The sequence below is a fragment of the Peromyscus eremicus genome, chromosome 3, assembly GCF_949786415.1.
Source record: "Peromyscus eremicus chromosome 3, PerEre_H2_v1, whole genome shotgun sequence".
Taxonomy (NCBI): Eukaryota; Metazoa; Chordata; class Mammalia; order Rodentia; family Cricetidae; genus Peromyscus; species Peromyscus eremicus.
The window spans coordinates 138523775-138649783 of NC_081418.1; the positions used below are offsets into that span (position 1 = coordinate 138523775).

The 126009-nt window shown below is 46.7% G+C and overlaps 6 protein-coding genes and 2 long non-coding RNA genes across 16 annotated transcripts in view; 5 read left to right on the top strand and 3 right to left on the bottom strand.

Moving 5' to 3' along the window:
• The window catches only part of Rhno1 (RAD9-HUS1-RAD1 interacting nuclear orphan 1), a 6207-nt gene extending 100 nt beyond the window's left edge, over positions 1 to 6107 (bottom strand). The window contains exons 1-3 of one of the 4 annotated variants that reach the window (XM_059258673.1): positions 5981 to 6107; positions 1703 to 1954; positions 1 to 736 (exon numbers count right to left, since the gene is read on the bottom strand). The exon at positions 1 to 736 is cut by the window's left edge and continues 100 nt beyond it. In XM_059258673.1, the coding sequence (XP_059114656.1) occupies positions 188 to 736; positions 1703 to 1870 (717 nt within the window). In that variant the 5' untranslated portion in view covers positions 1871 to 1954; positions 5981 to 6107 and the 3' untranslated portion in view covers positions 1 to 187. The other 3 variants (XM_059258672.1, XM_059258674.1, XM_059258671.1) reach the window with 3 other exon arrangements.
• A 37-nt stretch (positions 6108 to 6144) lies between these two features.
• Foxm1 (forkhead box M1) lies at positions 6145 to 18109 on the top strand. 5 transcript variants are annotated; one of them, XM_059258666.1, is made up of 8 exons: positions 6145 to 6259; positions 8600 to 9148; positions 9937 to 10088; positions 12404 to 12595; positions 14165 to 14293; positions 15205 to 15249; positions 15786 to 15858; positions 16027 to 18109. In XM_059258666.1, exons 2-8 carry the CDS (start codon positions 8644 to 8646, stop codon positions 17226 to 17228), a joined length of 2298 nt encoding a protein of 765 aa, XP_059114649.1. In that variant the 5' UTR covers positions 6145 to 6259; positions 8600 to 8643; the 3' UTR covers positions 17229 to 18109. The 5 variants fall into 5 exon arrangements, with proteins under 5 accessions (XP_059114649.1, XP_059114650.1, XP_059114651.1 ...); XM_059258667.1 differs by having other exon boundaries at positions 15789 to 15858; XM_059258668.1 differs by having other exon boundaries at positions 9937 to 10082.
• Positions 18110 to 18311: 202 nt separating this feature from the next.
• On the top strand, positions 18312 to 29377 carry Tex52 (testis expressed 52). Its single transcript, XM_059258675.1, has 3 exons — positions 18312 to 18865; positions 22510 to 23054; positions 27992 to 29377. Exons 1-3 carry the CDS (start codon positions 18788 to 18790, stop codon positions 28266 to 28268), a joined length of 900 nt encoding a protein of 299 aa, XP_059114658.1. The 5' UTR covers positions 18312 to 18787; the 3' UTR covers positions 28269 to 29377.
• Positions 29378 to 44931: 15554 nt separating this feature from the next.
• Positions 44932 to 54121, top strand: Nrip2 (nuclear receptor interacting protein 2). Of its 2 annotated transcripts, XM_059256919.1 has the most exons (6): positions 44932 to 45420; positions 50030 to 50179; positions 51548 to 51630; positions 52390 to 52511; positions 52712 to 52764; positions 53021 to 54121. In XM_059256919.1, the coding sequence occupies exons 1-6, from the start codon at positions 45232 to 45234 to the stop codon at positions 53111 to 53113; spliced, it is 690 nt and encodes a 229-aa protein (XP_059112902.1). In that variant the 5' UTR covers positions 44932 to 45231; the 3' UTR covers positions 53114 to 54121. The 2 variants fall into 2 exon arrangements, with proteins under 2 accessions (XP_059112902.1, XP_059112903.1); XM_059256920.1 differs by lacking the exon at positions 53021 to 54121 and having other exon boundaries at positions 52712 to 52985.
• Positions 54122 to 56489: 2368 nt separating this feature from the next.
• Positions 56490 to 70920, bottom strand: Itfg2 (integrin alpha FG-GAP repeat containing 2). The gene is made up of 12 exons (XM_059256921.1): positions 70772 to 70920; positions 64211 to 64306; positions 62853 to 62894; positions 62535 to 62703; positions 60748 to 60887; positions 60171 to 60319; positions 59680 to 59777; positions 59537 to 59590; positions 59279 to 59370; positions 57978 to 58095; positions 56737 to 56910; positions 56490 to 56645 (listed from the first exon to the last, which is right to left on the bottom strand). Exons 1-12 carry the CDS (start codon positions 70865 to 70867, stop codon positions 56542 to 56544), a joined length of 1332 nt encoding a protein of 443 aa, XP_059112904.1. The 5' UTR covers positions 70868 to 70920; the 3' UTR covers positions 56490 to 56541.
• A 6597-nt stretch (positions 70921 to 77517) lies between these two features.
• Positions 77518 to 85570, bottom strand: Fkbp4 (FKBP prolyl isomerase 4). Its single transcript, XM_059258676.1, has 10 exons — positions 85333 to 85570; positions 83491 to 83635; positions 82633 to 82775; positions 81755 to 81875; positions 81142 to 81298; positions 80572 to 80662; positions 80392 to 80475; positions 79989 to 80174; positions 79251 to 79490; positions 77518 to 77753 (listed from the first exon to the last, which is right to left on the bottom strand). Exons 1-10 carry the CDS (start codon positions 85435 to 85437, stop codon positions 77649 to 77651), a joined length of 1377 nt encoding a protein of 458 aa, XP_059114659.1. The 5' UTR covers positions 85438 to 85570; the 3' UTR covers positions 77518 to 77648.
• A 252-nt stretch (positions 85571 to 85822) lies between these two features.
• On the top strand, positions 85823 to 86907 carry LOC131906129 (uncharacterized). The gene is made up of 2 exons (XR_009378122.1): positions 85823 to 86294; positions 86432 to 86907. It is a non-coding gene; the product is annotated as an uncharacterized LOC131906129 (long non-coding RNA).
• A 5295-nt stretch (positions 86908 to 92202) lies between these two features.
• LOC131907444 (uncharacterized) lies at positions 92203 to 98822 on the top strand. The gene is made up of 2 exons (XR_009378403.1): positions 92203 to 94571; positions 95007 to 98822. It is a non-coding gene; the product is annotated as an uncharacterized LOC131907444 (long non-coding RNA).
• The last annotated feature ends 27187 nt before the right edge of the window (positions 98823 to 126009 follow it).

Genomic DNA, 126009 nt, shown 5'->3' on the forward strand with positions numbered 1-126009 from the left:
ATTCAACTCTTCCCGATATGAGGTGGCTTAAAAAGCCAATCTAGAAACCGACTTCCAACTCCAGGCCTCCGGCTAAGTCTCCCTCCTGTTGGTGTCCACTCCATTTCATCCTTTCAAGCCAGAGAAGAGACTTTAGAGACGACGACCATCAGCAGCTTTGAGAAGAACTGAAGTCTGTGACATCCAGTCAGATCTTCACAAGGAACTGGCTCTTGTCCAGCTTCCCTTTCTCCTTAAGGTAAGCAAACAGGTGCCTTCTGCGTCTCCATGTGACCTTTATCCCATACTTCTCCTCAGGGGTGTCCTTGACCAGAACAGGCCCAGGCTCTGGGCTGTTGGGAGTTGTAGGGCCAAGGATGCATCCTGCAAGGCTGTTTTCCTTCTGATCTGGGGAAACGGGATCTTCTCTCACAGAGGATCCCGGGGTCTGGATATCAGGGGGCATGAACACGTGACATAAGCTTTGAAGTGCATGCCCTGACAGTTCCCCACAGCTCTGGGGACTGAGCAGTGGCACCAAAGGCCTTCTGGGAGGGTCCTTTTCTGCCTGACAGGGCTCTTCTCTGTTCAAGGATATCAACAGTGTCTCCGAACTGGAAGATGGTGGACTCTCAAAGGTTAGACGTGGGAACTTACAGGCAGATCTCCGAGTTAGGTGCCTTGCCTGGTCTCGGGGACGGTGTTTCCGGTGTGCTGGAAACTGGCCTTCGGCCTTTGTATCAAACTGAGGTAACACCTGTGCATAAAAGAAAAAAACGGGGGCGGGGTGGTATGTCAACTATCAGAGAAACTACAGCCAATGGACAGAATCCTTCTTTATTGTTGTCCAGAATCGTGAGGACTCACTATAATAAAACCAATTATGTGATGAAATACTAAGAAAACAGTTTTGGGCCAGCTATCCAATCCCTCTGCCTTTCACATTGCTCCTGGAGAACAGAGGAGACGAGGTATTTCTCATCACCACACGACACTGCTATGGCTTGTTTAACTGTCTGTCTTTAAACTTCATGAGAGCAGGGCTGGAAGGATCTTTGGGGGTAGAACCCACGCTTAGGACACTCAGCAGTTCAGTCCTCAGCGATGACACAAAGCCCTCAAGAGGACAGACTCATCCCCAACCCCAGCAGAGTGCCTGGCAAGAAGGTCTTCAGCAAATAACGAATGGCAGCTACAAGAACAGGAAGTGAGACTGTGTTCAGAAACAGGATCTGGTACACCATGTTTATTCAATCAATGCTTATGGATTTCTTTTCTTTTCATTTTAGAATGTAGTCCAGGCTGGCCTTTAACTTGAGATCCTTCTGCCACAGCCTCTCAAATGCTAGGATTACAAGTGTGCCCCATAATGGCATTTTTAAAGGATTTTCTCCCTAAGGTTCAGTCCATTTGGCCATAGAGTACCTAGTACTTTTCACATGAGTTACAGGAAATAATCTCATTTATAAGCTTGTCGTTTTTCTAGCTTCTTTACCCAGCTACTGGGTAGTGAAATGTTCACTCAGAACTTTTTCAGAAGAACTTGGCAGGGAAGACTCCAATTCTATATAACATGTATTCTGGACTGAATGAAGAAAAGTAGATATACCACATGGGTCAGGTTACCACAGCCAGAAAGAGTAACTGCTTCCCTGTCCCTGCTCCAAGACGATTAACAGTCAGTATTCTGAAAAGCTAACACGGTAAAGGTCAAAGGACTTACCCAGGATGTGATGGTGCCCTGATCAATGGGCTTGCTGGGCACCTGTACAGTGTGGGTAATGGGCTGCTGGAGAGAGTCATAATGGTGTTTGGGGCCCTCCAGTGGCTGTTGGTGGAATAGCAGCTGGGCTTTGCGGGACTGTCTTTGGAGTTTCTTTTTGGGAGGCATCAATAGGTAAATGAAGAGCAATTAGTAACCACATGATGCAGGTGGCCTTCCTGGTCTGCGTCGGGGTCCAGCTGCAAATCATTCCTGTAGAGAAGAAACAAAAGCTGGGAGAAAATCACATGGGTGATTCCCCTGTCCTTCATGACACATTAGTCAGTCTACCAAAAACTACCATTCAGACCTCCTGTTGTGCCGGGCGGTGGTGGCGCACGCCTTTAATCCCAGCACTCGGGAGGCAGAGCCAGGCGGATCTCTGTGAGTTCGAGGCCAGCCTGGGCTACCAAGTGAGTTCCAGGAAAGGTGCAAAGCTACACAGAGAAACCCTGTCTCGAAAAACCAAAAAAAAAAAAAAACAAAAAAAAAACAGACCTCCTGTTGTGAGGAAAAGTTTCCTATACCACCTCACGAAACACATTATCTCAACAACACTCATTCAATAAACAGCTGCTGAACTTACATTCCTGTGTCGTGCTGAGCACTCGGAATTAAAGATGGACAAGGACTTATTCAACAGTCGCTTACTGAGTGCTAGGTATCTGTAGTGATATAGAGGTCCCTGTTCTGGGGTTGTAGCGCAGTGGTACAGCACTAGTCTAAAATGCAAAAAGCCTTAGGTTCAATCCCCAGTACTGCCTAAAAGAAAACGTGAAAAGGAGAGAAGGAAGGGAAGGAGCTGCTGGAGTTTAAGAGAAGGAAACAATGCCGGGCAGTGGTGGCGCACGCCTTTAATCCCAGCACTCGGGAGGCAGAGCCAGGCGGATCTCTGTGAGTTTGAGGCCAGCCTGGGCTACAGAGCGAGATCCAGGACAGGCACCAAAATTACACAGAGAAACCCTGTCTCGAAACATACACACACACACACACACACACACACACACACACACACACAGAGAGAGAGAGAGAGAGAGAGAGAGAGAGAGAGAGAGAGAGAGAGAGAGAGAGAGAAAGGAAACAATTACACTTTGGGATAACACGGTTTGCTTCAACTCACTTCAGGTTTTCTAGGTGAGAAAACACCTAGCCTGGGAATAAAAAGCTGGGAGAAGCAAAAAGCAAGAAGGTCACTCCAGGCTGAGGAACGCCACATGCAAGGATGGTTACAGCTGGGCATGGGGGAACACGCTCAATTATCCTAACTGGGGCAAGAGGATCAGGAGTTCAAGTCCAGCTTGGGCTATGCACAAAAATCTTGTCTCAAAAGCCACACCACACCGGGTGTGGTGGTGCATGCCTATAATCTCAGTACTTAGGAAGGGAGGATGGAGGATCAGGAGCTCAAGGTCATCTTTGGTTAGTTCGCACCAGCCTGAGTTACATGAAACCTGAAACAACCAAAAAGCTGTCCTGTGAATTCAGAGAATTACAAGCTCATGGCAGACAGAGCATGAAAGACAGCTCAGTGGCTAAAGAACTTGCCTCAAAAACCAAGGACTTGAGTGTGATCCCCAGAACCCCCAAAAAAGTAGAAGGCCAAAACCAATTCCCAAAAGATGTCCTGTGACACCCACCTGTGGTGTGTGTCCCCCTCGCCCCACATCACTCACACACGATGTCAGTACCTGTGAGGCTGTGAATGTCTAGCTAACAAATAAAAAGGGAAAAGGGCTAGGTGTGGTAACACAGACCTTCAATCCCAGCACTCAGGAGGCAGATTTCTGTGAGTTCGAGGCCAGCCTGGTCTACAGAGTGAGATCCAGGACAGTGGGGGATACACAGGGAGCCCCTGTTTTAAAAAAACATTTTTAAAGGAAGGAATGACAACAATAATAATAAAAAGATTAGACACGGTGTCAACGTTGGGTCAGGAAAAGCAGGTGAGGCCAAATGAGTGTGGAGTTGGGCTGAGTAGTCACTAGAGATTTTCAAGCAGGAGTTTGTGACCAATCACATGTAGGTTTTGTTAAAAAAAAAAAAAAAATCACCTGGGGGCTGGAGAGATGGCTCAGTGGTTAAGAGCACTAGCTATTCTTTCTGAGGATCAGGGTTCAATTCCCAGCACCCACATGGCAGCTCACAACTGTCTGTAACTCCAGTTCTAGGGTACCCCACACCCTCATACAGACGTACATGTTGGTTAAAACACCAATGCACATAAATAAAACAAGTAAAAAAATCACCCCCAGATTCTCTAGACTTTTAAAGAGAAGTCAACTAGTCAAACAACAAGCCCCATATACTTACCAACCAGCTGGTTCACTACTGACCATCTGTACCCATCAATTTCCCTACCCTTGCATGGCTTTGAAGAAAATACATTCTTTTTGGTTTTCAGGTTTAACCTTACCACGTTAAGCAATAACTGTACCATTTGGCTATATACTGGCCCTCTTATAATTATTTTGACTTTTTTGAGACAGGGTCTCACATAGCCTAGGCTGGCTTCAAATTCACACTAGCCTCTGCCTCCCCAGGTGCTGGGATTACAGGCACATCTCACTGCACTGGGTGCTTTTTCTGTTGCTGTCATAAAATACCCCGAGGAAAGCAAGTTAAGAAAGAAAGGGCGCCGGGGCGGTGGTGGCGCACACCTTTAATCCCAGCACTGGGGAGGCAGAGGCAGGCGGATCTCTGTGAGTTCAAGGCCAGCCTGGGCTACAGAGTGAGATCCAGGACAGGCTCCAAAGCTACACAGAGAAACCCTGTATCGAAAAACCAAAAAAAAAAAAAAAAAAAGAAAAAAAAAAAAAAGAAAGAAAGAAAGAAAGGGCTATTTTGGCTCACAGTTCCAGGGTACAGTCCTGTGTGTTGGGGAAGTCATGGCAGCCGGGACTTGAAGGCAGCTGGGCACACACTTTAGTAGGCAGGAAGCCGATGAATGTGCTCAGCTGGTTTTCTCCCTTTTAGTCAGTCCAGGTCCCCAGCCCACAAAATGGGAGTACCCCCATGCAGGGTGGGGTCATCCCACCTCAACCTAATCTAGATAATCTCTTACAGACATGCCCAAACAAAAACGTTAAATCAGGTTTTGACTCACTTCTGCTCAACCTTTGCTTATTTTTATTTATTTTGAGATAGAGTCTCATGATGTAGCTTTGGCTGGCCTGGAGCTGGCTATGTACACCTGGCTGGCCTCAAATTCACAGATAGCCAGCTGCCTCTGCCTCCTGGGTGTTGGGATTAAAGGTGTGCACCATCACTCCGATCTTATTTTTCAGACAGGGTCTCACTATATAGCCCAGACTAGCCTCTAAGTCGAGATCCTTTCGTCTCACCCCGGGATTATTGGTATGTGCCACATGCCTAGCTACTTACGACTCTTGATTCATTTCCTTTAATTATTAGGTAAGGACAAAACTCAGTAGGGCTGCAGGCCCTGCTTCCTGACTCATCGCATTCCTGCGCCTCAGTTCAAATCCCTTCGTACTCACCAGGCCTCCCCGAGGCAAAGCCGCCTTCGGTGATTATTCTATCTGCTTCGAAGGTTTCCCTCCCTTCTGTGTCATGGGTAACAGATCTTAGACCAAGCCTCAGTCAGTTCATTAAAAAAAAAAAGAGACTTCCCTGTCCTAAGTCAAGATTTTCTCATTAAAATAAATATTCAAAATATCACAGAAGGCTGCGGGAGGGCCAGCCAGTGACCCCAGCTACTCCGAAGGCGGAGACACGAGGATCGAGAATTCTACACATGGGGAGACCTTGTGTCACACAAAACCCAGCGGCCTCTAACTTGTTCCTCTGGAGCTAGAATTCTATGGATCTGTTGATCTCATTCTGTGCTCCCTCTCCATCAGACGGTGGGCCCGGGGAAGGGACGCCCCGGGCTGCCCGGGTCCGCCACGGTGCCCTCCCACTCCACCAAGTGTGTAAAGAAATGAACATCTGTCTCCCTCGCGGCCGGGCGGACGGGGCGGCAGGCCACGGCCAGGGGCGGGGCGCAGGGCCCGTCACCGCGGTCGGGCGACACGCAGCACCGAGGCTGGGGCCGGGTCGGGGGCCCGGGAGGGGCAGCGCGGGTCGCTAACCGGGTGAGTGACGTGCGCCGCTCCGGAAGGAAGTCGCCCACCGCGGCTGGGAGGGCCGGGGCGGAGCAGACCGCTCGCTGGCCGCTGCCGCCCGCCCGCGCGTCCCCGCGTCCCTCCCGCCGCCCCACGAGCCCCGGGGCCGCCTTACCCGCCCTCCCGGCCGCGGCCGCCGCTCCTCCGGACGCCGAGCGTTCGGGGCCGGAACCCGGAGACAAGCCGGTGCCGATTGGCGACGCTCCGTCACGTGACCGCAACGCTCCGCCGGCGCCAATTTCAAACAGCGGAACAACTGAAAGCGGCGCTGCGGGACCCACCCCCGGCCCGGGCTCCCCCCCACCCCGCCCCGGGCTCCCCACCCCGGCCGTCCCTCCGGGACCCGCCGCCCGGGCCTGCCTCGGCCCCGCGTGGAGCAGCCGCGGCGTGTGAGGTGAGTGGGGTGCAGAAGGAAGTCCCGGGCCCGGCCGGGTCAGGGGAGGGCTGGGAGCCAGGACTGCCGGGGCTGCGGGGCGCGAGGGGGTGTTGGGGACCGCCGGGAAGAAAGTCTGAGCCGCCGGCTCGGCCTTCCCGCCGCGTTCTCCGAGCACCCCGGGCACCCAGGGCACAAACGTGCCCTCGGAGTCTGCACACGCAGTCAGCCCTGTTGCAGGGCGGGATCCGAGCTGAGTGTTGCAAGGGTCCCGGTTCAGGGTAGAGAATGGGGTCCACGGGGGTGACTGCGAGTCCCGTCCGGTTAGAAGGTACTGGGAATATTAGGAAGAGACTGGTCCAAGAGAAATACCCGGTGGGGGTGGAGGGGGGGGGTTGCTACTTGGTTGGGATGGGGCGCAATGTGAAGCAAAATGAAAACTGAGATTTGAAGGTAGAGAAAACGAAATATAAAGGAAAGGAAGCCACAGGGTGGAAGGGACCTGAGAACTCTAAGCAGCTGGCAAATGTCAAAAATGTGTAATCCTTTTTTGGCAGGTGTCCTTAAAAAAAAAAGACAGCTGGTTTCTCTGTTTCTCAAAGGACCTCAATAACGTAATGTTATTTTATATATCTGTAAAAATCTATGAAATGCTTCTTTTAAAGAAAAAAACTACTTCCTTAGCATTTCAAAGCCACTTTAGCATAGCCAGGCATGGTGGCAAACGCCTGTAATCTCAGCATTTACAAAGGCAGAGGCCAAATTATCAGCAGTTCAAAGCCAGCCTGGGCTACATGAGACTCTGTCTCAAAAATAAAAAGCCACCTGAAGCTTATTAATGATCGCTCATTTTACAATCTTACTTTTGGAGATGGGTGTTACAATCTTACTTTTGAAGCAGAAAATTAAGGTATATAAAGTAACATACTTACAAAGCTAAAATGCCATAAATACTTGCAAGTACTGAGGTGTCACTGTGCAAATGTTTTGCAGATTTTGAAAGGAAATACACTTTAAAAAATTAACGTAATGGGCTGGAGAGATTGTTCAGTAGTTAAGAGCTCTAGGTGCCGTTCTACAAGTTTTTGGGTTTTTTTTTTTAATTAATGCAAGAGAATTGGGGATTTTATTGTAGAGCATTTACCAAGCATCCACAAAGCCCCAGGTTCAATCCCCAGCACCACAAAAACCTGGCATTGTGGCCACACCTGTGATTCTAGCAGGTGGAGGCAGGAGAATCAGAAATGTAAGGTCAGCTGCATTCTTTGAGACCAACCCAGGCTAGAAGAGACTCTGTCTCCTCCCAAAAAAGGGCACTGGGGTATATAGCTCAGTGGTAGAGTCCCTGCGTTCAATCACCAGTACTGGAAATGTGAAATAAAGGACCGTACAGCCTTGCTGTGGGCCTTAAATAGGGAAGTTTCCCCCCTTTGAGATCTTGCAGACGAGGGGGGATTTCACAGGTGCCTCTGACTGAACCTGTGACCTGCAGATATAAATGTGCCGAGGCTTTATCAAAGAATGGGTGGCAGGATCAGGGTTTTGTCAGGATGCCTAATTGCCCCTTGTCCGTCCACTCTCTGGGTTTTCATCCCTCTCTGTAGTCGTTAATTCTGGGGGACTGTGGCAGCATTTCCACATTGTTACAGACGTCTTCTCACTTATTCTATTGACCACACATTTAAAAAAAATGTTTTTACATGTTTCTTGGGAGGGTGCCCACATGCCACAGCACAGATGTGGGGGTTGGAGAGCATCCAGCAGTTGCTTCTCCCCTTTCACCATTGTGGTCCCAGGGATTGAATTCAGGTGTCAGGCTTACAGCAGGCCACTTAACTCACTGAGCTGTCTTGCCAACCCCAAACAATCTGGTTTTTTGTTTGTTTGCTTTTTTGAAGTACTGGGAACTGAACCTAAGGCCTTGCTCGAGCTAAGCAAACACTCTGTCACTAAGCTATCCCTGACCTGGCCAAACTTTCTTAAGCTTCCAGGATCATTGACTCTAATTCAGTCCCATGTTCCTCTCTTGAATTGCTTGTTTGCTGTAATTTTTAGCTTTCCTTGCTCAGTAGTAGGGCTTTATTTATTTGGGTTTTTGTTGTTTTGTTTTGTTTTGTTGAGACATGGTGACCTTGAACTCACTATATGGCAGAGGGTGGCCTTGAACCTTGTAGGTTCTGGGATTACAAGTATACAACAAATCCAGCTACTGTCTTATTGTCTGAGGGCTTGACAGAGGTCCAGGCAGCATTCCTCTTGGGCCTCTGAGCTTCTGCTTTTGGCCATACATGCAAAGGACCACTTCCAGTTTGTCTCAGCTCAGCAGGTTTGTGATACCAAGCTTCTCCTTGCCCTCTGCAGGGTCAATGCTTGTGATTCTCAATGGAGAGTGAGAGCACAGCTTCATGATGAGAACCAGCCCCCGTCGGCCACTGATTCTCAAAAGACGGAGGCTGCCCCTTCCTGTTCAAAATGCCCCAGGTGAAACATCAGAGGAAGAAGCAAAGAGACTCCCTGCCCAGCAGGAGCCTACTCAAGCACAGGCCTCCCAGGAGGTGGCAGAGTCCAGTTCTTGCAAGTTTCCAGCTGGAATCAAGATTATCAATCACCCCACCATGCCCAACACACAAGTGGTGGCCATCCCCAACAATGCCGATATCCAGAGCATCATCACAGCACTAACTGCCAAAGGGAAAGAGAGTGGTAGCAGTGGACCCAACAAGTTCATCCTCATCAGCTCTGGGGGAACCTCATCTCACCCTCCTGGTCCCCAGCCTCAAGCCCAAACCAGCAGTGATTCCAGGAAGACAGAAGTGATCACCGAGACGTTGGGACCAAAGCCAACAGCTAAGGGTGCGCCTGTTCCCAAGCCGCCTGGAGCCCTTCCAAGGCAAAGACAGGAAAGCTGTGGTATGTGGTCTGCAAGGCAAAGGGTTGTGGAGGCTGGCCCTTCTCACTGGCAAGGCTGCCTGCAGTCTGATCCTGATGTCTGTGATAGACAGGAATCTAGGAGGGACCAAGGCAAAGGCTTGCTTTTCTTTATTCCGAAACTTTGAGCTGACCATCTGGGCACTGTTGAAAGGGTTACAATAATGTAGCATTCCCATCACTCTCTTTATATTGGAAAAAGATTTGTGGATTGGTTGGTTGGTTGGTTGGTTGGTTTGATTTATTCTTTGTATTGACTTGTGTCTTAGTCGCTGTTCTACTGCTGTGAAGAGACACCATGCCCAAGGCATCTCTTAGGAAAGAAAGCATTTAACTGGGAGCTTGCTTATGGTTTTAGAGGTTTAGTTCACTGTGATCATGGTGGGGAGCATGGCAGCATTTAGGCTGGCACTGGAGCAGTAGCTGAGAGCTACATCCTGATCTGGACTGAGAGAGAGAGAACCTGGGCCTGGCATGAGCTTTTGAAACTTAAAAGTCTACTCCCAATGACACACTTCCTCCAACAAGGCCATGCACGTCTCCTAATCCTTCTGTGTAGTTATCCAAAAGTTGCCTTGACAGATGCCTAAGGTTCCATCTGGTTCATTGAAATGTAGTTCATTGCTCCTGAATTTCTCAAGTCCATCATGGAGCTGAATAACTTACATATCTGGGTCTTGGAGGGTTATCGCCAGCCATCGATTTTGATGGCGGGCGCTTTAGGGCATCTGAGAGGCTGCTAATGAAGTCTTGGGTTGTTTTCCTTGTAGCTGGCAGCGAAGCAGCAGGCTGCACGCTGGACAACAGCTTAACCAATATCCAGTGGCTTGGGAAGATGAGTTCTGATGGACTGGGCCCCTGCAGCATCAAGCAGGAGGTGGAAGAGAAGGAGAATTGTCACCTGGAGCAGAATCAGGTTAAGGTGAACTGTTCTGTCACTCATTATGGAAGTCAAAACTAGTGCAAGGGATTGTTCTCTTTTTTTTTTTAAGATTTATTTACTTATCATGTATATAGTGTTCTGCCTTCATGTATGCTTGTAGACCAGAAGAGGGCACCAGATCTCACTACAGATGGTTGTGAGCCACCATGTGGTTGCTGGGAATTGAACTCAGGACCTCTGAAAGAGCAGCCAGTGCTTTTAACTGCTGAGCCATCTCTCCAGCCCCGTGCAGGGGATTTCTAAGAAGGGAAACGGGTCAAGGAGCTGCTGGAGCAGAACATCCAAGTTCTCTTATTGACACTACTTAGTGCTTTTCTCTGTAATTTTTCTTTAAAAAAATTTTTGGAGGTATTGGAGAGTGAACCCAAGGCCTTGAATATAGTATGTAAGATAGACCACTAGTAAGACTATACCACTAGCTGGGAGGTGGTGGCACACACCTTTAATGGGAGGCAGAGTCAGGCCTGGTCTACAGAGTGAGTTTCAGGATAGCCAGGGCTACACAGAGAAACCCTGTCTCCAAAAACAAAAAGCAAACAGAAGACTGTCACTAAGCTACATTTCCAACCCTTTTTTATTTTTGCTTTGAGGCAGGGTCTGGCTAAAACTGACCTTGCTTGGGTCTTCCTGTCTCAGTCTTTTGAGTAGATAGGATTACAACTGTGTGCCACCACACCCAGGTCTGTGACATTTGAATTACTTTACTGTCTAGGATCTCTTAACTGTCTCCATCTGTGGCTCTTGGTTGGCAGGTTCCTGTCTTATGTTATATTTCTCTAGCTCTGGGTTTTATATCCTGGGCTTAATAGCCCTTAGTAGATATTTAGGAAATGATAATCCATTTGGATTTTTCTTTATAATTAATTTTATTTCATATGCATTGGTGCTTTGCCTGCATGTATGTCTGTGTGAGGGTGTCAGGTCCCTGGAACTGGGGTTACAGTAGTGAGCTGCCATGTGGCTGCTGGGAATTGAACCTGGGTCCTCTGAAAGAGAAGCCAGTGCTCTTAACCGCTGAACTATCTCTCCAGCACCCCATTTGGATTTTTAACAGTATGAATTGAGTGTAGCATCATTGATAGACAGTTTTATTAGGAGATACACTATACTATTAATAGCAAAGTGAATTCGATAGGAATTGTATTGTGTTAATTGAACTGTATACTTATACATCTGTGCTTGTAAAGTTACATCTCAGATTTTTAAACTGAATGATCAGATCTTTGTCTAAAATATCCGAATGTGTCCTTTGAAAGCATTTGTCCCACACTTTTGACTGTTTCTTCTATATGACCACTGACACAGGATGAGCTTACAGCTCATCAGGACTACAAATGAAACTGGGACTTAAGTCCTTGGACCTGCAAGTCTGAAAACGGGCATGGGTTCATACAAATCATTGTGTGGACCCCAGCTAGAGAATCAACTGGAAGAGATTCCTCTTGGTTTTTGTTTTTGAGACGGGGCTCTTATTATATAGCCTCGGCTAGCTTAGAAAAGGTTATGTAGCTGAGGATGACCTTGAGCTCTCGATCATCCTGCCTTCACCTCCCTAGCGCTGACATTACGGACATGTGCCACCACAACCCATTTTTTAGGTGGTGCTGGAGATCAAACCCAGGCCTTCATGCATGTTAGGCAAGTATTGTACCAAATGAGCTATGACTCCAGCATCTAGGCTTCTTCTTATCAGGCACCTTATCTTCTGGAAAAGGATGGAAGTGAGTCAGTTAGTTCCTAATTGGTTGGGGCCTAGACTAACATCTGCCTGAACACTGACGGTAAACTTTAATTCCATTATGAAATAGTGGTCTCAAATAAGTTTGTTTTCCTGGGCAGAGGTGACAAGTACCTTTAATCTCAGCACTTGGGAGGCAGAGGTAGGCAGATCTCTCTGAGTTCAAGGCCAGCCTGGTCTATAGAGTGAGTTCCAGAACTTTGTGTAGCCCTGCAGAGAAATCCTGTCTCGGGAGGAGAGGGAAAACTTGTTTTTAGTATAGTCTAGAGCAGTGGTTCTTAACCTGTGAGTCATGACCCCTTTGGGTCGCATATTGGATATCCTGCATATCAGATATTTACATCATGATTCATAACAGTAGCAAAATTACTGTTACGAAGTAGCAACAAAATAATTTTATGGTTGGGGGTCACCACAATATGAGAAACTGTATTAGAGGGTCACAGCATTGGAAGGTTGAGAAGCACTTCTCCACGGACTAGGGGTAGGGAATGGTTCTTGTGAACTCCACTGTGTCATTCTCTGTTCTCTCCCTTTGGCTTCTTGAACCGCACAGGCTGAGGATCCCTCAGGAGCATCCACATCTTGGCAGGACTCTGTGTCGGAGAGGCCGCCCTACTCTTACATGGCCATGATACAATTTGCCATCAACAGCACTGAGAGAAAGCGTATGACCTTGAAGGATATCTACACTTGGATCGAGGACCACTTCCCCTACTTTAAGCACATTGCCAAGCCAGGCTGGAAGGTATTATGTCCCATAGGCAATGCCAAGGTCATTCTGGTATGTTTCTCACTCTTTGCTTCAGATTGTGTCTTAGTGAAAAATAAGAAAAAACTATGAGCCTCCTGGCCCCCAAGATAAATTTCCTGGAACATCTAGTGGGCAGGGTCTTTTGTTTTTCTCTCTTGTTTGAGACAGTCTCACTACATGCTCTAGGCCGGCCTCAAACTTACAGTCTTCCTTGGGAGTAGGTAGGATTGCAAGTGTGTGCTACCATGCCCACCTGGGCAGGTTTGTCTTGCTTTTCATCTCATGCATCGGGGCTCATATGCTCAGGAACAGTGTCAGAACCGGAACTTGTTTGTGTGTGTGTGTGTGTGCGCGCGCGCATTCACTTATTGCTTGGGAATGGCAGGCATGTGAAGGTCAGAGGACAGTTTGTTAGAGCTGTCTCTCAATGGGAGTTCTGGGATTGAGCTCAGGCTTGGCAACAGGTACCTTTACCCACTTTTCAGTCCCTTGCATTACACTGAAAAGCTTGAGTAGAATGGGATTTGCCAGGCTGGAGATGTAGCTCAGTGGCAGAGTACTTACCTGACGTGCACAAGAGCCCAGATTTGAAGTGGGATGTGCCAGGAACAATGACGTCTGACTCCTGCTTGGACCAGAGTATGACCTCACGTCCTCTCTGCAGCCTGTCCTGTGGTGTCTGCAGTGTAGACAGCTGGGCTGCCTGACACATACCTGGGCTGCCTGACACATACCTGGGCTGCCTGACACATACCTGGGCTGCCTGACACATACCTGGGCTGCCTGACACATACCTGGGCTGCCTGACACATACCTGGGCTGCCTGACACCTGGCCACGAGTAGCAGTGCTTCAGTTGTACTTGATTCTCACGTTGGCATGTTCCTAGATCTCTAAAATCAAATTTCCAATCTCTGAGGTAGGATCTTACTGGGTAACCCAGACTAGCTTTGAACTCTGTATCTTCCTGCCTCGTCTTCTTAAGTACTGGGAAATGGGTGTATACCACCACGTCCAGGCATGGAGCTAGTTTTTTCCTGCTGCTGCTCCTGACCGTCAGTGTTTCTCTGTGGACTATGCAGTGGACGACAGTCTTCTTACTTGTGATGCCGAAGGGAAAACACGGGGGTCTTGGCGGCCCGGCTTTGTCTGTCTCCATTTTCCCACTCAGGTGATGAGGCAGAAGTTGCAGGTGTAAAGCTCCTTTTTAGGGTTCTTTTCATCTTAGTCCTGCACTGGGATCGAGAGCAGGAATAGAGAGGGAAACTTCCGGGCCAAGACCTTAAGAGCCCGGAAATAGGCTGGATCTGTTTGTTGTTATGGTTTGTTGTTTTTGTAACCAGCTGAAGGGGTGTCGACAGTCTTTATCTCCTGGGGTGGAGGTCTGAGGTTAGCTCTGCAGTGTGGCGTATCAGGAAGGGAGTGCCAACAGGTGAGATTGCAAGGACCCTGAGCAGAGTCTCTGTTGAACACAGTGGGAGACTCTCCGGCCTTTCCCAGTTCACTCCAAGGGTGATGTTTCCCAAGCTAACTGAACTGCTAACTGCTTACCTTTCTCTTTCAGAACTCTATCCGTCACAACCTTTCCCTCCATGACATGTTTGTTCGGGAGACATCTGCCAATGGCAAGGTCTCTTTCTGGACCATTCACCCAAGTGCCAATCGCTACTTGACGTTGGACCAAGTGTTTAAGGTGATTGTTCCTGTTTCATCTAGACAGCCAGAGTTGTTGGCTGTAGAGCCTTCTGGAAAGGAGCAGTGTCCCTCCTGACGTTCTCTGATTGAGAGAGAGCTAGAAGCCAGTCAGCCAATTAATGACTTGCATAATTAATGACTGTTAATGCCCTGAACTCAGGTGACAGATACCGAATGACACTCCTTTGCACTAGACCCGAGCACAGAGAACTGTTCTGGTCCAAAATAGAGGAGTCTCTGTCTAACTCCCCTGTAAGTAGACAGTTGTAAGCTTCCAGGTCTCTAACTTGGGGTTCTGATCAGCGAGTCCGGGATGGGCCTAGTGACTGGGCAGAGGGCGTCTGTCAGCACACATGCCCGTGCGTGTGTAGAGGCCAGAGGAGGACACTGGGGGTCCTGTTCTGCCTTTCTTCGTTTCCTTGGGGTGAGGTCTCATTGAAACTGGAGCCATGCTGATTGTCATGAGCCGCATCCATCCGCCTGTCTGCACCCGGCCCTCATAGTGCTGGGGTGACAAGCACATGCATGGCCACCCCGGCTCTGTTTTATTGTTTAATGTAGGTGTTGGGGTCTGAACTCAGATCCTTATGTGCTACAGCAAGCTGTCCCACCCGCTGAGCCGCCTCTCCAGCCCTGTCATTTGTATTTTCAATCTTGCTCCAAAGAACCCTTCTCTAAGTCTAGAGACCAGAAATGGAGCCACAGGAACATGTTTTCAGGAAAAAAGTTGTTTTGGGAACTTGTGAGTACCCACAAGGATGCTGTTGCTGTCCTGTTCTTCTGGAAGGGACCATTATCCATGGTGTCCCTTGGCACCCATCAAATAGGTTTCTTCCTAGTCTGGGTAGATTGACCACGTTGGTGGTAACTTCATCTCATTTCTCTCCCTCGATGCCTGGCCGCCACCAGCCACTGGAACCAGGGTCTCCACAATCGCCCGAAAACTTGGAATCAGTAAGATTCTTTTCCTCTGGCTCGGGGCTTGGCCTTACTTCCCTTCACTGCTCAGCATGGCTTTAGTGGGCAGAGAAGTTGTGATGTGGGGAGGGGACTGTGTTTGGCCCCGTGGCTGCTAGCCCTAAACCCAGCACCACAAAGGTGTGCTGAGCAGGGCAAAGTGGGTGCTGCAGGACCGGCCACTGCAAGGACAAGTGCATGGCACGGGCCTTGCAGGCAGCAGCAGCCTGTTCTCTCAGCCTGCCTTTTCTTTGTCTCTCTGATAGCTGTTGCATTCCCAGGGGGTGGTGAGGATCATGGGTAGGTGTCGCACTGTCCTGTCCTCATATGTCTGTTGCTGTCCACTTTTCCCCGAGCATGGCTTGACAGATTGCACTTACCCCCATCCGTCATTCAAACTAGCTTTTTCTTTCTGGGTTGTTGGATTCTTTCTGATTGTTTGTTGGATTGATGCCAATTGCATCAGCTCAAGTTGGTGGGGTTCCCACGGCCTCCCCTTACCTTACTAGCCCAGGTCTCTTTCTCCCCATAAGCAGCAGCAGAAACGACCCAATCCTGAGCTCCGTAGAAATGTGACCATCAAAACTGAACTCCCGCTGGGCGCACGTGAGTATGAGAGTGGGCCTCAGACCTGCCCAATCCTGGTTCTGGGGCCCGTCTTCAGGTTATGTCACCAACTTAAAGGATCTGAGCCCATAGTTAAACAGAGCTTCTGGAGTGGGGAGTGGTGGACTCCTAGCTTTGCTACCTCTGATCTCTCCTGCTTCTTCCTAGGGCGAAAGATGAAGCCACTGCTCCCACGGGTCAGCTCGTACCTGGTGCCCATCCAGTTCCCAATGAACCAGTCTCTGGTGTTACAGCCCTCAGTCAAGGTGCCGTTGCCTCTGGCAGCTTCCCTTATGAGCTCAGAGCTCGCCCGTCATAGCAAGCGAGTCCGAATTGCACCCAAGGTACTGCTAGCCAACGAAGGGATAGCCCCACTTCCTGCGGCAGGACCAGTGAAGGAGGAGAAACCCCTGCTTGAAGAAGGGCTACTGCCTTTGCTTCCTATTCAGTCCATTAAGGAGGAAGAAATCCTGCCTGGGGAGGACCTGCCACACTTAGAGAGGCCTATCAAAGTGGAGAGCCCTCCCTTGGAAGAGTGGCCCTCTCCATGTGCATCACTGAAAGAGGAACTGTCCAATTCCTGGGAAGATTCTTCCTGCTCTCCTACCCCAAAGCCCAAGAAGTCCTATTGTGGGCTCAGATCCCCAGCCCGGTGTGTCTCAGAAATGCTGGTGACGAAGCGAAGAGAGAAGAGGGAGGTGAGCCGGTCTCGGAGGAAACAGCACCTTCGCCCACCCTGTCTGGATGAGCCTGAGCTGCTCTTCTCAGAGGACCCCAGCACATTACAACCAGCCATGGAGCCCCTCCTCCTAACAGAGTCTTCAGAGCCTGCACCCCAGCTCAGCTGCCCTCAGGAGGAGGGAGGGCCCTTCAAGACCCCTGTCAAGGAGACGTTGCCCATCTCTTCCACTCCTAGCAAGTCTGTACTCTCCAGAACCCCTGAGTCCTGGAGGCTCACACCCCCAGCCAAAGTTGGAGGGTTAGATTTCAGCCCAGTACGAACCCCCCAGGGCGCCTTTGGCCCCTTGCCTGACTCCCTGGGGCTGATGGAGCTGAACACCACACCTCTGAAAAGTGTTCCCCTTTTTGACTCACCCCGAGAGCTCCTCAACTCAGAACCCTTTGACCTTGCCTCTGACCCCTTTAGCAGCTCTCCACCTCCACATCTGGAGGTCCCCAAGCCAGGCTCCCCTGAGCCACAGGTTCCCAGCCTTTCAGCCAACCGTTCTGTCACAGAAGGCCTGGTCTTGGACACAATGAATGACAGTCTCAGCAAGATCCTTCTAGACATCAGCTTCCCTGGCCTGGAGGAGGATCCTCTAGGCCCTGACAACATCAACTGGTCTCAGTTCATCCCTGAGCTGCGGTAGAAGCAAGGCCTTGCCCTTGCCACTCAAGCTGCCCACTTGTGTGGCTGGAGAGTGCAAGGCTCAGTGTACCCCGAGCCCTCTGAGGGAAGCTAGCAGGCAAGGGCTGAGCTGTGCCCCTTACCTAATTATGCCAAGACAGTAGTCACATCTAAGCCACTGCTGGGACCTGTGCATGCAGTAGGGTCTCCCAGAGAGTCTGAGTCTTCCACTCTCTCTGCTGGTCACCAAAGGGTGGGTGTGACAAAAGCAGTGATGGTCAGGAAGTGCCCAGTAGTCACCTGCTGCTCCTGGCAGGAGAGCCCTGGCAAATGGTGTAAGTTCCCCAGATGGTCCTCTAATTATAAATGTAAGCTTATTTCCTTAGCTCCTCTCTAGAGACTGCCGGGGTGGGGAGGGTAACACGGGGTTACACTTTGCTTCTGCTTGTGGCCTTTGGGGAAGGGACCTGCGGTGCAGTTTCTTCCACACTTGTGGGTTCTGCTGGAGGCATCTAGACATACAGGTTGGCTTGCCAGGATCCCGCTTACTGCCCTTTCCTGACACCCCCATGTTTCCAAGCCAGTGGTCCTGCAAGAAGAAATCCTGGTGTAAAAGCCTGTTGGATTTGGGTGTAGGGGGATGGATGTGCCTGAAGCAAAGCGTGGGTACTCACGTGAGTCCTGTTGGTGTTTGTTTCTCTGATAGTGTTTCTAATCATGCCAGAGAGTCTAGCATTGAGAGCTCAGGCTGAGGCCTGAGACGGAAGAAGTGACCCCTGACCTGCCTGGCTGCCTTAGCTTGTACCTGAGCTTTGCAAAGAGCCACCCTAGGCTCCAATACACAAGCTAGCACAAAAACACTACTGTAACTACCTACTGAATAAAACCCAGGGTGGCACTGCTGGTCTCGAGGAATTGCATGAGGGTGATGGTGCAGACTGCAGATGGTGGGCAAGGCCTTGCACAGATGTTCCTCCCTTTTCTGACTCAGAAATTGCTAGTTTTGTCTGGTGTGGTGGTTCATGCCTATAATCTCAGCCCTTGGGATAGAGGCAGGAGGATCAGCCAGTCTAGGTACGTGAGATCCTGTCTCCCACAAAGTCCAGTTTCCCTGCTGTTCCCCTGCACTGTCCACCTCTTCCTGCCACCTCCAGACCTCCCACCGGACCAGAGTCGGACTTAGGCCCCCGTTGACTCCTCAGGTTACAGCAGCACTTCCCTCCCAGTCCCTTCAACATTCAGGCCGGAAAGCTGGGCCCATTGCAGGTGTCTCATTACCACTTCTATGGCAGCCCCATGCCTGGGAACCTGCCTGCTTCCTCCTCCTCAAGCCTCCCAGGCAAGGTCCTCCTGGAAGCAGCTCCTGTTATCACATTTTGTAACTAGAACTGACAGCACTGCCCCCTCCCTACCTCACCAGGAAAGCATCAGGGACTGAAGAGCCTCCCAGGACAGGCAGGAGCCTCCTCCCAGCAGCACCAGTCAGGAAGCATCACCATAGCAACCCTAGCAGCAAACAATGGTACCAGAAAGGGCTTTTCCCCAAAGCCTCCCCTCCTGGCTCTGTGGCTCAGAGGAAGAATGGCCAGCAGCTGGAAAAGATCACCCCAAAGGCCATCCGTGAAAGATGTATCTCATGTCAGGGAGCCTTTCCTGCAGGTAGAGTGGGGCCCAACTCTGCAGCTCAACTTTCAGGTTGTCCTGAGCAGCAGGCTTCCTGGAACACAAGCTCCTGCCTTCATCCTATGATTCGCTAAATTAGCTTAGGAGCTTAGGAGGAGGAGCCTGGCTAGCACAGGTTGAAGAGGCCTTATCTAAAGCAATTGGGGCCAGAAATATTCTTAGCTTTGGGATTTATTTTTGGCTTTTGAAGTGTTTGGATGTATGTCATAAACTATCTTGGGGAGGGATCCAAAACTTACCGTGAGATTCCTCTGTTTCATAGATGTCTTATACACAGCCTAAAGGTGACTGTGCATGCAATATTTTCAGGAGGTCTGATATTTGAGACTGATCGAAAAGGTTGAATGTGGAATTTTCTGCTTGTGACACCATGCTCTTACCCAGGGGAAAAAAATAAGATGTTCCGTATTTGGGATCTTGCATTTTCAGATTCCAGGGTGTTTGTTGTTTTGTTTTGTTTTGTTTTGTTTTGTTTTGTTTTGTTTTGTTTTGTTGAGGTAGTCTTGCTATGTAGTCTTGGCTAGCCTGATACTATCAGCCTGCAATAGCCCTATTCAACCTTCCAAGGGCTGGTAGTATAGATAATGTGCCATTATGCCCAGTTTTGGATTTGTTTGTTTGGCTTTGTTTATTTTTGAGGCAGAACCTCCCTATATAGCCCCTGGTGAAATTCACACGTAGGCTAGGCTATTGTCAAACCTGTGGAGGACTGCCTCTACCTCCTAACGAGTTACTAGCCGGATTGTCATGCCTGGGATAGACCTGGCATGTTTGTGTTAGCTCTCAGCCCTTTCTTCTGGGGTGTTCTTATAGAAAAGACTTGAGGAGTTAAGTACAGTGAGTCATGCCTGTAATTTTAGCATTCATCAGCCTGGTCCACCAAGGCTACACACGAGATCTTCTCTCACAAAATCAAAAGGAAGAAGGAAGGAGAAAATAAACATGCCAGTGAGCCAACAAGATGGTTCGGGTGGTTAGGACACTTGCTGTGCCTGACAGCGTGAGTTCCATCTCTAGAACTGACGTGGCAGAGAAACCAGACTCCTTCAAGCTGTCCTCAGACCTTCACGTGCATGCTATGGCATGTGCATGTATGTCCACATGCACTGGATTTTAATTTTAAAGAAATAGGATTTAAGGGATGATGCTGAAGGAGCTGGTGGAGTTTTGGAGTGAGGAAAGCCCTAGAGTGGGTGAGAGGGAAGAACATTTTAAAAGACATTTCTGGTCCTGGTCAGACTGAACAAGCTTTTAGCCATGTTTCACACAGCTAAGTATGCTGAGGTTGAACACGGCGTAAACCTGAACTCTCCCACTTGGTTGAGACTTCACGTGAATCCCTTACTGTAACGGGGTTTTTCTAACTCTGAAATAGGGACTTGGTTGCCATTTTTGTCAGTTTTCTACTGCTGTGACAAAATTCTTGTGATAACTCAAAAGAGGAAAAGTCCACTGGGGCTCATGGTAGAGGCTTCCTTCGGTGTGCGGTCATTTGGCCTTGCTGCTCTATACCTGTGAGGCACCCACGGAGGAAGAGCGTGCCAAAGCAGGCTGCTCACCTCATGGGCACCCAGAAGCAAAGAGGCAGGAAGGGTCCTGGCTCCCACTGTCCCCCTTAAAAGAATGCTGCCAGAGGCCTAACTTCCACGAGGCCCCTCCACCTGAGGTTCTACTGACTCCCAGGCCATACTCAGGCTGGAACCAGGCCTTTTACGCCAGCCTTTGAGGGACATTTACACAAACCAGAGCAGAACTGGATATTTTCTCATGGAGTTGGAGGAAAGGGGGCACCATGTTTTGTGGAGGGAAGAAAAGAAAAGGTACGGAAAGAACATTCTAGATGCTTCCTAGCCTGACTGGCCTTTTAATGAGAAATGAGGGAAAAGTGCCAAAGACAGAACAGGTAATAAGAGGACTCTGGGATAGAAAGCCACTTGGCCCTCCTTTAGGGACCAGGAACAAGGGAAAGCCATTGCTAGAATGGCTGCCATGGGTCATCGCCCTGGCCCTGATGTGTCTACAGGGATACATATGAGGGCATGAGAATGGAGGAGAGTGTGGTGAAGAAAGTGGGGGCCAGTGAGATAACTCACAGGGTTAAGGCATTTGCCACCAACTAATACCCAAGTTCAGTTCCTCAGAATTCAAGTGGAAGGAGAAAATTGACTTCTCTAAGTGGTCCTCTGACTTCCACACTCACACCATAACTCACATATACACTAAATAAATAAAATTTTAAGTACAAGTAGGGCCTAGAGAGAAGTTCAGTGCTTAAAAGCACTGGTTGCTCTTCCAGAGGACCCAGGCTCCCAGCACCTACATGATGGCTCACACCATCTCTAACTCCAGTTCCAGAGCATCCAATGTCCCCTCCTGGCCGCCTTGGGCACCAGCCATGTATGTTGTGCACAGACGTACACATAGTCAAGACACCCATACACATAACTTTAAAAATAAAAATCTTAAACCCAAGATACAACTTTATATATATATGTGTGTGTGTGTGTGTGTGTGTATGTACATGTATGTATATATATATATGTATATATATATATATATATATATATATATACACACACACATATAATTTTTAGAAGTTGAGAATGGGAAATCAAAGTCAGAATGTAATAACTGGAAAAAGATTGAGATTTGATAAATCTATGGAAATGATAGGACAGTACAGTAACTTCTGGGTTGGGCAATTACTAGTCTCTTTGAAACAAAATGCCTGATAGCAAAGTTAAGAAGGATTTATTGTGGCTCACAGTTCAGGCCTGTAGTCCATCAAGGTAGGAGTCGGTGGCAGTCAGGGAGGTAAAGGCTAGTGCTCAGCTTGCTTTCTGCTTGATGGTGGCATCAGAGTTAATGTGGCTCCTTCCACCTCAGTTAATCTAGATAGCCCCTTGGGAATGTGCCAGGGGCTTGCATCCCACGTGACTCTAGATCCTGTCACGCTGATGATGCTAAGAGAACTAGCTCAGTTTTCAAAGTGCTTGCTACACAAGCGTGACGGCCAGAGTTCAATCCCGAGAACTCACAAACAATTCTGCAGGAGACTACAGAGGTGGCTCGGTGGTTAAGAGTATCTGCAGAGGACCTACATGGCAGCTCACAGCCATTTTAACTCCACTGGGTCCCCTGGATTCTGCCCTCCGAGATTAATAAGCACACATGTACATACTTGTTGGTGAAACACTCATAAAATAATATTTTTCAGGTAATAAGTTTCAAATGGAAACACATTTATAATACCAGGGCTGGGGGTTGGGGTGGGGAGAGGTGGATTCCTGAGGCTTGAGGGCTGATGGCCAGGCAGTGTAGCCAGCCCAATAATTCCTAGACCAGTGAGAGATACCATCTCAAAAAAACAAGCCGCATCCAAGGTTGTCTCCTGAGTTCACACACACACACACACACACACACACACACACACGCACGCACACACACACCTGATGACAGTGGGAACGGACAGATGCCTCCTGGTGGAGGTCATCTACCTCTTGGTGAGTCCTGGGTTGGAGGCTGGCAGCCTGTGCCTGAGGAGGAGAGCAGAGCACCTCTGCAGTGTCCTGCTCCTCTGCTGGCACAGCCAGGCTAGGCTCCCTTTTGTGTCTCCCTAGATGGTCCATGCCAGAGAATCCTTCCCCACCTACCAGACTTGGACTCAGCGTGAGTTCCTCCTGCCTAAAAAGGCAAAGGAGTTGCCAGGCTTCACCCAGCAAGCCTACCACAAGCTGGCCCTGAAGCAGCCACCACACACAGAGATGAGGTCTAAAGTCCATCACCAGGCGCTCTACCCTTGGAAGGATGCAGCCCAGCATACCTGGGGCTTTCACACATGGCTTGATGTGGGACGTCTGCCTGCCACCTTCCCCACCAGGCCAGACAAACCCTATGACAGCAATGTCTGGCGCAGCTTGACTAACTCCGATGCCCACCGTCTCCCAGCTGCTGCCATCCCTCCGCCCTCCTGGATGGGCCCACACAGCTTCCTGACCTTCATCAGTGCTACCCCCATCTTCGTGGACACGAACAGAAAGAACCAAGTGATTCTGAGGACAGTGAGAGAGCTGAAGGAGGTGGAGAAACTCAAGCTGAGGAGTGAACAAAGGGCCCCTCCACTCGATGCCCATGGCAATATTCTGCCCCCACCACACTTCAAGAAGTAAGCTCCCCGCTTCCCAGGCAGTGATCCTGCCGGTGTTCACATGCCCCCTCCCACCTCTCCATTCCTGTTACTGGTATCTAATTTTCTTCTCCAAATTTCCCAGTCACAGTCACCGGAAACTTTGTTTCATGCAGCTGGAACCCATGGCCTTGCAAGCAATAACAAGTGTTCTGCCATGGGGCCACACTCCCAACTGCTACCTGAAAGTTGCCGGCCAGGTGGTGCAGGCAGGGTGGGGGGACAGCCCATGGAAAGGCACTTCATTACTTAACTAAAAATGTGAATTTAACATCTGCTTGGCCTAGGGATACTGAGAAACGTAATTTAGTCCCTGGCTTCAAAAGATAGAAGAGACAACAACAAAACCACACTATACCTGCAAAGCACCCAAAGTGTGTGTGAGAGATGGTAGGTGTCATTATTGTATTTCTTTTGTTCTGTTGAGGCAGGATATCACTATATAGTCCAGGCTGGCCCTGACCGGCAATTCTCCGGCCTGTCTTTTGAGTGCTAGGATTACATATGTATGCCATCATGCCTGGCTGTCATTTTTTTCTTTTTCAAGTTTTTTAAAAAATTATGTATATGAGTGTTTTGCCTGAATGTATGTCTGTACACCACAAGCGTGCCTGATGCCTGAGGAAGCCAGAAAAGGCTGTTGGATTCCCTGGAACTAGAGTTAGAGACAATTGAGAGCGGCCATGTGGTTGCTGGGAATTGAACCTGGGTCCTCTGAGAAAGCAGCTAGTGCTCTTAACCACTGAGACATCTCCAGGCCCTCCCTCCCTCCCTCCCTCCCTCCCTCCCTCCCTCCCTCCCTCCCTCCCTTCCTTCCTTCTTTTCTCTTCCCCCTTCTTTTCCTCTTTTTAAACAAGGAGAATACAGAATGTATTACGTGCTTGAGGCACAAGAGTATTAAACCTCCAGTAAAATCCACCCCCCCCTTTAAAGCTGGAGTCTATGTAGCCAAGACTGGCCTTGAACTCATGATTCTCCTGCCTTCACCTCCAAAGATCCAGATTAGAGGCATATACCACCACATCTAGCCAGTAAAGTTCATTATTAACAGAGGAAGCAGAAGTGAAACCTGGCATCAGAATTAAGTCCAGAGAGTATCATTTTGACAAGTGGTTTGGTTTCTCCAGGGTCAATTGATAAAGGAGGATCATGGACACTTACCTCACTGGATAAGTATGAAATAGGTTGTCAGTATGTAAGAGAACCAAACCAGGAGCTTAGAGTGCAGCTTGGTGGTGGAGTACTTGCTTCCATGCTCAGGGCCTTGGATTCTATCCTCCACACAGAAAAGAAAAGAAAGATGGGAGAAAGAAATTGAACCAGAGTTAGATGTTACCTTGTCCAGGAGGAGGGGAGGGAGGGATGAGTGAGGAGCCACCTCTCCCTCCCAAGGGCTAATAGGCAAGTTGACAGTCCTTGGAGGGGAGACATTTCCTTTAAGGGTGGAACCACTGCTGAGGTACCCATGCTCCTGTAAGTAATCGTAGTGAAACGCATTGGGTCACAATTACTAGTTGGGAAGAGGAAGAGGGTCCCTGGGAAAGGAGAGCTAGAAGGCGGTAATGAGAGTGACTATGATTAAAATATGTTGAATAAAATACAATGAAATGAGTTATGTATAATATATGATAATAAAAACACCTCAAAGCTTAACAGAGAAACCAGGGCTAAGTCTGGAAGGTTAGGTCTTCAGAAGGTTACAGAGGGCTAGAACTGGCTAGGCCCTGCTGGAGTGGTCCCAGCAGAGGCAGATATTAGAGGGAACTGAGAGAGAGAGAGAGAGAGAGAGAGAGAGAGAGAGAGAGAGAGAGAGAGAGAGAGAGAGAGAGAAGAGAATGTGTGTGTGTGTGTAGATGCTCGTGGAGGCCGGAAGGGGGCATCAGATCCCTTGGAGCTGGGGTGACAGGCTTTTGTGAGCCACCTGACACAGATGCTCGGATCTGAACTCTGCTCTTCTCAGAGCACTAAGCTCTCTTGACCACTGAGCCATCTCTCCAGCCCGGCGAGAATTTTTTTTTTTTGAGACAGGGTCTCTCTATGTAGCCTTGGCTGACCTGGAACTCACAGCACTAGCATTAAAGGTATGTGCCACCATACCTAGCTTGAGGGTTTGTTTTGCTTTTCAAGACAAGATTTCTTTGTGTAGCCCTGGCTGTCCTAGAACTCAATTTGTAGACCAGGCTGGCCTCAAACTCACAGAGATCCACCTGCCTCTGCCTTCTAAATGCTGAGATTAAGGGTGTGTACCACCACCTCCTGATAAGAGATAAATTAGATATGAAACTTTAGATTCACAAATATAGGATAGGTGATAGAATGTTTTCTGTAATTTTGCCAAACACAAATAGACTAGATATTGTAACTGTAATTCTTGCTTGATAACTTTGTTACATATAATTTTACTATGTTACAGTTAAAACCTTCCTTTTTGATTAGACAGAAAAAGGGAAGTGCTGTGGGATGTCTTTCTGTACTCTGTGAATATGTGTTGCTCTGATTGGTTGATAAATAAAGCTGCATTGGCCTATGGCAGGGCAGGATGGAGCCAGGCGGGAAAATCCAGGAGATAGTGTGAGAAAAAAGGAGAGTGGGGCAGAAGCTGCCAGCCGCCGCCAGAAGAAGCAAGATGTAAAAGTACCGGTAAGCCACAGCCACGTGGTAACTTACAGATTAATAGAAATGGGTTATAAGAGCTAGGTAGCCAGAAGCCTGCCATTGGCCATGCAATTGTAAATAATATAAGCTTCCGTGTGATTATTTTATAAGTGGCTGAGGGTCCGTGGGGCCAGGCGGGACCAGAGGAACTCAGAACCGGAGAAACCTGACTACAACCTCCAGGCGGGGATTTTTAATTAAAAATAAAACAAAAAACCCGTGAAGCCTGTGAGTGCAGCTCAGGGGTGGGACACTTGTTTAGTATGCATGAGGCCAGGTTCCACCCCCAGCCCTGCACACAGGCACTCACATGGAGAGGAATCAGTGGGTGAGTACTTGATGCACAAGCATAAGAACCCGAGTTTGACTCCCCGACACCCATGCAGAAAAAGCTGGGCGCAACCATGCATACTTGTAACCCCAGCGATGTTGGGGGACGGAGACCGGCAGACTCTAGGAGCTCATTGGCCAGCTAGCCTCGCTGAAATGTTAAGCTTCAGATCCAGTGAGAGAGCCCGTTTCAAGGGAGTAAGGCAGAAAAAGAGTAGGGCACTGATAAGCATTCTCTGGTCTCTGCACCAGCACCTGCACATACCACATGCACATATCTTACACATATGTGTTTATACACATACAATTTTTAAAATATAGCACTCAAAGTTGGTGACTTTTTGGGATGAGTCACCGTGAGGACACTAGCTTTCTCTGCTGTCCATACATGAAGACTATTGGTAACTAATGTGTATCATACAGGCATCTTCAGAAAGATTCACAATTGTGTAGGGCATGGTGGTGCATGCCTATAATCCTGGCAGTTGGGAGAGACTGAGGCAGGTGGATCAGGAATTCAAGGCCATCTTTGGCTACATGCTAAGTTTGTTGCCAGCCTGGGCTACATGAGACCTTCTTTCAAAAAAGAGGGTGGGTGGGTGCATAGCTCAGTTAGTTGATAAAGTGGTCACCTAGCATGCATGAAGTCCTGGGTTCAATGCCCAGCACCACATAAACTAGACAGGATCTGGGCTACATGAGATTCTATCTTAATCCCCAGGGCCCTCTGGATAGAAACTCAAGGTCTTGTACATATTTGGCTAGATTCCCGGGGAACTTTTCAAAATATCACAGGGTCGGGGCATAGCTCAGGAACATAGCTTCTTATTTACCATGCAAGAGGTTCAAAGTTCCATCTCTGCACTAATAATAGTAATAGTAGTAGTAGTAATATTAATATTAGTAATCAATAAACAGCAAAACCAAGAACGTTTCTGGGATGGTTCCCATGTGCAGCTAGCTGCAGCAGAGACCCTCAAATTAACCCAAAGCAGCAAACAGGAGTATCGGCTGAACCAGGCACAAAGCCTGTTGAAGCACAGAAAATCTGCTGCTATTCAACCATGTTGTTGTTTTGTTTTTAAGTCAATTTGCTACTGTTCAATTTAATACTACAGGCCAAAACAAGAGGAAGTCGCCGGCTACACTGTGCTGACATCAGCGGCCTTTCCATCTGCACCTCATTCTCAGAAAAGAGGAGATGAGAAGAATGGCTGGAATTTAGATAAAACCCTGCACTAGAGTCAGACACGGTGGTAGAAACCTGTGACCTTAGCACTCTGGAGGAGGAGGAGGAGGCAAGAGGATCTCAAGATGGAGACCAGCATGGGCTACAGACTGAGATGGAAGGAAGAAAGGAGGAAGCAGAGAGTGGGCCATCGGACTGGGGTGTAGCTCAGTGCCGGAGTGCTTGCCAAGCATGTGTAAGGCCCTGGGTTCAATCCCTAGCACCAGACACATCTATAAGAAGAATCTAGGTGAGGGGCTGGAGAGAGCACTGGCTGCTCTTCCAGAGGACCGGAGTTCAATTCCCAGCACCTGTATGACAGCTCACAGCTGTCTGTAACTCTAGACTAAGGGGATCTGACACCTCCTTCTAACTTCCACCGGCACCAGGCTGACAAGTGGTGTACATGCCAGCATGCAGGCACGACGCTCACACACATAAAATAATAACATTAGTAAGTGCAATAAAAATAAGTAACAGAAATTCTAGGAGGTATTCTATACAGCTGTCCCAAGGATGAAAGGTGTACAGCTAGACAGTATGGCTCTCCTAATGCCACAACACACAGTTCAAATGCAGGACATCTGGTACATAGCCTGATCCCCAAACAGCTGATGGGAATCGCCACCAGCCCTTCCTACCTCTCCTGTCATGCCTGGAACCCTCCCCTGACTCTGCTGTCTCTGAACTGCTTTCCCAACAGGTCCCGGTGCGTATCTACTGGTGGAAGGCTTGAGCCTTGGGGCCACCAGATCCTACCCAACCCACTTCCCAATAATTTCAGCAGGAGCTGGCCCTGTCCCAATCCTCAGCCTCATTACCAGGAAAAGGTCCTGAAACTGGCTCGGCTGCCCACTGTGCCCCTGAGCAAAGACCTTGTGAAAGACTACCAAGGCCTGATAGAGGACCGGGTTGCCAAGCCCCTCCACTACCTGTCCAAGGCAAGACCTCCCAAAACATCAGAGGAAAATTGGAAATGAAGACCTGGATATGTCTAAAAGAGCCTCAGGGTACACAGCAGCCTACATTCCTCAGCAAGAAGCCCCAGGAGGCTGAGGACTCTAGCTTCTACAGAATAACCTTTGGACCATCCCCCAGCCTCATACCACCTCTGTTTCAGGCTCCTAGAGACATTACTGAAGCTCTGAATTGTTCTGTGTTTTCCTTGGCGGACTCATAGTAGTGTGGGAGGATTGGGGCAGAGAGAGGGGGTAGGGCCGCTGTATTTCCAGCTCTCAAGATTAGAATAAGGAGTGTTGAGGGGTGTGTGTGTGTGTGTGTGTGTGTGTGTGCTGGGGTGAGGAAGAGGTATGGTAAGAAATGTGGGTAAGGAAGTGCAGGCTGGGAATATAGCTCAGCGGTAGAGTGCTTGCCTAGCAAGAGTGAGGTTCTATGTTCAATTCCCATCACGCTACCAAAAAAAAAAAAAAAGTTGTCTCTACTCCCAGAACCAATTCACAATAACACTGGACTTGGTTAGAGGACAGAAAACCTCTTAGGCAAAAAAACATAACCTCAACGCCATCTCCTCCATGGACTACTTGATATCTGGACAAAGACCAAACAACTGTTTGTAGAGCAACTATACAGTAGATGTAGGACTGCTCGCAGGTCTCCCTGCAGGATTTGGCCACAGATAGTGCTGGAGCGTTAGGCCTGAGGAACGCAGCCATTCCTCAGCAGGGCAAGCGTGGAACAAGTAGAGATTCAAGATGAAAGGTGTAGGAGGCACAGAGGTCCTTGTGCTCACAGATAAGCACTAGGGGAACCAGGAATGTTGAACACACAGGCTTGTCTCTTCAAAGGGAGAAACATAACCTGTTTTCTGCCCAGAAGACTGGTTAATAGCCTTGTGACCTTTGTGCTATCTGTGTTGCCGAGACATACCAGATCCTCCCCAAGACCCTTATCATGAACTTGTTTTTCTCAATCCGTGGAGCCCATCTTTATGGAAGATGTCACTTGTAGTTTACAAAGAGTTTTGATGTAGTCATGTCTTAAGCTTTGTTGTACACATGAGGATTGAGTTAATTAGCACCAGAAAAATTTTCACCAAATTGTGCTGTGTTTAAATATACCTAAAATAAACCACTCAGGGTCAGACTCCTGAAGTTTGAATCAACATCAGCTACTGAGTTATGTTGAACCGAACTACCTTCTTGCCTTCCAAGAATCATTACTGTGCTGGCCATGGTGGTCAAAGGGACCCTGCAGAAAGGCAGCAGTCAGCTGACAGTGGCCTAAGGGCTTTGGACCTGAGCTACTGTTGACTCCAAAGGCCTCAGCATATTGACTCTGGGGTCAGAGACAAGGTTTGAAGTGGAGGCAGGCAGAAGGCAGTCGTTAGGTGTTTTCTCTGACTGAAGTGCAGGCAGCACAGGTCCAAAGCCTGGTGGAGAGGGCCAGGGTGCGTGGCTGGAGGAAAGGAAATCCGATGGTGGGGGCCCCTCTTACCTCCTCCTGTAACATATCCTCAAGTGGGTGGCCTGCCTCTGGCTGGCCTTCTGTCTTTTAACCCGCTAATCTGTCTCCACTTCTCTTTTTTTTCCCCAAAACACTTTATTTTTACTTATGTGTTTGTGTGAAGATTTGTGTACATGCATTTAGATGTCCAAAGAGCCCAGAAGAGGAGCTGGAGTTACAGGCAGTTGTGAACTGCCTGATATGGGTGCTGAGAACTGAACTGGAATCCTCTGGAAGAGCAGCCAGCACCCTTAACTGCTGAGCCATCTCTCTAAGCCCCTCTTCTCCACTTATTTTTAAAGCCCCAAAGGCCCTTGGAACTTGAGACACGACAGAGTTTAGCTAGTGCTGACTCAACCACTCACCAGCTGTGAGACCTGTGGGAAAGAAACTGCTCCCCTCCTGTAGCAGGCTTTCTTGGGCTGCCAGGCCCCAAATCATGACAGATACTTATTATGAATGCTTGGACTTAGCTTAGGCTTGTTTCTAGCTAGCTTTTTTTAAATTTAAATCATCCCATTTCTATTAATCTATGTGCTGCCCCAAGGTTCATTTACCTCATCTATGTACTGTCCATCTGCTTTCCTGTTTCCTCCATGTCTGGCTAGCTGGCCCCCGGCTGGCTGGCTCTCCTCTCTCTGCCTGCTAGCTCCTCTTATCCCTCCCCTGCCTAGCTATTGGTCATTCAGCTTTTTATTAGACCAATCAGATGCCTTAGGCAGACAAGGTGAAACAGCAACACATCTTTACACAGTTAAACAAATGCAGCATAAACAAAAGCAATACACCTTTATATAGTTAAACAATTATTCTGCAACACAAACAAATGCAACACATCTTTACAAAGTTACACAAATATTCTATTCCACAACATCCTCTGGATTTTGTTTTGTTTTGTTTTTTTCTGCACAATGGAAAACACTAGGCTGTAAATAATTGGGATAAAGAAAATAATGTAAGTGAAGTTCTTGCCAAGCACTGGCATAAATCTGTCCACCATCGTCCACAGAATAAAGTAACTATTATTTACTCATAACAAGGAGTGGTGTACTGATGGACGCTGTAATGAAGATGCAACCAGAAAACACCATGCCAAGTGAAAGAAGCCTGGCACAAAAGACTATGTAATATATGAGGCCCTGGGATAGGCAAATTCACAGAAAAAGTAGAAGAGGCACCAGGGGCTTGTGGGAGGGGGCAGGAGTTATTGTTTAATGTGCACAGAATTCCTGTTGGGACCATGAAGAAATTCTGGAATAGGATAGTGGTGATGGCAGTATAACATGGTGAGTGTCGTTAATGCCCTAACTCACACACTTAGTAACTGGTGAAAATGGTAAATTTTGTGTGTATTTTACCACAATAAAAATGTTTTTTGAGCTGGACGTGGTGGCACACACCCTTAATCCCAGCACTCGAGAGGCAGAGGCAGGTGGATCTCTGTGAGTTCGAGGCCAGCCTGGTCTACAGAGTGAGTTCCAGGACAGGCTCCAAAGCTACACAGAGAAACACTGTCTTGAAAAACAAAAAAACAAAAAAAAAATGTTTTTTAAGCTCAAGGACAATTTACTAGTGTTTAAAAGGAAAGCTTAAAGCAGGCAAGCTGTAAATCACAAAGCTGCTGGGAGGAAGGAGAAGACATGCATGGAAGTCATCCACATGGCAATGGGCAGCCTTAGAAAAAGAGCAAGGGATCCAGCAGCTTCAGTTGGGAAGTTTAAAAGCCAGGTGTGTGGTGCACGCCTTCAATTCCAGCACCCAGGAGGCAGGAGCAAACTGTGAGTTTGACTCAGCCTGATTTAGTCTCAGAAAGGCCTGCAGACCCGGTGAACCCCATAGCCATTCAGCTCCTCGCAATCACATGTTTGGTAAATAAATAAAAACATTATGCTAAGTGAAGGCAACCAGATACAAAGGGTCATACATGGCTTGCTAGGTTTTAGATTTGGTCTGAGTGAGTCTCTCAAGAGTTTTGTTTTGGGGGACTGGAGAGATGGCTCAGAGGTTAAGAACACTGGCTGTTCTTCCAGAGGTCTTGAGTTCAATTCCCAGCAACCACATGGTGGCTCACAACCATCTATAATGAGATCTGGTGCCCTCTTCTGGCCTGCAGGCATACATGCAGACAGAATACTGTATACATAATAAATAAATCTTAAAAAAATAAAAAAAAATAATTAAAAAAAAGTTTTGTTTTGGAAGTTTTGTCGCCAGTGTAGCATTGTGAGGGGTGGGAGAGCCTTTAAGAGGTAGGGCATAATGGGGGGCTGCTGTGGGATGTCTTTCTGTATATGTGAATATGTGTTGCTCTGGTTGGTTAATAAGTGAAGCTGCATTGGCCTATAACAAGGCAGCTTAGAGGCAGGTGGGAAGTCCAAGCAGATATACGGAGAGAAGAAAGGAGAGGAGGGGGAGATGCCAGGTGCCACAGAAGGAGCAGCAAGATGCCAGCAAACTGGTAATGCCGCGGCCACATGGCAACTTATGATTAATAGAAATGGGTTAAGTTATAAGAGCTAGCTATCAAAAAGCCTGCCATAGGCCATACAATTGGTAATTAATATTAAGCCTCTGAATGATTATTTTATAAGCGGCTGAGGGACCGTGGGGCTGGGCAGGACCTGAGAAAACTTACAGCTGCAGGGGGCTGTTAGGTTGTGGGCACAGCTCCTGCCCACAGAATGAATGAATGCTGGTCTCACAAAGTGAATCAGTTAGTCTCTAGAAAGCAAGCTGTTATAAAGGAGCAGGACCAGCCCACACCACTCTCTGGCCTCCATATTGTCTGTTCTCAGGCATGTGACCCCGACAGAGTGTATCAGCCATGTGACAGACCAAGTTCTCACCAGAGTGAACAGCTGTCAGCTCTGTGTTTTGATTTGAAACCCTATTTGTGTGTGTGCGGTCAGAAGACAACTTTGGAGTCAGTTCTCTCCTTCCACCATGAGGCCCCTGGAGATTGAACTCAGGTCATTAGAGTTGGCAGCAAGAGATTTTTGTCACTGAGCCATCTTGCTGGCCCAGTACCATGTTTTTGAGTAACCAAAACTATGGCATAATATACCATCTCCCCCGACCCTGCTTCTTTCTTCCACTCTCCTCTACTCTCCTCTTTCAACAGCAGCTCACTGTGTAGTTCAGGCTGGCCTCAAACAGGTGATCCTCCATCTTCAGGCTCCCATGTCTGTCCTGGGATTATACGTATACTACTGGGGCTTTGAGAGCAATTTTCCTACTCTCTGTCCTTAGAGTATGGGAGAGCAGAAAGTGCTTTAGATCCCTACCTTGGCAGACCCAGACCCCTCACATCCCCCAAAGCCAAAGACTCCTAGCCTCAGTGAGGCCGTCTGCCTCACCTCCCCACCCCCGAATTGTCCTCTCTGGGCCAGTGTGTCTCCTGCTGGACAAGTGCCTACTGCATGATCAGGATCCTCTTGTCCACTGGGCAGCCAAGGATGTGGAAGCAGGCCTCCTGAAACTCCTGCACCCCGTGGGCTTTGGAGAGACCTGGGGGACAATGGAACCCATTCCTCTCCTGGGTCTGAGGTCTTGAAGAAGACAATGCCCAGCTCAGCCTGCCATATAGCCAGCTGTTAACCATAGACACCCCAACTTTTGTCTCCATGTACTGATAAATACAGAGTTCTTGAAAGCCTTTGGTGAGGTAGTGGAGAGGGGATTTTAGGGGTGAGGGTCTGCCTGGAGATCTGAGAGGAGGAAGGGCTGGGAGGATGGAGCCTGTCTCTCTGCACACACCTAGCATGCCACACCCTGAAACCGATGGTGCCCTGCTGAATGCCAGCAGCTGCACAGGGAGCCTTCAGAACCAGCAATCCCTTCTAAGCCTCTAACCTTGGTCCCATGAACCAGGCAGCATGCAAGCTCAGACTTCTGAGCTGCTGCAGGCCTGCCTGAGGGAAGATCAGATCTGGTGGGTACTGCAATCTATGGGAATGGAGAGCTCCTGGGGGCTGGTTGGGAGGGTAGAAGGACCAGACTGTAATCCTAGCACTCAGGAGGCAGAAGTAGAATTGTGAATTCCAGGCTAGACTGGGCAACACAGTGAACTCCAGGCCATCCATTGAAACAGCAAGACTCTTAAAAAAAAATCATGACATAAAAACAATAAAAAGCTCTATAGGCTTCTCCTGGAGGCAGAGTCCTGAAGGACATGGTTCTTAAGCTATATGGGGTGTCTAAATTCCCTAGAGAACTCATTAATACACAAACTGCTGGATTCTACCCAGACATTCTGGCTGGTTAGGTCTGGTGGGGCTAAGAGTCCTGTTTCTGGCAAGTTCCCCCGGGTGAAGCTGCTGTTCTGGGCTTGGACAACTTTACAGGAACTGCCCAGTTATTACTGATCTACTAACTACTTACTAACTACTCGGACTATTCAGGAAAGAGGTTGCCCCTCACATGTCAGTCCTGCACCAACAGCCCCTCTGCAGGCCCAGGGACGGAGCCTCACAGAGACCTACGTGTTTGTTGATCATGCTACTACATACTGTCAGTCTGAACTTGTCTGTGTAGCTTCCCTTAGGACATCAGCATGTTTTTGGGTGTTCACTGAACACTGATGGAGGCATCATGATGTGGTTGCTACATAACAGCCAGTGACTTCTTCAGCTTGCATGCAACAAAAAAGAAAGGTTGTGTCCATGAATGCTGAAGCAGGCCCAAAACTTATGTAAGGAGGAATGGAAGAAGTTGATAAACAGAAGGGGTTGGAAGGAGTGTGGGAGACCACTGAAGTTGGAAGAAAGCAAGGCAGGAAGGAGTCTTCGCTGAAGCCTGGAGGCCCACAATATTTGGAAGGAACCACGTAATTTTGACACACTTCCAGAGTATTCACAAGATTATGATTGGGAAATTATTCTAGTACACTACAGTGCCTATAGTCCCAGCTGCTCAGGAGGCTGAGGCAGGAGAATTGCCACGAATTTGAAGTCAACTTGGGCAACCTCGTGAGTTTAAAGCCACCTTGTGATACAGAGTTTGATCTTTTCTTGAAGAAATAAGCAAGCAAACAAAAAACAAGCAAGCAAACACTAGACAAACAGAATAAAGTTGGGAAAGTGTATTAGTCAGGTTTTCATTACTACAGTGAAGCACCTGAGGCAGACAACCTCATAAAGAGAAGTTTATTCACCCTGCAGTGTTTAAGGCTGGAAATCCAAACAGCCTGGAGCAGGCTCTCAAGAGCCCTCCTCTTCCCTTGGCTACAGCTTATCATGGGAATTCATCTCATCTCATCTCTCTCTCTCTCTCTCTCTCTCTCTCTCTCTCTCTCTCTCTCTCTCTCTCCCTCTCTCTCTCTCTCTCTCTCTCTCTCTGTGTGTGTGTGTGTATGTGTGTGTGTGTGTGTGCATGTATGTGTGCAGACACACACAGAGTGAGGGAGAGAGAGAGAGAGAGAGCAGGATACAGTCACAGAGGCTCTATCCTAAGGACTTACTTAATTCATCCTAATCATTGCAACCTCTAGGGAACATAGTCAGAGTAAGTCCCAGGGGAGTAGGGGAAAGAGGAAGGCAGAAGAAGCCTTGAGTGATTTTCTGTAGTATCAGTTGATCTCTGAGATTCAAAGTATGAAGTGGGTGCTCCATGGGTTAGTGTTTTGTCACCAGAGAGGTGGGGTAATGACAATGTCTTCTTTGTGGAGTCTTGTGAACAATTCACTCAAGACAAAACAAAACAAAAACACGTACAAGGGGCTAAGGTGGCTCAGTAGTTAAGAATGCTGACGGTTCTTACGGAAGAGGCGGGTTCAGTTCCTAGGCACTCGAATGGCAGCTAACAACTGTTTATAACTCTAGTTCCAGGGGGATCTGACACCCTCTTCTGGCCTCCACACGCACCAGGCAGAATATGGTGCACAGACATACAAGCAGGCAAAACACTCATACACATAAAATAAAAACTAAATAATAAAAAAAAACCTTGTGCAAAAAGAGAGCAGAAAAATAAAGGTTCTTGCTCTCAGAAGCCTTGGATCAAGTGGGAGAAATAGACAAGCAATTATAAAGCGTAAGACTTAGCCTGTAATCCCAGTATTAGGAAGGCTGAGGCAGGAGAATTATCATGAATTCCAAGCCAGTCTGGGTTACAGAGAAGAACCCTGTGACCACCAAAACACCACCACCAAAACCCTAGAAATAAGATGTGACAGCTGCTAATATAGCAGATACCCGATCCAGCTGGACTTGAGAGCAAGGAAGAAAAACAAGTCAGAAAGAGCATGTGCACTTGTGATACCCTAACAGTGACTTCATCAGCATTTGCTGGTCAGACATTGCTCTAAGGGACCTACACAACCGACCTGTTCAATTCCTATGATGCACCCCATTTTAGAGATAGGTAAACTGAGTTTCTTTTTGGTGTTCTACCTCTCATTTAAACCTCATTCCAATTCTACAAATTATATGTTCTAGATTAGTACCTCACTCTGAATTGCCCAGTAAAATGACATGAAATTCTTGTTACTTTACTCCTGGTGTCAAGGACAGACTCCAGATATGTACTACTTATTAAGACTACTTATTAAGGGTCTCATTATGTAGCCCTGGCTGGGCTGGAGCTTGCTTGCTGTATAGACCAGGCTGGCCTCAAACTCACAAAGTTCCTCCTGCCTCTGCTGCCTGAGTCCTGGGAGAAAAGTCATGTGCCAGTATGACTGGCACAATAATTTTTTTTAAAGACAAGGCCTTGCTATGCAGCCCAGGATGGCTTCAAACTTTCTCTGTGGCCTTGAACTCCTGATCCTGCTGCCTCCATTTCCAAAGTTCTGGATTATAGGCAGGAGCCACTTCTTTGGCTTCAGGGTCTCTTTTGTTTTTTTGTTTGTTGTTTTGTTTTTGCTTTTGAGATTTGACATCCCTGGCCTCCAATTTAGGATTCTTCTTCAGCCTTCTGAGTGCTGGGATTAAAGGTATAGCTGCCATCCTGGTTAAGAGTTGAAACTTTTGTTTTTTAATCATGTTTTCTTATTTAGGTTATTTACTTGTTGTTGTTGTTGATGTTGTTGTTGGTGGTGGTGGTGATGGTGGTGGTGGTGTGTGTGTGTGTGTGTGTGTGTGTGTGTGTGTGTGTGTGTAGGTCAGAGGACAACTTTGGGGAGTCAGTTCTCTCCTTCCACAGTGGGTTCTGGGCATTGAACTCAGGAGGTCACACTGGTGTGGCAGCACTTTGACCTGCTAAGCCCAAACTGTAAAAGTCTTAACCGACATCTGACTTCCACATCCTTTGCTCAGTTGTTTGCACGCAGAGACAAGCCACCATGTAGCTGGAAGTTTCTCCAGTCCTGCCTCGCCCTGCGGTCAGGACGAATCCTATTCCTCTGATCTCTCGGTCTTCACCCCAGTATCTGGCTCCGGGTTTTTTATTTATGAGACCATTTAGCAATTGTCTTTCAGCACCATCCTTTTTTACCCTGGCTTTGCCATCCACAAAGTGGAAGAATCAGGCCAGAGTCACTAACACCAAACATGAGCTTGACCTGGTTGTCTTTGGAAGATCTTTCTTCTAGTGTGGAAGCAGGGCAGTGTCTTCTCCTTCTCAAGATTTCAGAATTGGCACTGGTTCCTGGGACCCTTGCTGGGCAGCAGAATTTTCACAAGCCACATCATTCATGCCTTCAGCAGATCTGACAGGCCCAGAGGAGAAAGCCTGAAATAGAGCTGGCCGCCCTCAACCTTTCAGTGGCTCAAGGGAGCTGTCTGTCCAGCTCTGAATAACCCATTGCACCTAGAATAGTCTGGGAATTTCCTTATGTGGCAGAGTACATGTCGGGGGTGGGTGGGGTGCTGGTTCACTGAGCCCACAGGCTCAATTCATCCTATGAGCAGAGACAAGAGTTGTACTATTCAGCACTAAGAAATGAATATAGGAAGGGTGTGAAGATATTTAAAAGCAAAAAGTGCCTTCAATCCCAGCACTCAGGAGGCAGAGGCAGGTGGATCTTTGTGAGTTCAAGGCCAGCCTGGTTTACAGAGCGAGATCCAGAAAAGGCGCAAAGCTACACAGAGAAATCCTGTCTTGAAAAAAACAAACAAACAAAAAAAGTGCCTTTAAATCTCTTCTGTGGCTGGGTGGTGGTGGCAGCACATGCCTTTAATCCTAGCACTTGAGAGTCAGAGGCAGGACAATCTGTGAGTTCGAGGCCAGCCTGGTCTGCAGAGTGAGTTTCAGGACAATCAGAGCTACACAGAGAAACTTTGACTCAAAAAACCAAACCAAACCAAATCAACCCCTCCCCATCAAAAAAAAAAAAAACTTCTTCTGTGGTTTGAACAAGAGGGCAGGTACTTAGAATATAGCTGCAGTGAGTTGGAGGCAGGAGAATCAGAAGTTCAAGGTCATCCTTGGCTATAGAGTGAATCTGAGGTCATCCTGGGTTAGTGGGACACTGTCTTATATAAACACACACACACACACACACACACACACACACACACACACACCTGTAGGTGTTTAGATTAGACATAAAGAACTTCCTGATAGCATTAAGAGATGCTGGAATTAGATCACACAGGTCAGAGGAGCAAGCTACGTCACCTGTGGAAACCAGTGGTTGTTCAATAGAAATGCAATGGAGTCTCACACGTAGGTTCAAACTTTTTAGCAGCGAGGATCATGGACACATCTCAGTAGTGAAGCACACACTCAGTGTCCGTGGGACCCTGGACTCTATCAATGACAAAAGTAACAAAACAGATGGGCAGGGCATGCTGGTGCACATCTATAATCCCCAAATGCAGAGACAGGAAGATCAGCACAAGTTCAAGGTGAGCACCATGTAGAAAATGAGTTCTAGGCTATCCATGGCTACATGAGTACATAGTCAGGCCTTCAATAAACCTAAATATATAAACAAACAAATAAAATAAAATATAGGTGTCATGTGAAGAAGCAAAATGAAATTAATTTATAAGGTATTTTGTTCAACCAGACAGACCCAAAATATTATTCATATCCAACAATGTAATTGACATGGAAATAATTGAGATTTCTCACTGTGTTTTCTATATTATTTTCCAGTGCAAGGTGGATTGTTAAAGCAGACCTCATTTCAGGTGAGCTGGATCTTAAATATTCAATAACCATATGGCACAGCACAAGTCTAGAATCATCGATAAGCCTAGGGGTGTAGTTTGGTAGTAGAGCATGTGTTTAGTATGCGTGAGGCCCTAGGCTTCATCTCAGCATATACACACAGACACACACACACACACACACACACACACACACACACACAGAAAGAGAGAGAGAGAGAATCTTCATTGTCAATTTACTAGATAAGGAGTCATCTAGGGGACACAACTCTGGGCATGTGTGTGCTTGTTTTAATAGTAATGGCCCCCAGAGGCTCATATATTTGAATGCTTAGTCACCAGTGAGTGGCACTATTTGAAAGGATTAAAAGGATTAGGAGGTGTGGCCTTGTTGGAGGAAGTATGTCACTGGGGGCGGGCTTTGAAGTTTCAAAAGCCCATGCCAGGCCCAGTCTCTTTCTCTGCCTGCAGATCAGAATGTAGCTCTCAGCTACTACTCCACTTCCTGACAGCATGCTGTCATGCTCCCCAACATTCTGATAATGGGCTAAACCTGGACTATATGCAAGCCCATAATTATATGTTTTCTCTTTAAATAGTTGTTGCAGCCACAGTGTCTCTTCTCAGCAATAGAACAGTGACTAAAACAGCATGTGAGGGTGTTTCCAGAGAGGTGTTAACTGAGGAAAGAAGAGCCGCCATGATATGGGTGGCGCCATCCCATGGCATGGAGTCCTGGGCTGAACAGAAAGGGATAAAGGAAAAAGACCGCCAAGCAGCAGCCTTCATCTCCCTGCTTCCTGACTGTAGAAGCCACGTGACCACCTGCCTCCCACTCCTGTCTCTATGCACTCCAGGACAAGGTGGTCTATCCTCGACCTCAAGTCAAAATGAATCCTCCCTTCTGTGAGGAGCTCTGCCAGGTATTTGATCACAATGAGGAAGAACAGTAACCAGTACACGGATATGCACACATAATCTCCAAAGAACAGTAACCAGTACACGGATATGCACACATAATCTCCAAAGAACAGTAACCAGTACACGGATATGCACACATAATCTGCAAAGAACAGTAACCAGTACACGGATATGCACACATAATCTGCAAAGAACAGTAACCAGTACACGGATATGCACACATAATCTCCAAAGAACAGTAACCAGTACACGGATATGCACACATAATCTCCAAAGAACAGTAACCAGTACACGGATATGCACACATAATCTCCAAAGAACAGTAACCAGTACACGGATATGCACACATAATCTGCAAAGAACAGTAACCAGTACACGGATATGCACACATAATCTCCAAAGAACAGTAACCAGTACACGGATATGCACACATAATCTCCAAAGAACAGTAACCAGTACACGGATATGCACACATAATCTCCAAAGAACAGTAACCAGTACACGGATATGCACACATAATCTCCAAAGAACAGTAACCAGTACACGGATATGCACACATAATCTCCAAAGAACAGTAACCAGTACACGGATCTGCACACATAATCTCCAAAGAACAGTAACCAGTACACGGATATGCACACATAATCTCCAAAGAACAGTAACCAGTACACGGATCTGCACACATAATCTCCAAAGAACAGTAACCAGTACACGGATATGCACACATAATCTCCAAAGAACAGTAACCAGTACACGGATATGCACACATAATCTCCAAAGAACAGTAACCAGTACACGGATATGCACACATAATCTCCAAAGAACAGTAACCAGTACACGGATATGCACACATAATCTCCAAAGAACAGTAACCAGTACACGGATATGCACACATAATCTCCAAAGAACAGTAACCAGTACACGGATATGCACACATAATCTGCAAAGAACAGTAACCAGTACACGGATATGCACACATAATCTCCAAAGAACAGTAACCAGTACACGAATATGCACACATAATCTCCAAAGAACAGTAACCAGTACACGGATATGCACACATAATCTCCAAAGAACAGTAACCAGTACACGGATATGCACACATAATCTCCAAAGAACAGTAACCAGTACACGGATATGCACACATAATCTCCAAAGAACAGTAACCAGTACACGGATATGCACACATAATCTCCAAAGAACAGTAACCAGTACACGGATATGCACACATAATCTCCAAAGAACAGTAACCAGTACACGGATATGCACACATAATCTCCAAAGAACAGTAACCAGTACACGGATATGCACACATAATCTCCAAAGAACAGTAACCAGTACACGGATATGCACACATAATCTGCAAAGAACAGTAACCAGTACACGGATATGCACACATAATCTCCAAAGAACAGTAACCAGTACACGGATATGCACACATAATCTCCAAAGAACAGTAACCAGTACACGGATATGCACACATAATCTCCAAAGAACAGTAACCAGTACACGGATATGCACACATAATCTCCAAAGAACAGTAACCAGTACACGGATATGCACACATAATCTCCAAAGAACAGTAACCAGTACACGGATATGCACACATAATCTCCAAAGAACAGTAACCAGTACACGGATATGCACACATAATCTGCAAAGAACAGTAACCAGTACACGGATATGCACACATAATCTCCAAAGAACAGTAACCAGTACACGAATATGCACACATAATCTCCAAAGAACAGTAACCAGTACACGGATATGCACACATAATCTCCAAAGAACAGTAACCAGTACACGGATATGCACACATAATCTCCAAAGAACAGTAACCAGTACACGGATATGCACACATAATCTCCAAAGAACAGTAACCAGTACACGGATATGCACACATAATCTCCAAAGAACAGTAACCAGTACACGGATATGCACACATAATCTCCAAAGAACAGTAACCAGTACACGGATATGCACACATAATCTCCAAAGAACAGTAACCAGTACACGGATATGCACACATAATCTCCAAAGAACAGTAACCAGTACACGGATATGCACACATAATCTCCAAAGAACAGTAACCAGTACACGGATATGCACACATAATCTGCAAAGAACAGTAACCAGTACATGGATATGCACACATAATCTCCAAAGAACAGTAACCAGTACACGGATATGCACACATAATCTCCAAAGAACAGTAACCAGTACACGGATATGCACACATAATCTCCAAAGAACAGTAACCAGTACACGGATATGCACACATAATCTCCAAAGAACAGTAACCAGTACACGGATATGCACACATAATCTCCAAAGAACAGTAACCAGTACACGGATATGCACACATAATCTCCAAAGAACAGTAACCAGTACACGGATATGCACACATAATCTGCAAAGAACAGTAACCAGTACACGGATATGCACACATAATCTCCAAAGAACAGTAACCAGTACACGAATATGCACACATAATCTCCAAAGAACAGTAACCAGTACACGGATATGCACACATAATCTCCAAAGAACAGTAACCAGTACACGGATATGCACACATAATCTGCAAAGAACAGTAACCAGTACACGGATATGCACACATAATCTGCAAAGAACAGTAACCAGTACACGGATATGCACACATAATCTCCAAAGAACAGTAACCAGTACACGGATATGCACACATAATCTCCAAAGAACAGTAACCAGTACACGGATATGCACACATAATCTCCAAAGAACAGTAACCAGTACACGGATATGCACACATAATCTCCAAAGAACAGTAACCAGTACACGGATATGCACACATAATCTCCAAAGAACAGTAACCAGTACACGGATATGCACACATAATCTCCAAAGAACAGTAACCAGTACACGGATATGCACACATAATCTCCAAAGAACAGTAACCAGTACACGGATATGCACACATAATCTCCAAAGAACAGTAACCAGTACACGGATATGCACACATAATCTCCAAAGAACAGTAACCAGTACACGGATATGCACACATAATCTCCAAAGAACAGTAACCAGTACACGGATATGCACACATAATCTCCAAAGAACAGTAACCAGTACACGGATATGCACACATAATCTGCAAAGAACAGTAACCAGTACATGGATATGCACACATAATCTGCAATCATTACTTGACACCAAATGACAAACCAAAGTGCAATCTGCTTTTAGCCAAAGACACAAAACTTTCTAGAAGGTCTTCAACCTGTGCGCCATGAGGTTGGAAAGCCAAGAAAACCTTACCTTTTGGCGCCTTGCTTGGCCATCACCATCGCCCTAAATACAAAGCCCATGGCTCTACAGTGAGCTTAGAAGGCAAGCAAGTGAGTGTTCTGTTGTCTGCGACGCGGGATGGGGGGTGTCCCTCAGGTCTATCAGAGTCAGAGGGAGGAGCAAACTGAAATTAGCATCCCTCCCACCTCTGTGACTCCTTCCTTCCTTCCTTCTTTCCTTCCTTCCTTCCTTTCTTTCTTTTCTTTTTTGGTTTTTCGAGACAGGGTTTCTATGTGTAGCTCTAGCCAACTAGTTCTGAAAACTGGGCTGGCCTCAAACTCACAGAGATCACAGCCTGCCTTTGCCTCCTGAGTGCTGGAATTAAAGGTGTGCACCACCACCACCTGGCTGTGACTATTTTCTTAAGCTCTTTATTTTCCTCAGTACTTAGAACAACCTACCTGATATATTTAGTTGTGGATTTTCTAACTGATTTTGTGTTGCTGTTTTACAGTATGGGCTGAACAGGGCCTGTACTTGGTAGGAAAACATTCTACCATCTCTCGCCCTCTTTTTACTTAAAAAAAAAAAAAAAAAAGATTTATCTAGCTGGGCAGCGGTGGTGCATGCCTTTAATCCCAGCACTCAGGAGGCAGAGGCAGGAGGATTTCTGTGAGTTCAAGGCCAGCCTGGTCTACAGATCAAGTTCCAGGAGAGGCACCAAAAGTACACAGAGAAATCCTGTCTCAAAAAACAAAACAAAACAAAACAAAACAAACAAAACAAAACAACAACAAAAGATTTATCTAAAAACATTTTAATTACATGTAAACATGTGTTTGTCTTTTAAGTGTGGAAATGTGCATGCGTGGGTACAGGTGCTTTGGAGTCCAGAAGAGGGTGTCAGATCTTATGGAATTGGAGTTGCAGGTGCTTTTGAGCTGTCTGACTGGGTGAGCTGCTGGGAACCATACTGTAAGATCAGTATGCATGGTTTGAGCTCTTAACCGATGAGCTCTCTCTCCGGTCCCACCCCAGCTCCTTTTGACTATCATTTTCATTTGAGTTCATTTCGCTATTTCATTTTTATTCCTATTTATTTGTGTATCTGTGTGAGTGTATGCCATGTATGTGCTGGAGTCACAGGTATCTGTGAGTCACCTGAAATCAGGGCAGTAAGCCCTCTTAAGCCCTGAGCCATCTCTCCAGGCCCTTCTTTTTATTTTTGAGATATCACTAGACTGAAAGCCTATGCTTGAACTCACTCTGTAGTCCAGGCAGACCTCGAACTTGTGATCCTCCTGTTTCACTTTCCCAAGTAGCTGGGATTCTATGACTGTCTCCCCAGGTCTGGATTGGATTCTGTGACTATAACATCACACCACAAGGCAGGGAGGAGGCCAAGGTGAGTCACTGGCAAAGACGCAGACCAACCCAGTGGAGGAGACATATTAGGCCCAGACTATTCCCTAACATTCTTCATCATTGTATGACTCGGGTTTCAGCCTCTAACAAGGAAGATCTCAGAGGTTTGGGTTACTAGAACATTCCTGGTCTCCTTGCCACTTGAGAGCAATGTTGGGACCGTCTGACAGGGAGAGGCTAAGCCAGGAAGGTCTCTGACGGCAGAGAGAGAGAGAGGTGGGGAGGACACTTGTATACTGTCCCTCTCTGGCCATCACCTCAAACCCTGGCAGCAGAGGACAGCAGGAGGAAGAAGAGCTGGGTGGCTGACTGTCCAGAGACTGGGAGGGGGTCGGCAGAGCCAACTCCACAAATACAAAAGGGACAGGGACACGCTTGCCTGCCTCTCCACGCAGACCGAACACGCCCCCCCCCCCCCCCAATGGCATCCCTCCCGCTCCGATGACTTGGCACAGCCTCCTGACAGTTTACAACACAGGCACTCGCCATCCACCGCCCACTCTGCACAGGAGGACCCCAGAGCCGGATGCTCTGCAGCCTACCAGCTGCAGGCCCTGCCAGCCCTCCCTCTCCTCCAGGGCTGGGTTTTTCCAGCCGGAACCTCGCTCCCTCTACGGCGATCTCTGGAAATTGGTGTCTGACGCGGCTGCTCCTGCCTATTATTTATTTATTTCTTCTTTTCTTCCCGCTGAGACCCTCCTGTCAGAAGGAGAGCTGCAGTCCGGAGACAGAGAAAAGCAGAAGCTGCAGGGAGAGCTGGGAGCAAAGAGGAGGTAGAGAGGGACTCCCAGACACCCTTGTCTGCTTACCCTAGAGGACCATGAGCACCGGGCAGGAAGCCAGGAGAGACGAGGGAGACTCCAGGAGAGGCCAGGAAGCCTCGCTTCGGGACCGAGCCCACCTGAGCCAGCAGCGCCGGCTCAAACAGGCCACCCAGTTCTTGCACAAGGACTCGGCTGACCTGCTGCCTCTGGACAGCCTCAAGAGGCTCGGCACCTCCAAAGACCTGGTGAGGCCCCTGCCCTTTCTCTTCTCCATCCATATCCTGTGTCTGGGTCGTGGGGAAGGTGGTATAAGGGGTAGAGCCTCAGCCTTCAGATTCCTCTCTCCTGTTCAGATGAGGGAGATGGTTCGGCCAACTTGCAGACCCCAACACTCCCCAGATCCTCCGTTGGGGATGTTTCTTGGCACTGAGGGTCCCTGGGCTCGTAACTCAGTTTCCACCGTTTTTCTCCCTTGGAGCCCAAGGCTCATCCTGGGGACAATGGAGAGTTATGCTGTTCAGTATAAGCCTAGGGGATCTGGGAATCCTGTGGAATGGGCATATGAGACCAGCAAAGCCTGGAGGATTCGTCAGCTTAGGGTTATGATTCCCTGCTTTTAGATTCCTTCAAAGCTTCCTGTGAATTTGCCTCATTCCTTAGACCTGGCCCCCCTTCTTTTGCCCTTTGCCAGCATCAAAGTATTGAGGGTCTTCTTGGCAGTCAGGGTCCACATGGCTCTGACCTGGACTACCAGTCTCTATGTCTGTGTCCTTCTGTCCTTTCCTTCCAAACCACTGCAGCAATTCTGGCCCCAGAGAGAATGGGCTCCGGGGTTACTGTAAGGAGTTAAGGGGCTCAGGGTCAGCTGCATACTGTCTTTGCCCCCAAAGATAGAATGGTTAAGAACACGAGCTTAGGAGCCACCTTGTTTGGGACCAAATTCTGGCTGTAATTCAGAAAGTTATGACTCTGCCTTGGTTTATTCATCTGTTAGAAGGGGATAAAGTGGTGAGCATCAGGCTGGGAGAGTTACTTGGGCTTCTAGATCCTTAGCATGGGGACAGTGCCTGGCTAATAGAAACACCAGGGAAATGTCATCAGGAATCTTCTAGCTATGGTTCCATTTAGCTGTTGTGTTGGCATGAATTCTGGAGAGTCCAGAGAACACTGAATACCATTCGGTGGGAGCCACTTCTCCCGGGGGCAGACACATCCCCTGTTGCTTTGGCTGATCTGGCTTTTCCTTTCTGTCCTGCTCCTCGCCTGGGTTTTCCCTCCAGGAATCTCCTAACCCCATCCCAGCAGCCCCACAGAACACAGGAGACAGGCGAGGAAGAGGGAGGGGCAGGGAAGCAGGTTCTTTGGTGTCCAGGGGTTTGGGCTTTGTGCTTCTCCATATAATCCTACAGCTGTCTTGCCCAGAAGTTGCCCTGTGGACACTGCCACCTCAGAGTAGCTGGCCGAGTCTTTTGATGTCAGGGCTTCTCACCCTTCCCCTTTGCCTTACCACCTGCACAGATCTATAGTATGTAGCTCCTATAACTTTGGGAATGAAGGCGCAACAGTCTGGGAGCCCTATCTCCCTGCTTGAGATAGCTCTGGAACACACTTGCCAACAGTGAGGAGGATGGAGTCAGAGCGGAGAGAAGGGCATGGGAACTGCTTGGGCCCTGAGCTGGCTGCACTTTCCCAGGGCTAGCAACTTGCTGCCAGGGTCTCATGAGGCCAAGGGTGGAAAAACAATCCCAGGCTCCCAGGGTCAGGTGGAGGATTGTGTGGAGCCTGGGAGGCTATAGCCATTCTCCAGGAAACTTTTTTAATTTTTTTCAGAGTCTCTATGTAGTCCTGCTGGTCTGAATTTGCTACGTAGCCCAGACTGGCTTACAACAGTTTCTTTTGACCTTATAAACAACAGGGTTGTAGTTTATTTCTGAGATAAGTCTCACTACGAGGCCCAGGGTGGCATAAACTAAGTAGACCAGGCTGACCTCATCTTTGTGGTGATCCTCCTGCCTCTGCCTCCTGGGTGCTGTGATTACAGGAGTGAGCTAATCATTTGAGACTAAAACCAACCACTTTATTTTGTGTCTTTTCCTTTTTCTTTATTTGTAGTACTGGGTATGGGTCCTTGTGCATGCTAGGCCAGTTTTCTATGACTGAGCCACCCCAAATCTCCAAGCCAAGGAGGCACTTATATGCTGAACTAGGCCCTGGGACAGAAAGATGGGCAAGACAGATCTGACTTGAAAGCCTTTCTAGGCTGTGGTGGGGGTGAAAGCCAAAAATAACATCTGTGAGAACCATGACCAAATGAGCTATGAAGAAGGAAGAGGGAGGACAGTATAACCCAGAGGCCAGGCCTGCAGTCAGAGTAGGAAGCAAGGCCCTTCTGCTCAATAGAGTGTGAGAGCTATGCATGCAGACTGGCCTAAGGAGAACTCGGAGGAGGGTTTCCAGCAGAGAGGTGAGCAGGAGTGGAGCTTGGGGTAAAACAGGCTGGCCAGGCAAGAGGAGTAGTGTCACCAGAGCAGGAGAGCAGTGTGTGTGGATTATGCAGGCAGACAGCAGCCAGGTCATCTAGGGATCAGGTTAGAAAATACAGAACTGGGTGTACTGGTTCACACCTTTAATCCCAACACTTGGGAGGAAAAATAAAGTAGATCTCTGTGAGTTCAAAGCCAGCCTGGCCCACATATCAACTTCCCAGACAGTCAAGGCTACCTACATAGAGAGATCCTGCCTCAAAATAAACACCAAAGCAAGCAAGCAAGCAAGCAAAAAAACTAAAAGAAAAGTAACAACAAAAAATGAAAACAGGCTGTCACTATGTGTGTGTATATGTGTATGTGTGACATATTTTATACAGGAGAATAACGCTTACACTTTTTTTTTTCAAGACAGGATCTTACTTTGTAGACTCTGGCCTTGAACTCACAGAGATTCAGTTCTTTCTGCCTCCTGAATGCCGAGATCAAAGGTGTGTACCACCACACCAGTTACTTCCTTTAAAAAACAAACAAACAAACAAACAAACATAGCCTACGGTGAGCTTGAACTCATGGCTATTCTGCCTCAGCCTTCTGAACATTGGAAATGTCTAGGTATACACAACCTCATCTAGCTTATACAGTTAAGCATTTCTCAAACCTGAATGTGCAGGAGTCTTATTGAAACAAGATTAGAGGCTGGGTTTGACGGCATATGTCATTAATCTTAGATCTTGGGAGGCAGAGGCAGGTGGATGTCTGTGAGTTCAAGGCCAGCTTGGTCTATAGAGCTATTTCCAGGTCAGCCAGGCTACAGAGTGAGATCCTGTCATAAAACAAACAAAATGAAGACTTGGCCAGGTGGTGGTGGCGCATGCCTTTAATTCCAGTACTCGGGAGGCAAAGGCAGGTGGCTTGCTGTGAGTTCGAGGCCAGCCTGGTCTATAGAGTGAGTTCCAGGATAGGCGCCAAAACCTACACAGAAAAACCCTGTCTCGGAAAACAAACAAACAAACAAAACAACAACAACAAAAACCAAACCAAACCAAACCAAACCAAAACGAAGACTCAGGGCTAGGGGAGCAGCTGAGTGATAGAGCATTTGCCAGGCATGTGCAAGCTCCTGGGTTTAAATCCATGCACCAGAAAACAAGAACAAAATCCTTCATTCAGGAGGTCTGAGGCTCTGCATTTAGACAGGCTTTAGAATGTCATTAAGGGGCAGGGGAGGAGGGAAGAGAGGGGGATCTGTGATTGGTATGTAAAATGAACAAAAAATTTCTTAATAAGGAAAAAAAACAAACCAAATGAAACAACAACAACAAAACAAAAAGAATGTCATTAAAACTGGTGGTTTAGGGCAGGAGAGATGGCTCAGAGTTAAGAGCACTCTTCCAGAGGAGACAGGTTTTATTTCTAGCACCCACATGGCAGTCCACAAGCATCTGTAACTCCAGTTCCAGGGTATCTGATGCCCTCTTCTGGACTTTATGGGCACAGGCATGCATATGGTGCACAGATATTCATATAGGCTAAACACTCATGCACATAAAATTATATCTATCTATAGCTACATCTCTGTCTATCTAGCTTCCTATCTATCCATCCATCTCCATCTCTCTCTATATATATATGTATATATACATATACGTGTGTGTGTGTGTGTGTGTGTGTGTGTGTGTGTGTGTGTGTGTCTTAAAATTCTGTATATGTTGACTTGCAGACCACACTGCGAGTAGCAGGGCTTTAGCTAAGTCAGTGTAGAAAGACAAATCTTGGAGCCAGGCTTTTCTGTGAGTGAGTAAAGGTGTCCAGTGGCCCAACAGAATTGTGGGAGTCTGGACACATCAGGTGTCCCTACAAAGACAGGAAGCTGAGCTGGCAGAATACAAGCAGTGATTGGATGGATGAGGGTGGCTGCAGATGAGAGGTCAAAAATGATGGCTCATTATTCTACCCTGGACACTCTGCTTCTATCTTTAGAAAAATATCTTCCCTTTGAGCCACTAAAGCCCTGCTGGCCTCGTACTTAGCACATAACTGAGGATGACCTTGAACTCCTGATTTTCTTTCCTCTGCTTCCCAATTGCTAGGATGACACACCTGTTCTTCTACCAATGCAAGGCTTGTACCATACTGAAATTAGTTATGAGCCTCTGTGTAGGTGCTAGGGATTGAACCCAGGTCCTTTAGAAAAGCAGCCAGTGCTCTTACCTGCTGAGCCATCCCTCAGCTACTTTCTTACTGCTCCTCTGATCTGGGGTAGAGCTGGGACAAGCATCCTGTGGTTTGCAAGGCATAAGGTAGGGAAGCAAGTAACCTGGATCCTGGGCTTAGATCTGCTTTCACTGTTCTGTGATGGAGCCAGCAGCCACACAGCGTGATCCAAAGACGCCTGGTGGAGGGGAACCAGAGGCGGCTTCAGGGGGAGTCTCCCCTGGTGCAGACACTGATCCACGGCCATGACAGCAGCAGGACCAGTGGGACACAGGTTCCAGCTCTTCTTGTCAACTGCAAGGTAAGAGGTCTCCCAGGGTTCTTCCACTTGCCTGCTGAGCCTGCTCACTTCCCCAGCTCTCCTTTCTGCCTTGGCTGTCAAAAGGTGGAGAGAAGTCATTTCTCTCCTTTTCTGTCCCCACATCCGCTTTCCTGTCCGTCTCGCCTGTCTTCTCTGTGTAATGCCATCCGTCAGCAGTACCATGCTCCCATGCGTTTATCAAAGTATATTTAAATGTGAGTATCCTTTACTGTGCTGCACACATTGGGAAAGTATGCCTGAGTACAAAAGGCCCATATTCCAAGGTGAGAAAAATTTTACTTTTTAAAATGTATGTATGTGTTTGTGACGTCATGTGTGTGTGCAGTGGCCAGAGAGAGAGGCTGTTGGATCCCCTGGAGCTGGAGTTGCAGGCAGTTGTGAGCTGACTCAGGTCCTCTGAGCGTGGCAAACACTCCTAGCCACTGAGCCATCTCTGTAGCCCCAAGGCTCCTCATCTCTGGAGCACCCACTTGCTAGTGGAACATCCCAATAAATGTCCACTGCCTCTGCCCAGAAGTCTTATTTCCTGATCTCCAACCATCCCTTGTCCACATTCTTCTTTTTTAAGGCTCAGCTCAGATGCTGCCTCCTGCTTGAAAGCTTTTCTCTGTCCAGCAGGAAACAGCTCCCTGTCCTCTCCAAGCTCTGAGGCACTCAATCCACGATCCTTCTATAGACCTTACAATGTGGAGTCATACTTCATTTCTTTTACACTGCTGAGGGATAGCATCCACTAGAGTATCTACTAGTCATACATCTTACACAGTAGATGCTCAATAAATGTTTGGAACAAGAAAACTTATTTCCATGTGTATGTATCCACGTGTTCACCCTCATGCCTGCCAGTATCCCAAGGCAGTGAACTTCCATTCTTGGTCACCCAAATCTGAGTGTGTGCACAAGAGCTTTGTCTTCTTAGCCTCCTCATGACCTGCAGCTCTTTGACCAGGAGGAGGAGGCCCTCAACCTCCCAATGACTCCTCTAAACAAACAAGATAGCCATTCTGGCCCAGAACTTTCTCAACTTAGTGGACTTGCCATGTGGAATACAACTATTTTTGTTTGTTTTTGAGACAGGGTTCCTCTTGTGTAGCTTTGGAGCCTGTCCTGGATCTCACTCTGTAAACCAGGCTGGCCTCGAACTCACAGAGATCCGCCTGCCTCTACCTCCTGAGTGCTGGGATTAAAGGCATGCACTGCCGCCACCACCTGGCTTGATTCCCTTTTGGGAGTCAGTTTCACTTTTGAGAACTTGTTCATTCCCTCCACCCATCTCTAAAAGGGAATGATCAGAGGGCCCAGTCCCCTCCTGGGGGACTCATCAACCCATCACTCTTTCATTTTTAGTGCCAGGACCAGATGCTTCGAGTGGCTGTGGACACAGGGACCCAGCATAATCAGATATCTGCTGGATGCCTCAGGCGCCTGGGGTAAGAGTGTGACCTAAACCAGGCGGCAGGGGTGGGATTTCCTTCCTCTCCTTTTTTTGTTTTTTACTAGACTGGCCTCAAATTCAACAACCTCTGCCTCCTGTGTGTGGTTTGTGACTACAGGCCACACTTGGGTTTGGGATGGGGTTTCTTTTGGGGTGATGAAATCCTTCCCAGTATCTAGTGAAGATGGTTGCACTCTGACATACTACTGAACACCACTGAATTGTACACTTTTTGTTAATTTTTGAGACAAGGTTTCACTGTGTAGACCAGGCTGGCCTAGAATTCAGAGATCCGAGTGCCTCTGCCTCCCAAGTGCTGGGACTAGGGGTGTGTGCCACTATGCCTAGCACTGAATTGCACACTTTTATGGAGTGAATTTTGCTGGGCCTGGTGGCTCAAGTCTGTAAACCTAACATCTGGGGGTAAAGGAAAACTGGGAACCCAAGGCCAGCCTTGGCTACATAAGATGTATGAGACAGCCTAAGCTCCACAAGACTGTTTCAAAAAACACAGCTTTCCCCCACCAACCCAAACAAAACCAACAACCAAAATGAATCTGATGGCATACAAACTGTATCTCAGCACATATTGTTTTTAAGTGGGGGGAGGTTGGTCAGGCAGCTCTGGCAGGAAAGGGTGGAGCCTCGCCTAGGTCAGGGACTGGAAGAGAGCATAGATCAGTATTGGCTTTTTAACAGTGAGGGGCTAGGAGCGGGGACTGTGGTGGCTATAACCCTTGCTTTCTAACCACAGGTTAGGGAAGAGGGTCCCAAAAGCCCCAGGTGGGGACCTGGCACCTGGGCCACCAGGTCAGGTGGAACAGCTGGAGCTAGAGCTGGGGCCGGAGACTGTGGCATGCTCGGCCCAGGTGGTGGGTAAGTCCTCCAGCCTCTCACCTCTTCTGCACGGGACAAGGGTAGAGGTTTTCAGCCTGTCAGCACATGGTCCCAAGACGCTCAGATCATTAGCCACTCTGCTGTTCTCAACCTTGGGGTGGACTGGGAAGGACAGGGGTGAGTGCTCAGAGGAGGTCATCAGTCAGAGATGCAACCTCATTTCCCAATGGTTCCTGCAGATGTGGACAGCCCTGAATTTTGCCTGGGACTGCAGACTCTGCTTTCCCTTAAGGTAAGGCACCCATGCTTGGGCCTGACCCCAAATTCTAGGAGAGGTGGAAGGCTTAAGGTGGAGGCCCAAAGTAGGCTGTCGAGGAAGATGGAGAGGTGTGAAACTTGGAACTTGCTTAATTAGTCCCAAAGGTAAAATCAAGAGAACGGGTTCCCTCTCTGAAGGGGCAGGGGCATGGGAGCAAGGGGAGGCAAAGGAAGGGGTGCAGGTGCGAGCTGGCAGGGAGGTGACCACACACCTGGGGTCCCCATGGCAGTGCTGCATTGACCTGGACCGTGGAGTGCTTCGGCTGAAAGCCCCCTTCTCGGAGCTGCCCTTCCTGCCTCTGTACCAAGAGCCTGGCCAGTGACCAGTGTCTCAGCCAGTCCCTAGGGCGACACCGTGCCTTAGGGGAAGAGTGGTGTGGAGTGGGACGTCACCTGAGCAGGGCATCTGGAGACCACCGCATTAGTCTCTTCTCACCACCCTGACCTCGCAGTTGCCACCCCCGTCTCTGCTTCTCCATAGCTGCCCTCTGCCCCAGGAGTTCCTACAGAGTATCCATGACTCCAAGGTCCTGGCTTCCCGCTTCTCTCTTATCCCTTCCCAAGAGCACAGCCAAGTCAGTTACAGAAAAGGACCTATGGAAAATGGACTTTGGGGTTGAGGATTTAGCTCAGTAGTAGAGTGCTTGCCTAGCAAGCGCAAGGCCCTGGGTTCGGTCCTCAGCTCTGAAAAAAAAAGAAGGAAAATGGACTCTGTCCTGGCTGTGGGGGTCAAGGTCACCTGCTGCCTCCACCTGTCTGAAGTCCAACCCAAGCACTCCTCCACTGCCCTTACCACTAATCTCCCACCTCTAGGGCTTATCTGTCACAACCAGACTCCCAGCCTGTGTGCCAGCCGCTCCTGACACCTGCACTCATCTGCTTAGAGTTGGGTGGGAGTGACAAGTAAGTAGGACTGTTGTCTAGGAAGGTCCAGTCCCTGAGCTGAGTGCTTTCAGTCATTGTCTTTTCTGGGCTGCAGATGTCTGAGTGTCTTTCTGGCTGGGCTGATTCTCAAATCATGGTTAGAGGAAGAGAGACAATGGTATACCTAACCCGAACTAGGGAACCGGGTCCCTTACGTGGGAACTAAATACTAAGCCTAGGGTAGACCAAAGAGGAACCAGGACACAGCCTCACTTTCTTTACTTTCAAGAGCAGGCCAGCTTAGTGTAAGTGCCATGGTACCTGGTCTCATCCTCACTCCCTTACCACCTTGCTTCAAGACCTATGCTCCTTCCCCAGTCTGCCTCCTACTGCTGCTGTAATGGCAGACCTGGCCCAGGGCAGGCCCTTAGCCTGCTTCTGCATTAGAATAAACACTGGTTCTCTAAGCCATGTTCTTCTTCTCTGGTCTCTTCCTCTTACCTCCAGGAGCCCACAGTACCTCTGCCCTCAGACCCACAGGGAAAGTGTGAATGGAGTCCCTCTCCCAAGCAGGAATACAGGCTTGTGAAGTACAAATCACACTGTATGTGCTGCACAAATACACACGCAATCGCAACAAATCAGTATTTACCTCCATTGTGAGCAATGGACTCTAACATCCTCCATTTTATTTTACTCCATTTCGTTTAGTTCAAAAGCCCTGAGGGTTGGGGAGATGGCTTAGTGGGGAAGAGAAGAGCACTTGCCACACAAGCATGAGACCCTGAATTCAAGCCCAGCACCCATGTAACAGGTTCAATTCCAGCACCCACATGGCAGCTCACACCTGTCTGTAACTCCAGCTCCAAGATCTGACACCTTTACCCCGACATACATACAGACAAAACACCAGTGAACATAAAATAAAAATAAATTATATTATATATATATATGTTAAAAAAAATGCTGCTTGGGCGGTGGTGGCACACGCCTGTAATCCCAGCACTCGGGAGGCAGAGGCAGGCGGATCTTTGTGAGTTCGAGGCCAGCCTGGGCTACAGAGCGAGTTCCGGGAAAGGCGCAAAGCTACACAGAGAAACCCTGTCTGGGGTGGGGGGGGGGGAGCTGCTCAGATGCTTGTAACCCTAGCACTGTGAGGCGCAGACACAGTAGATCACTTGTCTTACTGATCGGCTGGCTATATGAAGCAGCAAGCCTCAGGTTCAGTGAGAGACCCTGTCTCAAGGGAATAAAGTGGAGGGAAAGAATACAGGAGACTGGACATCCTCTTTTGACCTCCATATTCCATTACCCATGTGTGCATGGGTAAATGTATATGTACACACATATAACATACAAACCCTAGCCACAATCCATCAAAGGATTCTCACCTGTAATTGGAAAAATACTTACTCATAGCACACACAATAATGAGCAGATAAAAACATAAATGGCTTAAACTATGTTTTTTTTAAGGTAGGGTCTTACTATGGTTGGTCTGAAACTTGCTGTGTAGATCAGGCTGCCTCGAACTCAAAGAGATCCACCCGCCTCTATCATCCAAGTGCTGGGACTAAAGGTGTGTGCCACCATGCCTGGCTCAATTATATAATTCTAATTACAGTCCAAATTGTTAATGTCTTTTCTGTTTGGATTTTTAAGATAAAATCTCCAAATGTGACCCACGATGGTCTCAAATTTGCTATGGAGCCTTGGCTGTCCTTGAACTTATAATCTTCCTCCCAAGTACTGGGATTACATTGGCACATATCACAGAGGACAAGCTGCAGGTGTCTACTTTTGTTTGTTTGTTTGTTTGTTTTTGGTTTTGTTTTTTTCGAGATAGGGTTTCTCTGTGGTGTTTTGGTGCCTGTCCTGGATCTCGCTTTGTAGACCAGGCTGGCCTTGAACTCACAGAGATCTGCCTGGTTCTGCCTCCCGAGTGCAGGGATTAAAGGCATGCGCCACTACTGCCCAGCAAGGTGTCTACTTTTTTATAGACAGTAGAGTACTTGGGAAGCTCTCAAGCAGCACAATACTTTAGAACAGCCCGACAATGGTGGCGCATGCTTTTAATCCCAGCACTCGGGAGGCAGAGCCAGGCGGATCTCGGTGAGTTCGAGGCCAGCCTGGTCTACAGAGTTCCAGGATAGCCAGGACTGTTTCACCGAGAAACCCTGTCTCAAAAAACCAAAAAAAAAAAACCAACCAAACCAAAACTTTAGAATATGGCAGGGCCAAGGTGCAGCTGAATAGCAAAGTGCTTGGCTAGCATGTGCAAGGCCCTGGGCTCCACTTCTGAACAGACACATACACACAAACAAAACAAAAAAACAAACAAACAAAAACCAACCAACCACCATCACCACCAAAATCAGAAAGAGAGAGACAGAGAGATAATGACAAAATGAGAAAGCCCTGACCTAGTTGCTTCAACAACTGGAAGAACACAGGAAGATGAGACAGGAACATGTCCTGAAAGATGCCCTTAAACAAACACTGCCATTCCTGTAGTAATTACTGCTGTCAGCTGCCTGGAGCTAAGCTGTGAGAGTCGGCACTCAGCGGGAGCAGGAGGGGCGGGGCTCACCTCCGCTGCTCCCCTAGTCCCTCAGGCCTGAAGCCGGGTGTCCTTTCAGGTGTTGGCACCATGGAAAAGGTTTGCTGCCTTTTCTCACAAACGAGTCTGTTTTTCGCAACCAGAGTAAGGACAGGAGGAGGGAAGCACAAGGGCCTGGGTGATTTACAAGCCTGGGTCCAGGTGGTGACCACGGGGCATTCATCAAAGGCTCTCAGGGGTGCCGCCATCCTTCCATGCCGAGAGTCACGTACGCTCCCCATCCTGCCAAGATCAAGGATCCCTCACCAGCTAACTGGCCAAGCCCAGCTAGGTGGGGTCCTGGCAGCCTGAGGGGGTGCACTGTGGTGGCTGGTCCGGGTGGTAGAGAGTCTGCTGAAGCAGGGTACAGACCGCAGGGAGGTCATCAGGATCTGAAGGCCAAGAAGAGACTGGTGAGAGGCTGTAGGGCCTCCGGGTGCAGGGGGCCTGCGGGTGCAGGGTACTGGCTCTGTTGACACTCACCCACACCCAGCTCCTGCAGCAGGCTGTGGTACTCAGGCTCAGCCTCCAGCAGCTTCAACAGATTAGTGGACTCCATCCGCTCCAGCTGCACATCCCAGTACACGTAGATCTTCTGATTGAAAGTGACATATACCAAGCAGGGGCTGTTGCGGCCATCTTTGCAGGCATATTGGCCTGGGAGATGGGGGCAAGAAGACAAAGGTCAAGACTTAGTCCTGGTGTCGGGAGGAGGCCAAGGACAAGAAGACATCAGAGGCAGCAGTATTAACCCTCCACAAATACCAATCAACAAAAGCCTTTTCCTATTTCTTCTCTGTGAAGAACTCAGTATAATACATAAAATGGTAAAACATATAATGCATTCTAGACATGGAAAAGACACAGCACCCCAAAAGATGTATTTGTAGGTCTTCTCATCTCAGTGATAGTCTGGAGTAAGAGAGACAGCCCTGCCAATGCAAGGGGCAGGTTAACAAGGCAGCTGGAGAGAAAGGCTTGTCTTGGCCTGTTTCTTTCTTCCAAAGCACACAGCAATCTTTCAGGTCTCTGGGGTGTTTTCCAGCTCCTTCCATTTATTTTGGGGTCCTGGAGACTGAGCCCACAGCTTTGTACATGCCAGCCAAGGCTCTACCACCAAGCTATACTGTCAGCCCATTGTCATTTTAGTAGCCAGATATATCCCTGTCACCCAAATAGCTACCACAGCTTTCCAAAGTCCCCACTTCAGGATTACAGAGATTACTCTGAAGCATTTTCTTCAGCCTGGCGTGTTCAGCTGGAAACACCCTCCCACAGTCATCCCATTTTTACAGATTTTGAGATGGAGCTCTCACTGTGCTTTACGTCTCATTCCAAACTGCCACGATGGGGCTGGCGAGACAGCTCAGTACACTGGCTCCTCTTTCGGAAGACCAGGTTCAATTCCTAACACCCAACTGTCTGTAAAGCCAGCCCTGGGGACATGATGCCCTCTTCTGGCTTCTGTGGGCACTGCACAGGCATGGTACATAGACATACACTCAGGCAAACACTCAGACACATAAAAACAAATAAAATTTCCCTTCCAAATTGAAAAACAACCAGTCAAGATGGCAGCGGGATACCCATCACCCACCAATGAAAGCGAAGGAAGCCATTCGTGTATGAAGATGTCTATCGGGCTACACTGAATGGGAACAGTCAGTCACTTGCCAGCACATTTACTAAGCTTGAGTAGCTGAGCTTAGAGGCCGCTGTCCCACCTGCACAGAAGGCTCGGATATTTTCATCCACTTGGAAGCGGACCACGGTGCGGTTGTGATCGATGATATATGTCTGCCCATCCCAGGCACATGCCACCACCTCCTCAAGCCCATTGCCCTGAAAAAGGTCAAAGACAGGGTGCCAGAAGGGTCAGCGGCTAATTCCTAGTCAGATGTAGTGGCACACACCTGTCATTTCAGGGTTTGGGAGGCAGAGGCCAGCCTGAGCTCCACAGCACATAGCAAGATCCTGTGTTGGAAAAGAACAGAAGATCTGATGCTGGGGTGGGGCAGTGAGATAGGAAGGACCTGGAGCTGGACTCTGGGTGGCGAACTGTAAACTGGGGTTTCTCTTCCATGCGCCAAGTGCTCAACAGGGCACTCAGTAATCTACTTTGCTAACGTTCAAAGCAACACTATGATGCAGACATTATTCTCAGTTTTATACTGGGAAATTTCTTCTTAGAGGGATAAAGCCACTTGCCCAGGGTCACAGACAGGGGGGTCTGTTCTACTAGTCAAAGCCATCCAGCACGTACCATGGTAGTGTGACCAAAGTAGTTCCATCTGTCAATTGAGGGCTACCGTGATAACAAATAGACTCATAGACAAGAAGAAAACCCCACAAGATACAGCTATATTCATGACTAATAGCCCACTTCTAGACCTATAGCCTGCTTTCTTTAGGGCTATTATATTGGCTGAAAGGCATAAGGATGATTTTCTTTTTTTTTTTTTTTTTTTGGTTTTTTCGAGACAGGGTTTCTCTGTGTAGCTTTGCGCCTTTCCTGGAACTCACTTGGTAGCCCAGGCTGGCCTCGAACTCACAGAGATCCGCCTGGCTCTGCCTCCCGAGTGCTGGGATTAAAGGCGTGCGCCACCACCGCCCGGCCCATAAGGATGATTTTCTAATAGCCTCATAGAGAAGTATTAAAGTCTGTGCTATAAGGGCATACTTGAGTGTAAACAGAGGGACACACTTATTTCAGGTCTAAGATAAAGGCTTACTGTTGACTAGGATGTGAGAACGGCTGCATTTAAATGTCTCCTTGTGGGGCTGGAATGATGGCTCAGCAATTAAGAACACTGGTTCCCTTCTGGAGCACCTGGGTTTGATTCCCAGCACCTACAAAGTGGCTAACAACCATCTCTAATTGCAGTTCTAGGGGATCGGATGCCCTTTTCTGGCCTCTGTGGTCACCAGGCACGCATGTGGCACACACACATATATACAGGCAAACATCTATACACATAAAAGTAAATAAGTGAATGAATCTCAAAAAGGGAAAAAGTCCACTCACCGTGACATCCAGCTTCTCCAGGGCAAAGAGCTGGTGATCCACCTGTACAGACCACAGCAGCTTATCTGCTTCTTGCATCAGCTTTAGCGTCCCTGCAGGAAGAGAGGTGGTGCGTGTGTGGGCTGTGTACGTGTGTGGGCTGTGTACGTGTGTGTGTGTGGGGGTGGTGGTGGTGGTGTAAGTATGTGTGTGTGTGCTGGCCCTTTGAGCAGTCCCCCTTAGGCAGACACCCACCTCACCCAGCCCAGGACTACTCACCATCTAGGGTGCACAGGGCAAAGAGGCCTGAGTTACCAGTTTCAGGGGTATGACCTGTGGGGCGATGGAGAAGGAATGAGGGCAGAGCCCTGGGTCTCCTTTCTCCCAGAACTGCCTTGTTCTTCAGCTCCTTCCTCCCTTACCTTGTTTGATGTTGCCAATCAGGTGAGTGGAGACGTTCTTGTTGTGGATCCGGCCAGACGTCTGGTGCACCACTATGTCTCGAGCAGCCGGGGTTTCCCTGTGGGTAAAGGAGACTGGGTCACTGGGAGGCCAAGGCAGCTGAGTTCTCTAGGCCCTTTATATCCACCACCACTGCAGGAGCTTCCATTTCGGAAGCCCGCCTCTGATCCTCTCTGACTCATGCAGCAGATGGAAGGAAGGTGATGGGGCTGCCAGGCGGGAGTCCTGAGTCCAGAATCCAATGACTGGAATCTCCACAAAGACCGGTTCACGGTGCTCAGATGCTGTAAGGTTAATAAAGCCCAGGACTCCCGGTCCTAGACAGTCTTCTCTAATGGGGTCAAGTGCTTGGGCTGCAGCTTAGAAGATGGAGCCCTGGCGCCTGCAGACCTGCCTCACCACCATGTCACCCTGTCCCTACTTGGATGCACCCACCACCCCACCCCCTTACCTACTGTCTCCTGTGGCCTCCTCAGAGGCAGGAGGGGAGCCAGTGTCCTTGTTCCAGGTACATAGTAGAACTGCATAAGCACACCCTGGCTGCGATACAACCAGCTCAGGCACACCCAGAGGCCCCGGGGTCACAGAGAGACTGTCTACCTGCACCAAGGAGCAGAGTCTTAATGGGGGCCAGATCAGGAAGGAAGGGAGACTCTGTCACCAGAACCAGGGGAGACAAGGGCAGGGCTTCTGAGAATTACCCTCCAGTTTGAGGGGGGCAGGAGGAGTTCTAAGGTTCATGAGTCTTGTCTGGCACCATCCCCTCCACAGACCACTGCCTTCTGCTGTGAGCCCACCGGCTCCAGACCTGGCCCCCACCACACCTTCACACACCGAATTCTGCACCATTCTTTGCACTCTCTACCTGTTACTAGAACTCCACTGGGACCTTCCCTGGAAATGACCTGGATCTCTCTCAGCAAGGACATTTTCCTTTCCTCCCAGATGGGCTCCACTTTCTACAGGCCTCTTCTGGGGGGCCTTTCCTGTTCACTGGGGCTCTTAGGTCCCCAAGCTCTGCTTCTCACCTGACCCTCCAGCATCCACTTCTTGAGGGACACCAGCTGCCCTGTCAGGTGTTCAGGCCCCTCGGCCATCTCTTCCCAGCGGAAGGCCCGTACCACACGGTCTGTGTATCCTACCACCAACTCGTACCACCCATCTCCATCTGTAGGCACAGAAACAATGGATGTGGAGCCAAGCCTGAACTGGTCAGCTTGGGCCATGGCTACCTTCCCACAGCCGACATTCCCGGCACTTTCAGTTGAGTGCAGTTCACGTCGGTCTTCGGGGCCATTTACCACATCCTGTGGTTATTGCCCATCCCTGCTTGGCCTTGTGCCCATGCAGTTTCTCACTCAAATGCCACACAGGGCCCGTCATCTCTGCTCTCTGCTTCCTATATCCATGGCATAGCACCTTGACCCATCCCACACCTACTACCTAGACAGCTTCTGGTCAGTCAGCAGCCCCATGGCTCTACAGCTTACTCTCCTGCCACTTCCAGCTCTTCACCAAACGCCACCTTCCAGCAAGAATGACCCTGATACTGGGTGGTGGTGACGCAGGCCTTTAATCCTAGCACTCAGGAGGCAGAGGCAGGCAGATCTCTGAGTTCAAGGCCAGCCTGGTCTACAGAGTAAGTTCAAGGACAGCTAGGACTGTTTTGCAGAGAAACCCTGTCTCGAAAAACCAAAAAAAATAAAAAATAAAAAAATAAAAATGAAAATAAAAAAAAAATCCCTGACAACTCCATTTAAAATTGCTACCTCTTGGGTCTGACTCAGCAGTTAAGAGTATTGCTGCAGGGGGCTGGAGAGATGGCTCAGAGGTTAAGAGCACTGGCTGCTCTTCCAGAGGTCCTGAGTTCAATTCCCAGCAACCACATGGTGGCTCACAACCACTTGTAATGAGATCTGGTGCCCTCTTCTGGCCTGCAGGGACACATGCAGGCAGAATACTGTATACATAATAAATTAATAAATCTTAAAAAAAAAAAAGAGTACTTGCTGCTCTTCCAGAGGACCCTAGTTACGTTCAGAATACCCATGCCAAGTGGTTCGCAACTTCCTGTAACTCCAACTACAGGAGATTTGACCTTCACTTATGTGCATACACCCCCACACAAACCTATATATAATTAAATACAAATAAATCTCTAAAACTGGGGCTGGAGAGATGGCTCAGAGGTTAAGAGCACTGGCTGTTCTTCCAGAGGTCCTGAGTTCAATTCCCAGCAACCACATGGTGGCTCACAACCATCTACAATGAGATATGGTGCCCTCTTCTGGCCTGCAGGCTGAACACTCACTGTATACATGATAAATAAATAAAATCTTTAAAAAAAAAAAAAAAAAAAAATCTCTAAAACTGCTGTCTCTACCTTGGTATCTTCGGCCCTCTGATTTATTTTATCCACAGCACTTACTACTTTCTAATATAGTATTGATTGACTGATTTTTGGCTGGGATTGAACTCAGGCCTGGTATACACTGGATAAGTGTTCTAATCCTGAGCCAAATTCCCAGCCTCAATATTTAACTTTTTTATAAAATTTATCTGTCTCTTCCTAGTAAGATCTAAGATGGTGTGATATTTTTGTTTGCTTTATTCACTAGAGCCTAGAATAGTTCCTAGCTCATAACAGGAGCTCAGTAACTGCATCAAACATACAACAAATGAAAATAAAGTAAAACAAAATAAAAAGAGAAAAAGTAAACACAAAACAAATGTACAAAATGGACCCAGCTCTCTCCCTCAGCCCAGTCCCTCAGCATCAACCCTAGGTCCCTCCTCCTTAGCTGCTCATGCTCACCGATGTCACTGATCAGCATGACCTTGGTGTTGGCCGGGATGTGCTGCTTGAAGACAGGACGCTGCTCCTCTCCAAGAGTTTCATGGTGCCCAGAAGCATCCAGAGCCTTGGTGGATGTCAGGTCAAATAAGTGAAGCCAGCCCTCTGCACTGACTGCCACCACCAGGTTCTGGAAGAGAGAGGTACAGGGGAGATGCACAGGTTGGGGAGGGAGGCTGATGAGCAGATCTCAAGGGCCAGAGCTGACTTTCCCAGGGAGTCACAATGGAGGCGAGGACTTGGAGTTCCACCCCAGCCCGAGATGCCCCGAGTCCTTACCTTTCCTTTATTACACACATCTCCGACGCCAACGCAAGTCAACTGCAAGAAAGAAAGGCAGACTGATGGGGGCACCAAGAGAGACCATTCCTTCCTAATCACCAAAAGCTTGGGTAATAGTCTTTATTAATAAACACATTGAGTTATATAGTTTGGTTTATTCATACAGCAGTATGAAGACCCAAGTAGATAAAAATTCAGACTTAGGTAAAAAGGAAAAAAAAAAATCTAGCTGTGTGGTGCACACCTATACCCTTCCAGCACTCAGGAGGCTGAGGCAGAACTGTCATGAATTCCAAGCTAGCCAGGGCTATATAGCAAAACCATGTCTTATAAGGCCTCCCACCCCCCAAAAAAACCCCACCAAATAGGAAAATAGATTGATTCTCATACTTCTAGATTATTCCAATTATCATCCCCATTTTTTATTATACAGTCATATACTATATAAGGACATCTTAGTCAACAGCACATCACATATATTATGGTGTATCTATAAGATCCCATCACATAGTTGGGTGTCAATTAAGAGGCTGAGGCAGGAGGACTGAAAGTCTGAAGCCAGCCTGAGCTACAAAGCAAGACACCACCTCATAGAACTAAGGTAATGCAGTGACTGTCTTAGCTTATATAAATGCTGTGGTGGTCACCTAATGATGCATTTCTCAGACTGCGTCCTTGCTGTTAACCCATGCATGACTGCACTGCATACTATCACACAATCTTAGGCAGCCCCCATAAAACAGAAAGTTCATTTTACAACATAAAGGACAATATAGTTGTCCTTTTTTTCTCTGTCAAATTGACACAAGCTAGAGTTATATGGGAAGAGAAACCTTAATTGAGAACATGCCTCCATTAGATTGCTTGTAGGCAATTTCTTGATTAATGGCTGATGTGGCAGGGCCCAGCCCTGTGCAGGTGGTTCTGGGTTGTATAAGAAAGCAGGCAGGTAAGTAGCTCCATGTTCTCCTTGAGTTCGTGATTCCAGGTTCCTGTCTTGAGATCCTGCCCTGACTTCTGACTTCAAGATAGACTATAAACTGTAAGCTGAAATAAGCTCCTTCCTCCCCAAGTTATTTTTGTTCTGCAGGCCACAAGAATATGAAATAGAGATTCAGTTGTATATGACCTTTATCACAGCAACAGAAAGCAAACTAAGATAAAGTCTTGTGGGAGACTTGAAAGGGGGACAGATGAGAGCAATTCCTGGGGTTAACCCCCCACCTCCCACCGTCAAACAAACTCTGAAGCGGTGACTGGGCTGAGTTGCTAGGGAATTCCTTGTGGGACTCCTTGGCAGTCCAACACAAAGGCACCCTAGCTCCTTCCCAAGCCCTGCAGAGATGAATACTGACCATTCCCTGGCAGGAGCAGGTGAGCCATGGCCGGCTGTCATCATTCTTATACACAGACAGTTTCCCACTGGTGTCTCCCACTACCAGTTCATTTAACTGCAAATGGAGAGAGAGCAATGTTAGGAAGGGATTCTCCTGAACCTCAGCAACCCCTTATCAGCTTAGTTTGTTTTGGAAAAACCATGAAAAAAACTTTGATGGGCTGCAGGTGTAGCTGGGCTGCAGGTGTAGCTGGGCTGCAGGTGTAGCTGGGCTGCAGGTGTAGCTGGGCTGCAGGTGTAGCTGGGCTGCAGGTGTAGCTGGGCTGCAGGTGTAGCTGGGCTGCAGGTGTAGCTGGGTTGATAATGTGCTTTGCCTAAAATGTCTGAGGCTCTGGGTCCTATCCCCAAGCACCACAAAAAATGAGGCATGGTTGCTGGGTGGGTGGCATGCCCTTTGATCCCTCCCTGTACTGCAGAGGCAGAGGCAGGAGGATCACTGTGAGTTCAAGGCCAGTCTGGTCTATAGACTGTTTCAGGACCTTCAGGGCCACATAGTGTCTCAAAAAACAAAACAAAATTTACAAGAGAAAACAGGCATCGTGGCACACACCAGTCATCTCAGCACGGGAGCTGAAGGCACGGTGTCAGAAGGTTGAGGTCATTCTCAAGTTACATAGCAAATTTAAGGCCAGCCTGGACACTGCCTTTAAAAAAGAAGGCACTGAGGGGTGTGGTAGATCAGCCTGTGATCCCAGCACTCAGGAGACTGAAGCCAAGAAACCCATAGCAAGTTCAAGGCAACCTGGGTTACACAGCAAGAACATGTTTCAGGGAAAAAAAATCTTCTGACACTGGTTGCCTTGGTGCTGGGGGTGGCTCAGGAGCAGAGCAGTTGCCTGGCACAGGTTAAGGAAAAGGAACCCAACAACAAACACATCTTTTGGGACCAAGGCAGCCATAGTTTCCCAGAACTCACTTCCGTGTGTGCGCAAAGGAAAGGCTCTATACAAGAGCAGTGATTCAGGTAGGTCAGCTATCTATCGGCACAGCTCTCTGTCCAAATGCCTGGCCTTGGCTTCTCTCACTTGTCCATTACAAATGGGATATGTTTTGAAAACAGTCCAATAGTGAACTTTGGAAGACTATTACTTCAGACCTCCTACTTTGTCAGAGGTCAAAAATACAACATGAAATTAGATTCTTAAGAGATCAACAACAGGCTGGGTGGTGGTGGCTCAGGCCTTTGATCCCAGCACTTGGGAGGCAGAGGCAGGCAGATCGGATCTCTGTGAGTTCGAGGCCAGCCTGGTCTACAGAGCGAGATCCAGGAAAGGCACCAAAACTACACAGAGAAACCCTGTCTCAAAAATTTGAGACCAGCAATTTGAGGACCGCCCCCCCCCAAAAAAAATTTGAGACAAACTGGGATTGACATAATTATTTGACTTTTAAAGATGTATTTTTAATAGTTATGGGAGTTTTGTGCAAAGTTATACAAAAAGAAAAACAAAAAAGGGAGTATCCGGTTATAGAAGCATATACTCTGTTTTTTTACAAACCCGCACAGCTGAGGTCTCAATTACAGCCAGGCACCTGAGAGAAGTTTTGCAGACACCATGGAGAGTGGATTCATAGTGTAAGGGGTCAGAGCCAGCTCCTGGATTTTAACAATGATCTTTGTGATGCCATTTTCACTCCTGTCTCTCACTCTCTTTGGTTTTTTGAGACAGGGTTTCTTTGTGTAGCCCTGGTTGTTATGGAACTCACTCTGTAGACCAGGCTGGCCTTGAACTCACAGAGATGGGCCGCTTCTGCCTCCTGAGTGCCGGGATTAAAGGTGTACCCCACCACACCTGGTTTCTCTCTCTCTCTAAAAGATTTATTTTTGTTTTATGTATGTGGGTGTTTTGCCTGCAATGTACGTCTGTGCACCATATGCACGCCCGGTGTTCCCAGAGGTCAGAAGAGGCTGTCAGAGGCCCTGGGACTGGAGTCACAGACAGCTGTGAGCCCTTGAGTGCTGGGACTAAAACTGGGGCCCTCTGGAGGAGCCACCAGTACTCTTAGCCAAGCCACCTCTGCAACCTTGATTACACTTTTCCTAAAAATTTTAAGGCAGGCCGGGCGGTGGTGGTGCACGCCTTTAATCCCAGCACTCGGGAGGCAGAGCCAGGCAGATATCTGTGAGTTCGAGGCCAGCCTGGGCTACAGAGTGAGTTCCAGGAAAGGCGCAAAGATACACAGAGAAACCCTGTCTCGAAAAACCAAAAAAAAAAAAATTTAAGGCAGAAACTTACGAGCCATATCCATGTAGGGTTGTAAGTCTGCCTGCTTTTCTGGATTATTCAGAAAAGTGCGACATTTCCTTGCCTTTCTGTCTTCTCTGTGCATGCTTTCCCTAACACTTGGAGCTTTTAAAAGGCATTTCAGGCTTCCTCGATTTTTCTCTAAAGCTCCCCTCTCACCATGCAGTTGCTTGTGTGTCACGTGTCTGACCTCGTTTCCAGACAAAATGGCATGCATGGCCTTTCCCTTCTCCACCTCAGGCAGCTGCTGATGTTTGACAGTGTGCCTGCCAGGTTTTTCTTTTAAGTTCTAATAAAATTGTCTTTGTGCTTCCAAAACAAATATTTTTAAAATTACAGACATTTATTTACTGTGTGTGTGTGTCCACGCACACACATATATGTGCCATGTGGTGTGTGTACAGGACAACTTGTAAGTATCAGCTCTCTCCTTCTACCATGTGGGTCCTAGAGATCAAACTCAGGTCACCAGACTTGGTGGTAAGCGCCTTTATCTGCTGTCCTTGCTTACATTTTTCATGTATCAAAGGCTGAGAGGAGCCTACAATGGTGTGCATGCCTATAATCCTAGCGCCCAGAGGTGGAGGAAGGAGGAGAGGACTGCAAATTCCAGACCAGCCTGGGGTAGGTACACTGTGAGACTTTATCAAAGAAAGAAAAAGTAGAAATGAAAGAAAATGCTCAGTCAGCCCTCCTCCCAGTTTCCAGGCGGCCTCCTTGTTGAGCAGGACCTCTGTTTTGCAGAGCCACAGACACAGAAAAGGAATCATAAAACAGCACGGTAAGTACACTGAGCAAGCAGATGTGACTCAGGCAGCTGGAGGCAACATGTGGGAGAGACGTTTCCAGGGTGGCTGTCTGCTCTCTAGCCCTTGAATGCTTCTCATCAGATCTGCTGCTCTGACAGCTTTGCTCTGGCCTTCCCAGGTCACACGGTGACACTAAAGGACCCCAGAGGGAAGGTCCACCGTGTTCACGTGCTGAGTGAGAAGGTGTAATCTCTCTGAGATCTGCTGCAGCCTCCCAAAGGCTTGCTGGGCCACGTCCAACCAGGCTTCTGTGGGCGGTCCAAAAGCATGCTTTAGTTCTGGCTTCCCCTCCACCTCAGCAGGAAATAAATCAGCTTTAGAGACCTTTAAGCTAAGGGTTTATCAGTTTGAAATCAATCTTTGTCTCCACTCCCAAAGCTCCAAATGTTTGGGGACCACAAACCATGTGTTTTTTGTTTTTTTGTTTTTTTCCCCTGAGACAGGGTTTCTCTGTGTATCCCTGACTGTCCTGGAACTCAGGACTGACCAGGCTGGCTTCAAACTCAGAGATCCATCTGCCCATGCCTCCTGAGTGCTGGGATTAAAAGTGTGCACCACCACTGCCCGGCACACAAACCATGTTTTGTTGGTAGTTTTGAGACAACATTTCACTATGTAGTCCTGGATGGCCTGGAATCTGCTATGCAGATCAGGGTGGCCACAGACTTGCATTAATGTCCTGCCTCTCTCCCTTCTGAGTGCTGAAATTACAGATGTGGACCACCATGCTTAGCAGCGATGTTTTCTCTTTCTTTGTTCGTTTTTGGAATGGGGAAGGAATGCAGGGCCTCACACATTCTAGACAAGTGCCCTACCACTGGTCTACACTCCCACTATAACAATGTTTACCTACAGTCATGTACTAGAGCTGATCATTTGCTAACCAGATAACTTTTTCAACTTCTTCCATCTCCCCCCCAAGAACACACAGAGCTCTTCAGCTGGCTGTGGAACAATCACATTTGCTTTGTCTTTTTTTAAATAGCACTGGAACCAGCACCTCCATCATACAAGATTTTGTTTTTCACACTTGCCTTTTCTAACAATTTTATATCAAAAACCTGAGTTTGGTACCTGGGCAGCATCCATATGGTAGATGTGAGAACTAACTCGTGCAAGTTGTCCTCTGACTTCTGTATGTGCAGCGCGGCATGTGTGTGCGCTCACTGTCACTCACACGTGCAAATAAGCAAGTAAATACAATTTTAAAATTGAGTGTGGGAGATGAAGAGATTGGCCTAGTGGTTTAGAGCACTCGCTACTCCTGCAGAAAACCACTTTTGGTTCCCAGCATCCACATGTCAGCTCACAACCATTTCTTCGGTTTCAGGTGCTCACATACATACATACATACATACATACATACACACACACACACACAAATTCCATCTTTATGGAATTTATAGTAATGGCACTCACAATGTAGGTAAGAAAAATAAGGACACATAAATTAGAGTTGAACCTCTGTATCTGTGGGGCATGGTTACAGGAACTCTGTAACCATAGAGTACTGTTTGGACATAACCCCTTGGACATTTTACTTTTTTTTTTTTTTTTTTTTTGGAGACAGGGTTTCTCTGGCTGTCCTGGAACTTGCTGTGTCAAGCAGGCTGGCCTTGAACTCAGTCTGCCTCTGCCTCCCAAATTTTGGGACTAAAGGAGTGTGCCATCATGCCCAACTTAATTCTTACTCTTTTATTGATTTCTGTGGTATCAAGAATTTAATTCAGGGCTTTGTTCATGGTTAGGCAAGTGTTTGGTAGCTACATCCTCAGGCTGCTACCATATACTTTAAATCATCTCGAGGGCTATATGAATACAGACCCATGTTGCATATAGTTTGGTCAACGGTGGGCTCCATATGTCAGGATAAATAACATTCAGGTTCGTATAAGCACACACTATGATGTTAGGACTACAAAGTAACCCAACAATGCACTCCTCAAAAACATTCCCTTCATTAGGGCTGTAGTTGCTATGCCGTACTGTTTAGGTAATGGTGTCAATAAATGAAATCTGAACATGTTCAGTACAGACCCATTTCTTTCCTCTTGAAATATTTCCTGGGGCTGGAGAGATGGCTCAGAGGTTAAGAGCACTGCTTGTTCTTCCAAAGGTCCTGAGTTCAATTCCCAGCAACCACATGGTGGCTCACAACCATCTGTAATGAGATCTGGTGCCCTCTTCTGGCTTGCAGGGATATGTGCAAACAGAACACCGTATACATAATAAATAAATAAATCTTTTAAAAAAAAAAAAAAAAAGAAATATTTCCTATGTGGTCTGGTGAATCCTGGACACATAACACTGGGACTGGGACGGCTGCTAATACTGATAACACTAACAGTTCCAGTTCTTTAACTGTATGCCAGGATGTGAAACGATGCGTTTCACCTGCTGAATCTAAAAAGGAACAACTGCCTAGGAAAGAAAAGAGTTGGTGGAAATTGCTTTTGTAATTCAACAACGGAGTAGCACTACAAAGTCGCCAGACACCTGAGTCTATTCTGGGTAGGCACAGTATAAGCCCGACGTGATCAAGACTGTGGGGTATCTGCGGCCGACTGGCGGCAACAGAGAAGTCTACCGGTTGATTCCAGTGCGGGAGCCAAGGGCAATAGCAGCAAGTGCGCAAGCCTGGTAGCACAGAGGACCGGGGGGGGGGGGGGGGGGGGGGCGGCGGCAAAGTCATAGGTAGCACGATATTATTACGTGAAATTTACAGGTTAAAAAAAAAATTGGGGTGCCGGGCAGTGGTGGTGCACGCGTTTAATCTCGGCCCTTGAGGGGCAGAGGAAGGTGGATCTCTGTGAGTTCAAGGCCACCTGCTCTACAAATTACAAAGCCTTTCCAGTATAACCAGGGCTGTTGCAGAGAAACCCTGTCTCCAAAAACAAAACAACAAATTGGGCTTTGAAGGCTAAAGAATTTGAAAGGGTATTTGGACTTGGGGAAGCAATAATACAGGAAACCTGACCACTGCTTTACAAGATAAGTCACTGAACTGGGCAAGAGGACCAACTATCCACTACAATTATTAATAATAATAAAAATAAAAAATGGCTGGAGAGATGACTCAGCGGTTAAGACACTAGCTGCTCTTCCAGAGGAATAGGGTTCAATTCCCAGCACCCACGTGGCAGCTCATAGTTGTCTGTAACTCCACTTCCAGGGCATTCAATGTTCCTCTTCTGGTCTCCACCGGCAATGCACACACGTGGCACATAGACGTACATGCAGGCAAAACATTCTACACGTAAATTTTAAAACTGAAAAATAAAAAAGAACTATTCCAGAGGTTCTAGCCCAGTTAAGCCGCGAGCAGTGTTGTTCAAGGACTGGAACTGTCAATCAAGATTTTCTCTTTCAAACGCCATGTTGGCTCCAGTGCGCACGCGCACCACATGCCACTTCCCACCTCTCGCCCCGCCCAAATGCAGTCATTTGCAGTGCGCATGCACTCACTGTGTCGTTATCGACGTCTCCGAGGCAGATGGCGTGCGGGAAAAGGCTCCCGCTGAAGTCCAGGGCCACGCGCTGCACGTAGCTAACCGACCTCATGGCGCTCTTGAGAGGTGCCGGGCCACCGCGCCAAACGACCCCCGAGTCCTCGCGACAGCCGCGCGCCCGTTAAGGCCACCAAACCGGAAGTCTACGTCACCGCCTGAGCCTCCAGTTCCGGCTTTCTTCGTCTAACCTTAGGGGAGGAGGCGGGCCTTCCGTGCCACGAGCCGACCTGAGCCCTGGGGCTTGACTCATAGAGGAGTCAAAGCATCAGCAGGTCATATTAATAGCTGTCATAATTAACAGTTTTATATTTCCCAACAGTTCTTTTATGAAATTACCCAATAGGAGTTGTCAACACAGGGTAGTGGATTGCAACCCACATTAAAAAAAGTTAAGAGGCCAGAAAAGAAAAAGCTCAGCAATTAAGAGCACTTGCTGCCCTTGCAGAGGACCCAAGATCGATTCTCAGCCCCATATGGCGCTCGCACCCATCAGTAATTCCAGTTTCAGGGGATCGGAAGCCAGACTCCCTCTTCTGGCTTCTCAGACACCCACGTGATGCACAGATCACATGCAACAAGACAGCCATCACAAAAAAATTAAAAATATGAATAAAAAAAGATCCTAGTAGTACCTAGTATTATTTTGTGAAAGTTTTGTCTCAGTTGCTTATATTTAAATATATATCCTGGATTATAATGAAAAACAATTTTTATGCTGTTTACTTTGTAGGCAGCAGTGAAAAACACCCACTGCAAAGCATACTTCACGTATTTAATAAGATCAACACAACTATGTAAACTTTGTTTCTTCAGATGAGGAAAACATGTTCAGCAAGATTGAGTAACTTAGCTAAAGTGGTAGTTGTGAGACTCAAACCAAGATGTTTGACCCAAAAAGCTAGCTTTTCTGTCACTGTTGGAGTTCCTAGGGACGTGAAGGCTACTGGGATTCTGGATTGGCTGTACGGTGTAGCCCCCACCACCAGCACAGAGCTGCCTCTTCCAAGTGGTCTTATTCTAGTTTAGGTGGGATCTTCACTCTCATGACTGGCTGCTTTTGGATACTTCCCCTGTTCAGTCAGGTCCTGCTATTCTTTTGAGGGGTCTCATTAAGACAACAGGCATGCTAAGCTAGATGTGGTAGTTCTTGCCTGTAATTCCAGCCCGTGGGAGGAGTAGGCAGGAGGATCAAGATTTCAAAGTCAGCCTTGAACTGGCTCTATGCCAGCTTTGGTTACAAGTGACCCTGTCTCAAAAACAAAACAAAAACAACAAAATAGCAACCTTCCTGGCACCCGGGAAGTAGGGGCAGGAGATCAGAAGTTCAGAGTTATCTTCATATACAGTCTGAGGCCAGCCTGAAACACACGAAGCTGTCTCAATTTTTTAAGTTTTAAATGTGCACGTTCAGGCTGATTTACACATGGTTTCTCAGGGGAAACAAAGACACACTTAGGGTATGTTGGACCAGAGAGATGGTCCTACTTTCTATGTTGAAGGAGGAGGGAAAGGCTGAGGGTGAGACCTTTCTACCCTAGAAGAGGGAAAATGATGGGTTTGGTTTCAGTGGATCTGACAGCTGAAAATACCAAGGGAAAAAGCAAACAGGAAGCACTCTGGATCAGTACTGGGGACTGCAGATTCATTCCTCGGTAAGTCGTTACCAGCTCCTATGGGTGGTGAGCTGTGGGGGTGGCTAGATCCATTGGAAGGTCTGGTTCATACAGGTGTGCCTGGTGCTACAAACTCATTGTTACTCACGGAGGGGCTGCAGGGTCACCCACCTGCTGTCTACTCTTGCCATCCTGTTCAACCTCTAAACTTCCTATTAGTTTTTTGTTTTGTTTTTTTTCCCGAGACAGGGTTTCTCTGTGTAGCTTTGCGCCTTTCCTGGAACTCACTTGGTAGTCCAGGCTAGCCTCGAACTCACAGAGATCCGCCTGGCTCTGCCTCCCGAGTGCTGGGATTAAAGGCGTGCACCACCACTGCCCGGCCCTATTAGGTTTTAAGGAGAAAACAAAACCAACTTTGAAGTGTTTATGCCAGAATATAATAAGTAGTTTATGCTTTGTTGTACTTTTACTATTTCCTTTCTGAATAAAATTATAAGATAAACATATTAATAAATTCTCAGGACAGAATAGAAGAGCACCAGCCCACTTCTCCCACTGTATACCCTGGTCTGACCCAGTTCCTTGAAATCACCTCCTGACCCAGTACTCCACAATAATCTCCCTCATCATTTGGACTTCTAGAATTTTCAGTGGCAGTGTCCAGCTGTTTGTACAGTTATCATCATGAAGGTCACATCATGTCACTCACAACTTGCATGCTGTATCTCCTGCCACTCAAGAGAGCCAAATCAAGTTAGAAAGGAAAGTCCCTAAAAGACAGGGTGTGACTAAGTATTGTTATGTGTCTGTGCACTTGTATGTGTGGGTGTGCTTGACGATGTGGACACACACGAAGGCCAGGGGTTGATTTTGAAATGTCTTTCCCAATTGCTTCTTGAGACATGGTTTCTCACTTAATCTGGAGCTACGACTTCAGGTTGTCTGGCTGGCCAGTGAATTGTGCCACCTAGATCCATGGTTACAGGTATGTATGATGATGTCCAGTTTTTACATGGGTGCTGGGGGGCTTAAAGCAGGTCTTCATGCTTGTGCAAGCATTTGCTCACTGAACCATCGCTAGCCCAGATCTCTGCACACCCACATCCTTTGAATACACTGCTCATCACAGCGGGAACATGACTGGGCCCTGCATAGCTAAGCAGCCGGATCCCTTTCCCAGCAATCATTTCCTTGTAAGAATATTTATTTTTCTAGTTCTTAGTGTTGTTGTCATACTCTTGTCCTTGAAATTGAAATGGGACACACAACTTGAGGTGCTCTCTGGGCGGTGCCACAGGTCCACCAAGCATCAGGCCTTGTGGGACACCATGACAGGGACTCTTATCTTCGGCCTGAATGGGACAGGAAGCCTCTCAAAGTGGAGGGACAAAACAGTATATAGTGCAGGTGGGGTAAAAGTGCCTTTTTAAAGAGGTTAGTGGTGAACGATGTGCGTGCAGATGGAGAGGGAAGATATGTAGGGGAAGTGACATTTCATAGGCTGGAGACTGGAAAGACTTAGGCAGTATAATTTACAGAACTTATTCTCAGAGAACTACCAGTTAATAGCCCAGAATACCAGTTGCTGCTGGACTTTCTTTTTTTTTTTTTTTTTTTTTTTTTTTGGTTTTTCGAGACAGGGTTTCTCTGTGTAGCTTTGTGCCTCTCCTGGAACTCACTTGGTAGCCCAGGCTGGCCTCGAACTCACAGAAATCCGCCTGGCTCTGCCTCCCGAGTGCTGGGATTAAAGGCGTGCGCCACCACCGCCCGGCGCTGCTGGACTTTCTAATGTGAGCATGTCCCTTGCATAAATGCTGAAGTGTGGGTAAGAAAGGCCCAACTGTCCAGAAGACAAGAGCAATGACCCAACAGAGTTCAGTACATAGCAGGATTATTTTTATCCATAAAGACTTAATCATGGGGTTGGGGATTTAACTCATTGGTAGAGCACTTGCCTAGCAAGCGCAAGGCCCTGGGTTGGGTCCTCAGCTGGGGGGGGGGGACCTTAATCACGTTATCAAAACATCTTCACTAGACAGTTTTAATGTTACAATAAACTAGGATTTTTCCATCTCCACTGCTCTATAAAAGTACAAATTTTTAAGTTCTTGGAATCTCAAGGAGCTTTCAGACATGAACAGAATTTGGGATGCTTTTAATCCATGCATTGTAGAGGCTCAAGACTTACTCTCAATCACATAACCTCAAAGTAGTTTGCGCTAGTTCAGTGAACTCATCCTCAAGTACAAATTTGTTTGACTTTTGCAAACTTTTTTGGAGACAGGGTCTCACATAGCTCAGGCTGGTCTTGAACCAAAGTGGCTGAAGATAACCTTGAACTCCTAATCTCTCTGCCTATACCTTCCAAGTGCTAGGCTTACAAATGTGTGCCATCATTCAAGGTTCATGTGGTGTTAGGAATCCAACCCAGTGCTTCATGCCTGCTAAGTCTTATGTGTTTTGTCCGTGAGTGTATGTCATGTGTGTGTACAGGTGACGGTGTAAGCCAGATGAGGGCACTGGGTCCCCTGGAGCTAGAGGTTGGGAGCACTTGCTGCTCTGAGAGGCCCTGGGTTCAGTTCCTGGCACCCACATAGTGAGGGCTCACAACTGCCTCTAGTTCCAGGGGATTTGATACCCTCTTCTGCCATCCATGGGTATTGTACACATAGATACATGCAATTTACACATACACACTTAGTTTTCAAAGACTATCTCACTATGTGCCCCTGGAATCACTATGTAGACCAGGCTGGTCATGAACTCAGGGATTCCCCTTGCCTTTGCCTCCTCCTGAGTTTTGTTGGGATTAAAGTTGTACACCACCATGCCTGCTATAAAAATAAATCTTTAAAAGATAAAAATGCTTGAGTGCCTGAGTCTCCACACGTACACCGTGTGCAGTGTTTGTGGAGAGCAAAGAGGGTACTGGATCCTCTTTGAACTAGTTACAGACAGCTGTAAGCTGCCTGAGTGGGGACTGGGAACCAAAGCTGGGGCTTCTATAAGAGCAAGTGCTCCTAACTACCATGCTGTCTCTAGGCCCAGCACCTAGCTTTCGACAGGTCCTCACTTTTGCAGTAAGCAGTCTAGTAACTGAGCTGTTCCCCAAGCCTTGGTTGAGTTTCCTCATCTGTAAAATGGGCCATGCCTCTGTAGTAGGTAGCTGTTCCAGCTTTGACCTGTAAGTACTACCCCCACTGAAGCTTCTGGTTAACTGTCACGCCTACAAGGCGGGGCCAAGAGAGGAGCCATTAAGACTTGAGATCTAGATAAGGTGGCTCTCTTGGTTCCTGGATCCTGTAAGCTGGAGGTAGACTGAGCAGAGTTCTCCAGAAAACACCCCTGGACTGCACCACACCTTTCCCGGACCCTGTAACCTATCCCCCTTTACTTGTAAGTTACCCCACAAAATAAACCTCCCTTTTAACTACGTGGCGTTGCCTTAATACTTCCACCAACATGCCTCTTTCTTAGGGCAGTTGGATCAAAGATTGTATCATAGGGAGTCCTTGGTACAGGTCAAAGCTTACTCTGTTAAGTTCTTAGCAATTTAGCAAGGGCTTGCTTGGTATTGTCATTGAGAGCAAAGGCCAAGAGTCAAAGGTAGAAATACCCAAAGGAACCATACTTAAAACTCAAGCCCAAGCCTGGACTTACACCCACTAAGGGAACTAGCAGACACAATGCCAGACATGTGGAAAAACTGAGCCCTTTTCCCTAGAAATCCATCCTCTACAATGTCAAGAGCTGTACAGGTATGTGAGTAGGCCGACTGCCAGAGAGCCCACACAACAAAGTATGGGCAGGCTGAGCGCTGACTATAGGTGATCAAGAGGAAGTTCAATGTGGTATGAAGGAGTACACTGTGTTCCTGGTAAGACAGAGAAAGTGGATTTGACAAGTACTTCACCAGCACCTTAATGCATATAAAAACCCTAGACAGGCCGCAACAGTGGGGCTTTTACACCTTAAGAAACCGAGGCCTGGGGCTGCAGAGATGGCTCAATTGGTTAAGTACACTTGCTGCCTTTGCAGGAGACCCAGGTTTGATTCCCAGCACCCAACTGGTGACTCACAATTCTAATTCCAGTTCCAGGGGACCCACTGCCCTGTTCTGGCCTCCACAGACACCAAGCATGCACATGGTGCACAGACAGACATACATGCAGGTAAAATACCCAAACTAAAAAATAAAGAGAAAGAAATCATGTAAATACCCAAGATGTCTGCCAGAGTAGAGGCAGTAGTACAAACCCAGCTTCAGAACCATTAGGCCTGGTCCGTCCTAGTTTTCTGGATATTTCTATTTTCCTCTTCCCATTGGGGGAAAAAACCCAGCATTCTAATGCCAGGCTGCTCTAGTCTGCACTGGAGCTCCAGAGGTGCGTGCAGAGGCCGTCTCCTGCCTTGCCACAGTCTGTATCACATGGCACACTGGAATTGGACCGGAGTGTGCCCCTCTCCATTCTGCCCTGACCACACGTACCCACCACACCCTACCCCAGAGCTCAACATAAAGGGTTGCCTGACACCCACAGTTTGTTGTTTCCACTTTATTGCTCAAGCACAGGACTTGAGGTGTGCCTGGACCTTCAGCGTGCATTAAAGAGGCTGAGGGGACGGGGACAGGGATAACCTGGATGAGGGAAACTGGTAGCAGGGGACACACTGGAAGGCGCTGTCTAGAGGTGATCACCGTGTACCAAGATTATCAGGGATACCATCGCAGGAGAGCAAGGCAAGAGGACACACGGTGGTTTTCCCATGCCCCGAGCACCGCATGAAGACCGCAGGCTTGGAAAACAACCAGAGGGGAAGGGATAAGGAGAATGGCCGCCCAGGAGTTGTCGTCTCCATCCCGGCTTCTTATCAGACTCCATCCCTATCACATACTCCCTTCTACCACTTGAAAAATGGAGCTAACAGAGGAAGAAATAAATTAACATTCTGACGTGTACGTATGGAAGGATATACACTCATGTGTAATGGGGGAAGGAAAGAGGGTTGACACCATCTAAAACTACCCCCCATTTCACCCCCAGCCTGCTCTTCTCCCCTTTCCCCCCAAAGCCATCATCCAAACAGATAGAAAAATAAAGGTCTAATTCACTCAAAATTCTTCAGTTTTTACAAAACTAACAGGGTGGAGCAGGGAAGGGAGCAGGGGGGCAGGCAGCTGCAGGGGTGGGCAGGCGGAGAGGCCGGTGGAGAGGCAGACTAAGCTTCTGTCTCCACCTGAGACTGGTTCCCCGGCACATTGTTCGGCTCACTCTTCATCTCAGTGTCAGTGGGATGGTCTCCTGCAGCCACCTCGGCCTTGGCCTGTAAGATGAGGAAGAGGCTCAATTCCTGACAGAAAGGCACAGGCACAGCAATCCTGGAACTGTCCTCTAAGCGTGTGCGCGCACTCACATTCTCAACTGACAAAGCTACTCAACACATTACTGCTGAATGTCACAGATTTCCGATGTTTTCAAGTATTTTTACTTTGTGCTGCTGGGATTAAATTCAAGGCCCTGAGCATGCTTGGCAAGCACACTGTGCTATGTCCCAGACCGTCTAAACAAAAACACCTTCAATGTCAATGCCATGTTTGCTTCAGTTGGATGTCTACTAGAATTGTAATGACAGAGATTAGCATAGCCCTGAGCAAGGCTATCCCTTTTAAACCCATTTCTTTATATGCTAACCCCCCCCAAATAATTAAAAATATATTGAGCAATATCTTAAATTCACTGTTTAATTTCACCTTTTAACTGTGGCTACTAGAAAGTATGTTTTGTAATCTGTTTTTTTGTTTTTGTTTTTTTTTTTTTCGAGATAGGGTTTCTCTGTGTAGTTTTGGAGCCTGTCCTAGAACTCACTCTGTAGACCAGGCTAGCCCCAAAGTCACAGAGATCCACCTGGCTCTGCCTCCCGAGTGCTGGGATTAAAGGCGTACACCACCACCACCACCCGGCATAATCTGTTTCTTTTTGACGGCGTTAGAGACACTGAAACAATAAAAAGTAAGACGTGCTATGTATGTGCAATGGAGTACTACACAGCAGGGAGAGAAAATGAGAGTCAATGTGAAAGTTCTCTTAAACAGTATTGTAAACTAAGCTTCCAGTCACTAATTAGTGGTACAGGGGAAAACCATGGACAGGTGCACACAGAGCACAGCGGGGTGAGGTTGAACTGACAGGATCATGTGCTTCTGTGGAGGCAGAACGCTAACTACATACCTACCCTCCTAGGCTCCAAGTGTGGAGGTACATACACCCTTTAAACCCAGGACTCACAGGGCAGAGGCAGGCAGACAGCTAAGAGTTCCAGGCCCTGGCGTGAGAACTGGGCCCTGGTGTGAGTGTACTTCCCATGCTGTTGGCCTGGCCTCACCAGTGGGGTCAAAACTGAGGACTTACATTGCTTTCCTGGACAGAGAATAACATCTGGCTTCTACAACTAACTCCCACAGGCAACCACAGGCACAGAGCCCACACCTTATGTGCTGAAGGAGCTAAGAAACCCCCTTTCTATCCATTGTAGCCACTCCCACCATGTGGTAGTTTGAAGAATGGCCCCCATAGGTCCCTGGTTTGTGGAACTTGTTGGGAAGGCTTAGGAGGTGTGGCCTTGTTGAAGGAGGTGTGTTTGCGGAAGGGCTCACAGGTTTCTACAGCCCAGACCATTCCAGGTTAACTCTGCCATGTGCTTTTCGTTGCCCGCCATGAACTCTGACCCTCTGGAACTGTACATCCTCTAAAAACTGTTGAGTTGCCTTGGTCATGGTTGTCTCTTCACAGCAAAGTAGTTACGACACACCCCAACCCTCACCTTGTGCTCCTCCTCAGCCAACCTCTCAAACATGTTGGCATAGAGCTTCTTCTCCCGGGCAAGCTGCCTGCGGGTCCGCTGTTGGCACACAGCCAGCTGGGCCTTGGCGGCTTTGTTGCTGGGATAGAGCTGCAGGACCTTTTGGAAGTCAGCTCGTGCCAAGTCAAAGTCATTCACGGCCAGGTGCGCCTCTCCCCGGCGGAACAGGCCCTTCTCATTGTTGCTGTCCAACTCCAGGGCCTAAAAGCACAGAAAGGAAGGAGCAGAGACATCAGACTCGGCAGCACCAGCTGGATTCCCAAGGGACCCCTCAGGAAGATGAGGCTCAGTGAAAATGGCTGTTGTCAAGTTAGAAAAAAAAAAAAATAGACTGAGGCATTAAGTGGGAAGGGTCATGGCTCAGAAAAAAATTAATTTAATTCAAGAGGAAGACAGGAAATACAGGTCTTCGGATGCAGGAAGAAGACAATCTCACCTTTCCAGATACAGAAAATCACCAAACAACCCGACTCCCTTTAGTTTTCCCCAACCCAGGGCTTGCTCACTGTATCTATTGTCTCCCACCATTAAAGCACCTGCTACATCCATAGTAGGCCTCTCTATGGGTCTGTAACTCAGAATTCCCAACCACACATCCCACTAACGCCACCCAGTGACTGCGGGCCAATTTCAGACTCGCTGGTGGTGCACCAGCCCTGCCTGTAAATGCTGCTTCCACATTCTCTGAAGGGATCTCACCTTGTTACAGCTTTCAATGGCAGCTGAGAAGGCCTGCAGTTTCAGGTGACACATGGCCAGATTGAGGTGTGAGGCCAGTCGAAGTGCATGGACCTTTTGCATTTCCTCATCAGAATAACTAGACTCGTATTCTAGCCAGGATACAATCTTCTTGTACTGCAGTAAAGCTTGCTTGTACTTGCCTTCCTAGAATGGGAGGGAAGCTGAGGCACCCAGTGCAGGTTCAGCAGCCCAGGTTGCCTTACCTAGTTGCCACAAGTGACTCCTGGGCACCTGATTCCCCTTCCTTCCCATCCCAGATCAACGGACTAAGATATAATAGTGACAATCGCAACAGGTATCCATAACTGTGGCAGGGTATCATCTGGACAGTCCCCCCTGTGGTGTCTTGTCCTTGGCTCACCTTGAAGTATACAGTGCCCCTTTCTTTCACTATGTTGCTCTGTTCCAGCTTCTCCTCAGAGTTCATCTCCCAAGACTCCTTGGCCTGTCACACCCCAGAGGACAGACACAGTGGTCAGCTTGCTCAGTCACCCACGGACCAGACTCCAGGAGAGAGAACGCATGCCTCAGGCAGACTCACCTTCTCCAAACTCTTCAGATGTACTTCATATCTCAGGTGTGCATGTGGTGGGATCTGGAACTTTTCCTTCCCAACACTGCCAAAGGCATAGCTGTAGGGGTGAAAACGCCTGGTCACCTCACAGCCCTTAGTCCGCTCTGGGCTGAAAGGCTTCCTGTTTGTTTCCTGGAAAGTACCTTTCCATCCTGAGACCTGGTTCAAATAGTTTCTGTCCGGCCAACATTTCCCTAATTTCTTCATTACACATTTAGGCAGTCCCATAGACTCACTACCACTTGCTCCTAACTAGGGCTTCAGTATGTGTGGCACATAGTAGGTGTTTCAACAAACGTTAATGATTGAATAAACTAATGGCAGATGAAAATCTTGATGTTGGAAGGTAAGGGATTCAGACGAGACTTGAATGCAAGTAAATGTGGACAAGAGTGGTGGACAAGAGTGGGCCACACTTTCAGATCCAATGAAGGGTTCAGGGTGGTGACAGGTATCCCCTTAGAGTAGCAGCAGATCACACAGCTCACTGTGGACATTCAGTTATGTCTCTCTGCTCTGCAAAGTGCTGTATCTCACCTAGGTTTGAGGTATACAATGGAATGTTCTCCTTTCTCCATGCGCTGAATGGCCGTCTCCAGCCCACAGGGCAGATCTAGGCTTTCCCCTTCGCCGACTTCAAAGCAGAGCTCCCGCTGGTCAAAGAGCTGGTCTTTATAGTAGCCTTCCAGTGCCACTGGCAGCAAAGAGAGGCAATGCTCCAGGTGTGAGAAGGCAGAGCATTGAGGAAGTTGCCACCAACCTCCCCACATCTCCGAATTACTGCTTATACCCAAGATAACCATTGTATCTCAGACCTGCAGGGATGCTAAGACAGTGTGGTCTAACTCCTTACTTTATGGATGAGACTTATAGAAAGGAAATGACTTGGTCCAAACCACCCAAAGTCTTTTGTCTCTAAGCTAGGAATCATACACAACTCTAGATTTTTCTTCTTACACCAGAATACACTCCCCCCCCCCCATCTTTTTGTTTTTTGAGACAGGGTTTCTTTGTGTAGCTTTGGCTATCCTAGAACTAGCTCTGTAGACCAGGCTGATCTCGAACTCACAGATACACACCTGCCTCTGCCTCCTGAGTAATGGGCTTAAGGCATATGCCACCACTGCCCGGCCAGACTACATTTTTTTACCTTCCACTATAGCACCCTCATTGGGCCTGGCATAGCCTGCACCACGAGTCCGTATTCTGCGAATGATCCCGCCATCTTCATCTTCTGTAAGATCTTCTCCTTTGAACTCAAACAGCTCCACCTGTAGGATGAGATGTAAGGTGTGACCAACGCCTTTCTGCACCAACTCAAGAGTGAAAAACTCTCTGCCACTCAGAAGAGTTAAGACTAATGTAGACCACATCTAGCCAGAGGGGCACAGTCCCAGGAGGAACTGGACAGTGGCACTTCTGACAAGCTCTTGGGGGCTGCTCTGGCCTACACTTTGGCAGAGGCCAGCAGGACACATGGGCTTCACTTGGCCTCAGAAAGACAAGCTATCATCCTGCTTCATTTAACAAGGACCCGAGAAACCTAATCTGGCAGGCATCAGAAGTGACCTGGTATCTCAGTGGTCTTGTGAGTATTTTCTCATGCCCACTGATTGGTTTTCCACTTTCAGACTAAACAGCCTTAGTTCTTCCCCTCAGTGAAGGCCTCAACCCCTGACCTATAGGAAGCTGTCTGTCCCTCCTGTGGCCCAGGTTGCCAATACTCCACACTACCGTTTATAATCCCGATGCTTCCTGACCTCCAACTCCTTTCAGTTAAGAAATCCTCAGTCACTCCTACTCTAGAAGAGCTTTGGAGCTCCCGACCCCCTTCCCACCCAAAGCTTCTATTACTGGCCACCGTGATGGCAGCAGAGCCAGCTACCTTTCCACCTCTCCTCCTACTAAAGCTAGGCCCTCAGGCTTGGCTACATTGTCTCTGAGAGGCAGGAAGGGCTGGAGGGCAGCCAGGCAATGGGGTGAGATAAGGTCTGGCTCTTCGCCTGGCGCTCTGTGGCCAGCACTCACCTCAAATACAAGCGTGGCGTTGGGGGGAATCTTTGGAGGGCTGCCCGCTGAACCGTAGGCATACTCTGGCTTGCAGGTGATGTGGCACACTTCCCCCACTTTCATGGTCGCTATACCAATATCCCAAGCCTTGATGACCTCCCCTGTGGGTAGAGGCAAACAAGACCTGCTGAGCAGGGGTCTAACTCTAGGCTCAGCGTCCCCAAAGAAAGCTGCTGTACACACCCAAGGGGACCCGCACATCCCTAGAAATGGGGCCAGAGACAAGCAGCAGCAGTGGCGTCATTCTCAGCACATTAGAAGATGGCTCAGCCCCGCAACAGAGTGTAAGAAGCATGACTGTCCACCTCAGAGGAAAGGAGGAGCTGAATCGATGTGCTGGGGAAGACATCAGCCAGTCCCAGAACAGTAGAAGAAAACACAAGGCGCATAATGGACGGATTCCTTTTCTGTTGTTTTGGACAGGGTTTCTCTGTGTAGTCTTGGAACTCACTCTGTAGACCAGGCTGTCCTCAAACTCAGAGATCTACCTGCTATTGCCTCCTGGGTGCTGGGACTAAATAAAGGCATGTGCTACCACTGCCTGGTAACAGATGGGATTCTTCACCATTCCTCCTTGACTTTAGTTCTGGTGGGTTTTGTTGTTGTTGTTGTTCTGATGACTAGTTTATGCTATTTTGCAAGGCTATCTTGAACTGCCTAGGTCAAGTGACTTGCTTGCCTCAACTTCTCTGGAAGCTAGGAACATAGGTAAGCACTACTGTGCCCAGCTCAAGCTTGGCTGAGAACAGAATTTTTGCTTGTGACAGCTGCTATCCACTTCAGAGCCTATCCTGCCAGCCCACTAACCATGCCTACCTTTTCCCAGGTCAAAGGAGAATTTGTCCTTGCGATCCAGACTGGAGTCAAACTTTGTGCCATCTAACAGCCAGCCAGTGTAGTGGACAAAGACCCGGTCCCCAATCATGGGTGTCTCTGTGCCTGTACCCTCTCTCTTGATGACCTGGGAAGAAGTGGGGAGAAAGTGAGTATCCAAGGATGTGGGTAGAGGGCCCCAACTGCCTGTAAGCTCATAAAAGGCATGTACTGGACTCTGCCGGACCCACTGCCCCGTCTCTTTATTAGCACATCCAAGAGCTCAATCTTCAAATGATTCTGATGTTAGTGGTTTGGCTTAGACTCAAGGAACCTTCCCAACTTCCTCTAGGTTTGTCCAGACCTGTTTTGGAAAACTTCAGACAAATGACCTGGGTTTAAGTTTTGCCTATGGTTTTAGACAAGTTGCTAGACTACCCTGAAATTGTCAAGCACTGTGGACAATCCCTACCCCCTGGAGGTGCCTGAAGAACAAACTGATAAAGCGTGGATAGAAAACTACTGAGTCATCAGATCAGGGTCTGGTTTGAATAGAATGGAATAGGAGAAATGAAGGGAACAGATTGGTTCAAAACTGGTAAAAGGAAGGGCCAGATTACAGGTAAGCACAAAGGCTCTGCATCAGGCCCTGGGAAATTAGAGTTAGGAAACAAAATTACCAGACCGTCAAGCTAAGGGGCCCCTTATTTCAGGACCAGAGTACCTCCCATGAACGTATAGGCATCTGCTTCTGTTTAACATGTTTATATATGGTGAACCTCGTGGGCGTGCCACTAGGTGGATGTAGAACTCTAAAGGAAGGCTTCCCTGATAAGAACGTACAGGGGCCTCAAAAGAGTGGAGGATGAAAGAGGAACTGACCCTTCTAGGAATCAGAACCTTGCAGAAAACGGGAGAAATAAGGGCCACATGTTCACACAGGAGCAGCTAGAGCTAGTGTAAAAGCCAGGAGCATTTCTAGACCAACAAGGCTCCCTGAGGTCTCTGCTTAGCACAGGCCACACACACTAGGAGCTGAGCAATGGGACGCCTGGAGGAGAAACAATGGATACAGGGAGCGCATGCAATGCGGGTTAGGATTTCACCGTCCTGGACTGCTGGCAGAACCTGCTCTAAACCGGCGCCCATTGTCCCGACCCGGGTCAGGGCACCCTCCCCCTCGCTCCCCGGGCTATTTGCCGTCGGGCGATTAGTGAGCCGCTGGCTCCAGGGCAAACCGCCTCCCCCACGGCCAGCGCACCGAACCCCTAACTCCAAGAAGGCTCAGGAGGGGCGGGAGAGGAACTACAGGTCCCGGCATGCACCGCTCCTGCTCTCCCCGGGCCGAGAAAGGGGGCACAGCATGGCCGAGCCCGTGACCTCGCTGGGTCTCGGCGATTGCAGAAGGGGGCGCGGGGAGGCACAAAGGGCTCTGGGCCAGGAAACGGCTCCCGTTCAGGTCCTAGCTAATGTTTAACTTGCAAGTGGGTGAGCCCTGACGCACCTTCGCCCAGGTGGCCCGCGCACGCTGCGGACGAGGGGGTCCCCGGGAGGCAAGGCCGGAGCCCCGAGGCGCGCCCCAGCCTCGTGCACCCCGCCCGGGCCCCCGGCTGCGGCTCTCGCGCTCCGCCCCGCCCCTCTCAGCCGCACAGTGCAGCCGGATCAAGTTGGCGTTGCAGTGGGGGCTCCTTCCCGACCGGGGGCCGCACCCTCCGGAGCGGTGCAGCCACCGGGCCATCTTCAGCGCCGCAGCCCGCACCGGGAAGGCAAAGTCCCCGATCCTCGGGCCGCGGCACCCCCTCGAGGCCCACGAGCCTACAGCCGGGGGCTCCGCGGCCCCCTCACCTTGAGCACGCCCTCGTCCTGCTTGGGGCTGATGTCCACTCCTTCGAGAGGCAGGGGCGCCGACTGTGCCCCGTTTTCGGCCGCCTTCATCTCCTCGGCGGTCATGGCCGCTGGGCGCACCGTTGGCTGCGGGAGTGGGGCGAGCGCGAGCCGGGCGCGCTGGCCGCCGACCGGGGCGAGCGGTGGTGCGGATGGCGTGCGGCAGGAGGCGGCGCTGCCCACGACGGCCCTCGCTCCAGGCTCGCGCACCGGGCTCTCGGCGCGCTCGCCGCCGGCGGTCGAGTCGGGGGGGGGGGGGGGGGGAGACGCCGAGGGGCGGGAGCGGCGCGGCCCGGCCCGTGATTGGCCCCGCTCGCCCCGGGGGCGGGGCCGGGAGGAGCGGCAGGAGCGGGTTGCGAAGGGGCGGGAGCGGAGAACTTTCTAGAGAAGCGGTTAAACGGGTTGGGGCTCTTGGGCTGAGGGCACCCGAGGGTTGTTGTTGTTGTTTTTTTTTTTTTTGGTAAGATTTGTTTTCCTGGTGGATGGCTCCTGGGGGCGGCCTCCTCTCCCGCTCCGGGACCTCTCGGGTTTCAGTGATCATACCCTTCCCCACGTCCTCCTCCCCACCCCCACCCCGCCGGAGGCGAGCCGATTTTTCCAGATCCTTCCCCATCCTCAGGACTCCCAAGTCTGGGCCTGCCTGCCTACCTCCCTGCCTGCCTGCCGGCCCGCCCCGTTCACCCGGCCCCGCAGCGTAGTATCTGGAGCCGGAGCCAGGCAGCCAGATGTGAAGAGGCAAGGGTCGTCCCCCTGCGATCGGACCCCAGGCACCCGTGGCGTGGGCACCTAAGCGATGTGGGGATTAGAGGCCGAGGGAGCGAAGGCCCGGGGGCACAAATTGCGGGACACAACTTTGTCCTCCCTGCAGCCCGGCAGGCCCGCCGGATGAGTTGCTTTCCAAAATTCCGTGAGCAGGAGACCTTGTAAGTGGGGGTATGTGTGTGTGAAAGCACTTCCTCCCACCACACTAACCAGCCTTTTTTGTTAGTGGTGGAGCACGAAATGGTTTCAGCTCACGAGGACAAAAAAAAAAAAAGTCCCCTTTCCCTTTTTACCAAAGGTGGACAGGAAGGAATGTTTTCATCGCAACCGCCGCTCCTTAGATACCTGTGGAGCTGTAGTTACTGAAACAGCGCTGGCTTGATCGGAAGATCTGCCTGGCGAGGTCCTGACTCTGCCCAGCACTGTAGTACCACAGTTACACATAGCGCCTGGTAAGTGCTACCAGATGGCTATCTATCGGCTTTGTGAATTTTCATTCCAATGTAACGAACTTCGTGTCTCTGTGTGCTCGGCATGATGTTGTTCGGTGATGCCATTTAAGTCGGCAGTAGGCTGTTACTACGGGGTCTGCGAGATAGCTCAGTGGGTGGAAGTGCTTGGACTGCGGACCTGGGTTTGATTCCTAACACCCACAACGTTGAGTGAACGGACTCCTACAAACTGTCTTCTGACACCCGCACGTGTGCCCTGTTGTCCCTCCCAAATTAGTGTGATAAATAATAATAATAAAACTTAATTATTTTGGTTTAAGTATCACTGTTAGATAATTCGTTGTAGTCCTTCCTGATGGAACCTAACCCATTCTTTCCAGCAGTTTACAGTTTTATGAGTTTAACCAAAATCTAAGATTTCTTGGGTGACTAGAGACACTGTTGTAGAATATGGAAGGGGAGTACCTACTTCTCCGGTAGTGAAGGTTCTTGTATAGCACTGGCTTGCACATGGCAGTTATCTCTCTGGTAAGAGACTCTGGTAGGCCTTTGGGTATTATCTGGCACAGCAAATTGTGATAGAGGAGGTAAGTTCTGCAGTAGTGAGCTTGTGTCTTTTCCTAACGCCTTTGAGTTCATGCAGCATCAATATTTGCCTTCACACTGCTTAAACAGGTTAACTTTTAATACAGTGGACGGAACATGTGGTTAGCACTAAGAAAAGAGTTGCGTTGTCCAGGTACAGCTGTGTACATTGGGGCAGGTCGCCTCGTTTGCGAGCCTCCACTTCTTGTCTGTGAGCCCTGTAAATAGGGTGACTCGATGGTTAGGAAAGAGGAACTGTTCTTTGTGCACCTGGGCGGCCCTGGGCCCCCAGTGTCAGGTGAGTGAGCGGTGGTCATCCCTGCAATGTGACGTGTGGGGACGGAGGTGGGCAGAGGACTGTGGTAACAGGAGGTTAACGAGCAGGGACTTGAGGACAGATCTCCAGTGAGAGGGCCCTCCCTCTGTGTGACATGGCAGTGGATGAGAGGCTGACACACAGGCACCGAGGTCTTGAATCCCAGGGCAGGGCCATGTGCTTCTGGACTTTTTCCTGATTGTGTATGTCACTTTTTTTCTTTAAAAATTTTTGAACTTATTTTTTTAACCTTTTTACTTTACATGTGTGCGTGTTTTGCCTGTATGTCTGTCTGTGCGCTGTGTGTGTGCAGTGCCTGTGGAGGCCAGAAGAGGACACCAGCTTTCCCCGGCTGGAGTTAGATTGTCGTGAGCTATCATGTAAGGGCTAGGAATTGAACCCAGGTCCTCTAGAAGAATAGCTAGCCTAAGCTCACTGTGTACTCTTCAGGTGTTTTCTTCTCACTCCTCCTCCTCTTCACCCCTTCCTTCCCTGGCTCATTTAAATGGTATTCCCATTGGGTAAGGATGTATCCATGTGTGTGTAGTTGTTTTCCTCCATCCCTTTCCCCCTTAAAATTTTTTAAGTATGTATGTGTGTATATATGTATGTAATGTGGTGTGTGTGTGTGTGTGTTTCACTATGTCCCACAGCACATGAGTGGAGGTCAGATGACAACTTTGTGGAGTCAGTTCTCACCTTCCACTTTGTCATGGATTTGGAGATTGAACTCCGGACATCAGGTTTGCACCAAAAAGTGCTTGTAGTGGATGAGCCCCCTCTCATCAGTCCATCCACTTTTTTTTTTTTTCCTTTTTCCTTCAAGACAGTGTTTCTCTACGAAGTCCTGGCTGCCCTGGAGTTCACTGTGTAGACCAGGCTGGCCTTGAACTCACAGAGAACTCCACTTGCCTCTGTGTCCTGAGTGCCGGGATTAAAGGTGTGACACCTGGTTCTTTCAGTTCATCCACCTTTTGAGACAGTTTCTCGCTGAACTCAGCATTCACTGATTGGCTGGCCAAGAGCTCTGGGATCCTCCTGTTTCTTCTCAAACAGGAAGTCTCTATGCATTTAAACAACAGGTCTCTATTTTCCTTGCTCAACCCTGTTTCTCTCTAGGATTTTATCTTCTAGATATCTCACATCGAGAATGACGTTTTTTAGAATGTCTTCCATTAAAATTGTGATTTTGTGTTTTTGAAGGATGACAACACAGGAGAGAGAGAACCCATTAAAAACGAAAGAAAAGGATTCGTCAGTGAAACAGAAATGGAGGCTAGAGAAGGTGGAACGGATTTCCCAGAATGAAAACAAAAAATGCAAGGTGCTGAAGACGATGAAGAAAGCCTTGAAAGAAGAAGAATGATGGGAAAGGCAAACAGGAGTCAGGTGGGAGAGCCGGCCTGTTGTGCCTCCTGGTGGTGTGACAGCGAGTGCCTTGTGTTCTCCAGGTCGGAAGTCTTTCTTCAGTCAGCATACAAAGTAATGGGTTTCAGTATGGCCTTTATATGTAGATGTCACTGTCCTTTGTTCTTATGCCTACTGCTCTCTGCCACCTCTCTCCCCGTTCTCTTTGCCCTCTTCCTTTTCCCAAATGGTTTCCCTTTCTGCTCTCATTTTCTATATACACACATGTATACATTTAGATTCCACACACGAGAGAAAATGTAGTATTTGTTCAAGTCTGGCTTGTTTTGCTTAGCATAATCTTCAGCTCTAGCCATCTTCCTGTATGGCTGCATACCATTTCACTGTGCTTATGTATCACATTTTTAAGTGCTCCTGTTGCTGGACCCCTTGGCTACTCTACCATTTAGGGGTTCTGAAGAGTGCAGCAGTGAGCTCGCACTCCTTGGTTAGATGTAGCATTCCCTTCGTAAGGTTTAGCATCCCCTTTGTTGGATTTAGCATCCCCTTCATTGTTTTGCTGCTACTTTAAATGTCTTCAAAGATTTTCTGTTTACTGCTGGTACAGAAAATGCATTTTTGTGTTGGAGAGGTGTTTCAGCTGTTAAAGACTAGGCTCAGAACCAAAATGTCAAAATGCATTTTTATTTTATGCGAAATTTTCATAACAAAACTTACTGTGTAACCATTATTACTATTTTTATGTTTTGGAAGTGAGATCTCACCATGTATCCCAGAGTGGCCTCAGACTTAAAATCTTTATGTCTCTGCCTTCCAAATGCTTGGCTTAAGTTCTGTACTACCAGGCCTGGCCATTTTTTTTTTTTTTTTTTTTTTTTTTTTTTACCATTCCTAAGTGGACAGTTCAGTGGCATTAAATACAAGGTTGTACAACCGTACTTTTTTTTTTTTTTAAACAGAGTCTTGTATAGCTTAGGCTCGCCTTGAAATTTTGGTGTGGTCAAGGGTGACCTTGAACTTCTGATTCCTCTGCTTCTACCTCCCAACTTCTGGGATTACAGGTGTGCACCACCATACCTGGCTTCTTATTGTTTTGCCATAGGGTCTTGTTGGTCTCAGGCTCATGGCTCTTTTCCCCCTGAATGATGGTATTATAAGTACCCTTTACCACAATTCTTGTTTTAAGCAACATGCTTGTGGTAATTTGTTGTATCTGTTGTACGTATAGCATTCAGGGTTTAGCAAAGGACATGGACTAAGTTGTTGAGACTCTGAGTTCGTGTTGTTTTAGTCTACCATATTGTTTACAGTGTCCTGGGGACAACAGGAGAAAGCCACCCCCGGGTGTACCTGAGCATCTGTGCACATCACATGTTTAAGAGTTGAAGGCGAGAATTATGAGCCTGAGTCTGGTAGATGCTGGGAGCCAAGAAACTGGCCTCTGAGGCATGTAGGTTGTATCACATGGCTGGATGGAGAGGAAAGAACACTGAGGAAGACAACTCTCTTCAGCTCCTTCTCCTCAGGCAAACATGCTGTGCTATTTGTTATGGGAGAATGGTCCCACCTAGTTCCATGAGCCAAGCTGATTCTGTCAACGAGGAGTGGGAGTCTGGGAAGTCAAGGCCACCTTCTCCTTGGACTCTCTGGCTCATTTGATTGCTTAGCATGTCCCATCCCTTCGACCACCAGGTGCTGGCTCACTGATATTGTAGGAAGATGGTGTGAGTAGGCTTGTTCTTAGTCTTATTAATATTCTACCTTGTTATTCTGTATCCTAAAAAAGGCAGAGAGACCTAGTTGGAAGTGAGGTTGGGGGCAGGACAGTAGCACAAGGTTCCAGAATACACTGTTGTGTGGAACCTGGGACAGTATAGAGTTGTCCTCTGTACCACTCCTGCCCCGGTAGCACAGTACTCAATAGCGGGATTGTGGGCTGTGTGCCTACCCATGTCCCTTTGCTTCAGGATCTCTGACTGAGGCTTCAGGTCGGGGACTCCAGGATGCCTCCAGACCGGTGGGTAGTGATTTTTCTGTTTTCTTTCCTTCTATCTTCTGTTGGGAAGCTCAAAATCAGTGTCTTCCAGGAAGACCTCCCTGATTGCTCCACCCCACCATGAGCTCTTTTCTCTGCTGCATATATCTGGTGTTCTGTGATGGTCATTACAGTTCAGTTTATCATGGGGCTGGTTCTCACATGTTCTTCACTTGTCACAGTTATGGGTGGGGTGCATGTCTTGCTTTCAAATAAGGCTACCAACTTCCTGGGCTCAACCAAGATGACTGGGGCTTTGGAAGCCCAGAAACAGCTGCTGTCAGGAACAGGTTTTCTGTCTACTAGGGTGGACTTCTGCCGGTAAGGTGGCCATATGCAGGCACTCGTCTCTTCAGCATACTCTCCTTTCATTCATTTATTTTCCAAGCAAACATCCCTTTACTGAGTTCCCTGTGTGAGAGGTGAAGCATTCAAAGATGGATGCTTGGCAGTCTCTCTGTATTTGCCTTGGGCGCCTCAATTGCACATAGCTTTCACTTCCTGTGTGCACTTGGTTTCTGTTAGTTCTCCAACCTGGGACAGAGGGCTCACTGAGATGCCTATTAACATATCAAAGCAGACACTGGCGGCCAAGTTCTCCCAGCATCCCTCAGTCCCTACCTGTTAGGGAGTTCTCCTGGCTGCCTACCCTGCTCACTACCCTGAACTCTCCAGCCCAACCAATTACTGGGCTGGGCTTCTCTCCCATAGCTCCTCTGGCCCCTATATAACTGGCCAATTTTAGCAGCATGTGTCTCTTGGCCAGTTTCTTGACCCAGGCCACCCTTTTTGGTCAGAGGCTCTTCTTTTTGCTCTCCCTCCCCTCTCCACATGGCCCGGCTCAGTCTGGCCACGTTCACTCGGGACTCTCCCAGATGTCTCCATCTCTACCTATTTTCTCCCTTATATATATAATACAAACCTCAACCCCTTAGGAGCAGTCATGTTCTCCTTTTATTTCTTTTTTTCATTCATTTCACAGATAATGCATCCAATCCCAAAGCTGCTTCCTAATCCATTGTCTGTGTTAGGTATTAGGCAAATTTCCAGACAATTAGATCTGCTTCTTCTCATCAGAAGGAAGCACGTGAAATCACATGACTTGTTGAAGCTGGGGAGGTCCTAATTGGTATCTGGATTTCCACCAAAAGCTAAAAAACCCAGAACACCAAAGACAGGCTATCCTACCAGAAGGGGCTGAGTTTAAATAGAAAGGAGCTAGTGGTTTTAGGGTCTTAACACATGAGCACAAATCACAGTGTACAGTGACTCCTTCTTAAAGCAGCAGAGACATAGTAGTGATGATGACAGGGTGTAGGGAGGAACACAGGATAATCTACAGTCTGCTGTTTAGTGGGGCAGGGTCTTCTTTCAATTACAGAGCCAACTTGTGACACCCTAAACACAGAAATAGTGAGCTGACCGAACTGGGCCGCCAACGCTCATTCCAACTTGTCTTCAGCAGTTGCCCCAGTCACTGTGGCACAAGCCAAGGGAGAACCCAGATATTCCTAAACGGCTTTCAGATTGCTAAACAGATGCCAGTCTTTAGTCCAAAGGTGGATAATGTGCAAGCTGGGTAGAGGAGGATGGGTAAGGGTTGAATCTAGAAGGGCAAAGTGATCTTCTCTAGTTCACCTAATTTTTGAGTTAGTTGCTTAGTGTGATAGGTTTCTCCTTTCACATTTGTCTTAAAAATATATTCAATGATTTGTTTCAAACAAAAGGAAAATCAGTCTTTCTCTCCCATTGCCCTTTTGTCTTCTTTGAAAGAAGTTTCCAAATCTTTCTGGAAAGCTTAAATCCAAGTGCAGGAGTAACCTGATTTGGGTTTGTAGCTCTTAGGAGGTTGACACTAATCTGTGACAGTCACAACTTAGTTGTTAACAGTCACATGACAATGTTTTTGTTGTATGGAAGCCATTATAAGAACAGAAAGAAGTCTCCTGGAGTCTGTGGTCAGTTAGCTTAGAACCTGCAGGAAGCATGCAGACAGTAGCTGGTGATTGTCATCTGGTAAGAGCAGTGAATGTGTAGGTCTACCCTGGAAGGAAAGACTGTGAGGGGCGTGTGGCTCCACCCAAGGGGGAGCACACCTAGTTCATCTTGGAGGAAGAAAATGTCTTCTTCATTCTCTGTGTTGCAATAATCAGATCCAGCGTCTGTCTGGGATGATAACGTGTATAATGGTGAACTCATCCCTCATCAGTTTCCCACAGCGTGCTCCACATGTTTCTATGTCACGGGCAGGGTTAGCATTGGTGAACTGGGGAAACTTGGCAGAGCTTCAAGGTACTGTTCATGCAGTGTGGTCCACTGACGATGGGAACATTTCTGTGTCGCTCAGCACTCCAGGTCTTAAAGACTTGTCTGCCACTGGTGACCTAGCTAGCCTTATGGCTGTGTTACAGTCTGAAGCCTGTGGATAACACCCAGGTTTTGAAGGCTTATCCAGGGCTTTTCTAAGTCAGGCCCCAGCAGCCCTCTGGGTCTAGATCTATCTTGCTAAGCTCTTGCACAATTTTTAGTCACTCTTTTTCCAGCTCCTGGTTTTGGATCATCTCCTCAAAGGCATGGAACTGTTTCTGTTCTAACTGATGCAGCTTTTGCTCTTTCCCTAGCTCTTGCTGGGTGGCCGTGTTCTGGGAAAATTCTAACTCTTCCTTCTTCTCTTTATATTTTTCACATTCTTTGGTGTGTGTATCCAAACTGTTTCTGGTTCTTCTGCCTGGAGAAAAGCAAGTTCTTTAATTTCTTGACTGTGTCTTCTCAGGAATGACAACTGCTTTGTCATCCCGCTACCTGGGGACTTGTCTATGAAGGACTTGATGTACTTGCTATAGAGGATAAAGGCATGTTCAATGTTGCTTTCTTCAGAGTAAACGGATGCCATGTAGATGACTTGAACTCCAGAGTGGAAGCACTGACAGGGTGCAATATTGAATTGCACTGTATTCTCAAGCTTCGCCCTGTCTTTGGGTGGAAGGGTGATATTCCCATGGTCAGGCATCAGGACCAAAAGCTTCTGATTCAGATTTCTGCCTTCAGAATACAGCCACATCGGAAGAGTCTGTTGTTTCAAGTTCCATTGTGTTTGAAGTATCTTCTGACGCAGATACTGTCAAGAGCAGATGGATACAGCAATACGGTTTGTCTGGGTTGCTGAAGCTGAATAGCATGTGTGTCCAATATGAGGTCTGGTCACTCTCACTGGTCACTTGGGATGATCCAAATTTGTTTATGGACAACTACATGGAAACTCCAAAGTTCTAACAGATGCTGGTAGGTTTGAAGGGAGAACAATGTCGTAAAGCAGACAGTAGCCAATAGGAAGGTCAGATTCCTAGCCAGAAAATGGGTTGGGTGGAGAGAATGGCAGGAGTGCTACAGCTCCCCTGAAAGGCTGGGTCTAGGCAGGTGAAAGCCTGCAAGGCAGTTACGACAGTCCCTCTTTTTCTTCCCTTTTTAGGTTAGGGAAATCATCTCTGCGTTTCTTATACGTATTCATTAACAAAGTTACTTATAATTTGCAGGTGATATTTTCATGTGGTTCCCCACACGGGGCCAGATCATGGTCGTAAGGAGCAAGACAGCCCTGGGAACAAATTGCCAAGTGTGAGTGAGGTGCTAAGGCAGGAGGCCCTTCAGAAGACTGATGTCTTGAGGAGAGATGGGAAAGGAGGTACTTGAACTGAGTCTTGGAAGATGATAGGTGTTTCTTAGTGCACAAAGCTAGGAAGGGCATCCAAGGCAGGCCAGAGCACAGCACTACATGTTTGGCTATTTAAAGAAATAGGAAATTTATCCTGTGCCAAAGTTCTTCCCTTTATCCCACTTCAAAGTTCTCTCTTTTGAAGTGGACTGTCTATTTTCAGTATTAAAGTCTTTTTTATTCTTTGGAACCTGAAACTTGAAAAGGATTCTACAGGCTTCCTTCCACTTTCTGATTGGATTTGAGGCCCATTCCACAGAAGAGAATTCACTACAATATACTACAAACCTGATCAAAAGTCCAAGGCAGAGAAGGTCATAGACATGAGTTGGGGGAGTTACTTTTGATGTTTGAATATGATGTGCCCATCAAATGCTTTTCATGTGTTTGTGTTCATGTCCATAGATCAGTGCTGCTGTTTGCTTTTGTCAGAGAAGCATCTCTTTGCTCTGGGCAGCAGTTAGTGAAGAGGCTCACACATACCTGGTCAAAAATCAGAGACTCTTTGGGGTGCTCAGCCCTAAATGGGGCATTATCACCCCCTCCAAGGCTCAGGGAACTTTGCGGAAGAGGGGCCGGAAAGAATGTAAGAGCCAGAGGAAGGGGTGGAGTGATGGAGAGTCCTGTCTTCCAGGCATGACGCGGCTGTTGTCCTCTCTGACTTCCAGCAGCTCTGATTACCTGTACAAAACCTGCATAAGATTTAGCCCACCAACATTCTGTCATGGAGCAGGGAGCATCTGATGAGGCCCTGCCAGTCCCTGAGGACATATAGGCAGTTAAGTGTTGCTAGGGGAGAGGGTCTCAAAAGGCACTGCCTTTCCCTGAGGATCTGTGGGCAGTTAGTGGGACCCTTTCTCCAGTGGTATAGCTATTGGTGAGTTGTCCTGCTCCTGTAATAACCCTAATTGAGCTCATTGATTGACCAAGGGAAAGTAGGAGGAGCACTGGTTGAAAAGAGGAGGATGATCAGTAGGAGAGAGAGGGCTCATGGGGGTGAATGTAGTCAAAAGTACGTTGTATACATGAATGAAAATGTCCAAGTGGAACCTACTGTTTTGTTATTAGCATGTTAATATATGTTAATAAAAATGAAACTAAAACAACAACCAAGCAAACAACCTGGCCTACTAAGAAGATGCCCATATGGGGTTTAATCGGAGGAGGATTCAACATCGGAGGAGACTGTTAAAATAGGACAAGTTGACTAGGGATGTAGCTCAGTGAGGGAATGTTTATCTAGCGTGGACAAAGCCCTGAAATCAGTCCTCAGAACTGCTAGATACTGCTTTAAATGGCAGGTGTAACATGTTTTCATCTCGACTGGAATGTAGCCCAAAGTCCTTGGAAGAACACAAGAACTATCTACTACACCATCTGGATGTTACTTTTTTGATGGATCTCCTTCCTTTTTGTCTGCATTCATATATGTGTCTATGTATGCATTCGCACAGAGATGTATGTGTAGTATACATATATTCTGGCTCTATGACTGTGTATATGTACACATATATTCACATGTGGCCAAGGTATATAAAATTATATACATGTCTCTTATAGTTTTCTCTTATTTTTTTAAATGTATGTATTTATTTTTACTTTTCACTTTTTTGTTTGTTTTTCCAGACAGGGTTTCTCTGTGTAGCTCTGACTGTCCTGGAACTCACTCTGTAGACCAAGCTGGCCTTGAATTCAGAGATCTGCCTACCTCTGCCTCCTCTGCCTCCTGAGTGCTGGGATTAAAGACGTGTGCCACCACCACCTGGCTTATTTTTACTTTTTAAAAAAATATGTGTTTATGACTGTTTTACCTGCATGAATGTCTCTGCACCACATGTGTGCAGTGCCTGCAGAAGCCAGAAGAGGGCATTGCAGAGCTTGGAATTGAAATTGTAAATGCTTGTGAGCCACATGTGGGTGCTGAGAATCGACTCCAGTCCTCTATAAGAGCAGATGGTGCTCTTACCCACCGAGTCATCATCTCTGTAGCCCTGTATGTGTTCTTTATTAACACGCAATTATGAGATGAATTTGAAATAAGTAACTTAATTAACCAACTCAGTATTTTCCAAAATGAAAAGCAAGAACTACATCACAAGTCTGAAATCCGACCAACTCTAATAGGTATCACTCCAGATTCAGAACACTGTGCTATGGCCTGAGCTTGGAGGTCAAGGGTTCTCTTTAAATGAAACATCTGCTGAGTCCCAAACTGTTAGACTTGGAGCAGCAGCAGACCCAGGAACAGGGCTCTCAGTTTTCTCAGAATGCTGGGCCTTGGCTTCATCTTGCCTCTTAGACTTCAGGTATTTGTGTGTGTGGTAGTTTAAATGAGATGTCCACTATAGTCTTGGCATCTGATGCTTGGTCCCCAGCTGGTGGCACTGCTTGGGTAGGTTGAGGAGATGTGGCCTTATTGGAGGAAGTCTGTCACTGGGAGGGGCCTTCTGAGCTTTGTGCTTGTGGTTCAGGATAGGAGCCTGCAGCTCCCTGCTCTGGCCACCATGTCTTAGCTCAGCCATCGCGGACTGTGACCCTTTGGAACTGTAAGCCCAAATAGACTTCCTTCCATGAGTTGCCTTGATTGTGGTGTTTGTCACTTGAGTAGAAAGTAACTAGGACAATGTGATGGTGAGTTGGCAATTTTTTTTTTTTTGTCTTTGGTGATGGTGTGCTCGTATTTTTGTGATTCTGTTTTATTTGAAGCTTGATGAGGTGTTCTTCAGAGAGTTAAGATAGCAGAATTGTAAATGTGAATTCCTGTGGCCTTACAAATGGAGTTTGTGAAATTTTATTTTATGTGTTTTGCATGTATGTATATAAATGCACCAATTTTTGTGCAATGACTGAGGAAGCCAGAAAAGGCATTGAATTCCCTTGGGACTAGTTACAGGGGGTTGTGAACTGCCATGTGGGTGCTGGGAATTGAATCTGGTCCTTTGGAAGAGCATCAAGTGTGCTGCTAACCACTGAGCCATCTCTCAGGCTCATAGTATCAAAAATTTCTTGAGCTTCTGCAACTGTCTTTCCTCAGAGATATTTCAGTACCAACTGGTCTGTTACTGGATTTGGGGGTCCTTTAATGGTCACCAGACAATACCAGGAAAATCAGGGTCCCCTTTTAGGGTTCTTTGTTGCATTAATAAAAGAGTGGATTCAAATTAATTAATAATAAATAATTATATAAATAAATAATTAACAAATGATTCAAATTAATAAAAGAGTGGATTCAAATGTGAACTTAGGACACTTTTACTAGAGTTTAAAAGAAAGCCCTCCCTGGGCAGGTAAGCTGTAAGCCTCAGCTGCTGCTCAGAGGTTGAAGGTGGAGGAGAGAAAGAAAAGTCCATTCCATGGAAGCCAGCATGGAGGTCAGACGTGTGGCAGAGAAGCAGTCACATGGTAGAAAAAGAGTAAGAAAGCCCACAGTGTTAGGGAAAAGCCAGCAGTGTTAGGAAACCATGCTTAGAAAAGAGATAGAAGAAAAGGAAAATGTATGCTTTCCGAATAATTCAGAAAAGTGGGCAGACTTACTGCTCCACATGGCTGCAGCTTGTCCGTAAGCTTCTGATGACTCTTTTTTCCCCATATTAATCTGTGTCTGTGAGAGTGTATGTGTATGAGTTCACATGCGATAGCACACATGTGGAGCTCAGAGAATAATCCACAGGAGACAGTTCTCTTCTTCTACCATGTGGGATTCGGGGGATTGAACCCAGGTTCATAGAGGCTTGGAAGTGAATGCCTGTACTTGCTGAGCCAACTTGTTTGTTTTGGGATGGTCCCATGTACTTCAGAATGGACTTTACCTTGCTTGTAGCCAAAGATGTCGTCTACATTTCTGATTCTCCTGCCTCCACCCTTCAAGTGCTGGGATTAGAGGATGAACTAACACAGCCAGGTTATGTGGGGCTGGAGACGGAACCCAGGGCTCTGTGCATACCATGCTAGCATTCTACCAGCTGACCTGCCCCTCCAGTTCTCATTTATTCTTTAAATACATGATGTAGCATCAATATTCTTTCATGTTATTAAATATTATTTTAATATTTAATATAATTTTTTGGCGGTACAATGTCTTATATATCTGAACTATAATTAAGCATTTATGTATTGTTAAAAGTATTTTGAACTTTATATACAAATTCCTCAATAAGCACTGATGCATGTAAATGCTATTTCCATTTCTGGTTAAACATAAATAAATGTTTTTAAAAGTTATTTTCCCTGCTTGAGATGGCTGAGTTGGGGGAGAGACAGGGAGGGAGAGCAATGAAAGAGATATCTTGACAGAGTGTACCATTAAGGGGATGGGGAGAAATCTGCAGTTAAGGAAGACCCCAGGCACTCACAAGATTGTCACCAGCTAAGACTCATAGCAATGGTGGAGAGGGTGCTTGAACTATCTGAGTTCCCCTGCACTCAGATTGGTGTCTATCCTAACTGTCATCATAGAACCTATATCCAGTGACTGATGGAAGCAGATGCAGAGACCCACAGCCAAGCACTTGGCCAAGATCCTGGAGTTCAGTTGAGGAGAGGGAGGAAGGATTATAAGAACAAGGGGGTCAGAATCATGATGAGAAAAACCACAGAGACAGCTGACCAGAGCTAGTGGGAGCTCATGGACTCTGGACTGACAGCTGGGGAGCCTGCATGGGACCGAACTAGGCCCTCTGAATGTGGGTGAAAGTTGCGTGGCTTCTGTGTTTGTGGGTCCCCTGGCAATGGGACCAGGACTTAACCCCAGGTACACGAACTGGCTTTTTAGAGCCCATTCCCTTTGGTGGGAGGCCTTACTCAGCCTTGATGCATTGGGGAGGGGCTAGGTCCGGCCCCAACATGTTATGCCAGTCTGTGTTGACTACCCAAGGGAGGCCTTACCCTCTATGAGGAGGGGGTGGGGTGTGATGGGGGAGGTGGCGGGGAGTGGGAGAAGGGGAGGGAGGGGGAACGGGTTGGTATGTAATAGGAAGGAAAAATTTTTTAAAATAAAAAAGTTATTTTCCCAAGTACTTGATTTTTTTTACTATTTTAAAATTTTATGTATGTATATGTACTACACATGTGTACTTCCTGAAGAACTCTGAAGAGGGCTCAGAGCCCTGGAAGTGAAGTTATTGATGTTTGGTAGATTGAATGAGGATGGCCCTCATAGGCTCAAATGTTTGAATGCTTGGTCATCAGTTAGTAGAGCTGTTTGGGAAGGATTGGAGGTGTGTGTATGGCTTTGTTGGAAGAGATGTGTCACTAGGGTGGGCTTTGGGGTCTCAAAAGTTCATGCCTGGCCGGGCGGTGGTGGCACACGCCTTTAATCCCAGCACTCGGGAGGCAGAGCCAGGCGGATCTCTGTGAGTTCGAGGCCAGCCTGGACTACCAAGTGAGTCCCAGGAAAGGCGCAAAGTTACACAGAGAAACCCTGTCTCGAAAAAAAAAAAAAAAAAAAAAAAAAAAACTTAGAGGAGACAGCAGATAAATGTAGAGAGAAATCGGGCAAGAAAGGAGCTAGGCATGAGAACAGAACTGAAGCTGTGTAAATAGAAATTTTATTCCAGAGGAATAAAGTAGATGGAGTAAGAGCTTGGTGTACTTAAGATTCTTTTTCCCAAAAATAATTAGCGCCATTCATAGCTTCTCTTCTGGGCCCCTGGGAAGGTTATTAAGACTGGACCATAATAATATTAGAGAAACAGAGCATGGTACAATGGCGTAACAGTAGACATGTTGATCAACAGGATAGAATTAAACACCCACAAATAAGCCCACACTCCCATAGCCACCTAAATTCTGACAAAGAGGCCAATAACACACATTGGAGAAAAGACATCACCTTCAGCCAACAGTGCTGCTGAGACTGAATAATTAACTACCTGTTGAAAAAATGGAACTAGCTGGGTGGTAGTGACCCACACCTTTAATCCCAGTTCTCAGGAAGCAGACGCAGGAGGGTCTCTGTGAGTTCAAGGTCAGCCAACACTGTTCCATAGAGAAACCTTATCTTGTGAAAGCAGAAAAGAAAAAAGTGGGACTAGACTTGTCTCTCTCAACCTGTACAAAATTCAACTCCACAAGGATGAAGAACTTCAGTACAAGATCTGACACCCTGAATCTGACAGAGGAAAAAGTAAGGAATATACCCATGTTTTAAAAAAAAAAAAATGCTGGGGTGGGGTGAGTGTCTAGCATAATAGCTCAGCAGGTAAAAGCACTTGCCACCAAGCCTGACAATCTGAGTTTGTTTCCAGGACCCACATTGTGGAAGGAGAGAACCGATTCCCTCAAGGCGTCCTCTGCCCTCCACATCTGTGCTGCGGCATGCACAGCGCCCCCCCCCCCAGTAAATAAGTAAATGTAATTCTTTTAAAAATGCTGGGCACTTCAAACCTGTAATAATCCTAGCACTGGGGAAGTGGAGACAGACCCCTGGAGCTCAAGTCGACTAGCCAGCATAGTGGAATCAGTGAGCTCATGCATGACTCAGTGAGAGACCCTGCCTCAAAGAGAATGTGGAGAAGCAATTGACTTCTGGAACATACACACAAGTACACACACACACACACACACACACACACACACACACACACACGATGGAGTTGAAAAATGGGAACAAAATCAAAGGAATACTAATTAAAAAATAAAAAGAAAGCTGAAGGTCATCTTCATTGATGGCAGGAGTTTCTGAATTTCAATGAAGAAGACCATTAACTTGGAATTTCTACACAGCTATAACTATTATTTAAGAGTCAGGAGAGAACCAGGTGGTGGTGGCACATGCCCTTGATCCCAGCACTTGGGAGGCAGAGGCAGGAGGATCTCAATGAGTTCAGGGCCAGCCTGGTCTACAAATCGAGTTCCAGGACACTCAGGACTGTTACACAGAGAAACCCTGTCAGGAGAGGAACACTGAGATGACTCTGGGGTAAAAGAACTTGCCTCCAAAACAGATAACCTGAGTTCAATCTCCAAGACACAGTGGGAGGAGAAACCCAATTCCTGCAAATTGTACACATGCATGCTTGCGCGCGCGCGCGCGCGCGCACACACACACACACACACACACACTATAAGTGTAATTTTATTTATTTTTTAATTTTATTTTCATTTATTTTTTTTTCAAGACAGGGTTCCTCTTGTGTAACAGCTCTGGCTGTCCTGCCTCTAGAGTACTGGGATTAAAGGTGTGTACCACCACCACCTGGCAAGTAAGTGTAATTTTAAAAGACTTAAAAAGAAGGAGAAATGTAGATATTTCAGGTCTACTAAGGAATTTATCCTTTAAAGTCTTTCACTGGCAGACAGGAGGATCTCTGTGAGTTTGAGGCCAGTCTGATCTACATAGCAAGTTCCAGGCCATGCAGAACTACATAGGGAGAGCCTGCCCTAAAAGGAAATGAAAGAAGGAAAGGAAAGAAGGAAAGGAAAGGAAAGGAAAGGAAAGGAAAGGAAAGGAAAGGAAAGGAAAGGAAAGGAAAGGGGAAAGGAAAGGAAGGAGCCTTCACTGAGAGAGCCATGAATGCACTTCCATCAGCAAGGAATAAGAACAAATTAGGAAAGCAGAAATAGAAGGCAAGAAATCCATTCACTATGCATAAAGAATGGGTGAAATATGTAATGCACTGAATCTCCCTGGATCTTTCCTACACCCTCTTTACTCTGCCAAATGCCTTGGGAAGCCAGCTAGTGTGGATTCCCTGGTCCTCTGGCTCTTTCCAATAAGGAGCTTTAATAGGACACTAGAGAAAGAGAAGACAGGTCAGTGTACACACAGTGTTCTCCTGGTCCCCACTGTGGGCTGACCCTTGACAGGACAAACAGCCTTGAGGCCTCTGAATCACTTCTGTACTACTTCCTACACACAAGTCTCCTGCAGGTGCCAAGATTGCTCCAAACCCACACAAACCCCTCCTGTCTCTGAGTGACAGGCCCCACCATATTGCACTCCTGTGGATTTCTGAATCCCACCCACACCTTTCATAAAGTTAATTTATACATTATAGGATGTGAACCATGCTAATCCTGGTATGTAACTTGTTTCCTGTGAGGTCTCTGAGAACCTGTTAAATCTAAGCACTCACTGTTCAATCACAACTAGTATGAAGGATGGAAAACTGTGATGAACCTGAAACATTAGACATCACACCACTAAGATGAGCTGGGTGGGCTGGTGCCCCAATGGCACAAACCTGACAATCTGAGTTCAGTCCCTGGATCCGACAGTAAAAGGAGAGAGAGAGAGAAACCATCCCCTGAAAGTTGTCCTCTGATTTCCACATATATGCATGGCACACAGGAACCCACACTCATGCACATATCCCACACACACTTCTTGTTGTTGTTGTTGTTGTTGCTGTTTAGGATGAGCAAGGTAACATTGCACTGCAATTTAGTTTAGGGTCCTGTGTGGTGAGTTTTAAACTTTGTTAGAAAAAATACAGGGTTTGGAATGAATGACCACAAATTTTAGGGTCAGAAATCTGTACCTGCAGGACTTGAGTACAAAGCCTACTTCTGCCTTAATATCTTTATTAGTTGACAGTACTTCAATTTAGAACATCCTACATTGAATTCGCCTTCCCTCCGCTCAAACACCATTTATATCTCCAGGTGATATTCAAGTATCCAGCCATCTTTGATTCCTTTTCTCCCTCACCACCCCGCTCCAGTCCCCAGAACAGAGCATCCTACTTGGGAATATCCCTCAGCTCCTTCTCTTTCCAGCCCTCGCATGGTCCAGCCCATTTCTCACATTCTGCTGCATCCAGCATGGCTTGGTTCTGGAAACCTGGCTGGAGTAACACAGGAATAAAGGAATGACAGACACATACAGAAAAGCTGGGATCAGGTGGGCTGTGCTTGCTCTAATGAAGGGCAGCATCTACACTCCACCCCAGAAACTTGTAAACACTCACACTTGAGCCAGAGAAAGGCCTTGCCATTCCTGAGGCTCACCCAGGGAAGGCTTTGCCATTTCCATGTGTCTGAGGCATTGGAGTCTTTAACATGGCTGTACTCATGTCAATAATGAACATTCACTCAGGACTTTATCCACTCACTCCTCATAATGCTCAGACTCACCCAGACTCTAGGCCTGACTCCTCCTCGCCTTGTTTTTGTCCTTAGTCACACCAGATTGGCACATGACACAGAGGAAATGTCTCCAGGAACAATAAGGATTGCTAACCACAGGCAAGCAAGAAATGTTGTAAGGCACAACCTGGACCTAATCTGGTAGTTGTTAGTTGAACACAAGAATTTTAATTCATCATGACTCTACACAAGTTCCTCTTTTAATTGCCACATAGCATTTATCAAGAACTATTTGATGGGCTAGATATAGCTTTATAGGTTAAGCACACTTACTGCTCTTGCACAGGAGCCCAGAATCTACATGGTAGTTGATAACTGTCTTATTGTTCTGTTGCTATGAGGAGATGCCATGGCCAACACAACTTAAAGAAGAAAGCATTTAATTGGGGATCTACTTACAGTTTCAGGGAGTTAGTTCATGATCATCATGGCAGGGAGCATGGTGCTGGAGCTCAGAACTTACATCTGATCCACAGGTTGCAGATAATGAGAAACTATGTGCATCTTAGAGACAGAGCAGAGAGAGAAGTGATGGCCTAGGCAGTGCTAGAGAAGGGGCAAGAGAACTATAGCATACTATATCTATCTATCTATCTATCTATATATAGATAGATAGATATAGTATGCTATAGTACTGTACTGTACTGTACTGTACTAGTGAGCAGAGAATGTCTCTCCAATCCAGACTCTGGGAAGTGAGGTCACAAACACCAGGTTACCTCAGGGAAGAACACTTGACAAATTCAAGAAGCAGAGGATCACCAGGGCAGCATGGAGTAGACAAAAGGAAGAAAAGAGATGGGATTCGTTTTGATAGATAATCTTGGTTGTCAACTTGCTATAATTTTGAATCAGCAGGAGACAAACACTAACAACAAACCCTTCTTTCCTTCTCTCAAGTAATCTGTCACAGCGATGAAAAGAGTAATAATTTGGGAAATTGGTGCTGATGATGGAATCAGTACGGTGGTAAACTGATCATTTGGTTCTTAGGTCATTGGAACTAGTTTTCGGGAGGAATGTGGAAGACTTTGGAGCCGTGGCTAGAGAAACTCTATAATGCTACAAGCAGAGCTTAACAGGTTTTTGTAGTGAGGATTTGGAAGACCAAATTGCCAGGAGAAATGTGGACAGTGGAAGCCTAGCTCAAGCTGTTTTAGAGGGGACTAAGAACTCTATTGAGTGGTAGCAAATGTCACTAAGGAGACAGAGGCTGGCAGATCTCTGAGTTGAGACCAGCGTCTACATAGTGAGTTCCAAGCCAGTGAGGGCTATGTAGTAAGACCCTGTCTCAAAACAAAATAAAACACAAAATGATGGTGCGGATTTGAAGAAAAGAGAACCCTTATGTACTGCTGAAGCAAGAGCTAGCTTGGAGATCAGCTTTAAGTGTCTCAGACAACAACAACAACAAAATAGATCCGTAGTCTGACCCAGTTGTGCTACTCTTGGGTATTTACCTAGACCCTAAGTCAAGACATCACAGAGATACTTAACATGTGTTTATTGTATCATCTTTTACAACAATTAAGTTACAGAACCAACCTAGATATCCACCAACAGAGGATAGTTATAGAACATGTGGCGTGTGTACACAGTGGAATATTACTCAGTCAAAAAGAAGAGTGAGAGTATGTTGATTGCTGGTAAGTGGATGAGAGTGGAAATAATCATATTAAGTGCATAAAGTTAGACTCAAAGACAAAAAGCTCATATTTTCCCTCATTGATGGATCCTAGGTCTTATATAAATACATAAAATTGTGTAAGCATATACATATATGACATTGAAAATAGAAGAAAAGCTGAACCAAGGGAACCAATGAGAGGAGAGAAGAGCGTAGAAGGGGCTGGGTGAGATCATGTACATTATATACTTGCTAGAAAATGTCCTTTTGTAATCCAGTACTATGTATAATAAATATGTGGCAACAACAACAGCAAACAACTAACAAAATGTTTTGAAAACTTTAGAAAGATAATGGGCTGGAGTGATGGCTCAGCAGTTACGAGCACCTGGGTTTGGTTTTTATCACCTACATGATTGTCTGTAACTCCATTTCTAGTTGGAATCTGGTGCCCTCTTCTGACCTCTGTGGGCACTGCACAAATGTGGCACACATACACACATGCAGGCAGAACAATCATACGCTTAAAAGTAAATCTTAAGAACAATGAAGATGATTACAAAAAGGAGTGGAGTGTATGAAATGCAGCTGCTTGGGGACCTCTCTGGATAGTAATCAATGCCATCTCTACTGTTTGGGCACAAGTCAGTGGCTCCATCCATAGTCACTCCTACTTTTTGTCCACTGAGTTTGACTACTGTGGTCATACTAAAGAGTCAGTTTGCATCTTAGGGATTTACATTCTTGTCCTTTATCTCCCCATGGGATTGTGAGCAACCATTCCCATACATTTCTCAATAAGTTGTTTCATCCTAAAGTCAGCTTGCTTCCATCCCAGTTCCTGGAGCTAGGGACTTAGCTGCCTGAGTTCTCTGTGGCAGGAAGGAATAACAGGTACAATCATGGAATTTAGTTACCTTTTTCGTCTCTCCACCTATTCTGGATAGAGATTCCTAGGCCTGGCACATGTAGTCAGAAGTTTTCCTGTGTCCTGCCCAGGCTTATATCAATTACAAATTGCATGGCCATGGCCTATGGCTCAATTTTCTTGCTAGCTAACTCTTATAACCAAACTCAGCCCATTTCTATGAATCTATATGTCACCACATGTTCTGTGACTTTACCTGCATGTCATTGCATGCTGCTCCCTGGATGGCAGGATGGCATCTCTTGCCTCTCCTTTCTCCTTTCACTATCTCCCTTGGATTTTCCCACCTCTCTCCATCCTGCCCTGCCATAGGCCAATGCAGCTTTATTTATCAACCAATCAGAGCAATACATATTCACAGCATACAGAAAGACATCCCACAGCAGACATATGGCCTTCCTGTCAAGAGAGTACAGTACATCAGATTGTCACATATGTAACATTATTGTCTACATAACCTACTGTTATTTATATTGAAAAAGAATCCTTCTAGAACTTTGCTGTGAATTCCACTTTCCTCTACCCTATGAATAGTTTTAGGGTCACCTGGTTTACCCCACTTATCCTCTGTTCTGACTAAGGAGCACTGGATGACTTGAGTGTTCTATGATCCAGCAAGCAGCATGGTTTCCAGACAGCCTTGACTCCACGTGGGGCCTTGAGCATTCCAGGCCCCGATAAAGGCACTTAGGTTGTTGCTCAAACCCCTGAAAGAGCACTAATCCTGAGCTGAATTCCATAACTCTTGCTATGAACTCCACTCCCCTCTCCCTTGCTGTGGCTACACTAGGCAGAATGCCCTTCTCTCCCTGTGCACCCAGGATCTGTGCAGCCCTCTGTGCTTGAACTTTCCTAGCGAGTGTGTGTTTCCCTGGCATTCATCACTTCTTTCCTTTGTAGCCCAGCCAGCCCAGCCAGCCTCATCTTGGAATGGTTTGAAGAATTCCTTATCAAAAACATCATTGATACTGCTGTGGGGGCAGACTCCAGCCTCAGATTTGGCAGAGAAAAAAAAAATCAGTTATTAATGGCGTTTCTTTTAACCAAGGATTAAAATTTTATTAGTGTTCCTGCGGGCCAGGAATCTGGAGTGTGTCATGGCTTTTGGGTGTGTCAGTGTGGTGTAGCTGAACCCTACTCCTCAGAATTCCCTACCAACATGTTTCCAGACAGAGGGGGTGTGTGCAGAACCTGCTGTGGGAGAGAGCTGGAGGAAGGGGAGCAGCAGCTGCTGTTTGGAACCCCTCCCTGCACACCCCCATCATTCAACAAACACAAACCTTGATTAGTAGGTGTAAGGCAAGATGATGTGTGCGGGAAGTATTGTTAAAGGACGCAAACACATCCATCTTTGTCCCAAACATCTTGACAACTAGAATGCAGACCAATGACTGCAGGAATAACAGGTATCTTAGGCCACTGAACGGAAGTGGAGAATTAAAGATGACAGAAATAAAAAGGCAGAGGAACTTAGGATAGCAGAGCTGCCCACCGGCTTACCTGGCTTGCCTTCAGACTGAGTGGGGGTGGTGGTGGTGGTGGTGGTGGTGTTGGGGTGGGGTAGAGGGTGGGGTGGGGGAGGTGGGGGGTAGGGGGTGGGGATGGGGTGGGAAGTTTATGTGAATTTCCCATCACAGGCGCAGCCAGTCCTGTGGATTTACTTCATCTTTCAGAGTTGCTGTGAAAAGTAGAGACAAGTGATATGAAGTGCTGAGCGAATTAGTGTGAAGAGGACAATGATCAGTCCTCAAAAAGTAATGAAACATTTAAGGCAATGGAACTTGGTCATGAGAATTACCCCCTCCCCGTTAATTATTTGATTTGCTTTTTGAGATAAGAGTCTTCTTCTGTAGTACAAGATGGCTTCCTTCTTGCCTCAGCTTCATCAAGTTCAGGGATTACAGATGTGCACCACCACATCTGGCTCCTAATCTATTGTTTTGAGAATGGAATCTTACTATTTTGTTTTTAAAGCTGTTATTTGCCTGTTTCTCCAGGATGATCTTGAACTTAAGAGCTCACAGGATTCCCTTGGCATTAGTGTCTGCAGTAGCTGAGTTTATGGGAGTGTGCCGCACACCTGGCTTGGTTGTGAGCACCTTGAAAAATGCAGGAAGATAGGGAAATTGGTTTCTACTTGGTTAGAACTGACTTCATTATTTCACTGAAGTTGGCAGTGATGTTTTTTTTCCCCAGACAAGGTCTTACTCTTTAACCCTGGGTGGCCTTGAACTCATTATGTAGACCAGGATGGCCTTGAACTTACAGAAATGCACCTGCCTCTGTCTCTCAAGTCCTGGAATTAAAAGCGTGTGTCACCATGCCTGGGCCAAGATTCTAAATTATGTGCATTTTCAGGTTAAATCATCCCAGGGCTTAGTTACAAATAGTTACAAATAGGGGCTTAGTTCTGCATAGTTACAAATGAGAATATTTACTTACTTTATAGGGTTTACAAGACCAATTGAAATGGTGTTGTGTAGTGGGAGTATATGTGCTTAATACAGGGATGAAGCTGTTGCTGGCGTGGTTGTTAAAGTTGTGAGTCAACTGACTCGGCAGAGCCACAGTGCCCATATATTTAGTCAGATATTTTTTTCCTGATTGTTTCTTGGAAGGTGTTTTTGGATGAGCTTAACATTAAAATTGGCAGATTTTAAGTAAAGCAAATGAAAGTGGATATTGAATAGAACGAAGACTCTGATGGAGAAGTCAATGCCGGGAGCATTTGTGAACTACAAGTCAGTCCCTCTGTGGTCTCCAGCCTCTCTCTCTCTCTCTCTCTCTCTCTCTCTCTCTCTCTCTCTCTCTCTCCTCTCTCTCTCTCTCTTTTTCCTCTCTCTCTCTCCTCTCTCCTCTCCTCTCACTCTCCTCTCTTCTCTCTCCCCCGCTTCTGTTTCCCTGGAGTAGCCGGACTAATGCATGTGGTATGATAGTCTGAATGTTTATGACCTCACAAATTACTGGTAGAATTCCTAACATCCAAGGTAATGGGATTGGGGCTGGAGTGATGGTTCAGTGGTTAAGAGCAGTGGCCGCTCTTCTAGAGGACCCTGGGTTCAGTTTCCAGTAACCAACCACACGGTGGCTCACAACTGTCTGTAACTCCAGGGGATCTGACACCCTTTAAGTACGCACACATGCAGACAAAACACCAATGCATGTAAAACACAAATAATTTAAAAACAAGTTCCAAGGTAATGGGATTAAGATCTGGAACCCTTAGGTGGTGATTACTTGGAAGGCAGAGTACTCATGAATGGACATCAAATCTGCTTTGATTTTGGACCCAAGACCTGTGAAACTTAATGTTCTGTTGTTTATAAACCATCCAGTGTGTGATAATTTCTTTTTGTTTTGTTTTTCAAGACAGGGTTTCTCTGTGTAACAGCCCTGACTGTCCTGGAACTCACTCTGGAGATCCACCTCCTCTGCCTCCTGAGTGTGAGTGCTGAGGTTAAAGACGTGCAGCACCACCCCTGCTCCACAGGATCTAGAGTCACTCAGAAGGCCTGTGAAGGGATTATTTAGACTTAGTGGAACTGGAAGGATCTGAGCGCTAGCGTCAGGTGAGCAGCTGCTTTAGGCCCCTGCTGCTGCCGTGATCCTGTCTTTCCTGATACCTGGAATTGTGAACCAAACCAAACAACAACAACAACACGTTTCCTTCCTTAGATTGCTTCTTGTCAGGCATTTTTTGTCACAACAATGGGACAAGAGCTAATATAGTTGCTGAGCCTCATTTATCACTTTTGAACATCAGGATTGGTAACAATATATGCTATGTTTATGCTCACCTGAATCAGATGCTTATTCATGGTCATGCTTCCCATGAATAGTTGATTTATCCTTGTAACTTCCTATGGTGTGAACACAGTTACCATGCCCATTTTATAGTCAAGGAAGCCACATCCCAGAGATCCTTAAATCATGAATTAAGATACAGGTGTTGGCTCAGACCACCTCACTGACGTGAATAGAGATTCAGCAAACAGTTCCAGGCTTATCAACTTTATTTCTCTAAGGATGATAATCTGGTTCATTTCAAGTCTCCTAACAGAATGCACAAGAAGCATGATCCAGAACGTAGTTTAAGCTGGTATTCGGGTCAGAGGCACTGGGTGGAAGGAACTGCAATTGAAATGCTCGTGTTTTTTGCTGCTCTGCACTGCAAACGCCAGTGGGCAAAGACAGCGCTTGAACCTTCAAGATGTGCTTTATTTACAGAGCCATCAGTCTGAAAAGCCAGAGGACTGACATCCAAATCCTGCCTCTCCCTCCTGTCTCCAGCTGGCAGACTTCATGGAGAGTCAGAACAAAAGCACTCAATCATCCCAAAGTTTAATCTTGCTCCTCTGGTCATATGGTCAGCCTTGTCTTTCATATTTATAGAGAGTTAGAACAAAGGCACTGAATCATTCCAAAGTTTAATCTTGTCCCTCTGGTCAGGTGGCCAGCCTTGTTTCTCATATTTTAGAAGATCAGAACAAGGGCACTGAATCATCCCAAAGTTTAGTCTTGTCGCTCTGGTCAGGTGGTCAGCCTTGTGCCTTCAGATTCATGGTCTTAACGCTTTCTCCTTATCATCTCCTGCACTCCCCCATCGCCACCTTTCTGTGTAGTGGGGTTTGCATACTCCCAAGGCCACTGAGTATTACATTCCCCCTGAGGCATCTGGGTTACATCTAGGTTAAAGGTTAACTCACCACAAACAAGCTGCTGCAGATATATGTGAACTGGACTGTTCATAGTGTGCCTATGCTGGTTCCTTTTTACAAGATGTACAGATGTGCTCTTATAATACCGAATAAAATACCCCTACCCACTCCCTACAAAAATGATCCCCACTTGTCCAGAATCCAGCGAATCTTCTGGGCAGAAGCTGATGTTGTTTCTGTCTCTTCCACAGTAGTTCCCCCTCCTCTGCCACCCCCCACATGTCTAGCTAGAGAGATATCTGACCAGCACCAGGTAGGAACCCTGAGGACAGAAATGAAGTGAATTTCTGCACCCCAAATAATGTTCCAAATGTCACACAGATAGAAAATGGTAGTGGGGATGCATTCAGCTTGTGCCCTGGACAGAAAAACCAAAGGCTTTGCTATTCCTATAGGTAGTCTTCGGTGTCTAAAGTCCTCATCAATATCCTCATATTCTATCAGTTACCCTAGAATTGCTTTTTAAAACATGTATGTGCCACAACTAAGAGGAAGCCTAGAAATGACTTCTGTATTAGTTACTTTTCACATCGATGTGGTCAAATACCTAACCAGAAACAACTTAAGGAGGAGAGCTTTATTTTGGTTTGTTGTTCAGGTGACACAGTCCATCCTGGTGGGGCAGGGAACACATAACACCTGGAGTGGGCCAATACATAGCAATGGCAGCTTATAGCAGTGACGTTTTGCATGGTGCTGACTTGGAAGCAGAGAGAAAAGGACCAGGAGTAAGGCAGGGCTATGACCTTCAAAGTGACTGTCAGTAATTCACCTGCCCCAGCCATGTCTCCCAACTCTCCAGAACAGTGCCACCAACTGGAGACCAGGTCTTAAAATACACAAGTCTGGCCAGGCAGTGGTGGTGCACACCTTTGATTCCAGCACTTGGGAGGCAGGGGCAGGTGGATCTCTGTGAGCCAGCCTGGTCTACAGAGCTAGTTCCAGGACAGCCAAGGCTACACAGAGAAACCCTGTCACAAACAAAAACAAACAAACAAACAAACAAACAACCACAAGTCTATGAGGAAGATTTCTAAGCCAAATTACAGTAACTTTTTTTCTAGAAATCTAAATTTCAAGATATTTTATCTTCAACTATATACACATGAAAATACATTATAGCATATGTATCTGCATACATAATGCAGACATGTATATATACACACAATTTATCCAAATATATTGCTATGCCATTTAATTTTGTTATTTTTTTTTTTTTTTTTTTTTTTTTTTACCATTTGGGGATCACAGGCTTTGTACATGCTAGGCAAAGCATTATACCACTTAGCTACACTCCCAACCTTTACCATGCCATTTTGAAAGTGAGACATACAGGGATATGTAAATGGAGGCTTTTCTCTGTTCTGCCTTGTCCCAAAGCCTTTTCTAAACAATCACTCAGAGGCTTATGTTATAAGTGTTTGGCTGATGGCTCAGGCTTATTACTAGCTAGCTCTTACATCTAAATTAACACATATTTCTTATCTGCTTTGCCGCGTGGTTCATGCTTGTTACCTCATTTTCTTTTCTTTTCTTTTTAAAGATTTATTTATTTATTATATATATAGTGTTCTGCATGCAGGAATGCCTGCAAGCCAGAAGAGGGCACCAGCTCTCATTACAGATGGTTGTGAGCCACCATGTGGTTTCTGGGAACTGAACCCAGGTCCTCTGGAAGAGCAGCTAGTGCTCTTAACCGCTGAGCCATCTCTCCAGCCCTGTTACCTCATTTTCTATATGTCTTGCTTCCTTGGCTGCTGGCTCAAGTCTGCTGCAACTCCTTCTTTCTCTATCTCCTGTTTGATTGTACCGCCTAACCTTATTCTGCCTGGCTATTGGCCAAAACAGCTTTATTTATCAACCAACAAGAGCAAAACATTCACACCATACAGGAAGACCATCCCATAGCAGGGATAAAATGCCATTCTTCTCCACAATCAAGTACAATTGCTTCTTGTCCTCTGTCTTCTTTTATTGACCACAGTGTTTGAACCCTTATTGTGCTCAAGGCCTTGAGTTTGGTGCATTCTGGAGTATTGAGAGGGAACTCCGATTCATACAGCATTCATGAGTTTATAGTCTAAGAAGTTGTGGTAGTTAGAATAAGAAATGCACCCCATATGTTCAGGTATTTAAACACTTGCTCACTAGTTGCTGTGCTGTTTGGGAAGGCTCTGGAACTTCTAGGAAAAGAACTTTGCTGGAGGAAGCATGTCACTGGGGGTGGGCTTTGAGAGTTTGTAGCCTCACCCCACTTCCTGTTCGCTTTCTACTTCCTGTGTGTGATTGCTCAGCTTCCTGGTCTGGCTGCTTGCTGCTGTGTTTCCCCTACAGTTATGGACTCTCCATCTGGAACCATAAGTCAAATAAGCTCTAGCTTCTATTACTTGCTTTTGGCCATGGTATTTCACTACAGCAACAGAAGAGCAATTAATATGGGGGTGGAGAAGAGTTCCCCAAATAACCAATATTTTTTAAAAGCAGTGAAAATCATGGAGGAATACAAGAAGATGCTACAAAAATTATATGGGAGAAGAAAAAAATAGACATTCAGGGATTCAGGGTGAGAAAGAACACTTTAGACAGAGTGGAAACATCAGGAAGAAAGCATGGTTGTATGTAGGAGAAACAAGTGGTCCAGTGACTTTGCAACCAACTCAACTACCAACTATTCAACAAGAGAGGGATTGGGCTACTGAAAGGGATCTTGTAATATAGGACAGAGAAAGGCAGAGAGAGCCAAAGTTCTGTGGAGCCAACACTCACAGCATGACTCAGTAGGGGAATTCCCAAGCCCAACCTGAGACTGCTCCTCAAGGGCTCCCCACTTCTTATCAGAGGCCAGAGGCAAATCTGTACACTTGGCTGAAGCCTTGAGATCCAGCTCCATCAGTCTTGCATACCAGTTGTCTTCCCTGGGAAAACTACCACTTCCTTGTGACTCAAAAGCTATGTGCTGGGATGAAGATGAAGCTTAGTGATTGAGATCTTGCTTAGCACATACAGGTCCATGGGTTCCATCCCCAGGGTTGTTAAATAAAAAAAAATACATGTAAATGATAGTGTCTGTGGTGGTTAATATTATCCATTTGGCAGTATCTAGAATATCTAGGAGACAAACCACTGGACATGTCTCTGAGGGAGTTCTAGATTAAGTTAACTGAGATGGGAAGATACAACCTAAATATGGGCAGCACAATTCTGTGCTAATTAAACAGAAGAAACTGTTGTTGGATATTTGTACACTGTGTGAGGGTGTATTGCTGTGATTGATATAATTAAAAGCTGAACAGCCAATAGCTAGGCTTGAGGTATAGGCAGGATTTCCTGTGAGAGAAGGGAAGAAGAGGAGGAATCTAGGCATACAGGAGAAGCCAGAAGACACTGAGAAGAAACAGGAGGTACAAAATGGAAGAGAGGCAACACCAGGTGATAGAACATAGATTAATATAAATGGGTTAATTTAAGTTATAAGAGCAAATTAGGAGCAAGCCTAAGTTATAGGTTGAGCTTTCATAATAAGAAGTCTCTGTGTCATTATTTGGGAGCTGGCTGACAGGACAGAGAAAGACTCATTACATATGGTGCCCAATGTGGGGCTTGAATATCCACATAGGGCCTGAGAAAGTGGTCTCTTGGGTAGGCTTAGCACATAGAGGTGTGGCTCTTTTAAGAGGCCCTGCCATGCAACAGAGCACTTGAGCAGCCTGCCTGCTAGGTAAAAATGCCTGCTGCATGGTGGACACAGCAGCTTCCCAGACTAGGGCAGTAAACACACAGACGTGAGGCTAGACTCTCAGGGAACTGAAGTGGGCGGAGCCAACTGCCAGAACTACAGCACTGGCCTGGCTGTTTAAGGTTTGTCTCATGGTCAGAGAATACTGCAGGCATGCAGGAAAGTGGTCCAGACTGAGAAAACCTTTAAAACAGATACAGTAAAAAATGGATATAGACAGTCATAGAAAAAATAAACAGTTTAAAAACAATAAAGTCTTTAAAGAGAGAATAAAGTAATAAAAAGAATAAGCCATTTAAGGATGGGAAATACACAGGATATCTGGATCCTGTATGGTGCTTTGTTGACTTTGAATTTTTAAATGCTAATGTACAAAAACAATGGCTGCTGAGAGACATTAGATTATGGAAACTGCTAAATTAAACCAACCTATGTATTTTAAGAATGTATTCATGGGGCTGGAGAGATGGCTCAGAGGTTAAAAGCACTGGCTGCTCTTCCAGAGGTCCTGAGTTCAATTCCCAGAAACCACATGGTGGCTCACAACCATCTGTAATGAGGTCTGGTGCCCTCTTCTGGTGTACATACATACATGCAGGCAAAACACTATATACATAACAAGTAAATCTTAAAAAAAGAATGTCTTCACTTCAGAATGGAAGTAAAAAAATATGTTGCTTTGGGGGGGAGGTTATGCCTTTATTTCCATAGGAAAGAAAAAGTTACGCTTCTTTTAAAAAATTAATGAAGATCAGATTTGATTGGGGGGGAGACCTCCTGAAAATCATGACTATAGATATAAAAAATGAAACCAAGAAAGACTACAGGACAGGTGGTGTATATGCTAATTCCTCTACTATGGGAACAGTTCTGAGACTGACTGAAACATGATAAATCTTATTGGCTATGGAATCCTCATGACTTAATAGTATATACAATCCCGTCATATGGCATAGATAGAGGCTTGGTTATACAGTCCAAACAAACTTATAAAGTTAACAAATGCCTTTTACCTGATCAAACATAAAGCAAAAAATCATTTTTAACTCACTTGTGCACATTGAACATTCTATACTTGTGTTAATACAGATATATATGTTACCTTCAAAAGTTTATATGTTTGCAGAAAAAAACCCAAACACCAATAAAGACAAGTACCCCAGATTATCTAGCCTCTCAGAATGCCTCTGTTGCAGTTTTCTCAAAATTCTGCATCCAGAACAACTTCAAAGCTGCTAGCTGAGATGGTCTAGCCTCCCAGACTACTCTAGCCAGGACTTCAGATAAGCCCTGCACTTTCCCATTACAGAGAGACTGGACAACAAATGATACAGCTAGCTCTCCCAGGACTTGATCATTATCACAATTTTCTTAGGGTCCCCTAGAGATGCCATTACCCCCAGACAACAGGAAGCAGTCTAGAGAACACAACACCCACATTCCCAAGATGTGGGGTGGGTGGTTTTGGTTGGTCAATGGATTATAGATGTTTATCATAATTTTTAAGGGGGTTGGTTACAAGTTGTTAGTAATCATGGTCAGGAAAAAAAATGAACAAAAGAGGTTAGATTCAGGGATCTCTTTCTAAATGGAAAAAGGCAGGATATAGTATATAAATGATGGGATAAAAGGGTAGATCGTTAAGTCTACTTTTGAATAATCACGTAGTGTCAAATATTTTACATTGATATGGATTTTTATATATTGATACAAATTTAAGGTTATTTTTGTTAGAACACACCATATATATATGGTGTGGCAAAACACTGTATACATAATAAATAAATCTCTAAAAAAGAACATCTTCACTTCAGAATGGAAGTAAAAAATATGTTGCTTTGGGGTAGAGGTTATGCCCTTGTTTCCACAGGAAACAAAAAGTTATGATTCTTTTCAAAATTAATGAAGATCAGATTTGGTTGGGGGGAGACCTCCTGAAAAAAATATGTGTTTATGGTATCATACCTATGCAGCTCATTTAAAATGTAAAGTTCTAGTCCTTGAAAGCTATTATTATAAATTATTTAGGACAATTAAGAAATGCAGTTTAGGTCAGACAGTGGTGGCACATGTCTTTAATCCCAGTACTTGGGAGGCAGGGGCAGGTGGATCTCTGTGAGTTTGAGACCAGCCTGGTCTACAGAGCAAGTTCCAGGACAGCCAGGACTGTTACACAGAGAAACCCTGTCTCAAAACAAACAAAAACAGTAGGTTAGTAGTTAGTCATCTATAACAATCAAACTTAGTTATCTTAGGTGTTGTTTTTCATTAAATTCAGTAGCTGCCCTTAAGCAACTCCTGTCCTCTAATTGGCAATTGCAACTCCACAGCTACCAGCAGTGGTTTGGCCTCACTGGCCATAGACGGGCAGGAAGTCTGTTCCCTCAGGCACCTGCTCTATCACAGCCACTAAAGGGAACTTTATCTAGATCTGTATTCCTCTATAGATCTCGGAATTCCAAGGTTGAGGTGAAATTTTGCTCACTCAGAGAGACTGAATAGCAAGGAGCTAACCTTCTCTCCTAGCTTGTGTCTTCCCCAAAACAGGGCATCCTTCTGCTCAGCACCCAATTAAGAACCCTAGGTGCACATGGTTCCTCCCTACCACTTCCTGTCAGCTAGTTGCCGACTCAGCCTCCTGACCTCAGGTTAATTTATTTAATCAAACAAATGTAACACATCTTTGTATCATTAAACAAATATTCCACAGCATAAATGAATGTAACACATCTTTAATATTCCACAACAAATTAGGTATGCTTTCAAGGCCTTACAGAGATATATTTTAGATAGATTTAGATTTTGATTTTAGTCTTCAAACACTTCAGAGACATACAGAATATGGCATTTAAGATGTTTTAACACATTTCATACTGCCCACGAGTTTTCTCATTTTCACACGCCCATCTGTTATGGACCTTAGATGTCAACACACTGTCTTGTCCACATTGAATGAAATGATCTCATTGGTGGAAACCATGTGTGTTAACCTACAAAAAACTGTTTAATTGCATGAACCCATAAAGCATTGCAGTTACATTGTATTTTGGTCATTCAAATAGTCTTTGTCTTCAAGTTTCTGGCTCTTTTAGAAATGCTGCCACTCAGAAAAAGGAGGGAAACCAATGCAACTGATACACTTCTGGAAGTATTTAATGATAATTTATCAGATATTCTTAGATTGAAGATGCAGATGACTGTTTTGACGATTCCAGAGATGATTCTACCAATTCTGACAGTGAAATTATTAGACTTGTAAGGAAGTGCAAGGTGGTGGTGCTTTCAAGTGATTCTCACACTGATGAAGCTAGTGATAATTGTTGGTCTGAAACTGACACACCACCATGCTTACAATGTTTGAAGGTCATACTGGGGTCACTACATTTCCATCTCAGTAGGACTCTGTACCCTCTGTGACCAATCTCTTTTATGGTGATGAATTGTTTGAGATGTGCAAAGAGCTGTCCAGCTGTCACAATCAAACCACAATGAAATGCAAAACACCGTCTAGAATACTAAAGTGATTTTTGGTTATACACAAGGACATCAAGAAATTTCTTGGCCTAATTATTCTGATGGATCAAACAAGAAAAGGTAGCTTGAAAAGACTATTGGTCAACAGATCCTTTGATATGTACCCCTATGTTTCCACAGACAATGAGTCACCATATATTTGAGCAAATATGGACATTCTGGCATTTCAATGATAAGGCCAAAATGGACAGTCACTTGGGGAGACTTTTGAAGATCCAGCCTGTGCTGGATTACTTCCTCCATAAATTTTGAACAATATACAAACTTAAGCATCAGTTGTCTTTGGTTGAGGGAATAATTCCATGGAGATGACATTTAAAAATTTTGCACATATAACCCAGTGAAAATAGCAAAATTTGGTGTGCAAGAGTGACAGCAGCTGTATCTGCAATATGGGGTTATACACTGCCGAAGGAAAGAAATGGCAAGAAACTGGGTCCTTGGACTCTATCTTGGCAAATGGCACCGTATTTACCAGGATAATCATTACAGTGCTACATCTGCTGCTGAATGGCTGCTATGGAACAAAACTAGAGTCTGTGGGACTATTAGAGTGAGCAGAGGTTTATAGACAAATTTGAAAATGAAAACATTAAGAATGAAGAAAGTTGACATAATATTTTCCAGAAAAGGTGATATTCTTTTCCTAGCTTGGAAAGACAAGCGGGTTGTCTGAATGTTATCAATGATCCATGACATTTCTGTCTTGACAATAGGAAAAAAAAATAGAAAAACAGGAGAGAATATTGTAAAACCCATGCACATCAAGGAATACAGTGCCCAAATGAAAGGCATTGACATGCAGATCAGCTCCTTTCATGTTGTTCCATTCCAAGGAAAACGATGAAATGGACAAAAACAATAGTGCTGTTCCTTATAAACTGTGGACTTTTCAATTCATTTAGAGTGTACAACATCCTCAGTCCACAGGCAAAAATGAAGTGTGAACAGTTTCTGCAGTCAGTGGTGAGAGACTGGATAACAGATGACAAGTCTCCAGAACCAGAGACAAATCTGTCCAGCTCTTCCCCAGGGGGTGCAAGGAGAGCACCTCGTACAGATCCACCTGAATGGTTTTCAGGGGATGTGAAGCAGCATGAACCTGCGTGTATTCCAGCGAGTGGAAAGAAAAGGATTCCTACAAGAGCCTGCTGCAGAGTTTGTGCCGCCCGGGGAAAAAGGAGTGAACCTAGACACTCATGTAAATTTTGTTTGGTCCCTCTTCAGAGAGAAAACTGTTTTATGCAGTACTATACACTAAAAAGTACTAGGAACTTTAATTGTTTAATTAGTTGTTTAACTGTTTTTGTAAATGAAAATGTTATGAGTATTGAAAAACAACACCTAAAGTGCATAATGATCTGCAATTATGATGACTTAAATAACATACAGTTTGTCCAAAAAGTGCAGTTCCTGGTGTGTCTTAGAGATTTCTATGCTGTACAAAATGTGTGAATAACATAAGGCTTTTCATGATAGTAAGACATATCTGCTCCTGGCAGCACCAATTTACTTCAGAAAGGGATGATGAGCATTGAAGAATCTCCATATGAATTTGATTTCAATGTGGTAAAGCTAGCCATTTGGGCAAGAAACTGCCCTTGCCCCAACTGTAACAGTATGCTGTTTAAATTGGACCAGCAGGACATAAAAGAAGGCGACTGCTGAACTTTGCCAAGACAAAGTAGGACAGTCCTTCAAAATTTCCTGCTTCGCAGAAAAGTCTGTCAGATATTCTAGGCCTGTAGGCCAAAGATGGATGTCCCAAAGTTGCAGAGGAACCTTGGGTGACTATCCAGGCAGCCAGCTGTTTCTGTCATTTCTATAGTTTTAGAAGTTGATTGCTCTGCACTTCTGTTTACTCAGGTAATATATCTTTCTTGGGTCTGTGATGGAGTTGAAGAGTAGATAGTATATAGTTTTCTTTGTTACCAAATTTAAAAAAAACTCACAAAAGAGGTATAAAATAAATAAGGTTGAGAGACATAAAAGCATAAATTGTTTATCAAGAAGATATTTTTAGGTCTAAAAAGATACTTTTAGGGTGATAATACAAGTTTTGATAGAAAATAGTTTAGGTATAAAACTTTGGGCTCACTAGGATAGGACAGATAATATAGTACTTTCTCCAAATTTGACAAACGGGTATGGACTAAAGATTGTGAATGTAATTCTTACTTGATAATTGCTCTTATTGTGTATAGTTTTACTATGTTAGAGTTAAAACCCTTTTTTTAAAAAAAATTTAGATAAAAGGGGAAATGTTGTGGGATATTTGTACACTGTGTGAGGGTGTATTGCTGTGATTGGTGTAATAAAAAGCTGAATGGCCCATAGCTAGTCAGGAGGTAAAAGTGAGATTTCCTGGGAGAGAAAGGAAGACGAGAAGGAATTTAGGCATGTGGGAGATACCAGAAGACACTGAGAGGAAACAGGAGGTGTAAGATGGAAGAGAGGTCAAGCCACATGATAGAACGTAGATTAATATAAATGGGTTAAGTTATAAGAACTAGTTAGGAACAAGCCTAAGCTATAAGCCAAGCTTTCATAATTAATGTCTTCATGTCATTACTTGGGAGCTGGCTGGAGGGACAGAGAAAGACTCATTCATTGTAAGAAATCAAGTGGAGAAGCAGCATTTATTTCTCTTTGCTTCATGACTATGGACCCAGTGTGACCAGTGTCTCTCATATTCCTGTTGACCTGGCTTCTCTGACATGATGGACCGTCTCCGCAAATTGTGAGCCCAAATAAACTCTTCTTGAGTCAATTTTGTCAGGTATTCTGCTACAGCAATGAAAGTAAAGTACTCCAGAAAACTGGAGAACTTCTAGAGAAGTGGAGCCCCATGGTGCTTAGGTTTGTGGGACGAATGTGGAAGAATTTGGAACTTTGGGCTAGAAAAGCCCTTGATCATTATAAACATAGCTTAATGGCCCATTCCAGTGTGAGTTTGGAAAACAAGCATGCTGAGAGAGATGCAGACAATGGAGGTATGGCTCATGAGATATCAGAGGGAAACAAGGGCTCTCTTGGGCTAGAAAACATTTGTTCAGTATTCTGCCAAAGAATCTGATGTATCCAGCCTATGTCCAGAGAACTCATGTGAGGCTGAACTCAAAAGTAATGGATTGCTTTGTCTGACAAAGGAACTTTCCAGAGAAGATTCCATCCAGGCCGTGGCATCATTACTGCTCATTATTATCCAGATATAGTGAGTGAGAGCACCAACTGCATTAGGAAGAGATGAACGTGGGTCCACTTGGTGCGGATATAAATGAGTGCAGAATTGCAGACGAGGAGGCTGAAGAAGCAGTTACAATTGGGAAAGAGAGTAGTACCATTAATGAAAACCTCTTAGTCTGTGCTGGGAAGGTGGGAAAGATGCCCTGAGAACAAGAAGACATCCACCAAAGCCTCTGTGTTGGGGAAATGCAAATCCATCTGAAAGCAGAGAGCCTACGCTGAGAATGCTACTGAAGAGGTAGGTTCCTTGTTCCAAACAATGCCTAGGCACAGAGGCCACTGTGCAGCAGCACTCGGCAGCATCATCCACATGCAGGTGCTCAACCGTTTGGCTTCTTTGAGCCACACTGGATAAAGAAGCACTGTCTTGGGCTACACATTAAATACACAAATACTGGAGCAGTGAAGAATACTTATTGCTCTTGCAGAGGATGTAGGCTCAGTTCCCAGCACCAATATGGTGGTTCACAGCCATCCATAGCTCCAGTTCCAGGGGACTGGACACTCTCTTCTGACCCCTGTGGGTACCAGACATACACACGGTACACAGACATACATTCAGGCAAAATATTCATACACATAAACTAAGTAAATCTAAAATTAAAAAAATGCACAAACACTAGTGAAACCAAACAAGCAAAAGTCTCCATATAATTTTATGACACCACCACAGTTCAACAAATTTCTTACATAATCCTAATAATCACCACCCCATTCAGATATTCAGAGTATTAAGGTCACAAAGCAGCTAAGTTTACAACCATTAATGCAGGAAATGAACATATCTAAGTAATAAACTTCACTGATTTAACATTTTTAAAAAAAATTATAAAACTAAAAGAGGATAACAAGGCTGTGCTTGCCGTTGTATTTCAGAAACTAATCATTGGGTCTCCCACACCTCAGCTGCCAATGCAGTGCAATCAAAGCAGGTTGATCATCAAGTGTGGCAAGTGATGAATGAGGCACAGCCGAGGTGTAGAAGTAGCTTAAATAATCAAATGAAAACACCTGTCTTCTAAACAACGCTCATAGGCTGCCATGGTCCTGCTGAAGCCTGGGTTCAGGTCCTGAGACGAAGAAATGAATTGTTTGACCACCAGATGAATTTCACACAAGTGGCCGGGCCCCAAATAGCTCTAGCCACCTTTATTTATACATAAAAAACAAGCATGTTTTTCCATCCTCCAACTTTAACCTCTGGCAAAACCAAGTATGTCAAATATGTTTTCTCCCAACTTTCACATGAAAACATCTTTAAACCAAAAACAACACTTATCATTTTGTTAGCCAAATATCAAGCCAGGTACATCTCATCTGTACAAAACTAAAAGGTGATTGACATAGGCACACATTTTCAAGAACAGCAATATCGTTCAAAACTTAACAAAATATATTTACAGAAATAGGGGTGATCTGCCTCCCATCCTGTCAGCACTGAATCAGGACAGCTCCCGGGTCTGGAATGACAGCTGGCATCCCCAGACAAGAAACCTGAGACGCATCAGCTCCCAAAGAATTTTAGGGGAAAATATTCAAGAAAATTGCTATTTCCAGGAATGATCACACCTGTCCCATGCACGATTGACAAAATGACACTAAAACTGCCAAGAGAATCATCAATGAGAGAGAAGAGGGCATGCAGGCCATACGGTCCCAGCAGTTATTGTGCTCTGTCCCAAAGTCCACTGGTTCTTGCCGAATAAGACTGTTGTGTGATATTTTGTTTGTGTTCTGACAAATAAAGAAATAAAGCTTGGCTAGAGATCAGAGGGTGGAGCTAGCCACTAGTTAACTGTAGAGGCCAGGCAGTGGCTCACACCTTTAATCCCAGCACAGTGGAAAGAGGAAGTGATAAAGGGGGTAGAGACAGGATCTTGGCCCTTTGGTTTTTTTTTTTTTTTTTTTTTTTTTGGTTTTTTGTGACAGGGTTTCTCTGTGTAGCTTTGCGCCTTTCCTGGAACTCACTTGGTAGCCCAAGCTGGCCTCGAACTCACAGAGATCCACCTGGCTCTGCCTCCCAAGTGCTGGGATTAAAGGCGTGCGCCGCCGCCGCCACCACCACCACCGGCTAATCTTGGCCCTTTGTGTTGGGGGATCCGGAGAGAAGTTACTGGTGGCTGCTCCTCTGCTTCTCTGATCTTTCAGATTATTACTCCAACATTTGATTCTTGGTTTTTATTGATAAGACTAATTAGGTTCATGCTTCAACTGTCCCCATGGGCTCTTGCCTCATCTGGAGATCCATTGGACACACACTCATATACCGGTCCAGAGCTAGGCTGCACGGCTCTCAAAAATAGGCCTGAGAAGATGGTTCAGTAAAGTACTTGCTGCACAATCATGAGTACCTGAGTTCAGATTTTCAGTACTCACCCCAACCCTAGATGTGGTATCCTATGTCTGTATCCTTATGCTGGGGATGTGGAGACAGGAGGCTCCTTGGAGGTCATCTGCCAGCTAGTCTTGCCCAATCAGTGAGCTCCAGGCTCAGTGAGAGATCTCATCTCAAAAAAATAAGGTGGAGAGCGATAAAGATACTTGACTAGACCTATGGCCTGTAATACATGTACACAGACGAGCATATGTATGTTCACACATACATGAACACACACACACACATCACAGTACACTGTGAGAGTGTTAATTGTTGATATGACAGAATCCTCATCATCTGGGAAACAAGACTTTGGCTATGCTTTTGAGGGGTTATCTTTTTTTTTTTTCCTTCAATAACTTTTTATTTTGTGCTCTTTTATGGGTTTATCTTTTTTTTATTTTGCAATACAATTCAGTTCTACATATCAGCCATGAATTCCCTTGTTCTCCCCCCTTCCGCCCCCCTCACCTTCCCCCCAGCCCACCCCCCATTCCTACCTCCTCCAGGGCAAAGCCTTCCCTGAGGACTGAGATCAACCTGGTAGACTCAGTCCAGGTAGGTCCAGTTCCCTCCTCCCAGGCCGAGCCAAACGACCCTGCATAGGCCCCAGGTTTCAAACAGCCAACTCATGCAATGAGCACAGGACCCGGTCCCACTGCCTGGATGCCTCCCAAACAGATCAAGCCAATCAACTGTCTCACCCATTCAGAGGGCCTGATCCATTTGGGGACTTGAGGGGTTATCTTAATTTGGTTAATTGAGGTGGGAAGACCCATTCTAAAACTATATGGCTCTATTCTCGGTTTGGGGTCTCAAACTGAATCCAGTGTTTACTAATTGCACATGCTTCCTTAAATGTCAAGCAGAATGGTCACAGAAGGGTCTGGAAGCATCAGCCACAGAGACCTACTAGATTTAGTTCCTCAAGTGCTTTCCAGAGGCTCTGATGGCCCATGATTCTGTGCTCTAGGGCATCCCCAGAAATTCAGATTGCTGGGTACCAAAGAGGCAGGTGTGTCCCCTCATCAGAAAGTCTTGATGATGAGCTTCAGCTTTTGAGATGGCTGGACATAGGAAAAAGAATTTATGACATTTTGGAACTCCTCTGCCTTCCCTTTCTATTTCTGCTTCATCTTTCAGCATCTCTCTTTTTCCTCTTGGTCACTGGGCTTGCCCGGAGCCTCTGCTCTGATTCTCAGGCGTTTCCTTCTTGCCTGTTGATTTCTGTTGCATATTGTCCAACAGACAAGTGGGCAGTAGGTAGAAGAGGCTAGAGATGCAAGCTGTCTCCTTGAGGGTTTGTGCTTCGGGCATTCTAGGAACTGTCCGTGGTGCTGAAGCGACTCTGGCTCAGGCGGGGCGCCCGGGCAGGAGCCGTCTGTCTGTCTGTCTGTCCGAGGCTGGCACAACTTCTGCCAACTGAGCCCCAGTCACCTCACCAGCAGCCCGTGACACCTGGGGCTGTTATCAAGGAGAAGAAGCTACCCCTGAGGAGTTGTGCTGTTGTTGGGGTCCTCTTTCAGTACACATCCCCTCTGCCCTCTGCAAGGGTGTCCTGAGCAGCAGACTCAAGTGAATAGGGAAGGGAAGGTGAGGAAGAGGATCTGGGAGGAGCAAATGGGTGTAACAATGTGATGACCTGAATGATAATGGCCTCCATAGGCTCGTATATTTGAAATCTTGGTCCTTAATTGGTGGAACTGTTTTGAAAGGATTAGGAAGTGTGTCACTGAGGTGGGCTTTGAAGTTTCAAAAGCACATTCCATCTCCCTGTTAGCTCTCTCTCTCTCTCTCTCTCTCTCTCTCTCTCTCTCTCTCTCTCTCTCTCTCTCTCTCTGTCTCTCTCTCTCTGTCTCTGTCTGTCTCTCTCCCTCCCTCTCTCTCTCTCTCTCTCTCTCTCTCTCTCTCTCTCTCTCTCTCTCTCTGATGGTTGTTGTCTCAACACGTAAATCCCCAGCTATTGCTTAAGTGCTGTGCCAGCCTGCCTGCTGTCACGCTCTCTGCCATGGTGGGCACGGACTCACCCTCTGAAACTGTAAGCAAGCCTACAATGAAATGCTTTCTTTTATAAACTGCCTTGGTCATGGGGTCTCTTCACAGATAGAGTAAGGTAACCAAGACAGAAGAGACAGGGGAAATCACATAGGGGTGA

Bases quoted from the DNA above. Each gene is read 5' to 3' on its own strand.
- Tex52 (XM_059258675.1), top strand. From the start codon at position 18,788: ATGGCCAGCAGCTGGAAAAGATCACCCCAAAGGCCATCCGTGAAAGAT. The intron at 18,866-22,509 runs GTAGAGTGGGGC...GTGTCTCCCTAG, and splicing joins TCAGGGAGCCTTTCCTGCAG to ATGGTCCATGCCAGAGAATC. The intron at 23,055-27,991 runs GTAAGCTCCCCG...CTTTCCCAACAG, and splicing joins CCCCCACCACACTTCAAGAA to GTCCCGGTGCGTATCTACTG.
- Fkbp4 (XM_059258676.1), bottom strand. From the start codon at position 85,437: ATGACCGCCGAGGAGATGAAGGCGGCCGAAAACGGGGCACAGTCGGCG. The intron at 83,636-85,332 runs GTGAGGGGGCCG...ACTTCTTCCCAG, and splicing joins AGGACGAGGGCGTGCTCAAG to GTCATCAAGAGAGAGGGTAC. The intron at 80,175-80,391 runs GTGAGCCAAGGA...CTCCCATTCTAG, and splicing joins GGGGCACTGTATACTTCAAG to GAAGGCAAGTACAAGCAAGC.
- Foxm1 (XM_059258666.1), top strand. From the start codon at position 8,644: ATGATGAGAACCAGCCCCCGTCGGCCACTGATTCTCAAAAGACGGAGG. The intron at 12,596-14,164 runs GTATTATGTCCC...TTTCTCTTTCAG, and splicing joins TTGCCAAGCCAGGCTGGAAG to AACTCTATCCGTCACAACCT. The intron at 15,250-15,785 runs GTAAGATTCTTT...TCTCCCCATAAG, and splicing joins CGCCCGAAAACTTGGAATCA to CAGCAGCAGAAACGACCCAA.
- Itfg2 (XM_059256921.1), bottom strand. From the start codon at position 70,867: ATGAGGTCGGTTAGCTACGTGCAGCGCGTGGCCCTGGACTTCAGCGGG. The intron at 60,888-62,534 runs GTGAGCATGAGC...CTGTGCCTACAG, and splicing joins CATGCTGATCAGTGACATCG to ATGGAGATGGGTGGTACGAG. The intron at 58,096-59,278 runs GTGAGTGGACTT...GACCTTTTTCAG, and splicing joins TGGAGAAGCTGGATGTCACG to GGCAATGGGCTTGAGGAGGT.
- Nrip2 (XM_059256920.1), top strand. From the start codon at position 45,232: ATGAGCACCGGGCAGGAAGCCAGGAGAGACGAGGGAGACTCCAGGAGA. The intron at 45,421-50,029 runs GTGAGGCCCCTG...TGATGGAGCCAG, and splicing joins TCGGCACCTCCAAAGACCTG to CAGCCACACAGCGTGATCCA. The intron at 52,512-52,711 runs GTAAGTCCTCCA...TGGTTCCTGCAG, and splicing joins ATGCTCGGCCCAGGTGGTGG to ATGTGGACAGCCCTGAATTT.